The sequence below is a fragment of the Pseudorasbora parva genome, chromosome 13 (genome assembly GCF_024679245.1).
Source record: "Pseudorasbora parva isolate DD20220531a chromosome 13, ASM2467924v1, whole genome shotgun sequence".
Taxonomy (NCBI): Eukaryota; Metazoa; Chordata; class Actinopteri; order Cypriniformes; family Gobionidae; genus Pseudorasbora; species Pseudorasbora parva.
This window is the reverse complement of record NC_090184.1, coordinates 41418916-41536373: the sequence shown is the minus strand read 5'-3', so window position 1 is coordinate 41536373 and position 117458 is coordinate 41418916. Positions and strand designations below refer to the sequence as shown.

Below are 117458 nucleotides of genomic sequence, written 5' to 3'. Positions count from 1 at the left end.
CGCTCAAGGTAGGATGTCACAGTAATTACCCTGGTGATAGTCCTCCATCATAGAGGCTTTGAGCTGGAATCTGAAACATGTTTTTTCATTTCCCATCCTGACTAAAGGGTCTTTCTGAAAGGCAAAGAATAGTTCTATCATAATAGACCCACTGACATCATGTAACTCATGTCAATGGGTCGAGACATGTGAGAACACAGATCAAACCTCAATGAGTATTGTCATATTTGAATGTTTTGCCGCAAAGGAGATTTCAGGCAACGTTTTATACAGTATTTTCTTCTCTTCCGAATACTAGAAATAAGTAATGCATGAGTTTTATTGCATACTTTTATTATGTTTTTTATACGGTATAATGCCATAATATATAAAATTTTTTTTTTTGGTATATAGTATAGTATTTAGTTATATACACTTTATTGCCAAAAGATTTGGGATGCCAGCCTTTACATGCACATGAACTTTAATGACATCCCATTAACAATCCGTAGGGTTTAATATGGAGTTGGCCCACCCTTTGCAGCTGTAACAGCTTCAACTCTTCTGGGAAGGCTTTCCACAAGATTTAGGAGTGTGTTTATGGGGATTTTTGACCATTCTTCTAGAAGAGCATCTGTGAGGTCAGGCGCTGCTGTTGGACGAGAAGGCCTGGCTCTCAGTCTCCGCTCTAATTCATCCCAAAGGTGTTTTATCGGGCTGAGGTCAGGACTCTGTGCAGGCCAGTCAAGTTCCTCCACACCAAACTCGCTCATCCATGTCTTTATGGACCTTGTTTTGTGCACTGGTGTGCAGTCATGTTGGAACAGGAAGCGGCCATCCCCAAACTGTTCCCCCCACAAAGTTGGGAGCATGAAATTGTCCAAAATGTCTTGGTATGCTCCAGCATTAAGAATTATTTTCACTGCAACTAAGGGGCCAAGCCCAACGCCTGAATTTTTTTGAAAATAAAATAAAATCAAGCCAACACCATAATCCCCCCTCCACCAAACTTTACACTTGACATAATGCAGTCCGGCATTAAATTAAATAGATCAAAAGTGAAATTAAAGTTATAATTCAAATATATTATAATAGAAAATGGTTATTTTGAGTTATAAAAATAGTTATTTTATACTGTATTTTTATCAAATAAATGCAGCCTTGGTGAGCAGGAGAAAAAAAACAACATACAAAATGTGCAGACCCCAAACTTTTAAATGGAAGAAAAAATACATTTAATTTAAAATGAAAGGATATATTGTGTTGATGAAAAATACTAGAATTACTATCTGTTCTGGGTAGAAACATATTTGTCCAACCAATAGCAGATGGAGATTCAGTTCTTTATGCTACTTAAAATACACATTTGACCTTTAAAATGGAGTGAAAATTAGTTTTTTTCTTGTTGTCAGATTATATTAGATTCAATGTAAGTTAATTTTCTCATGCGCTTCATGTGAGAATCTTCATGGAGCCAGTTTTGGAAAAGAACTCGTATATTGTTATTTATATCTGCTCAAATTCTTGTTTCTTCATCGTTCTGATGTGTTGTGATGGACTATTAAAGTCTTGCTTTCTAATTATATTGAGAAAAGAAAGTTATGTTCTAGAAGTGCACAAAAAGGCTTTTCAAAACCCCTTTCATTTTGTTTATGGGGACAGGGAGCGCTCATCAAACAGTTTTTCTCAGTGAATTTGCAGCTGAGGCTGTCGAGAACAAACCCTAAATGTATGTAATTCTGACTTCAGTACTCTCGAAAGCGTTGAGGACAGCTTCGGGAGTGAAGCGCACCGCTGCGGGGTAGAGCACAGGGCCCTGTGGGGGACTGCCGTGTCCCAGAAATCACTTCCCTCTCAAACTCCCGTGGAGCGCGAGGCCGTGTGCACAGATCTCTAGGGGCTGCGGCAATCACTCTCAATCCTGCCTGCTGTGTGTGAGGTGCGAGGACTTTAGCACCCCCTTCCCCCGGTGCGGACAAACTCTATAAGCAGTGATGGGGAAGGACACATCGGCATGTGCTTGTAAAGGCCGACCCTTCTGGACACATGAGCCCTCTTGAAAATAAGCAAAACTATATACATATATATATAATATCTTAAAATCTTCATGCCTTAAAGTCACATTTAGCAGATTCCCAGCTCAGGGAACATACTCAGAACGTACCGGCAAGGTTCTCTTAAGTTTTCCCTCCTGTACTATTTATATAAAAAAAAAAAAAAAAAAAAAAAAAATATATATATATATATATATATATATATATATATATATATATATATATATATATATATATATATATATATATATATATATATATATATATATATATATATATATATATATAAGTGAAAATGAATAAAGTGGAAATAATATATATATATATATATATATATATATATATATATATATATATATATATATATATATATATATATATATATATATATATATATAATTTCCACTTTATTCATTTTCACTTTCTCAATTAGACAAAACTTTGAAATTATTTTTCACAAAAACAATTTAAAGGTCAAATAAAAAATAGTAAACTTGAGTTTCTATAACTTGAATGAATGAGTTGTACTAATTAAAAGAAGACCTAGAATGTGACACTGGGACTCTGTGAATGCCTCTGTGATTTTTTTGACATAAGGCAGCCTGTTACATGCCATTGAATATTCTAAGGTTAAATACAACAGACTATTGCATAACATTTATGCTTTAAATGGATACGAGTAAAAACAAATAAAAACTTGTATACTGAATTCAGAGAGAAATTCTCAAGAGAGCAGAACATTTGCCATTGCCGCCAGCCAACATGATCTTGCGTTGACAAGTAAATGTTTATGAATATACGTTTTTCCATGATAGATGGTTCCCTTTTGCATTTTTTCCTTTGGTAATGTGTCAACTGCGTATGACTAAAGGGTTCATCAATGTTATGTAAACTGACAGAGATAGATGATACCCCTCAGAATGCTAACGGAGGTGCTTTGGCATAATCCATCAAAATTAAGTTTTCACTTCCCTTTTTAAATGGACCAAAGGGGTCTCGTGCCTTTTTTGTCACCTAATTTGAGAACGCAGAAGACGCCTCTCTTGCTTTAGAGCATGCATTTAACAATTTACCTGAATAAACCCGTCGAACAGTCACCTGATTTGCATTTTGCGTTACGCTTGAGAAAATCCATACCTTATCCCTTAAATGGCCTTACAAATAAATTTATGTTGAAATGAAGTGGTGCTGTCTCGCTTCGGGCGGGCGACGGGAAGAGACACAAATCTGCATTTAATTTCTGGGCGACCTCCAAAAAATTGCAACTTGCTGTCAGCCTGAAGAGAGAGAGAGATAGAAGGCAGAGAAAGATGAGATAGTGATAAAAGACTTTCCCTCTCTAATAAACCCGTGAGAACTATTTTAAGTAAAATTATCAATCACTCAAAATCCTTTGAATCATCTTAGGGTGTGTTTGGTTGGATCAAATCGGTGTTTGTCCGATATCGATGACTCAAGCATCTGTTTCTTCTGATTTTCACCTTCTCTATTAAAAAACCTTCAAAATGATGTATGATTTGTTTGAATCTGACAGAAAATGACAGAGCCACTCTTTTTTTGAAGTTGATAAAGTCAGTCAATTTTGAGAAAAATCGAGTTACAGTTTTCTGAAGGTTCCAAAACAAAATCACCTAGCAACCATTTCTTATAATCCCTGGTAATAACAACAAATTTGACACACACCAAGTTAAAACCAAATATCTATAGGAAAAATATATGTTCAACTTTTTCCCCCATGATACCACAATTGTTTGATTAACATTAATGTAACGAACAGCTTATATTAAAGGTCCCATTCTTCGCGTGCTTTCGAAGCTTTGATTATGTTTACAGTGTGCAATATAACATGAGTTCATGTTTCGCGTGTAAAAACCCCCAGTATTTTTCACACAATTGACTTATCTGTATACCGGTGTTTCCTCTGTCCTAAAAACAGCCTGATGATTTCGTTGTACTATGAAGTCCCTCCTTCAGAAATACGTAACGAGTTCTGATTGGGCCAGCGCTTCCCGCGATGTGATTGGACAGCAGCTTAGCACGTTGCACGGAAAGGTCCCGCCTCTTAGGGTAGATACGCGCACTCAATGTTATTGCAAAAATGTCTATATTGCCTTATCAATTTGAGCCGGAATCAGACCTGGAGAATATCAAAGAGTTCAAGTTCAAGTTCAAGTTCAAGTTCAAGAGTTTTATTTGTCACATACACAGTTATACAGAATACAACCGGCAGTGAAATGTAAACAGGTCCGCTCCATGGACAGCAAATAACAATTAACAAAAAAAGCACAATAAATTATAAAATAGGAATAGGATAAAATAGGAATAGGATAAGGTGCTATATATATTCATATGTAGAATTATGAATAAATCAAGTAAAAGAAATAAGAGATGTGGAATAAAATAAGTGAGATAGTAAACTGGAGACTATAAAAATAAATACGTGGATAACAGAAGTGCAGCAGTGTAATGTGCAAACAGCATTATAATGAGTAGTTACATGGAACACAAGAATAAAGTGCAGTGCAATATCAGTATGTGAGTTTGTTAATACTGAGTGAGGTGAAGTCACGTGTTGTTAAGTGACAGCGTTCAGGAGTCTGATGGCCTGTGGGAAGAAACTCCTCCTGAGTCTCTCAGTTTTGGCCATCAGGCATCAGGTGAAGTGGGGGTTGGCCGGGTGATTAATGTCCTTGATGATTTTTGTAGCTCTGCCTCTGCATCGTTTGATGTAGATGTCCTGCAGAGACGGGAGAGCTGACCCTGAGATGCGCTCGGACAAGCGCACCACTCTTTGCAGGGCTTTGCAGTCGTGACTGGTGCTGTTACCATACCACATAGTCAGTAAACTTTCTATCGCCCCTGAATAGAAAGTTTTCAGGATAGCTGGTGAGACCCGGAATTTCCTCAGCTGGCGCAGGTGGTACAGTCTTTGCCTGGCCTTTTTCACCTGTGTCTGGATATGTGCAGTCCAGGTCAGTTCCTCGGAGATGTTCACACCCAGGTATTTGAAGCTGCTCACTCTCTCTACTGGTGTCCCGCTGATCATGAGAGGGGAATATGACCGTTGCTGTCTCTTCCTGAAGTCCACAATCAGTTCTTTGGTCTTGTTCACATTCAGAAGGAGACAGTTGTCTTGGCACCATGATGTCAGTTGCTCCACCTCGTCCAAGTATGCGGTCTCATTGTTGTCGGAAATGAGGCCCAGGACAACAGTATCATCCGCAAACTTGATGACAGAGGTGGAGCTGTGTGTGGACAAACAGTCATGCGTATAGAGAGAGTAGAGCAGGGGACTGAGGACACAGCCCTGTGGAGCTCCCACACTCACGGTGATGGAGGTGGAGGTGAACTGTCCTACTCTCACCACCTGAGGTCTGCCAGTGAGGAAATCTTCAATCCAGTGACAGAGAGAAGAGTTCAGTCCGAGATCCAGGAGTTTGTTAGTTAGCTTAATGGGAACTATGGTGTTAAAGGCTGAACTATAGTCAATAAATAGCAGTCTTACATAGTTCCCATTCTTGCTGTCGATGTGTGTGAGGGAGGAGTGGATGACGTGAGAGATGGCATCTTCAGTCGATCTATTGGGACGATAGGCGAACTGAAAAGGGTCCAAGGTGTCAGGGATGGAGGAGCAAATGTTGTTTTTGATGAGTCTCTCAAAGACCTTCATGACTAAAGACGTGAGAGCCACTGGGCGATAGTCATTTAGGCAAGAGGGTTTACTGTTCTTAGGGACAGGGATGGTGGTGGATTTTTTGAATGAGGTTGGGACCACAGATGTAGCAAGGGACTCATTGAAGATGGATGTGAGGAGTCCAGCGAGCTGATCAGCACAGGACCGCAGGACACGACCTGAAACGCCATCCGGACCAGCAGCTTTCCTAACATCCACACGTTTGAGTGTCCTACGAACTTCATCCTCCGAGACAGAGATCACGTGATTGTTGCAGCTCTGAGTTATTCTTCTCTGACGCGTCACTCGGCGGAGTCGCGCTGCCGCGATTGCCATCAAAGCGAGCATAGAAAGAGTTTAACTCGTTCACAAGCAACGGATCAGCTCTCACTTCTGCAGAGGATTTCGTTCCAAAAGCACAGATGGTCCTCAGTCCCTGCCACATCCGCCGGGAGTCGTTGAGTTGGCTTTGTTAAAATCACCCGCGACGACGAAAGCCGCATCGGGGTGGCTGTTTGTGGAGCCGCTGATGGCATCATGGAGGCCAGATAAAGCCAGTCCCGTGTCTGCCTGTGGTGGAATATAAACCACAGTGGCGACGACCGAAGAAAACTCCCTAGGCAGATAGAATGGGCGGCAAATGTTCAACTCGGCGTTCCGAAGAATCTCAGTTGGCCACAGAGGATTGATGAAAGCGTCTTGAACCAGGTCAGTGTAGCGATAACCTATATCCAAAAGTGTTTTGCTATCGTAACAGACCAAGGCTGATGATAGATTAGTAAAAATCAAGAACAAAAGAGTGTAGAATAACAAATAAAAGCAAAGTCTCAGAGGAGCGACCTGAACGGCGACCGAACACGGCGGCGCCATCTTGAAATCGAAGGTTGTAATCGAAGAGGATTTATTACAACCTGCTCAGGAAAGACTTTTGCTGGATGTTTCAGAATGGTAAGCTGATCATCACAAACACCAACAATCGATGGTGTCTGAATGAATTACTACACTTTTATATGCTAAGTTTTTCGGATTAGTTTCAATTACCACCTAACGTAAAAGTTAACAAAGCTAAACAGCGTTGCACTTTGTGTAATGAGTTAAACTGTTAAACGGACCGACTTAAATAATAAAATACACTTACCGGTTGTGGCTCATAAACAACGCCTTCTCCAGACAAAGAGGGAACTGCGTCATCTTTTAAGAATAATCTTTCTGCGAATCCGGCATTAAACTGATTGAGATTGAGGAAGCAGTCCTCAGCAAAATGTGCTGCACATAGTTTTAAATTGTGATTATAATTTTCCGGAACCGAGTTAACCATAAACTGTAGACATTGATCTCTACGTACAGCGTCTGTGGGAAGGCCAAACAGAGGTGATTTGACTCCGGGATGAAAATAACAGCGTTTCAATGGCTTGGCGACAAACACACTCTACAAAAACAACGCTTCCTATTCTCGCCCTGCGAGAGCAAAAGGACAACGCCCCCGAATCTGCGTGTTCTTGTGGGCGGAGGGTTCGTCAACAAACAGTTTTAGTTGCGTCATTAAAGCAGGAAGTGCAGGGCTGTAGTCCAAACCGGCCGTTCGCTGTAGGCTTTGAAAGGGAACTTCTGTTAAATAAAATATCTCGCTTGGCATTGAACTTTGAGCTTTATAATTTTACAGATATTATTTATGCTCTAACAGCAACATTACACACTAACTAAAGTTTGAAAGATGGAATCGCAAAGAATGGGACCTTTAAGATCTACTGTACCGCATGGATCTAAACAAAATTTTACACATCAGATGTTTTTCATAACAGTTAACCAAAAGTTCATCATAAGACATAACATGTTTGTGTTAATACTCGCCATGACAGTTATTTTAAAATACTGTAATTCTGTGTATATCGGGTTGTGCGCGTCAGATCCGTCAGTCGGCGAGAGAGAGACCGTTTTCATGGACAAAGGAAAGGTACTCCTCTCTGAAAATGCACAAATAAAGATTCTTTTAGATGATTTATTGCTATTTGGAGCATTGGGATGGCTAGACGAGGGCTTAATGAACATATTTTTGTGAAAACCTAAAAAGCAACCATTTTCACTTGTTTTGCCTATAGCTTGCAATTATCCCGTGCGGATTCTGACTCTTTTGCCAGTACGGGGCACATTTTTTAATGCTGAGAAATGTTTGAGTTCATATTGAGATCTCTGAATATTGATTGAAAACATCTTGGCACGTTGATAAGAGCCCCCCACCATTTAATCTCATTGCTTTTTTCAATTTAATCTCATTGGTGTCTGTGAGAAAACAGCTGAGATGAAGATGTCCTGTATGATTTTTCTTCCTATTGGTCAGGAAATGAAGAACATGTAGAGTGAAGAAGTGTGTGAGTGTGCAGGAGTGAGTAAAGCGCTGAACTCCTCCCCAGATTTTTAATCAGAAGGTTTGTCGTGGCAGATGGTCTTTGCTTTGACTGTATCCTGGCCTCCCACACACTAACACAGGCATTATTCTTACCCATCAGCCCACTCAAACTCCCAGACAGAACACTGACCGTCATGCTGAGGGAATGAGAGCTAACAAGAGATACTAAAAAATAGACCCCCCCCCCCATTTTTTTTTCTTTTTTCTTTTCTGTGTTCATGTTTGCTGAGATGTGAAAGTCTGCTATCAAAAATCTCAGTATGATCACAAATATTTCTCACCACATTCTTCCGAGACCAATTGACCTGGAGTTCCCGTACAATGATGTAGCTCACTGCTGAACTATGGTATGAGGCATCGTTGAAGAAATCAACTAGCTAGCTGTTTCCCGAAACCGTACTGTCTGCCTACATGTATGCATCCTTCCCTATAAAGCATGAAAAATGTCGTTCAACCATGTTGGTTGGTCACGCAGGTGGTGGAGTAATATCTTCTTTTAATTCATTTGTCTGAGATCGAATTCATGCTGGATTTTTTGCTATAAATTACGGACCATGGCATCTGAGGAGTAAGTCAATCTCTTGACAAACTAAAAGACGTAAATTACATTTGTATGTATTTGAAATAAAACAGGGATTGTTCTAAATGACAGCTTGCTTATTTTTCTCGAGATAAGGATTTATTGAGTCCACATGTCATCCAAACAAGAAGCTCTGCTTTTAAAGGAACACTCCACTTTTTTTGAAAATAGGCTTATTTTCCAAATCCCTTAGAGTTAAACAGTTGTGTTTTACCGTTTTTGAATCCTCAAAATCCTCCGATCTCTGTATCTGGTGGTAGCACTTTTAGCATAGCTTAGCATACATCATTGAATCTGATAAGACCATTAGCATCGCGCTCAAAAATGACCAGAGACTTTCAATAGTTTTCCTATTTAAAACTCTTGTGTAGTTATATCGTGTACTAAGACCAACAGAAAATAAAAAGTTGCGCTGTAATATCATCGCACCCATGGGACGGCAGCAAAGTTCCATGATTATTACGCAGGAACGAGAGAATAGTCCCTAACCATATCAGTCTAAAAAAATATAAATTTTTCATTTTCTGTTTTTCTTAGTACACAATGTAACTACAGAAGAGTCAAGTTTTAAATTTTAAATAAAGTCTTGGGTCATCTTTGAGCACGATGCTAATGGTCTAATCCGATTTAATGATGTATGCTAAGCTATGCTAAAAATGGAACCTGCCAGATACAGAGATTGGCTGAATGGATTGCAAAACGGTAAAACTCAACTGTTAAATCTAAGGGACATGGAAAATGAGCCTATTTTCAAAAAAAGTGAAGTGTTCCTTTAACCACAGGTCGAGAAAGTGTCGTTCGGACCACACAAGTTTGTGAAGCTGTTTGCATGTGTTCGTTGGAACTTTGGTTCTTTTCGTTGAATTATGAACTATGTTGATAGAGACAGAACTTGCGACGTTAGTTGGCTAACGGTGCTTTTGGGAAATACTATCTACAATCATACTTTTACTTTCATCTATTGATTCATTTACGTCTATTTTTATTAAATATAATAAAAAGAAAAAAGCCTGTAAGGTGAAAGCGTTTTTTTATGCTCACCAAGGATGCATTTATTTAATTGTGAAATATTATTACAGTTTACAGTTTTTTAACATAGGCATAACAAGTTTACTGTAAAACAAATGTTCTGTACTAAACATTTTATACAAAATAATTTTTCTCTAATATTGTGATAAAAGTAAAACCACATTGTTTAACCAAGTTGTGTTCCAAATTTGAAGTTGATATCACAAAAATTGAGATTTTGTTTAGGTGCTATACAAAAAATAGGCCACTTTCAATTTTTATTTATTTTTTGATGTGTTTTCCTGTTACGAATTAATAAATATCCCAATATCACTTCTATCACAAACCAGTCAACAACTATGGAAACCTTGAGTCTCAACTTTCTGATGTGTTTTGTTAAGGTTAGAAAAAAAATACATTTATGAGACATGACACCACCCACTAGGGGGAGGAGCATGCTAAAATATTTTAAAGTACAGTTGCAATGGCAATGCAATGCCTGATTTTAAAACGGTTTTAGCAGGATACATTTAGAGTTTTTAAGCTTTCGATTGATACCTAATTTATGATAATTTCTAAAAAAATATGATTGGAAAACAGGCAATAAATGAAAGTGAGAGCGTGCCTATTGGGCGTTCCTGGTAGCGTCTCATGGACCAATCGCGATGAGTTTCTCAAGGCACATGGGTATGATGTCATATGTGTGACCCCCCCCCCCAAACCAGTTCAGCGGAAATGCCCTGCAACTGATTCTAAACATTTAATTTAGCCATGTCAATCCCAATAACGATTGCCTACACCCAACACTGATCCCTAAACCTACCCATCACAAGAAACATTCCGCATTTAAAATAAAAATAATAATAATTTAATACGTTTATGAATCCATTTACATTGTGGACACACACACACACACACACACACACACACACACACACACACACACACACACACACACACACACACACACACACACACACATGTTGGTCTATGTGGTTTACAGGGACCCTCCATAGGCGTAATGGTTTTTCTACTGTACAAACCGTATTTTCTATCCCCTTACACTGCCCCTGCCCCTAAACCTACCCATCACAGGAAACATTCTGCATTTTTACTTTCTCCAAAAAACATCATTTAGTATGTTTTTAAGGCCATTTGAATTATGAGGACATTTGATATGTCCTCATAAACCACATTTATAGTGTAATACCAGTGTAATACCCATGTAGTTATACAAATTTGTGTCCTCATAAACCACATAAACAGGCTCACACACACACACACACACACACACACACACACACACACACACACACACACACACACACACACACACACACACACACACACACACACACACACACATAATGGTTCATTTTGGCGTAGACATACACACGGAATCACACACACACAATGGTTCATTTTGGTGGAGACATACACACGGAATCACACACACACATAATGGTTCATTTTGGCGTAGGCATACACACGGAATCACACACACACATAATGGTTCATTTTGGCGTAGGCATACACACGGAATCACACACACACATAATGGTTCATTTTGGCGTAGGCATTCACGCGGATAGCTCAAAATGCGTGCAGATAACACGCAACTTGGCTTTAGAAAGTGATGTGTATGTTTACACAAAGTCATGATGTCATGTTGCAAGATGCTAGATCTTATTTTGAAGCTTCTGTTTGAGAAAAACTAACTAGCGGCGAATGTTGAACATGTCAATCCGGATGTTGACAGCTAGCAGTTCAACAGAAAAGGTGAAGAAGAAGAAGAAGAAGAAGAAGAAGAAGAAGAAGAAGAAGAAGAAGAAGAAGAAGAAGAAGAAGAAGAAGAAGAAGAAGAAGGGGGCGTTCCAGTCTGCGAAAACGGAAACCCCCAGCCCTTTCTGGCCGCAGTTGGATGATATTGGAATTGTCAGCATCATTATTCCAGTTTTCAGTGTCACTGTCACATGATCCTACAGAAATAGTATAATACTGATTTGCTGCTCAAGAAACATTTCTGATTATTATCAATGTTTTTGATGGAGAAAAAGTTCAAAAGAACAGAATTTATTTGAAATAGAATATATATTTGTATTATATTTGCTTTTTATTTTTTTAAAGAAAACAAAATCTTACTGACCCTAAACTTTTGAACATGCTTAGCACACCGGCACATGCTTGCAGCTGTAGATTGATCCATAATAGCCACTTTTCAAGGGTAAGACATTTATCTGTGTGAAGAGATAATAAATGCTTGATCTTAATGAGGCTTGTAATGCCTGCGACCTGTCCTACTTGAACCACACAAGCCAGAACGCAAATTGATGCAGTTCACAAACAACACAGAAACCAGCAAATATTGTTAGTAATTTCCACTCTGAAAAAAATCTAAAGAGATCATCAAAGGCAAACGTCTTCAGAGATACAAATCAAAGTGACGCACTATACTGACAGCTGACAAACATCATAAATCTTCATAACATTTTTGAAATCCACCACGGGTCTTTGTGATGACTTCTGTAATCTGAAAGGTTTGTGAGTCTTAATGGTTGTTAATGTGGAGTAGTTTAATTTGGTATTTTTTTGCCTATTAATGTTCATTCAGGTTCAATAAATCTACATTTAGATCATCAAAATGAGACTCCAGTTGAGTGGCAGTTTAGGGGCCTTCTTAATAAAACGTGCAAATTTGATCTTAGAGTGTGTGTACGCTAAAACCCACACCAACGTTCAGATTTATTAAAATGTTCTGTGATGTGGAAAAGCACTTAGCTTCACGTCAGGGTCTAGGCAGACTTACACACTTTTCCTTTTGGCTGAGAGTTGGCCAACTGCAGGGATTTGAAAATCTAAGCAGCAATAATACTAATAAAACCCTGTTAATTACACAGCATTACAGAGTAACTATTAGGTAAAATTCCCTTTTACATGGTGTTTGAACATAAATGCGTGTTTACACTACTACCCTATGATAGTAACAATACACCCACTTTTTTAAAAAAAACCCATAAATCATAAGCAGTGTCTCAGAATAAGCCGTTTGTAGTTTCTATGCAATGTGATGTCACTATGCACAGGCCCCACCCATCACTGATGATGGACTCTGCCTTATTAGCATAGACTCCGCCTCTCAGTGAGCGTTACACAGTCCACCATGTTTCTCTCCTCATGAGAGCATTTAACAGCATCTATAATTGGTTGTTTGATTCACCATTAACAAATATATTAATACATACCGTATTTCCTCAAATAAATGCCTGTAGTCAATTAAACGCCGGACCTCTGATAGTGGCCGGGGGCGTGGTCAGCATGAACAAATAAAGGCCGGTCTCAAATAAAGGCCGGGGGAAAATGAGTGGATAATCTCCTAAATGCCATTAATTTAATGCGAAACCATCCTGAAGCCACACGCCCCGATGCGAGTCATACCAGTGCGACACACTAATCCTGGTCTCTTCTATAGTTAACTTAAAAACTTTACTGGGATTGCTTTGTAAATTAAATTGAGAATATAACGGATGCATGTGCCGTTTTAAATAGGCTACTGTAGTCTATGAGAGATGCGATGTCTGTGAAAATGCCGTGTCAGGCAGGCTACAAATATCGATCTTCACAATGCGTGCATCTCAATCTGCTCCGTCAGTAGTCAGGGCACTGATCAGGGAGTCAGCCCATTGACTTACCGGTATGTCCTGATCAGTACCCTGACTACTGAACTAGGGAGCTGATTAAGACGCACCTAATATTAGCCTCTCGACTCTTTTATGTCTTAAGGGTGTCACACCCAAGCCTCGAAGCTCAGATCCGCGCAGCCCCGTCTCAAGCCTTATTTAGGGCCCTGTCTTGCACCCAGCACAATTGACTTTGTACACTGACGCATGTGTCATTCCTATTTTGCTCCCACGCAAAGCGCGCTTTTCCCTCCACAGAAGCACGTCGCAAAACTGGTGAATGAACTTGCGCTCCCTGGGCGGTTCAGCGCAAAAAAAGGAGGCGTGTTCCGGCGCAAACAATCCCTGGTGCTATTTTGCTGTTCCATTAAACAGTTGCGCCACTGACCAGAAAAAACCTAGTCTAAAGTCAGTGCATACACTTTGCTCATGTAATCTACACAGATGCAACAGTTATTTTTGCAAATCATAAATTGTTACACTAAAAAAAATAATAACACATTAGATGATGGAAATCATTGTGGTGTGCCACGAAGATGTGAAAAAATAGGCATAAATCTAGCTTACAAATTATTCAGGCTGTGAACCGCTCCTGGCGTGCGCCTGGTAAATACGCCATAATAATAGCGATCCATAATGGAACTTGCGCACCTGCTTTTGAAGGGAATGTTGGATGACGCTCTGATTGCGGAGCTGTTTTCTCCAGTACGACTGTACAGCCAAATCTAATTTTTTCGCAATATTATCCTGTTTGACACTGTGAAGCTGCTTTAACACATTCGTGATTGTAAAAGCGCTATATAAATAAAGTTGATTGATTGATTGATTGGTTTATTCACGTTACGCCCAAACCACACCTATGAATAATGAAGCTACTTCAGACCAACCCATTTTAAATTTGTGCCGGGCGCAAGAGCCATTTATCCCGCCGGGAAAATAGCAACAGCGCCGAGACCCGCCCACAAAGTTACTTGCGCTTCTTGCTTTGACACTTGCGTTTCAGATCGTTAAAATAGGGCCCTTATACTTTCACCTGTCTCCGCGGCGCGAGCCTCCGCTGACTGTGTGCGATCCTCCCCAAACGGACGAGGCGTTTACTTGACGCGCTCGCCGTTGTGCTATTCTTTGAAACGACAGAGGGCGATTCGGAGTAATTGTTCTATAAACCAACGCGTCGAGAAGAAGTGGGCTAACGTACACAGGTGATGCTATTTATTTTAGTACATTTCACCAAAAACAGTGTTGCCACAGTTACTTTGAAAAAGTAATCTGATTACTGATTACTGATTACTCCTTTAAAAAGTAACTTAGTTACTTTACAGATTACTTGATTTTAAAAGTAACTAAGTTAGATTACAAGTTACTTTATTAGTTACATTCAGCAGTTGCCGACAACACCACTGCCGCCTCAAAATAGAAATGACAACCGTTTTTGGCAACACACTTTATTGTATTTATGCCCGAGACTGACGGTCCCGACTTTTTTGCGCCCCCTTTTTTAGGCTTCTCCTTCGTTTTATATTTATTTTAATAATTAAAATGAACAATGAGATGTGCTGGTGGAAACAACATGAGACCATGATAGCTTGCGCCACTGTCAAGATATGGCTCGCGCAGGGTTAAAGAGTCCGTTTCTTCAGAGCAGCTGCTAGAGTTATGGCCTTTTTACAACTGGTTCCTTCATTCGTTTTCTCTGACCAGGTATCTATCTGATTGCGAAATGACCAGGATAGGCCTAAATGCCTTCCGAGAGTCTTTCCAGACGTATTTAATTCCGATCACTCAAACAAACCAATTCAGAAGGTGCATGAAAGCATTTCAAACTAAACCGGACAAATGTAAATATATCTGGTTGTTTAAACCACATGTGTAAATTTTACTCCTGGCAAATAATTAAAAAATAAATGTGTGAGAACGTGTTATGTTGTAGTCAGATAGATATGACGGTGCTACTGCAACATCGCTGCAGATGAGTAAAGCAAGCCAACGCATATGGCCGTAAATGAAACTTTATAATAAGTCACACAAAACACAATCATCTTCAATATAAAATAATGAGACTAATGATCTTACCAGTGCTTAGGTCGCTCTCTCTCTCATATTGCGATCATTGAATTTAAAATGAGCTGCTGAATAAAATGCTGGAATCTTTTGCTTTGATGTGAACTCCGTTAAATGAGCATATACCGCGGGAATTGAAGATCGGATTTATATTAATTTTGCTGAAGTGTAAGGTAGGCTATAAGACAACCTGCCTGTACTTTTTTTTTTTGTTTGTTTAGATTGTGTAGCCCGTTTTGGGTTTTTTGAGCACCGTTGCGAGCATGTTGTGAGCAGTAGGCTAATCTATCAGCTGCCTCAGCTCGTCAGAAATGCCTTTGTGGTGGTATAATAACTAGCCTACTTTGTTTTTAATGTCAAAGTAGTTATATTTCGTTTCGTTTATTTTTTAAGTTCATTTAGAAAAATGTTTGGAGCAATTTTTGTTTGTTAAATTAAAGTTTTAATTTTTTTATGTGACGACCCAGTGAGTTAACCGCATGTTTAATAGCCTAGTCTCTCAAACCAACTCTTGAATTGTCTTGCCTATATAAACTTTAATTTAACAAACAAAATTAGGATAATAAAAAACGAAACGAAAAATAACTACTTTGACATTAAAAACAAAACTGAACTATTTTAATGGCTGCAACAATGTAAAAAATAAAATAAATAAATAAAAAACACGGCTCCAGCCCTCGGGCTGAGAACTTTGATAAGCTGTCGGTTTTTACAAAGGAAAATGACTAAAATAGTAACTCACAGTGACTTGGATAAGTAACTTTAATCTGATTACTGGTTTGGAAATAGTAACGCGTTAGATTACTCGTTACTGGAAAAAAGTAGTCAGATTAGAGTAACGCGTTACTATGTAACGCGTTACTATGTAACGCGTTACTATGTAACGCGTTACTATGCATAGCGTTACTAGCGTTACATAGCGTTACTATGTAACGCGTTACTGGCATCACTGACCAAAAACCACACTACTAAAGAATCGTGTAAACTCAGTAAACCTTGGCTTGATATTATTACTTGTGACATGAGAACAAAATATGCACTAAATTAACGATCTCTTAAATATTTCCTAATTTCACAAAACTTTAATGTTGTGATTTATTTATTTATCTGCTTAATCTTGGATCTTTATTTAAAATGGCTTATTTCTGCTTTTGTAGGCTCATTCAGTAAATATAAGCACCTAATGTGCAAACTGGGGGCTGGTGTGAGACGTCATGGTCGGCTAGGTTCGCTGAGAACTCGTTTATCTTCGGATGCGGAGCTTTGCGCGGGATTACAAAAAATGCATATTATTTTGTTGTATGGTGATATTTTTGCAAATGTTTCTTAAAAAAATCAATGATATTTGTCCACTGGAACGATCACTTTAAATTGAAAACAGTTTACATAAAGCAATTATATTTCAAACAGATGGAATTAGAAATACAGGCCTGCCCCTAATAAAAGCCTGCTTCAAATAAAAGCCGGTTCCCATCGGCAGTTCAGGTAAATAAAGGCCCTGGTCTTTATTTGAGGAATTACGGTATATAGCAGTAGGTACTGTGTATTTCACTGCCGTCACTTTAATACACAGATCTTATATACACATGTGATTTCTTTCCCTGCTGTTTATGTTCACAGACATAGCCAACTGTGTTTATTTAAACTTGGTGTGTTTTCGCTATAATCTTGTGTGTATTTGACAGTTTAAGAGCAATAAGACAAGAAAGAGAACTTAATTTAATACTCACAGGATGCACCGTCTGACATCCAGCTTGATTTGCTTGATAGCGATGATAACCAAACAGGGCTGCATTTCCCGAAACGTTCTTAACTCTACGTCATTCTTAAGTTATACCTTAAGGTATCCCTTAACGTTAATATGTGTTTCCCGAAACGAACTTAGTTAAGAATACCTTCTTTAAGTCATACTTTCGTAAGGTTGGTCTGGACCACTCTTAGCTATACCTTATCACTATTAACAGTTCATTCCACTAGTGGCCACCACTGTGCATAGACTGCTTTATATGTCAGTCTATACGAATATAATTCCGAAGTTGCAATATACACCCAGTGTTCAATAAGGCTAATTGAATTGTTGTTGTTTTTTTTATGCAAGGATTAAAATTGTCATAAAAAATGTCATTACAAACACTGATGGTTGTTAGCTTTTTAATGATATTATTATCCAAAGGTACATCACCTGGCTAACCATTAGACAGGAAAGGCTTAGGAGCCTATTTAAAGGGAATGATTGTGGAAGAGGGTTTAGTCAAACTTTGGCAGCGAGGCAGCGAATAGAATTGTGCTAAATCAAAAACGGCGCCGTCCGCGGAGCCATTTAGTGTATGTGCACTATTTCATACATGAAAACTTTAGTCCCCTGGCTACCATGTCAGAAGCTGCTATTGAAAGAAATATCACCTACCACGAAAGCAAATTCAGCAGCTTTTAGATCTTGTTGGAGCTACTTGTTGTTGGATTTTAGGGCTGAGGGACAGCTACTCCCTCAGCCCTAAAATCAGCTGCTGGCGGCTCTTCTCTTTCTTTCTTTTTTCTCCGCCATATAGTAGCAGCTGATTATATGTTTTGCGTGTTGCGTTTTTATTGACTAGGCCATCTAATAATATAATTTAGTTATTTACACAATAATGTGATGCAGCTGCTACATGGGCAATCATCCCGGTTGTGGAGTAAATCAAGACACTGTGGAAAATATATTGTAATAATTTAAATGACACGTGATGCTCATGATGGGGTTGAGCATGAGATTGCTTGTTCGTGCACTCATTTCAGAATTATGTAAAATTAAGGTGCATTTTTTTATGATAAATGAAAGTTCAACTATTTCTGAAGTGCTTATTTTATAAAGAACATAATTTTTTCGCATAACGCAGTGAGCAGCCCCTGAATAGAGTAAATAATCGATTATTGAGCCATCGATATAAGCCAATTCAGCACCGCCGCCACGGACAGCACCCGCTAACGTCGTACTTAAGAAGGTATACCTTAAGCGACCTCCTAAGGTATAGTTCTGGGAACACACCTAGAAATGGTATACCTTCAGTTAAGTTATACCTTTAGAGTCTTCATAGCGCTTTAAGAGACAACGTTATCGGGAAATGCAGCCCAGATGGTTAGCATTTGGTATCAGAGGAATAAGCTGTACAGGCTCCGCCCTCTTCTTGAAAGTGGGACAGGTAGCAGCAGCTCATTTGCATTTAAAGGTACATGTATGAAAACAGCACATTTTTCCTTCCACACATGACACACATGTAAATTATTATTTTGGCTAATCTATAGGCTATTAAATATATAGGCCTATAATGCAGAAAAAGATTTGTGCCTTTTTTTGTGTGTGTGTGTGTGTGTGTGTGTGTGTGTGTGTGTGTGTGTGTGTGTGTGTGTGTAGCATATGTTCATCTTCTCTGAATCACACGTATGCACATTTGAGAAATTATATTAGATCAAATGAAGAACGTTTATAAATGAGTCCCCTGGAGAGGATACTGAATCTCTTCAAAAAAGCATTGGCTTTCATGAATTCTTTGAAAAAGTGATTATAAAATAATGAATAGTGCCTATGTACAAAGTAATGACAGGCCTATCACACCTTTTATGAATATGAATAGGGATGCACATAGCAATGAAACCCATTTAACTGTAAAAAAAAAAGAAAAGAAAGAAGAAATAGATTAAAAGTAAAGATGCTTACTTAACCCAAACATCCTATGATTTTTGACTTCGTAATTAACAGTGGGATAAGAAATCACCATGTATAACTAGTACTTTTATATTTTAAATTCTAGTGTGCATAAAATCTCAAACAATGTTATATCAGCAAAAACCGTAATGATGCTACTGTCATCACAAAGCACATACAGCAAACAAAACACAGTGTATAGCATAAAAAGAAACACACATGCAATATCTCATAATTCTGAACTTCTTCTGCCAATGAAAAACCCCCAACACATTTAACATTTGGACCCAAATGTGCCCAGAGCTCACTCATCTGCAATGCATTATTAACAATACGTTATTCTATTTCTTAAAAGCAGGGCACCCTGGGTGAATTTTAACAGAGCTCCTCCCCCAGGGGGAGCCTCCGAGGTTAGAAAGAAAAACGAAAAAGGAATACATGTATCATTGCAGGATCCCCAACAGAGAGACAAGAAGCTGTTCAGTTTGAATGGAAGTCGTGGACTTTCTGCTTTGTGTAGAATCAGCTTGCCATGATCATGCTAATCAGCATGTTTGCAGTTTAACATTTATTTGGAGTGAGCTACATTATTTAAAAATGTTATAGTACAAAAAATAATAATAAAATAAATAAATAAAATGATATATGTATAATTAAATTAGCCTCCATGTATAAATCACCAATCATAATCAAATACTAATAAAGAAAATACTAGTAAAGAGTCAAAATATTGATTAAATCTAACAGAGGCGGACAAAGTACACAACTTCATTACTTGAGTAAAAGTAAAAGTACTGCTGGTCAAATATTACTCCGTTACAAGTGAAAGTTGTAAAGAAAGTAAAAGTACAGAAGTATTTATTTTCAAATGTACTTACACTCTTAAAAATGCTGGGTTAAAAACAACCCATGTTGGGTTGAAAATGGACAACCCAGAAATTGGGTTGTTTGAATGGTTCCATTCACTGGGTTCAACCCAATTTCTGGGTTTGTCCATTTCCAACCCAACTTGGGTTGTTTTTCACCCAGCATTTTTAAGAGTGTAAGTATTAAAAGTAAATTTCCTTTTATATGTCAACGCATTATTTTATTATTGTTGTATAAATGCACATTATGCCATCATGGTTTAAGCCAGTCATTGATGCTCCTTCTAACATGCTAGCATACGACTAACTTAAACTAATTTAAATACTTGTTACCAAGCTCTTTACAAAGCTGCTGTCACTTTAAGACCGAATGCACGGATCCAATACACTGATACACATCTGATTACATTCACTTAAGACATAATCAACTTTTGTTTATGTGAATACTCGCCGAAATGAGCATTTTGACATCTGTCTTCTTCCATTTTGCAATAAACTGACCAGTGTTTAAAAAATGATAAGAATTATAGAAATTTAGTGGAGTAAAAAGTATGATATTTGTCTTTCAAATGTAGTGAAGTTAAAGACACTACAGAAAAAATAATACTCAAGTAAAATACAGATACTCAGAAAGTGTACTTAAGTACAGTACTCAAGTAAAAATCTAAATTATTATAGGACCAAAGCAAGCAATATCTGATTTACCAGGTTGTAGATCAATTTAATAAAAGAATGGAGGATGGAGTTCTTGTACATTAATATCTACATGATGGAGTCAATCTTTCTGTTGTTCATAGACTAAAGACGAATTGTGTGATTTGTTACAATTATTAGGTTTGGTGATGGGAAAGATCATAACATGTTGTTAACAATCAAGACTATAATAAATATGTCAGGGAACGATCACCATCTGATAAAAGATGTGATAATAACAGCTACTGCAATCTTTTATTTGCTTGATCAATGATTGCAGTGATGTCATGCCTTTTTTTACACCAAAGCCCTCAATTTAGATTTTTAACCAAGACTTCTTCTGCACACCATTTTCCTAGTTTAGTAATATTCTGAGGTAGCATCATTTGTATGGATGGCTGTATGCATATGGAAATTATATGCAGATAAAGGTCATGCATAAGAAAAGAGCAAAAAAGTGTGACAACTGGCAAGTTCCACTTTTGGGGGAGGAGCTCCATGCACAGTCCAGTGTTGTTAAAGTAAACCAAAACTATTAAAAATAATTCATCTGTGACTGAAATAAAGCTGACATAAAATATAATATAAATATTAGATCTAGAAATGTATGTACTGAAATATTAAAATAAATACATAGAAAAATAAATTTACTCTAAATCCATTTTTTTATATATATTTTTAAGAGGCTGATTACAAAAACCAAAGTCTCACCACTAAAAGACACTAAAATATGTTAATGTCCCACGCACATTAATTACAATGTTCTTATAATTGTATGTAGCCTTTATGTGATACTTAACTGTATTTTTTTTTTTTAAGTGATTCAATTCATATTTCAAGCAATTCGAAACCATCATGGCGAACAGAGTGCATCTATAGTGTCCTCAGCTGAAGAAATTAATCCATTATTCATCCCTATACATTTTACTAAGGTTATGTTTACATGACAATAATTATTAATGCCAGGCCAGTAGTTGGCGATGTTTATTTGTAAGTAAACACTACGCGCCCATAGAAGGAACATGTAATACGTATGCGCATGATGTCATCGTTTTCACAAATTTGTGTTTTTGTAGATTACACCAAGACAATGGTACTGCTTTGAAAAACTTGCACTTGTTTTTAAAAGTTCGTTTTTTCAGGCCCTCAAAATGTCATTGTTGTGTACACCGATCAGGCATAACATTATGACTGGTAACAGTTATGACAGGTGAAGTAAATAACACTGATTCCTCAGGCCACATCACGACACCTGTTAGTGGGCTGGATATATAAGGCAGCAAGTGAACATTTTTGCCTTTAAAGTTGATGTCTTAGAAGCAGGAAAAATAGGCAAGTGTAAGGATTTGAGCGAGTTTGAGAAGGGTTAAATTGTGATGTCTAGAAAACTGGGTCAGAGCATCTCCAAAACTGCAGCTCTTGTGGGGTGTTCCTGGTCTGCAGTGGTCAGTATCTATCAAAAGTGGTGCAAGGAAGGAAAAGTGGAGAACCGGTGACAGGGTCATGGGCGGCCAAGGCTCATTGATGCGCGTGGGGAGTGAAGGCTGGCCCGTGTGGTCCGATTAAACAGACGAGCAACTGGAGCTTAAATTGCTCAAGAAGTTAATGTTAGTTCTGATAGAATGGTGTCAGAATACACAGAGCATCACAGTTTGCGCATATGGCTGCGTACATAGACTAGTCAGGGTGCCCAGGGTGCAGTAAACAGTAGGTATGTGAGCATCAGAACTGGTCCACAGAGCAATGGAAGAAGGTGGCCTGGTCTGATGGATGGCCGGTTGTGTATGCTTTGCTTATCTTGGGAACACATGGCACCAGGATGCACTATGGGAAGAAGGCAAGCACAACAACAAAGAGTTTGAGGTGTTGACCTGTCCTCCAAATGTGTTGAACAAACAAGTCAGATCCATGGAAGCCCCACCTCGCAAATTACATGACTTAAAGGATCTGCTCCTAACATATTGGTGCCAGATACCAAAGCGCATCTTCAGGGGTCTAGTGGAGTCCATGCCTCGACGGGTCAGGGCTGTTTAGGCAGCAAAAGGGGGACCAACACAATATTAGGTCATAATGTTATGCCTGATCGGTGTAAATTAACACCAAAAAGCATTAAAAGTTTTACATTTTTAGGTGAAAATTGAAACTTGTAAACTTTTCCTAAAACAACACTGACACTGTCTTTACACGGGATCTGGCAAGAGCAAATTTTGACATTTAATTATATGTAACCCTCCTGCCATTTAAGAACAATACGTTAAATTCCTTCTTCAGAACTGGTTGGATTTCTATTAGAAAGGTGGGCTGTCACTTATGAATCCAGTGTGTGTGTGTGTGTGTGTGTTCTCATGTTCACATGTAGCCCTCTCAAGAACACCTCCATGGACTCTTTGGATAAATCTTCAGCACCTGCAGTAATGGGTGGTTATTCTCTGGTGTCGTGTCTCGTGTAATTCCTCCTCCCTGCCTCTGGGGCCGATCCAGCAGTCGCTTCACCCCTGGGATCAGGATTACCAGCGTCAGGATAGCTGGAGAAACATTAGATTAATCGTGAAGCTCCAAAAAGTGGGACAGCTGCATAGTTCATGTGCTGCCACGACGGTATGAAGAATATCTCACTTTTCTCTTTCTGTCTGATTTCCTCTCTCTCTCTCTTTTCTTTATGCTCCCCAGAGCTGCAGGCGTTTCTGAGGGAGGGAAAGAGTGAAGGAAAGGTTAGTGTGAACGAGAGGAAAAGGCTGGAATGGTTTGATAAAATGATAACGCTCTCCTCGCTGTAGTAATCTCAGTGAATGGGTGCCGATCAAGTGTGGCACTGCACCTGCGGATGGTTTCTTGCTATTTCCCGTCCTACCTTTATACTCTTTATCATTTCTGACTTGAGCAATATATATATATATATATATATATATATATATATATATATATATATATATATAACTCAAGTGTGTGTGTGACACTTCTGATCGGAGTATTTGTGTGCAGTGTTGGGAAAGATGCTTTGAAATTGTTACTAGATACATACACAAAAGAATGTTGGATTCACTTAAAAAAGACAGTGTCAAGTATTTCCACCCAACTGTGTAAAGTAGGTCCTACAACCTACAATTACGTTGTTTTGGCTAAAGAAACTGTAAGATATTAGACAAAAGTTCTAATATAAATGGTAAAAATGATTGAAAATGGATGGATGCATAGAATGAACGATAGATAGATAGATAGATAGAGAGAGAGAGAGAGAGAGAGAGAGAGAGAGAGAGAGAGAGAGAGAGAGAGAGACAGACAGACAGACAGACAGACAGAATGAACGATAAATATATATATTGTTCTCTTTCCTTTCCAGCACAGTTTGTGTGCTGATATGTCAGATGGCTGTTCAGAAGCGTGTGTGCGTGTGCGCATGTGTGTGTGCGTGTGTTTTCATCGGTAAATGTGTGAATGCATGTGTCGGTGTCATCATTGATCCTCAGCAGCTGCATGTGTCTTGCGCGTCCTCCCGCAGCAGGTGTGAGATTACGGCGTGCTCTTCCTCTGTCGCTGAACAGATGTGAGGGGTATTAGATGCACACATGCACACACCTCACCGCTCTGTTCCCTCCTTCTGCATGAAGATCTTCCACTGACCCTGGATCAGAATCCCCAGCGTCTGCTGCCTATACAGAACATGCATCACATCACCTTTGACCCTCTGCTGTGAGGGTGATAGATGCGCTCGCTCCCGCCACGCTCAAGAGAGGATAACAGCTGGGTTTCATGCTCACTTGATAGGGGGCTTCATGGGTGGCTCTTCTAGTTTAGGTTGTGGTGTATTCAGAATACAGCGAACATTTATTAAAAGACCACATCAATTTCACATCATTTGAAAAATGTGAGACAGTGATACAAATAAAAAGGAAATATACTGATTCAAAGTTTAGGGCCAATTAGATTTTTGTTATGTTTTAAAAGATGTCTCTTCTGCTAATCAAGCCTGCATTTATATGATCAAAAGTACAGTAAAACAGTAATATTAAACAGTAAAATATCTGAACATTAGATTTTATTAGATTAACATAATTTCTTTTCTATAATTTAATTTCTTACATTCAGTTGTAATTTAGTTTTTCACAGCAATTTTCTACCCTCTGATCTTTACAATTAAACAGCCTGTGTTTACATGTAAATGAGCTTACCACTTTACGTACACTTTATTGCCAAAAGTTTTGGGACGCCAGCCTTTACATGCACATGAAATGTAATGACATCCCATTCTTTAGCTGTAGGGTTTAATATGGAGTTGGGCCACCCTTTGCAGCTGTAACAGCTTCAACTCTTCTGGGAATGCTTTCCACAAGATTTAGGAGTGTGTTTATGGTGATTTTTGACCATTCTTCTAGAAGAGCATCTGTGAGGTCAGGCACTGATGTTGGACGAGAAGGCCTGGCTCTCAGTCTCCGCTCTAATTCATTCCAAAGGTGATCTATCGGGTTGAGGTCAGGACTCTGTGCAGGTCAGTCAAGTTCCTCCACACCAAACTCGCTCATCCATGTCTTTATGGACATTGCTTTGTGCACTGGTGCACAGTCATGTTGGACCAGGAAGGCCATCTCCAAACTGTTCCCCCCATAAAGTTGGGAGCATGAAATTATCCAAAATGTAGAAGCAGTAGAAGCTTCCTGCTGAAGCAGTAAGAGTTCCTTTCACTAGAACTAAGGGGCCAAGCCATACCCCTGAAAAACAACCCTACACCATAATTCCCCCTCAACCAAACTTTACACTCGGCACAATGCAGTCAGGCAAGTACCGTTCTCTTGGCAACTGCCAAACCCAGACTCCTCCATCGGGTTGCCAGACAGAGAAACGTGATTGGTCACTCCAAAGAACATGTCTACGCTGCTCCAGTGGCGGCGTGCTTTACACCACTGCATCCAACGCTTTGCATTGCACTTGATGTTAGCCTTACATGAGCTGCTCGGCCAATGGAAACTCATTCCATGAAGCTCTCTACACACTGTCATTGAGCTAGTCTGAAGGCCACATGACGTTTGAAGGTCTTTAGCTATTGACTCTCCAAAAGTTGGTGACTTCTGCACACTGTGTGCCTCAGCATGCACTGACCCCGCTCTGTGATTTTACATGGCCTACCACTTCATGACTGAGTTGCTGTTGTTCCCGATTGCTTCTGGGGGTCTGATTATAATTTCACCGACAATAATTTTTGATGGCCTCCACCAAACAGTAAACATGATCGTAGTAAATCAGAACACTGAGCGCCAATGTGCGCGGGTGAACCACTAGTGTTTCTTCTGGCTGCGTATCTTTTACCGTCTATGGTATCTGCCACTGCAACACATTTCTCCCTGAGACCAGTTCGGCGCTGCGCCTTCCCGTCTTACTGGCAAATGTCTGGTAAGATCACTGGAGGTTAGGTTATTGTTATAGAGAATAACGAGACGGCCGCCTCCGTTTATCGACAAAACTCAGACAGGCAGACAACTGCTCAGATTCGGCCTGTCGTGATAATGAAATAATCAGAAATATATCATCACATGATCCTGCAGCAATCACTCTTATATTATGCTTTGCTGCTAGAAAGTCATTTAAAGCCATTCCATAGCTGAATGTGCGGGACAAGGATATTTTATTAATATTATTTTCATCGTTAACTCATCTTCCCTCTGCTGCAGCTGTCAATCATCATCTCCGTTCAGCATTCAAACTGTGCGTCGCATTCGGTTACACCAGACAGCAGGTAAAACTCTCCAAGATCATATATTCCCATTATAATGCTTGATCTGTAAATAAAGGGCTGTGGATTTGAGTTTATAGCTGTTTCTGAACGATGTTGTACTCGCTATCGGGTGACAACACAAGGACTAGTATTCATTAGCATCACACGCACAATAACTGGAATTCTTCTCTCTCTGACCATACATGTGTTTGCATCCCTGACTAACAGTTGACTGTGAAATATTTAATAGTGTGGAAATTTCATGATTGGGCTTCCTACTGTGATATGGTACCTATTACGGTACCACACTTGAATTCACTGAGCTCCTGAGAGCGACCCATTCTTTCACAAATGTTTGTAGAAGTGTCTGCATAGGTGCTTGATTTTATACACCTGTGGCCATGGACGTGATTGGAACACCTGACTTCAATGATTTGGAGGGTTGTCCCAATACTTTTGGCAATATGTAATGAATAACAACTCCCATAAATGCAGTTGTTAAATATGTAATAGCTGTTGATATTAGTCATACGGTATGGTAATGAGCTCTTATTTGTCATTATCATGCCAATTTAAATTTTTTGAAGCTTATAAATAAATGTTCTCTGTGGATTAGGAAGGAGTTTTTGAATTCTGAATATTACAGTATGTTTACAAAACTCATCATAACTCATTATTTCAAAAGTTCAAAAGCAAAATTCTGTTTTCTATCATATGGCCTTATTCATCTGGGATGTTAGATTCGTTAGATGCAAGAAGATTTACAAAGCTTTACAAAGAAAAATCTAATATAAAAGAATTTTTGGACATTAAAAGATGATGGGTTTCTGCTGTGATGTCAAGTCAACTTTATTTTTTCATGGCCCATATTTGTTGATGTGGGCCATGAGGGAAACTATCACTTACTAGTAGAAACAGAGCCCTATTTTTCAACTTCTGTCAAAAGAAGAGAGAAAGAATAAAAAGTTGATGTTATACTGCATGTCTCAACAGCACAAAATGAAACTGTGTGAGCTGTCAGGACAGCATGAAGAAAATGGTTCACCAGCAAAAGGCAGTGATGTTTTTCTTTCTTTCTCTTCTTTTATTTACAGTGGGAAGGTCCAGACTGCTGGACGATAAAATACCATGCATCTCCGTTTCAAAAGCCGCTTGTCTTATATTCTTGACCGCTGTTCATGCTATCACGTTTATGTAATTAATTGGATACTTTTTAAGATGTTCTTTAAAAAAAAAACAAGGTTCCAAAAAGTTTTTGTAGCGATGGAATATAACAATTTTGGTTCTCAAAAAAAACCTTTCAGTGTATCAGTTTTTAAAGAGCATTTTTTAAATAAACAACCTTTATTTTTAATTGTGACGAATAGTTTGTGACATATGTGTGCTTTCTTCTAGTTTATGAGTAATAATATTCAGTGCTAGCCTGACGTGGTCATACTCAATTCTAGTCAGAATATGAGTCTGAAACTGCTCCATTGGGCTGTGATTATGGGGTGTTTCAACCGAACCAGGAAAGACCTCAATTGGATAGACCTACAACCAATCAGAGCAACGAAGCGACGCATAACGTTAGTTGTCAAATTTCAACAGAGCTCAACTGCACTGTGTTGCCAAATTTGCGTTTTTTTCCCCCGTGGGATGTTTTCCATGTCCATGGGTTGAAGCGACTATTATGTGATATATAGATCCAATAATACCAATTTTAGCAGGCAACCTTGACAAAATAACACACATTTTACCCCCAAATGCCATTTTTTCCCCCCAGATAACTAAAAACAACCCTGTCTGCATGCACGCTGGAATAAACGATCTTTGCCGATGATTTAAAAAAAAATATTTAAGGATCCATAGAGTACTTACCAACATGATCATTTCAGAGAGAAATAGTGAAGGTGAATGCATATACGAACAAGCTCTCCGTTTAGGATTTGAACAAATTCAACCAAGCGCCAACCAAATAATAATAAAACTATTAGATGAAGTTCTAAAATTACTAAGACTGAAATATTATTTTCACTATTGGCTATTGGCCGAGTGTTTAAAAACAGCCTATGATCAGGGCCAATGGTATCCTGTCAATAAGGGTGTGGAAAACTGTGTCTGACTGCAACTCATACTGTGTGTGTGTGTGTGTGTGTGTGTGTGTGTGTGTGTGTGTGTGTGTGTGTGTGTGTGTGTGTGTGTGTGTGTGTGTGTGTGTGTGTGTGTGTGTGTGTGTGTGTGTGTGTGTGTGTGTGTGTGATGAAAATGTCTCATGTTAAATGTAGGACAAGTTACTGTGACAATAGTGCATTAGCAGTTAAAAAACAGCAACATAAAAGAAGACTAGTCAACCTCACTAACCAACTATGCCGTTGGATGACTAGTCGACCATTCTGGCCTATTTCTAATACATGGGTATTGTCATTGTGTGCAAATTACATGCATAAATTAGTTAATAAAAACCATACTGCAAGCATAATGGTACACTCTAAAAAATGCTGGGTTAAAAACAACCCAAGTTGGGTTGAAAATGCACCGACCCAACAATTGGGTTGTTTTAACCCAATGGTTGAGTTGTTCTTACCCAGCAATTGGGTTGTCTTAAGCAACATTTAACCCAACCACTGGGTTAAAACAACTCAACCACTGGGTTAAAACAACTCAACCATTGGGTTAAAACAACTCAATTGTTGGGTCGGTGCATTTTCAACCCAACTTGGGTTGTTTTTAACCCAGCATTTTTTAGAGTGTACCGTTCTGGAATTGAATGCATTAATGTAGTGCACATGATAAAATGTAAATGTGTACGTTGAATGCTATGCAAGTCGCTTAAAAAAAACTAAACAAAAACACCTCTGTCAAATGTACATTTTTAAATGCTAGAGTTAATAGATAACTGTTGCTTGATGCTGCCCATTTTTGATATTTGCATGAATAGTCTCCAGGGAGAAATAGTGAGTGTGCTAAGTGTTCTTCACTTATGACTTTAAATTCAACCTCTGGTTTTGGCCCTTTGCTGCAGTGCTGCTATTGTTGCCATATATTATATGTGGGCGGCCCACTGTAATTTATAGCATCACCTTAAGTTACATTCGCCATTCGCCTCAAATATATGTCCCTGTCTTCCTACAGCCAGCTCTGTAAAATGATTAAGGAGATTTAAAAAACACTTCCATAACATACGCGCCAAACATATGAGGGGCGAGAAATTGCATCGAATAATACAAATAAAAGACATTGGTCTCTGTCCAGCAGCATAGCGCTTAAGTTAATGCCTTTTTGTATGCTGTGATGGGCCCAAATCCAACAACAGCAGCAGGTAAAATGAAATTGGACACCTTTTACAGATGGAGAGCGGAAGCAAACAGCAGTTTTCTCCGCTCGCGGATACATTAAGAGACTGCAGCGCTCCGGGTTTGGCCCCGCTCTCCTGGAAAGCCGAGACAGATGCGGCGTGCTGTGACGGCATTCGCATGCAGTCTCAATATACAAAGTCACTGAACAACATAAACATGCCAACGACAGGAACTTCAGGAAGAGGACAGGCTGCACATTGCTCTGTTCTGCGTGGAACGAGGCGCTGTTTAGAAAGACCGAAAATGAATCTCGACAGTATCTGCGGCCGTTTCTAACAACAGACTGCCGGGATTGTTAGTGTGTATACTAACAGAGCTATTAAAGGAAATGACATGATTGTCATCATTTACTCCCCCTCATATTGCTTTCTTTCACTAGAACACGAAAGGAGACCTTCAGAAGAATGTAGGACCTTCTGTTTACAGCACGTACTAAAGTGGGTGGGGATCTATAGTCCATTTGCAAGAAAGACACCATAGTATTCAGTTGATATGAAATAAAGCATTTATAATGTCAGAGTCTGCATTATACTGATCTTATGGGCCATATCTAAATAAACGAGACAGACAGATAGTGCTTTGGAGAATAAATACATAAAGGACAAACCCTCCTGAGGACAAGCTGTTAGGATGGATGGATGGATGGATGGATGGATAGATAGATAGATAGATAGATAGATAGATAGATAGATAGATAGATAGATAGATAGATAGATAGATAGATAGATAGATAGATAGATAGATAGATAGACAGAAAGAAAGAAAGAAAGAAAGAAAGAAAGAAAGAAAGAAAGAAAGAAAGAAAGAAAGAAAGAAAGAAAGAAAGAAAGAAAGAAATAGCCCTTTATTTGATATTTATAAAATTGCCGTTTGTTGTGGAAAAGTGCTTAGCATCACGTCAGGGTCTGAGCAGACCAACACACTTTTCCTTGTGGCAGAGAGTCGGAGAACCGCAGGTGTTTGGAAATCTGAGCAATTCTTGCCGCTCGCGATTCTCAAGTAAAGCATTTGGATGTTGACTGGTGCTCTTAATTTATGTTCGTGACTTTAATAGGAGCCGTTTACGAGGCGGAGTTCAAGATCAAATTGAAGATCATCTCTATTTCAGGGCAGTGAGGTCTGTGAATCTGCACGTCTGTCTAGCTCAGGGAGCTCCATCCGTCGGAGAGGTTGTTGTTTCACAGCTGTTGGTCTGGAGGAGAGACGCTGGGGCGTTTTCAGCTGTGCCTCCAGACCTGTACTCCACTCATTTGTTCGGCACCACTGGCTTAATAATTACACCTGGGAAGGGCAGGTAATGGGTCGTATCCACGCAATTACGGCTCCCCGCCAAAACACTCATTTGTCTTTGTCACGTCGGGCCGCCTTAATTGGAGTCATCGGGGGCAGTGTTGGGTGGCGACTGGGGGGTCTTTGGCTGACTATCCTATTGAAGCCGTTGACAGAGGTCACGTCGGGGTCGCGCCTCTGCTACTGTACTCACGACTGGAGGCTGCCGGTGCGCGAGTTCAACCGAAGGTGGCTGCAAACAATACGGTAACATTAGGGCATAACTCCAGTAGGTCAAAGTTTTTGTGGTTACAGTCAAATGGGGTCATTTGTGCCTCCATTTCGTTATCGAAACTATCACTGCCGGGCATTTTCAGTTTACAGAGAGTGTCTTTTATTTCATGGCTTGTTTTGACGTTTGTCGCTGTCACAAATGATGAAATGTCACATATTTTGTCCGTTATTAGGGGGTCAAATATTAAAGCTAGAGTGTTGGGGAAGCTGGGTTTAAGCTTGCAAGCGACTTATAGTTTAAATGCAATCCAACATTAAAAAAGTCACTAGAAGTTATTTATAGAAGTTAGCTAGGGTATTAAATGGAGAAAAGCTTTTGCTCAAATCACAGCAGTATTTACGATTAGGATAAGTTCAATACAAAAAAGTGTGCAGTGAATAATTAGAAATATTTATTTTTCATTTTTGTGATAACGAAAAGAAAAGGATAGAAATTAAAGGATAAAAAAGCATATAGAAATTTCAGCATTTTCAGGACAGCATCCTTCAGGAGACGTTAAACCAAGGTCCTGAATCTCTGGTCATCAAATATCCCACGATGTCCTCCAGAAAAAGGGGTGTAGGGGTGTAACCTCGGCATCCTGGCCAAATTTGCCCACTGGCCCCTGTCCATCATGGCCTCGTAATCATCCCCCTCTCCTGATTGGCTTCATCACTCGTTCTCCTCTTCACCAATCAGCTGGTGTGTGGTGAGCGTTCTGGCACAAAATGGCTGCCGTCGCATCATCCAGGTGATGCTGCACATTGGTGGTGGTTGAGGAGACCCCCCCCCCCCCTCCATGTAAAGCACTTTGAGTTCCCAGAAAAGCGGTATATAAATGTTACAAATTATTATAATTTTTTAAAGATGATGTATCGTTGCCTATAGATACATAAAAATGTGAAAAAATTTGAAAAAAATCATAGTTCGAAAAATATTGATGGATTGTCTACTTTGCTTTTAATTTCTTAAAAATATTATGAAAATAAAAATACTTAAATAACTAAATAAATAACACAATAATAATAACATACACTAATAAATACATTACCGATCTAAAGTTTGGGGTTGGTAAGGCTTTTTATTTATTCTGCTCAATTTAAAAGACTGCATTAATTTAAAAAATATTTTATACTAACTTTATATTTTATACTTTGTGAATATATTTTAAACTATCATTTATTCCTGAAATTAAACCATCATTACTCCAGTCTTCAGTCACATGATCCAATTTGCTGCTCAATAAACATTTATGATTATTGTCAATGTTGAACACAGTTGTGCTATTACTTTCTACTTTCTTATTTAAAATATAAATCTTTTGTAACATTACAAATGTATTTACTGCCTGCCACTTATAAAGCACAGATAGATAAATAATATTACAGATGCTGTTAAACCAGCCAATGTTCTCCATTAAACTGCGGCTTTCATTCACAGAACTTGTTTATGAAATTGGAGATATCCGTCATATAAAGGATGGAAACATTTTGGCTGGTGTGCTAACCGTGATACATGACCATGCACGCTTTCTACAAATAAATGGAGCCGTGGTAATGTTCAGCATTGTATTTACAAGGCAATTGGCAGGACTTCATATTTCTCCTATAAAGACCGGTCTCGCCTGACTAATGCGCGGATGCAGACACAACACAAAGGCCTCATTGAGGAGGAAAACGCTTCCCGATCCGGTGACCTGAGGTGAGGTTTGCTCTTTTTCAGAAAATGAACTTTCGGGAGCAGGTGAGCTCTGTTGTCCATCACCGAAGATGAAACGAAGCAGACGAGATTGTTTTCAGACTTGATCTGGCCATGTCTGTCTGCCGTCGTGGTGTAAACATAACAGGAGTACTATTGATTTTTGCCAGAAGGAAATCACTTTGTTGAGGATGTGTGGTTTACGGAAACTATAACTCAACATGGTGTCTATCTCCGAGGCAGTTTGTGCCATGGCTTACTGAGATCACTCATATGCTCTTTGTTTTTATGCGCTTTAAAGGGTCCATATCATATATTTTTATTTGCCTTTATTTATTTATGTTTCCCCCTCAGGTCCACTTGTACTGTTATCACAAGAACAGGTCTTTAACACACTTTTATGATCCCAAAGCGGTCATATCAAAGGGAATCAAATTTTCCTTGACCTAAAAGTGTTCCTGAGAGTATGAAGTATTATAAAACATCCAGTAATACAGCCACCGCAGTCCAAAAAATTATTTATTGAAGCTGACCTGCAAAAACAATTTAATGTCAGAAACCCAAATTCATAAATACATGTCGTTCCAAACCTGTGTGCTACTATTTTTTTTAACGAGAGGATACTAAATAAGATGCAGCAAATGATAGAAAATCAATGCTGAGGTTAAATTTAATCCATTCAAATAAAATGTTAGTTATCATTTTTATGCCATTTCATTTTTTAATAAAACATATCTTGTCTAAAACACTGAGATCAAATACTTAAGCTAAACTGATAAAAAATTAAATGCACAGACATCATCCATTTTAACTTTTAGTCCAAAATGGTGTATTTAATAAAATAAAAATAAAGAAATATCATATCATTGCCTATAGAGACATACAACAATCATGCTTAAAGCGCTCCGTTCATCTTCGGAACACAGTTTAAGATATTTTCTATTTAGTCCGAGAGCTTTTCTGTTCCATTCAGGATTCGGGTATCGTGTCAAACTGCTGAAATCTCGTGACATTGACGATCCGAATTCTGAATCAATAAGCTGATTCATAACCGTTCTAACCTTTGCTTGCAGATTGAAAACAAACACGGAAGAGAAGACAATGCTGAATAAAGTCGTGTTTTTTATTTTTATTTTTGGAACAAATTATATTTTCGATGCTTCAAGAGATTCTAATTCACTAACTGATGTCTCATATGGACTACTTTGATGATGTTTTTATTCCCTTTCTGGACATGGACTGTATAATGTGCATACACTTACATACGCTCTCGGACTAAATCTAAAATATCTTAAACTGTGTTCTGAAGATGAACGGAGGTCTTACGGGTGTGGAACGGCATTAGGGTGAGGAGTTAATGACATCAATTACATTTTTGGGTGAACTAACCCTTTAACAAACCAACTTCCTATTATTGTGTTGGTCCCCCTTTTGCTGCCAAAACAGTCCTGACCCATTGAGGCATGGACTCCACTCGAACCCTAAAGGTGTGCTGTTGTATTTTTCCACCAAGTTGTTAGCTGCAGATCCTTTAAGTCCTGTGAGTTGTGAGGTGGGGCCTCCATGGATCAGACTTGTTTGTTTAGCACATCCCACAGATGCTCGATTGGATTGAGATCTGGGGAATTTGGAGGCCAAGTCAACACCTCAAACTTCTGCTCCTCAAACCATTCCTGAACCATTTTTGCTTTGTGGCAGGAGCATTATTCTGCTGAAAGAGCCACAGCCACCAGGGAACCCAGTTTCCAAAGGGTGTACATGGTCTGCAACAATGCTTGAGTAATGTACATGTCATGTGGCCAGCCTTCACTCCCCAAGTGCATCAATGAGCCTTGGCCGTCCATGACCCTGTCGCCGGTTCACCACTGTTCCTTCCTTGGAGCACTTTTGATACTGACCACTGCAGACTGGGAACATCACACAAGAGCTGCAGTTACCGTTGCTGCTTAATATATCCCACCACTAACAGGTGCCATGATGAAGCGATATAATCAGCGTTATTCACTTCACCTGTCATATCATGAAGTATATTTATTGTGAAATATTACAGTTTAAAATGAGATTTTTTCTATTTGAATACTTCAGAAATCATTCTAATATGCTGATTTGCTGCTTGAAAACATTTCTGATTATTATCAATGCTGAAAAGAATATTAAGAGTGATTTTTTTTTTTCTCCAGGATAATTTGGTGAGTAGAACATTTAAAACATATACGATAACTTCCTCAATATGCCATCCCGGTTCAAAATAACCATTTATTGAAACCAACCTGTAAAAATACTTATTTCTGACACCGACAACCCAAATTCATGAATTATAGGTATTCCAAAATTATATGGTGATATTATAAGCAGGATATAAAATAAGATGTATCTTTGTGCAGCTGTTTTTACAGTGACATCTGTCAAGCTCCAAAAAGACGAAAAGAAATTCTTGTTGCAACATGGTTACACAGCTATAAATATCTTCACATTTTTGCATTGCATCAGAAGGATAAATAAAATCAGTTCAACTTAGTGTTAACATAGCATCTTTCTTATGTCACTTCAGGGCAAACACTTCCTTCCAGGTGATGGACGGGCGGCCCTTCTAGACAGCTCAACTCTTTTCTCAGCTGAAGTCACCTTTCCTGTCGCGGCTGCACGGAGTCATCCAGTCACATCATGCCAGGTATTAAGCAGTTTTAATCTCTCTTAATCTCCCCCGCGTTCAGACCAGCCCTTCAACTTCCAAGTTTAAACTTTAATGATTTGCGATTTGCATTTATGACACCACTTTTATCCTAACGGTTCGCCACCATCATAAAAACACTTACTTTATTCATTAAGACGAGGATGAAGTGCTGCCCACCTCTTAAGGGCTGTAAAGAGAGTGCCGTCTGACCCCACGATGCAATGGCCTGGTTTCATGACGGTCTGTCAGCGCTGGTGTCCACATCTGTTTGGCACATGAAGTAAAGACTGCGTTCAAAAAAATATCCTCCAATTACAGCTCGCTCTCTTGTGGACCGTTAGTCACGTCATGTGCTTTCATTGATCCAGCTGCTATCAGATTGCTTGCTATTATCTGATCAGTAAAAATGCACGAAGTGGAAATACCCCTTAAATGTTAAAAAAGGTCTTGGAAAATGTTGCTAGGAAACTGGGGATGTTGCTGTGTATTACACATCCGGTTTGTGTTTCTCCTTATATTTAAAGATCGCAACCTGCATCAGAACTTCAACCTTTGCTTTGACCGTTTATTTCTGTGCAGACCTATAAACCTATTTAGGACTCAAACATATAAGTGAACAACATCACGCATAATGAGACTTGATTGAGAAGTCAAGTATTTGTTTAAAAAAAAAGGTGGTTTAAATTTTTAAAGGGGTCCTATTATGCCCTTCTACGAAGTCTTGATTTAGTTTTTGGGGCGTACAAAAATGTTTTCATGTTTCGCAATATATTTTACATTCTTACAGCTCCTCTTTCCCCAGTCTGGCTAGAACACATCTTAAAGTTCCTCCTTTTCATGAAGCCATTTTCTTAATATGGCCTCCTTAAAGGTCCCATTCTTTGCGATTCCATCTTTCAAACTTTAGTTAGTGTGTAATGTTGCTGTTAGAGCATAAATAATACCTGTAAAATTATAAAGCTCAAAGTTCAATGCCAAGCGAGATATTTTATTTAACAGAATTCCCTTTCAAAGCCTACAGCGAACGGCCGGTTTGGACTACAGCCCTGCACTTTCTGCTTTAATGACGCAACTAAAACCGTTTGTTGAAGAACCCTCCGCCCACAAGAACACGCAGATTCGGGGGCGTTGTCCTTTTGCTCTCGCAGGGCGAGAATAGGAAGCGTTGTTTTTGTAGAGTGTGTTTGTCGCCATGCCATTGAAACGCTGTTATTTTCATCCCGGAGTCAAATCACCTTTGTTTGGCCTTCCCACGGATGCTGTACGAGATCAATGGCTACAGTTTATGGTTAACTCGGTTCCGGAAAATTATAATCACAATTTAAAACTATGTGCAGCACATTTTGCTGAGGACTGCTTCCTCAATCTCAATCAGTTTAATGCCGGATTCGCAGAAAGATTATTCTTAAAAGATGACGCAGTTCCCTCTTTGTCTGGAGAAGGCGTTGTTTATGGGCCACAACCGGTAAGTGTATTTTATTATTTAAGTCGGTCCGTTTAACAGTTTATGCAACTCATGACACAAAGTGCAACGCTGTTTAGCTTTGTTAACTAACGTTAGATGGTAATTGAAACTAATCCGAAAAACTTAGCATATAAAAGTGTAGTAATTCATTCAGACACCATCGATTGTTGGTGTTTGTGATGATCAGCTTACCATTCTGAAACATCCAGCAAAAGTCTTTCCTGAGCAGGTTGTAATCGATCCTCTTCAGTGTTCTCCGGGTCTGATTCCGGCTCAAATTGATAAGGCAATATAGACATTTTTGCAATAACATTGAGCGCGCGTATCTACCCTAAGAGGCGAGACCTTTCCGTGCAACGTGCACTAAGCTGCTGTCCAATCACAGCGCGGGAAGCGCTGGCCTAATCAGAACTCGTTACGTGTTTCTGAAGGAGGGACTTCATAGAACAAGGAAATCATCAGGCCGTTTTTAGGACAGAGGAAACAGCGCTGTACAGATAAGTCAATTGTGTGAAAAATACTGTGTTTTACACGCGAAACATGAACTCATGTTATATTGCACACTGTAAACATAATCAAAGCTTCGAAAGCACGCGAAGAATGGGACCTTTAAGTTATTATATGAAAATGGTAATATTAGTGTGAAATACACTAATCAGTCAAAACACTATAAAAGGTTAAGTGAATAACACTAATATGCGTGGGATATATTAGGCAGGCAGCAAGTGAACATTTTGTCTTCAAACAAAGTAGATTTGTGAAGAATCAAGAATCAAGTGAAGTGTGCAAGTGTAAAGATCTAAGTGAGTGACACCTGGGTCAGAGCAGAAGGAACAGTGGAGAACCGGCCACAGGGTCATGGGCGGCCAAGGCTCATTGATGCACGTGGGGAGTGAAGGCTGGCCTGTGTGGTCCGATCAATATATATATATATATATACACGATGATGTAATCAAATTACTATAATAATCTTTTTGTTAAGTTCAACACACTAAATCAGCCTTTCATAAAAATAAATAAATAAATGACTGAAATAAGGCATTAAGAAAATGTAGGTTAAATGTCCACGGTTCAATGATTATCGAGGATCATCATGTGTAATGAAGGCTTAAGGCTGCCAGCTGCTGTTTCTTAATCAGTGATCTGATTAAACGCTGCTTTTATATAATCATATGATTTTAGACTAACACTCATCAAGCTTGTGCTACTATGTCACCCTGCCATTAAAACAGAAAAACTTTCTTGATACTGTGCAGAGTTTTGTCAGCGAATGACAGGATTACATCTTCACTTCTGAACTGCTAAGTATTCCAGATAGTTTCAGAGTCAAGACGGAGAGATGAAAAGTTAAACAACACTCAAACAAAACATCCACAGTGAGTTTGGTTTGATCAATGATTGATAGCCTGTCTGATGGTCTGAAGTCAGAAGTCATATTTGCTGAAGATCAACTATTTTCTTTTCATTTTGTGAGAGGAAGAGGGAACCAAAAGGTCTCAATCTTTCACCCTGTCAATATTTTCCAAGTAAACAGTGACAAACAAGAAGTGACTTCCATTCAGTCCTTGGCCGCCTCCCCAGAAAACATTGCTTCTTTAGAAACGCTGATTCAGTCTTTTTACAGCTTCTTTATTTTCCTCCGGTGATGCAGCATCAAGACAAAGCCAATACGTGTGTGGTTAAACACTTCCTTGCTTTATTTGTTTCTTTCTCCGATCAATGGCAGACAAGGAGAGTTCGGGAAATCTTTTTGGAAACGTCACACAGAAATTAATTACACACTTGATTCTGTTGCACTGTGATATTAATTGCATGATAATTAAGCATATTTGTCCCCCAAACCCAATTGCAAAAACATTTAATTTTCAAGAATGTAAATATCATGGCTGTATTTGTTTTATTCCACACAGAATAAAAGAAATGTAAAGCATAATTGTGGACTAATCACATTTCACAGAGGGCGGGGCTTAATAAGAATTGCATTCAGTTGGTTTTCAGCAGGAATATTTAATTTAAAATTGTATTAAATAATACATACACCGATTAGGCATAACATTATGACAGGTGAAGTGAATAACACTGATTATCTCTTCATCCCGGCACCTGTTAGTGGGCAGGCGCGCTGGAAGCCGTTTAATTCCGGGGGGGCTGAAACAAAGTTGGGTCGGAAAATGTGTGACGTCATTATGTTGTCGGTGGCGACCAGACAGGTGCTGTAGTAGAACCCCCCTTTACCGTCAAAGAGCACAGACGGACCCACCGCCCCAGATTATTGTTGTTTAAAATTAATAACTTGTTAAAACGCGATCATACCATGGGTGTCGGAAGCAAAACGGTGGTCTCAGAATTTGTTTTTGCTGGAGTAAGTTAATTGCGCTATTGATTGCGCCAGACAAAATTACGGAAATCACTGAGTTATTTGCCCTGCCTTTTGCCGAACTCGCTCTACTCCCTTTTCACATCACAGATCAGAAAGGCATTTATTTTCAATAACATTTGAGAAAATATTAGAAAAGTGGAAAAAAAGAGTCAAACACCTAATATGTTTTTCTCGGTTAGGGGTAGGTAAACAGACGTGTTGAATTAGTGACGATAAAAGTGAGTGGGTCCAATATCATTGGTCTTTAAAAGTGGGTGAGTCTTGTCCTCACGACACACAATGGTTCCGACGCCCATGGATCATACACGCGCACACGTTAATCATCACTCATAAAGCATTATTTTTATTTGTTTTCATAGGCTACATACAATATCCAGCATCTGCCAGGGCTTTTAGTCCATCATGTGCACATATTTGGAGAAATAATGATTCATAATCACGTTTGTAAAATATCACGTGTCCCGACCTCAGCAGACTGGTGAGAGTAGGCTAACTTACATGTTAACGTCCAGCTCACAAACCTCGCGGATGTCTGAACAGAGTTTGTTTCGGTGTTGTCAGCGTCGTTGTTGTTTACATACTTTATTTGAGAAGATTTCCAAATTTTACTTTTCTTAACCGTGTTAGTAGTAACGTTAATCAAAAAAGTCTACAAATACGTTTCTGCTGCTTATTGCTAACCATGACCAAACGAGAGTGAGCGAGGTGACATGATGGTGACGAAAGCACTTCCTGATGAATTATTAAAATAATTATTAATTAGTTTATATCTTTGCCACGGCCCATTATTTTAATCCCATTAAAACACAGTATGTTATGTCAGTCTATTTTAATTTATTTTATTTCATTTCATGTTTTAAATACAATATAATTTTAGTCCACAGCCCCCCACCAGGGGGCTGATGCTATAACGAGGGGGGCTGCAGCCCCCGCAGCACCTGTTAGTGGGTGGGATATATTAGTCAGCAAGTGAACATTTTGTCCTCAAAGTTGATGTGTTAGAAGCAGGAAAAATGGGAAAGTGTAAGGATTTGATCAAGTTTGACAAGGGCCAAATTGTGATGGTGTGATGCCTGGGTCAGAGCATCTTCAAAACTGCAGCTCTTGTGGGGTGTTCCTGGTCTGCAGTGGTCAGTATCTATCGAAAGTGCTCCAAAGAAGGAACAGTGGAGAATCGGCCACAGGGTCATGGGCGGCCAAGGCTCATTGATGCACGTGCGAAGGCTGGCCCGTGTGGTCAGATCAAACAGACGAGCTACTGTAGCTCAAATTGCTCAAGAAGGTAATGCTGGTTCTGATAGAAAACGGTGTCAGAATACACAGTGCATCTCAGTTTGATGCATATGGGGCTGCATAGACACAGACCAGTCAGGGTGCTCAAGCTGATCCCTGTCCACCATCGAAAGTAGCAAAAGTGGGCATGTGAGCATCCAAAATGGGACGGAGGAGAAATGGAAGATGGTGGCCTGGTCTGATGAGATTTCGTTTACATCACATGGATGATTGGGTAGGTGTGCATTGCTTGCCTGGAAAACACATGGCACCAGGATGCACTATGGGAAGAAAGCAAGCCAGTGGAGGCAGTGTGATCCTGCCCTCCACGTGGATGCTATTCTGACTTATACCTCCTACCTAAGCACTGTTGCAGACCAGGGCCGTGCACAGAGGGGTGGCCAGGTACTGTCCCTCTGCCCTCATCGTCTAAAGCCCGTTTCACACTGCGATTCCGGCAAATACACGGATATTGCGACCCGGCATTTGTTCCCGCTAGATTTGGTCCATTCTCACTGCCAGCGAAAAACCGTAATATGTGCGCTTTCACACACAACCCGTAACGGTCCCAGGTCGAGCTGACACGTGACATCCGGATGTGACGTATAATGGCGAGCGATCTCAGCTTCAGCGCGGATAGTAAGGAGCTCCGTGGTCTCGACTTGTGTCCAGTTTGCACACATTTCTGCTTGTTTAATTTTAGTTTCTTTTGTACACGAACACTCTCTGCGTTTAAAACACCGACTAGCTCTTCTGGCACTGCAGGGTTGTATTATTGAAAAAACAAGCTCTAGGAGTCGCACGATAACTACGTACACATTGCGGCATTCGTTTCGGCTTTTGTTCACACAGCGCTCGTCCCGGGTCGAATCCCACAATATTACTAGGTCCCCGACCCGGGTCGAATTCGGTAATCAATCCCGGGACGTGGTTGCTTTCACACAGAAGGCGACCCGGCAATGTTCCGGGAATATTGCGGGCCCGTCGTGCAGTGTGAAAGGGGCTTAAGGTGCCCCTCTCGCCTCCTTCCCTTCCTCACCCCCAGGGGATTCCCATAAAAGTGCTCTGTTCTGCTAGAAAATCCACTAATTCCATTAATGCGTTCCGTGTTTTCCCGCTCGCTCCGCAGCATCGCTCAAAGTCTGTGGCTGTGTCCGCTCTCTGTGGAGAAGGCAGTGAAAGAATGTCGTCTCATTAACAGGTATATTACAAACTACAATCCACGTTACAGACAGTGGTTGATCCGCGGAATTAGTAGTTTGGTAGTTTGTTTTTTCAACATTGCAAACATGAATTCAAAGCTTCAGCATTGCCAGCATGTATCGTCATATACTGTATACTGAATATTTAGCTGACAGTTTGTCATTCTTTAACTCCTGTAAAATTATATATCTGATTATAATCAATTTTATGATTTAATACTAGTATGGCATCTATTAAATACGTCATATTTACGATATTTAATTAAGGCCATATTAATCGTATACACAATTTAAAAAAGGTAGCTAATAAAGGCTATTATAAACATAAATTAATTGTATGGGTACAATGGGGTTAAAGGCACACCACTTAAGGTGAAATGTTGCATAGACAAGTTTCTGTGAGATCCACCTTCATATAGCAGAAACATTTATTTTTTACGACTGCCCACGAGATCTGAATAGCAGGCCCAATAACTCATTCATACAGTGCCCATTAATCAGCTCATTTGTTTGGTTTGCCATGGCCTTGATATTTCAAGCTTCCCTGAGTCTGTCACTGGACGGTAATTAGGGTAAATGAAATCAAGAGAGCCATGGAAATACTTTATGCCAAACTAATCGAGCAAACAAATAGACTTCTAAATCTACACACACTAACTACTAAAACCCATCAGGCGCCGCACACGTACACACACAAAGACGAGGCTGTGCTGTGCAAACGGTTCCCTCCTGTGCAGTTTTCCTGCTGAGATTTATGTATGCTGCTCACAGGTCAGATTTGAATACTGTCTGAAGAGAAGAAGGTGGCTTTGGCACATAAGAGACCTTTGAAGATTTTGATGGGCAAAAAGTCATTTTCATAGTTGTTAGAACCGGCCAATGAGCTTGAATAACGATATACATTAGACGCTTGGTCAGCGGAATAGAGCGGGGCTCCGCAGCACAGAAAAGGCCTTAGTCCACGGATATGCGTGTATGTATAATTTACCCAGCTGCATTATCTCAGAATAAGAAAGTGGAGCCAATGCATATGACAGAATTCTAGGGAATGAGCAATTTGCAAATATATCTGCTTCCATTCTGCTCCGACACTCCATGAATAAGACTGTTTTAAGCCCGACTAATGAGTCATTCCACTCATATCCAGATATAGTGCTTAATTGGCATGCCAATTCCACAGGAAAAGTATTCATGTTTTTTTATATGCATTCATAAGCAAACTATTAGTTTAGATTTACAAATATGATCAGCCTGAAGGAGAGAAATACAACAGACGAAATCACATAGATTTGCTCCTGTACAAAAATCGGATTAAAATGGAAGACAAAATTAAACTTTTTGTTAGCTTTTGCATATATATGTATGTATATATATATATATATATATATATATATATATATATATATATATATATATATATATATATATATATATATATATATATAAATAATAATAATAAATAAATAATATAAATAAATAAATAATAATAATAATAATAATAAAAATATACATATATAAAAAATAAAAATAAAATATATATATATATATTTTTTAAATATATATATTTTTTATTATTATTATTATTATTAATTTTTTCCACCTGAGAAATCTCAAAATGCTCAGAAGAGATATCCATAAGAAACCAATCCAATGAAACCAGTAAACATAATAGCTGATTAAGTCTGCTGAGCCATAAACAAGAATTTTTTTAAGGATAAAATCTCTCCGCTATCCACAGGATATCAAACAACAAACCATGATGCTCTGTTGAGTCTTCTTAAACACCTGACAAAAAAGAAAGAAAAAAAAGATGATGTTAGCAGGTAAGCTTTATTAAATAAGCCCACTTAATATTCCCACATATATTCCTAGAGCTGAGAACTAGCAAATGAGTGGATTTTAAAGAAACTGCGGATTTGACTGATGAAGTTATTTTAATAGCCATATAACGAAGAAATGTTACCCATAAAACAGTGAGAAAAGCTTCAATAAACAGCAGTACGTGTCTTCATAAACATTGTTTAGAAAGATTTATAGCTTGATATATTCTACACCGGATGTTATAGATGATATAATGACGCAATTGCTCCATGACATATAACATTCTTCTTCTTCTTCTTCTTCTTCTTCTTCTTCTTCTTCTTCTTCTTCTTCTTCTTCTTCTTCTTCTTCTTCTTCTTCTTCTTCTTCTTCTTCTTCTTCTTCTTCTTCTTCTTCCCCCTCCTCCTCCATGGCAGTCTATGGCAGCCCATATAACCGTAAGGTAAAAAGTTATGACATTTGACACTGCAAATTTGGAAACTCAATCCCTCTAGCACCACCTACTGTCCAATTTTTTACTTACATTTATGCTAATAACTTTAACTACTAGAATTTTTTTGTTTTCCCTCTGATTCCTTTGCTCAAGATGATATGAGTCGCTCTATGACGTCATTTTTCATCATTAATAGTTTCCCACCAAAAATGTAAGCTCCTCCTTGACGGTTCATCTGAAGCTTTTTGATTAATCCAACTGTTATTGAATAACATGCAAACACATAAAGAGCATGTCAAGTTGGCTCTATCTCTGCAATTCTTAGCATATTCAGACCAAACCTGGTACATGTTATCCCGTGACTTGAGGCTACATGTAGCATTTTGGCACAGTGCCACCTACTGGCGGTCATGTGTTATGAATAATGGCCTTATTTGCTTATAACTTGAATGGTTTTCACAAAAAATGTGTCTCTTCTGATTCTTTGCATTGTGCCGAGTCGAATGATACCTAATTTTCAAATATTGGCTATTGTTGGTGTCGCCTATTTTGCCCTTAAAGGAACACTCCACTTTTTTGAAAATAGGCTAACTTTTCCATGTCCCTTAGAGTTAAACAGTTGAGGTTTACCCTTTTTGAATCCATTCAGCCGATCTCTGTATCTGGCGGTAGCACTTTTAGCATAGCTTAGCATACATCATTGAATCATATAGGTCCATTAGCATCAGTGATCAAAAAATGACCAAAGACTTTCAATATATTTCCTATTTAAAACTTGACTCTTCTATAGTTACATCGTGTACTAAGACCAACGAAAAATGAAAAGTTAATTTTTTTTAGACCGTTATAGCTAGGAACTACTTTCTCATTCCGGCGTAGGAACTTTGCGGCTGTCATGAGGGCAGCGGCGCAATCATATTACACAGCGCCTAATAGGCAAACGTTTGTCAACATAAACAGCATGACGATCTGCTTGCTTAGTGAGCGTGCGTTGTAACCATGGAGATGTTTGTGTGATACGATAGACCTTTTTCACACTTCCGCATTTTTAACCGGAAGTTAGTTACGGACGTGCAAAGACACTTCCTGTTACCGTAGTAGTAGCTAGCGGGAAATGCAAAAATGGGTGAATCAATAAACAGGAGTTTTTATTGTGTCCCGGGTTGTTCGTGTTGTACCCAAAAACAACCATAGCTGTCTTTTCACTCATTTCCATCTGATCAAGCAACAAGAAATTTGTGGATTCATGCTGTTAGAAGAGAAGAAGGGCCGAATTTCTCTCTGAGTAAAGGCAGCACTTATGTCTGTAGCAGACACTTTGCCAAGGAGGATTACTCCGGTGGAACAACCATCAGTCGCCTTAAAAGTAGTGTTGTCCCACGCCTTTTTCCTTGGAACAATTTTACAGTACCACTCAAAAGGGAGTCTGTATTTTAAAAGGGTGAACAAACATCAGCTTGTCCCTCCCAGGCGGATGACAATGGTGCAGCTGCTAAAATGGATCACGATTATGTGACACACCCACCCGCAGGTAAGGTTTAAATAACGTCTAAACATTACAGTTGTGTTATAAATATAAAATGTACACATCAATTGCAAGTTGACGCTTTTTATTGTTAGTCTTTGCAAAACAACATGTTTTAAGTGGTTTAAAATGGGATCCATCAGCATCCTCTAATGGTATTTATGGTGTCTGCGAAATTTGTAGCCTTTGTCCAGTTTATTGGTCTTGGCGGAGGAATTTGCGTCAAAAAAGGCTCAGAGAAAACACTCTGCGGTATACATTTTGCCGAGTATAAGCGCGAAGTGGAAGAACGCCTACGCGTCAGTGACGTATTTCCGTTTTTTGTGAAAAAGGTCTATTCAGACGATATTTACTTGGTGCAGATCCCGAACCGTATCTATTTGAACCGGAATAACAGTTACACTGAAGACAAGCTTTTGAAATGTGAAAAGTGTCTGAACAGACTGGGGCAGAAGGGACGAGGAGAGCAGATTCAAACTGGTGAGTCAGAGAAGAGTCAAAATTCAAGGAAAAATGGTTTCGGTCTGCCGACCTATTGATTTTGACTAACGTAATATGTGAATGAAATATTCTAAGACTGCTAATTATGAAGACAGAGAGAGTGCGCGCTCTCCGTTGTTTCTCTCTGTCACTCAGTTAACATGCGCTCAGTCATCTCACTCATAAATCACAAAAAACTGATCAAATAAGGCTTTGACGGGACAAAAATTTTTTTGGTGGCCGCCAAATAATTTTCAATACATTACACGCTCCGAAGCCTTGGAACAGAACGTAACATCACTAACGTAGTATTTTGTACCATAGAAACTGTAGATAAACAATACCGGCAATTAAACATTCTATTAATCAAAACTATACACTACCTCACCAGAATAATAAAAATAAAACTACTAACGTTATATACTGTAAATGGCCGCGCAAAACCCCCATGCTTAGTGATTTAATTCACAGGTTGGCTAAAGACAACAGCAGTGCTTTTCAATCTGGTCGTTCAAACTAACAAAAAAAATATATTGTTATACTTACAGCCAAGAGGGTGATACACTTCGCCCTGTCTGGCCATATCCTTTAGATGCCACCGTGGTAACACTATCCATGTTTTTCCAAATAGTCATCTGGTCCCAAATGCTTTGAGCAAACACGCAGTTTCTTGTTTGAATCTACCGGTGTTTTAATATCTATGGTTCAGAGCAGTCAACCACTGATTCTTTCATTACTTGATTTTCGTTGGTATTATGCTAGTAGTATACACCTTTGACTCACTATCACAGCTCTTTACGACACACAGAACCAAATGGTTAATCGCACACAGTAAATCCACTACATAATATGCCGGCTGCAACGACACGACACAAACTTAGTGCCGGTCGTATTGGAAGTTACCTATCTGAGGACTGCTTTCAGGCGCTGCGTAATATCATTGCACCGCTGAACTCATGGTATGACCGCAAAGTTCCATAATTCTTATGCAGGAATGAGAAAATAGGTCCAATCTATATCGGTATAAAAATCGAAACTTTTAATTTTCCATTGGTCTTAGTACACAATGTAACTACAGATTAGTCAAGTTTTAATTAGGAAAAATATTATCTTTGAAAAAAAGTCTTTGGTCATTTTTGAGAGCGATGCTAATGGATCCATATGATTCAATGATGTATGCTAAGCTATGCTAAAAGTGCTAACGCCAGATACAGAGATCGGCTGAATGGATTCAAAAACGTTAAAACTCAACTGTTTAACTCTAAGGGACTTGGAAAATGAGCCTATTTTCAAAAAAAGTACAGTGTTCCTTTAAATGCTGTATTTTAAGAACGCTTAAGCGCATTGTTAATTAACTCAGTAAATGTCATCAGGACAATGCCCTGAAGGTACTCAAAATGTTTTGGGGCAGCACCACTTTGTGGTCAAAAATGTTATAATGAAATTTTCAAAAATAAAACCGAGGGTAACGCAGATATAATGCAATTGTCAGGCGACTCCCTCACACGTCCCGGCTCCTTGGTTAAAATAATTTTTTTCTTATGATTTACAAATAGTTGGAAACATTGGGGATATTGTAAGTACTCTAAACATTTACATATTGCAGGTTTAATTACTTATTGTTGCAGTTTTCTGAAGCTCACATTGGTCATTTTTGTGCTTGACATCCATTCTAAATTAAGAATGCAGAAGTGCCCCCAAGTAGATAATGACATTTAATCTATATTTCATTAAATATTAGCTTCAGATTATTTCACAATAAGAACACTATTCTCGAATGGTTTTCATAAACACAATCTAACAGCAGTAAATCCCGTCTCGGGCGACTATTAGAGGAGCGGAGCATGTCTTTTCTGTCCTAACGCCCCGCTTTCCTTTTTTTTCCATTAAGAGGCCTTCCTGATTCTAATTGTGACACCGTCGTATTTGAACGCCCGTGTTTGCATGGCGAGCCTGATAAGGGCCAAGGGTAAATAAATGAAAAAGAAGTGACAACAGCAATCTATCTGCCCTTTCTCCTTCAGCATTCATTTGACGATAACTCTTCCCGCTCTGTGCATATTTCCTCGCCTGTCTTCAGCTGCAGTGAGCTGGAAAAGCAAAGTGCCAGGGCCCTTGATAAGCATCCCACCACAAACATGAACGGGCTGATCAGCACAAAAACGTAAACACTTCACGCCGCTTTGCCTCCATCTGATGGGGTTCTGTGTGGCTCCTGAGGGCCCAGTGGGGGCTGTGGGGACCCTCAGGTGCTGTGACAGGTGGCACCCGCTCCTCTTCTCTCTTGCTGAATTAACTTCATGTCTGAAGGAAAGCCTGAAAGTGAGATGAATTTCCGATCACTGGTGTACCAAACTATGCACTAGTAGAACGCTTGAGAAAGAATGTAACCTGATATTTGGATTTGAACTCTTGTAGACCTTATGCGCCAGAGAAACAAGTGCCAACCCCCTTTAGAACTTGAGTTTCTGTGGTACCTCTATATATTTCTAGAAGACTAATTTGCAGGTCAAGTGGATTCATTTATTTTTAGAGTTAGCAAAAGTTATTATGAAAGTTCTCAATGCAATGTTTGAGATGTCGCAACAAATGTCAGTAAACTGGTTTAAAACGAGCAGTTCATATATATATATATACACACACGCTTACACACACACACACACATGTTGGTCTATGTGGTTTACAGGGACTCTCCATAGGCGTAATGGTTTTTATACCGTACAAACCGTATTTTCTATCCCCTTACACTGCCCTAGCCCTAAACCTACCCATCACAGGACACATTCTGCATTTTTACTTTCTCAAAAAAACCTCATTTAGTATGTTTTTAAGGCCATTTGAATTATGAAGACATTTGATATGTCCTCATAAACCACATGTATAGTGTAATACCAGTTTAATACCCATGTAGTTATACAAATTTGTGTCCTCATAAACCACATAAACAGGCTCACACACACACACACACACACACACACACACACACACACACACACACACACACACACACACACACACACACACACACACACACACACACACACACACACACACACACACACACACACACATGTATATATTGTATAAGTTTAATTATATAATCATATATAATTTAAATGATTATTTACTGTATTTATAAAATTCTAATTATTTTATTTTAGGAAACTATTATTTTATTTTTAGGAACTTTTTAATTTGTATTTAGTTTAAATCGATTTACTAAAACTAAAATTGAAATAAATACAAATATATAAATACTGTATTTAAAAAAAAGTGTAACTAATAAAAATCAAAAAACAGCAAATGTAAATATGCAAATAAATATATATACACTAAATACGACTGCTAGGGAGATGTAATTCACAAAACAGCAAATGTATATATGCAAATTAAAAAATAAAAAAATAAATAAAAATATATATATATACTAAATACGACTGCTAGGGAGATGTACACAGTAAATGATGGACATTCAGCACATTCAACACAAACAGAATGTACCAAGTTTCTCACATTACTTGAGAATAAACCCCGTTCAGCAAACGTGTGCAGTGACAGGTGTGTAAAACACAGTAAATGATCCTCTCTGTGTTTAATCACACACGTGGGAATGAACCCATTCTGTTACCGGAGATTTACGAGAGAATGGAAACAGGAGCTCAGAGCTGCAGTAAATAGCGAACACAACAGGAGCGAATCTTACGACCCTGATCTCCGGTCGGACCCTGATCCCTGCAGGACATGTCCGAGTCAGCAAACTCCTCGTGCTGCTGGCCACTTTAATGTGCTTTAATATGCCCATTAATGTTTGAAAACAGAGCCTGTTTGGTGTTCTTTATATCAGTTGTTCTCATGGTGGCTCGCAAACCAAAAACAGGTTGCAGGTCTTTTCTGCTATAGTCCCACAGAACATAACAATGCATCCAAATGAAAAAACGTATGTGAGCCGAGTAGTATGTCCGAATTCTTGGAACTTTCTGAAAGCTGACTTGATGTTTGTAGGCAGCATGTGCACACAATGTACCTTACAAAACATTTTTGACAGGCTTCTGAGGAGCGTAACGGTTTAATTATCAACGACATAGAGCGAGCTTTGGTGATAAGTGAAGATTTAATGACTCATTTCGGCCCCACTTTATATTAAGTGGCCTTAAGTACTATGTATTGTACTTACATCAAAAATAAGTACAATGTACTTACTGTGTTCAAACATTTGTTTCCAAATAAAAAAAGAAACATTTCAATTGTGTGCATTATACATATGCACATTACTTATATCTGTTTGTACTGTGTCCATCTTTTTATCTTTATATAGTTTTATCTATAGTGCAGTTAGCAGTAGAAGTGAATGCTGTAAAAGTGAGCTCAGATTCTGTACCTCTGTGTTTGTCCTCACTGCTACATCCTGTTGTAATTTTTCGCTCGATGGCTATGCCGTGCCAGGCGACAGTATCCTGTTTTTTGTTGTTGTTGTAATGTCAGGGAAATTTGTAGCCATGGCAAGGCGAGTTGTTTAATAAATCAAAAGTTTGTGGCAAGCCCTGCTGCCTCTGCCGTGCTGCTCAGCACATAAACAACATGTCGCAGCATCTGAATTTTGTCACTTACAGATGAGACAACAGCTCAGTGTTGGACAAAGGCCTATCCTAGACTCTTACAGAGACATTTTGCTTGCAACCTATTCCCAACTTTTCTCTGCATCTGTAAGGATAAGAAATCCAATCCAGTCCAATTTCATTGAATTATTAATTTCCGAAACGGTTATTATATTATATAATGATAATATTATATAATGTATATATATATCAGGGATGGAAATTAACTTTTTTGTCCACCGGCCACTGTGGCTGGTGGATTTCAAAATCTACCAGCCACTCAATGTTTTTACCAGCCACTTTCTTGTTTTTAACCGATAATGTCTAACTGCACGTGAAAAATTAATACTACAAGCTCTACAATACTTAAGCAGTTTATTTAATCTCAAGTCTCAATGAAATGCTGACATTTTCTCTTATACACACACAAACCATTAACTGATATACATTTTATTAAATGAGTAGGTCTCTGTGCGCTCTTTTTTTTTTTAAACCTGGATGTGGCATTTGGATGATTTGTGGTCTTTTATGGCTTCCAGTTTTAGGTTTTTAGTACCAACAATGAAACTACTAGTTTTGGCATCTTCTGAAGCGTGTTGACGACATACCGAGCAGAACATTGTCAGTAGGGATGCACCGAAATAAAAATTATTGGCTGAAACCGAAACACTAGAAATTATGAAATTATGCCAATTATCCATTGCATTTATGGCTAATGCTATGACTGTAACCTTACTAAAAAATCAAGGCATTACAATTCCATTAATTAATATTAAAGTTTCAAGTAATAAATCAATTACAAATTATGCAAATTTTTATTTAATACATTGCAACAACCAACAGTATAAAATAAAATTCAAACTAAAATGTGTTTTGTTCTTGACCTCACTTATGTGTACATTAAATAATGTATTGGCCTACTGGCCTGCAGAAAGGGTACAGAAATTGAATAAAGTAATCAAATGTAAAATAACTGCATATTTTACTGTTTAAATGAAAGATTAATCCTTATTAAACTTACGAAAGCTATTCAATCAAGAGCAGTGCGTGATGTTCTTTTGTTTGACATTAAACAGAGCAGTAAAGGCTACTGCCCCTTTAAGACCTAATAGAAGGATATGCTCGTCTTTCTCGACTCTATACAGTTCACTTAAGGTATATACAGACTATGTCTGCTTGGATGCACATCAAGATGGACATGTTGACATACTTTTTGTGTGAGTTTGTCCGTTTAAGCGCAAGATTTGAAAAAGAACTCAATATTTGCGCGCTGTGAGACGAGTGCGCGCTTTCGGTTGATGCGCAGTGACGGATCTTCTCTCAGCGTGCGCGAGTTCTTATTCGCGCCTTCTGGCACTATATCTGGGAAATGACGGTGAAAACGACTGGTCATTTTCGGACATACGGCCGCACTCGCATGAATTGAACAAAGTTTACAAAGAGGGGAAACAGTATGCTATTTTTATTTACCCGCCACAGTGGCCGGTAGGTGAAGCGAGTTGACCCGCCACAGCTCAAAATCACCCGCATTTGGCTGGTGGCGGGTGCTAATTTCCATCCCTGACATATATATATATATAAGTTCTCCCACTTAAAAAGATGAGAGAGGCCTGTAATTTTCATCATAAGTACGAGATGATTCCTGTATAACCACTTTATAACCGAGGGTCAGTATAAAGCAGGTTTTGCTAAGAAGCTGCTCCTGAACAAAGGATTCAGATCTGTCGTGTTCCTGCTGCACCTCCAGAAGAAGTGAGTGTAGTTTGAAACGCTTGCACCCTTCACATTACGGCATGCTTTCTATGCATGACGTTCTCAATATAACTCATAATCCCACGTTTATAATGAACAATGCGTTATGGTTATGTTTTATTACAAACTGTACGCTGGTTTTAAAGTAAACCTGGACGTGGTAACACTATATTAAGCTTAATTATGTAGATGGTTTACAACGGTGTCTGTTACTGTCAAAATCGTGTTGTAACAGTTATTACAATGCACAGATAACGTTACGCATCACTGACTAACCGACATTTTTATTGGCATCAGCTGTTACAATCTATCAATGAACTAACGTATACATCAGTAAACACATAGCATTGGTATCTTACTACACTAAAATTACCCTGCCAGTACATAAAGACAGATCAAAGTGACATTACGTTAACCAACCATTCAGAAACGTCCTGTTTAGCCTTAAATGTCGAATTTCGTTGGCGCTGTCATCTTGTCCCGGGTCCGACTCCGGTTCAAATTGATAGAGTTGCACAGATGCGTCGTCAGAGACTTCTTTTCATTGCCATTCTTTCTCTAACACTGTTGTCAAGGGCAGCACTCCTCATGCCGGGCCCACAGAACAGAGGGGCGGGGTAAGCAAAGCTCATTATCATTTAAAGCCGTATTCCCTGAAATGGCTTGGTGAAAACAGAGCTGTTTTTGACCAAATGAGTGTTTTCTTACAATAATAATGAGAATTTTTAATTAAAGTATATTACGAAGTTTTCATTTAGACACTAATCATATTAACTTGTATAAAAATGGCTATATCTGACCCCTTTAACCACCACCATTAACAATGGAAGACTTAAAGTGTTAATTCATCCAAAAATGAAAATGAGCCCATGATTTACTCACCCTCAATTCATTCTAGGTGCATCTGACATTCTGTATTCAATTTCTGGAATTTTTTTTGAAAGTGCCTCTGCAGTTCAAAATGCTTACACTACCAGTTACGCTCATCAGATGTAGCGTAGGCATCTTGAACTGCGAGAGGCATTTTTGAACACTTTTTCCATGGAAGGCGATTGGCTGGAACTTAACTTTATCTGATATTGGCCACATTTAAAACAACTATGTGAACAGCTATTAAAAAAGGCAAGTTTAAATGTAGCCTTAAAGCAGTAGTTCACTTTGGAATTAAAATTTCCTGATCATTTACTTACCCCCATGTCACCCAAGATGTTCATGTCTGTCTCTCTTCAGTCAAAAAGAAATCCTGGGATGTTTACCTCAAAAACCTTAAATTATTTTGAAGAAAGAAAGACATGAACATCAAGGATGACGTGGGAGTGAGTAAATTATCAGGAAATTTTAATTATAAAGTGAACTCAGTCAAAAAGCTTCCATTACCCTTCAAATTTAGAAAATTGAAATTGAAAATACAGCCAATGTAAACATGTAAAATTTGCAATAACCTATAAGGTTTTTAAGCTCGTATAAGGTGGTTTTTCAGGCAATTTGAAAAAGGTATATTTCGCAAAACTGCTATGGAAAATGTTTTCTTACTACAAATTTATATGTATTTTACTAGGTGGCTAATTCGTATGAATTTGTACTATTTGTTTAAACCCGAGTGATGGGTAGGTTTAGGGGCGGGGTTTAAGGTTGATAATTTGTACGTATTCATATGAATTTGGCAACTCGTCAAATGCGTACAATTTAGCAAAAAACGTTCATATGAGTGAGATCTAAAATATGTACGAATTGCCATAAGCTGTCACTTACAATTGAGAAAATATGGCAAAAGTTTTGCACAAATCTGTGATGAATTCATCCTGTTCACCTGAATGTCATTCCAGGCCAAATCTCGATGTGCAATCCCTACTTTTAGAAATGGAAACAATCCCAGTGCTCACTGTGGATCCAAACACGCTTGCTGTGTTCCCCCGCCTCTGAATGCCTGATTAATTAATGTTCCTTGTTTCATCAACGCAATAAAACAAAATTAATTCCCTTGTCATTAATGTAATAAAAGCAGGCGAGAACAAGCGTATGGCTAATCAGCAACTGAATCTAGCGGTGGTCTGCAGGGGAAAATTAATTCCTGTTTGTATTTGTCATACAGTAATATTGGCCTCGAAACTAACCACTGCATATTGAGAGTGGCTGACTCGGGGTGGGCTTCATTTCAGCAATGCGCACAAACACGCAGATGTGGAGATAGCACAAGAGTTCACGTGAAAAGAGGAAACAATGAGGAATCAATATGGTGCTGGTGGGGGTATCGAATGTTTGCAGATGTCCTGCAAGCACAAGTGTAAGCATGTGCAATATATGAAAGACGTCATGTATGTGAGGCTCATAGCAGTGCTTTTATTTATATATATATAAATAGAAGAAAAGGATATCAAAACTCTGCTTTTGTCGTGACCGTCATGGCAACGGCACAGTACACACAAAATCAATTTCGATTCGTGGAAATGTAGTCGGCTGAACAAGTGCCTTTGACATTGAGCAGAAAAAGCTGATGACAGAGTGTATTGTACTTGCACTTGCTTTCACAAAGACTGATTCAGACAGCAGTAGCTCCCGCCATACTTACAAACCACTATAGCTCTCAAGGTCTCTGCATTTTCCATGGGATGTCAAGTGGAAGAAACAAAACAAGAACCAAAAGAAAACACTTTGTATTGTTTAGGCTTGCTAAATAATGCAGTCCTGCATACAGTCCTCATGAGCAAGACTCAGAACAGAGCAAGAGCAGACTGGGGGAGGATGGAAGATTTGCTATATCTTTTGGAAGTCCAGTCAAATATTGCATTGGTTATCTCTTTAATATTTGCATGTACAAACACGTTTAAATACAATATACACAGATTTGTAAAGAGTACCTGACATTTAGCATACTTAAGCAAAAATACAGACACCTATGTGCTGGTCATATAATTAAAATATCATCAAAACGTTTATGTATTTCACTAATTCCATTCTAGAAGTGAAACTTGCATAATTATATTCATTCATTACACACAGACTGATATATTTCAAATGTTTATTTCTTTTATTATATCTGACAAATAAGGAAAATCCCAAATTTAGCATCTCAGACAATTAGAATATTGTCTGAAATATTGAATATAGGTTAAAAATTGGTTAAATATTGAAGACACCTGGTGCCATACTCTAATTAGCTAATTAACTCAAAACACCATCAAAGGCCTTTAATGGTCTCTCAGTCTAGTTAGGCTACACAATCATGGGGAAGACTGCTGACTTGACAGTTGTCCAAAAGACTACTATTGACACCTTGCACAACGGAGGCCAAGACACAAAATGTTCATTGCAAAGAGGCTGGCTGTTCACAGAGCTCTGTGTCCAAGCACATTACTAGAGAGGTGAAGGGAAGGAAAAGATGTGGAAGAAAAACGTGTACTAGCAATAAGGATAACCGCACCCTGGAAAGAATTGTGAAACAAAAACCATTCAAATGTGGGGGAAATTTTGAGAATTTTCAAGAACCACTACGCACAGACGTATGCAAGACATGGGCTTCAGCTGTCGCATTCATTGTGTCAAGCCACTCTTGAACAACAGACAGCGTCAGAAGCGTCTCATCTGACTTAAAGACAAAAAGGACTGGACTGCTGCTGAGTGGTCCAAGGTTATGTTCTCTGATGAAAGTAAATTTTGCATTTCCTTTGAAAATCAGGGTCCCAGAGTCTGGAGGAAGAGAGGAGAAGCACACGATCCGTGTTGCTTGAGGTCCAGTGTAAAGTTTCCACAGTCAGTGATGGTTTGGGGTGCACGTCATCTGCTGTTGTTGGTCCACTGTGTTTTCTGAGGTCCAAGGTCAACGTAGTCGTATACCATGAAGTTTTAGATCACTTCATGCTTCCTGCTGCTGACCAACTTTAGAGCAGATTTAAACAGAACTTGGCACCTGCACACAGTGCCAAAGCAACCAGTACCTGGTTTAAGGACCATGGTATCCCTATTCTTAATTGGCCAACAAACTCACCTGACCTTAACCCCATAGAAAATCTATGGAGTATTGTGAAGAGGAAGATGCGATATGCCAGACCCCAACAATGCAGAAGAGCTGAAGGCCACTATCAGAGCAACCTGGGCTCTCATAACACCTGAGCAGAGCCACAGACGGATCGACTCCATGCCAAACCGCATTACTGCAGTAATTCAGGCAAAAGGAGCCCCAACTAAGTATTGAGTGCTGCACATGCTCATACTTTTCATGTTCATATTTTTCAGTTGGCCAAGTTTTCTAAAAATCCTTTATTTTATTGGTCTCTATTCTAATTTTCTAAGATACTGAATTTGTGATTTTCCTTAGTTTTCAGATATAATCATCAAAATTAAAATAAATAAACATTTGAAATATATCAGTCTGTGTGTAATTAATTAATACAATATACACGTTTTACTTTTTGAATGGAATTAGTGAAATAAATAAACTTTTTAATGATATTCTAATTACAGTATACTAAACACTATTGGCTTTTTAAAAAAAAGATCTCTTTGTGATATTTTTGTGACATTAACTAGAAATTATAAATCCTAAAGCATTTTTTCATATATATATATATATATATATATATATATATATATATATATATATATATATATATATATATATATATATATATATATATATATATATATATATATATAGTGTTCCAACCATTTGATTATCTTTTTGTAGCTTCCTAAAACTGAAACACAAAATGCACTGAAAAAAATTGATGTAGGAATTATAATTTCTAGTTAAAGGGGCACTATGCAACTTTCCGTCCACTGGAGGGCACCTTTTCAAAAACAGGGCGTAGTTTGATGACGCCAAGTTTGAGCGCAGTATCTTGGGACATGTGGTCTTCACCTCACAGCCAGTGGAAAATAGGACTCGGACAGAAATCAGGTTCATGGATGCGGTTATTAACATTACTGTAGTGTAAAGCAGAGCAGGACCGAGTGTTGTGGAGCTGAGCACGGCTGCTGGAGCGATTGTTATACAAATACCCGCTTCGCGAGCACCGGGACTTTTATTATGACGGAACGGGACACTGTCGCCGGGCGCCCGCACTTCCGCTTTTCCGGTCATGAGTATAAGGTAAAGCAGCTCTGTTTATCATATTAGATACATTTAAGTGTGTTTAAAATGATGTTATGACGTTACTCTGTGCGTTCGCTCGGCGCTGCTGTGACATGTTCACACTGCTAAGAGAAAAGCGCTTCTGCAGAATAAAACCGAGGGTAGCGCAGATATGACGCAATTGACAGGCGACTTCCTCAGCCGCTATGCTGAAACGTCCCGGTCCTTGGTTAAAACAGCAATTTTCTCACAATTTACAAATAGTTGGAAACATTTGGGATATTGTAAGTACTCAACTGAACAAAATATATGACACCGGCCTAGTGGTTTTTGGATATTTTACTACAAAAAATACTACATAATGCACATTTAATGTTACAAATAATAACAAAGAAATTACAAGCAATGCACTGAAATAAACATGAAGGGCCCTATCTTGCACCCAGTGCAATTGACTTTGTACACCGCCGCATGTGTCATTCCTATTTTGCACCTGCGCAAAGCGCGCTTTTCCCTCCACAGACAACACAGTCTCACCCCTACTCGTCAAATGTTGCCGAACGGTCAAGGGACCCTGACGTGAGCTGTTGACGCACAGGGTACCCCTAAATCGCCATTTTTCGACGTACTGGGTAATCCACTGATTTCAATGAGAAACCTAGGACGTCATAAACAGACGTGTTGGGCATGTGAATGTTATCGTCATGATGGAATATATTGGGTTATAATTTTTCCATTATGACATGTTGGAGTGTGATTCTCAATTTAATCAGCCTGCACAATTGTATTTACATTTATTTACGCTATGATACACGTTTGAAACAGCAGTCAAACCCCACCCCGCCCTAAACCTACCCATTTGCGTATTATATGATATAAAACACAGACTGTAACAGACAACAGGCACACTTTATTGAAAAAGTCCAACTATTCCGAGGCCAAACGATGGAATTGTGTGAAGAAAAGACCCAAAAGCAATCACCGTCTCTATCCGCGCCGCGCGCCGCGCCCCGCGCCCGGCGTCACACTGAAGACGCCACAGGTAGACCCCTCGGCGTCACGCGATGGACGAACTGGGAACCCAATTGCTTTCAGTGGGAAACCTTTGGCGTCAACATTAGACGGCAATTCTATCGGTATGAAATCGCGCTGAAGAAGTCTCACTCAGAACACATCGCGATGTTTGGCATCAGATCACGTGTGCCACATGTTGGTGAGTAGTCATACATATTATGTCCTAATATTTGATATAAAGTATTTTCTGCTTGTCGTTATCGATCATGTTCAGTCACTGCATTGTATCTGTCATCATCTCCACTGAGGCTTTGCATTTCTTTGCTTTCTAAATAAACACACCTTGCTAATAGGGTGATTAAACACTGTCACGTGACGTGCTATAGACCTTTAAACAGTTGTTAATATTTAATAATAATTACTACTGTAGTTCCAACGTGGCATTTGTAGTAGAAGCACAATTAAAAAAAAAAAAAACACTTGCCATGCGTTTACCACAGTATTGGTAGTTTTAATGTGATATTTGTTGTAAATAAACAGTAGCCACAACAATTACCATGCTTTAAAAGCATTTTAATGTAAAATCCAAATATTGTTATTTAAATAGTATAGTATATCCAGAGCTGTATTTGTATATGAACACTTATTTTTTTCTTATTATTAACGTCCCGTTTGCATGTAAATAATTCATGTGATCACAAAATCAAGTGAGTTATCTACATTTTCAAACAAATTCATATGATATAGCTTGCTATTATATACTTTTAATAATGGGAATGCACACATATCTGTGAACTTTGTACATAAATGTATTTAACATTTAATTATGCATCGTTTTTTACAGAAATAAATCCTATAGTTATGTATAAACTGACAACATCATCATCATGTCCTGTCCTGGGCACATTGGGCAACATGTGTCCTCCAACATATTCGATCTGTGGCCACGTTTTCACATCTTCTCATGGAACACCGGCATTGAGGTCTTCGTGAAACATCTGTCTCATATCTTCCTTGGTTTTCCCTGTCTCGTGCGTCCTCCTGGTGGTGTCCACTTCATAAGTGTTTTTGGGTGTTGTTGTTTGGGCATGCATAGGACATGTCCAGTGAAATGCACCCTTTGCTCAGTTACAGTGTCTCAAAGTCTTCACGTGGAGTCTGTGGAGTCTTATAATCTCTTTGATATATGCAGAACCAATATTCATAAACTGTTCTTGATGTCTGCCTATGCCTTTATCATCAGGAGTTTTAGTGAAGGACATCTATTGCCATCCACTAGTTCTAGTCATGCATTGACTTCATGATGCTATAGTCCAATGTATATTTCTGCATTTGTTGTTTGTTTGAACAAATGAAGATAGTGAGAGTTAATACCTTTTGAAATCAATAATTATTCATTAAAACTTTTATTACAATGGTCACTATAGTACATGTCTACCATAACTACCTCTATCATTATTTCACTACCTATCATTATATCACTACCTTGTTAATGTAACTGTAACATGAATGTACTTTATAGAAGTATTTTCTTACTAAAAATGGTTAACATTTACAATAATCATCAACTATTTTAATTGGCATTTAATTTAGTTACAATAAAAGTGAACAATAATCGCAAATATATAGTATTAAAGTTTAGAATGTAAAATGTTATTTTTTTGCCTATATATATATATATATATATATGGGCACTACATTTGTATTTAAACTGTTTGACATTAAATATTGGAATATGCTTACAAAATTGTGTGCATTCATTGTGCTTTTGTTATATTTGTTTTAATTCCAAGAGTTCAGATTATAAAGGATGGCTTAAAGAAGTTTATGCTTGTAGATCATTGCATAGAAAAAGGATTCTCTTTCAAATATATTTATTATGCATCAGTTTAACCACACAAAGAAGACTTTCGTTTTAAAATGTGAGTTTTATTATTTAATTAGAATAAATAAATATTTAGCAGCCTAAATATTAAATCTTTAAGGAATCTACCCCTTCAGTTGAACCGGATGAGATGTGATATAATTTACCATAAATGGACAAGGAAGTGTGACGCCTCTGTTCAGCTGGGTTGTCATTGGCTGTGACTTTATCGCAGAACGCGCTGTGATTGGACTATCTGTTTTAACCCATATAAAACGGCGTTTTTATGTTACAAAGTATGTTTTGGTGTTATTACGTCAGTAATACGTTAAGCTAACTATAAAGTGTCGCTATGTTGTGAGAAATGACTCCTTTACTGAGAACCCAACCCTAACCCTAAGCATTTCTGCACACTTCTAAGAACTACAGCGCCATGTTTCCCATTGCATTGATACAATGACAGATATATGGGTAATGTAGTTTAAAAGGTTTCATAATGAAACAATAAATGTTAAGTAAATTACATATTTAATGGACAGCTGGATATTAAAATATGTTCATTGTGCAAACCTTTAAGACATATATGAGGGCCAAGCTGAAATTGTATATTTTACTGTGAGCACTTTTAAAAAAACCTTTATGGCAGCTTTCCATATATGTCTGAAAACTGTGGCCAACATTATTTAGTAAACATTGCATATACAGTTGTCCTGCCAATTTTCTCTGTGATACGCTAACCAGACTTTGAGTTAAAGCCATTTGAAATATGCTTTTTTTGCTCTTCCAGGGGCAACTACTGGGTCCCTGGAGATGTAAGGGCAGTACAACATACACAGATCTATTCTCCTCATCACGGACAACAAACTTTGAGTCACATTTAAATATCAGAGTATTGTGTCTTTTCTATTCTAACGTCATGCTTGCATTAGGTTTTGATATTGTAAGACCATCTGATGAAATACAGAAATATTTGAAAGAAATGTTGTAAAATAATAATTATTAAGTTTTATTTTCTTTTATGGATAAACACTAATATATATAATGGATTAACCTGCAACAACTTGCCATTATCCACTTTCCAGAGTAAACAAAAACTATTTATATTATTTACACTTCATTATTACCATTAAATATAGGACCATAAAGTAAAATAACAAGAGACATTGTCACAATTTCATCTACACCCTCTTCACGTACCTGGCATCGAAAATGTGCATGCTTTAATTTTATATTGCAGTAGTAGATGTACCAGAATGATCAACATGGATCATCTTCAGTTAAGCTTGAAGTGTAATCCTTCCCTTTATTTCACTGAAAACTGACATACTTGTCACAGCATGCAAGTATATACAACTTTTTGGAGCATTGTACCAAATATAATATAACCAGATAAAAAATGTTTACTTCTCAAGTAAAATATTCTTGGTAATTAATAAGATAACCTAAATAAACTTGTTGAATGTGTATTTACTGTACCACACACCATACACAATACTCACCATACTTTATCACTCAACACTTTATTGGAGGATACAGTATACAGTTGATAAAGTAGAATAAAGTCAAATAAGATTCAAGATAAATAAAAATGGGTTTTAAAAAACACATTAACATCATATTAATCCATTCACAGCTGCTGAAGCCACACAAATGAGTGCTACATAATCCCATCCAGTCAACTATGATACAGAAAACAGATTTGATATAGTGTTGGAAAATAATGATTCATTATTACAACTAGACTGGTTTCTGTCTCTTCCCTCTATCATGTTCCTGTTCTTCTTCTTCTAAACAGTTCGCCCACTTGTACCCTACAGTATAATCAATGTACAGATGATGTGATCACTGATGTTGTGTAGCCTTTTCTCAACCAGAGTAAGAAGTCGTATAATCCGGCGTTCTCCAGTCCTGGTCTAAAAGTAAAACAACAAACAAAATTCAGATTAAGTTTAATGTACAGTCAGGTTAACCTATGTTCTTCAGTAAACTCTCCACCTCAAAATGGGCATATACACATTGAAGCATTATGTATAATATTGCAGCCCATAATATTAGCCAAGTACTGAACAAATACTAATTTACCCATATCAACAGCAACCTTTTAAACAGTAGATCTTTTAGAAAGAACTAACCAGATCTTTCACATAATTCAAAGAACATTTACTATTTGATTCCTAATATGTCCCAACTCATTATCTTCTAAAGCTACCCAGAACCATCCATGGTCTACAAAACAATGGAGAAATACATGGAGTTTATAACAACTAAATGCTTTTTCCCACACTTGTCTGCTTTTATCTAAGACAAAAAGACGGTGCAGTTTTTAAGAACTGAAGGCCAAAAGTGTAATAATAATTGTATCAAAAAGGGAAAACAAATATTTACCATTTTAAATCAATCCAAGATACAGAACCTCATTTGCTTTTTTTAGGAGTTATTAAAAGATTTAGACATGAATAATGGTACGTATTTTATCAGAGTAGAAAGAATGATCACTGTTGAAATGAATAGTCCTTTGAGAGATCAACATCAAATGTTGTATATTACAGCATTGCTTCAATACAAGACATACCAATGGACTTGCAAATTTTTCTGTCTTCTTCGGGCACAAGATGTCCATCTTCCTTCCTCACCCTAAACAAAGGACTTATTTTCTTAGCTTGCTTCGATATAAGGTCTGGTCTTTCTTCTCTTCTGTAAAACAAGAAAGTCTCACTTACTCTGTGCAAATACTATTGTTTTTAAAACATATAAATTAAGACAGTTACAATAAAGTTAAATTACCAAAAGGTGAGCATTTGATGAGTATATATACTAAAAACTGTATATACTTTAGTATATATACTGATAATATTCAACTTTACCTGTGAAGGGCTGATTACGGCAAGATTCGCTGCAGAGAATCACTAGAAGCTCTTGTGAGGGTTGACTCTTAAAAGAGCTGTTGAGTTTGATATTGTAGAGATCTTTTAAACAAAAATAAATAAATAAAAGTAATCTGCAAGTAATCCTGCAAGACAGAAAGAAAGAGGAAATTGTATTACATTGCATGCAAGTTGTGAGTTCATACATAACTGTTTCTAGCTGTAAAAAACGATGCATAATTAAATGTTAAATACATTTATGTAGTAAGTTCACAGATATGTGTGATTCCCATTATTAAAAGTATATAATAGCAAGCTATATCATAAGAATTTTTCTGAAAATGTAGATAACTCACTTGATTTTGTGATCACATAAATTATTTACATGCAAACGGGACGTTATAAACAGTGCAACTGATCTGATTAAGAAAAAATAATCGAATATCTGATGTCATGTGACCGAAGTGGCTTTTTGAGGCTTTTGCATCTGAACTCTTCATATACAAATACAGCTCTGGAAAAAAATTAAGAGACCACTTAACATTTAGAAATCCATGTTAAGTGGTCTCTTAATTTTTTTCAGAGCTATATGTACGAGAATCATACGAATTTGACAACTTGTTAAATCTTGTGAATTATTAAGACTTTGGGAATATGTTCTTACTGATTGAGCTATGGGATTTGTAAGAATAAGTAACAACAAATGCTAAATAAAATGTTTGATAAAGGGTTCAAACCAACTCATACATACCATTACAAATATTTGCTGTTGCAGCTTTCGGTTTTCTCCGTTACTTCTCCACAAACAAGAATGGGTTGACTGAGTCCGAGAGGCCCTTTTGGTCTTTTCAGGTAAAAAAAAAAAAAAGAAAGAGAGAAAAAAGTCATAATATATAATATATAGCATTATAAAGTATCCTATTTAAATAACAATATTTGGATTTTACATTAAAATGCATTTAAAGCATGGTAATTGTTGTGGTTACTGTTTATTTACAACAAATATCACATTAAAACTACCAATACTGTGGTAAACGCATGGCAAGTGTTTTTTTTTTTTTATTATTGTGCTTCTACTACAAATGCCACGTTGGAACTACAGTAGTAATTATTATTAAATATTAACAACTGTTTAAAGGTCTATAGCACGTCACGTGACAGTGTTTAATCACCCTATTAGCAAGGTGTGTTTATTTAGAAAGCAAAGAAATGCAAAGCCTCAGTGGAGATGATGACAGATACAATGCAGTGACTGAACATGATCGATAACGACAAGCAGAAAATACTTTATATCAAATATTAGGACATAATATGTATGACTACTCACCAACATGTGGCACACGTGATCTGATGCCAAACATCGCGATGTGTTCTGAGTGAGACTTCTTCAGCGCGATTTCATACCGATAGAATTGCCGTCTAATGTTGACGCCAAAGGTTTCCCACTGAAAGCAATTGGGTTCCCAGTTCGTCCATCGCGTGACGCCGAGGGGTCTACCTGTGGCGTCTTCAGTGTGACGCCGGGCGCGGGGCGCGGCGCGCGGCGCGGATAGAGACGGTGATTGCTTTTGGGTCTTTTCTTCACACAATTCCATCGTTTGGCCTCGGAATAGTTGGACTTTTTCAATAAAGTGTGCCTGTTGTCTGTTACAGTCTGTGTTTTATATCATATAATACGCAAATGGGTAGGTTTAGGGCGGGGTGGGGTTTGACTGCTGTTTCAAACGTGTATCATAGCGTAAATAAATGTAAATACAATTGTGCAGGCTGATTAAATTGAGAATCACACTCCAACATGTCATAATGGAAAAATTATAACCCAATATATTCCATCATGACGATAACATTCACATGCCCAACACGTCTGTTTATGACGTCCTAGGTTTCTCATTGAAATCAGTGGATTACCCAGTACGTCGAAAAATGGCGATTTAGGGGTACCCTGTGCGTCAACAGCTCACGTCAGGGTCCCTTGACCGTTCGGCAACATTTGACGAGTAGGGGTGAGACTGTTTTGCCACAGAAGCACGTCGCTAAACTAGTGGATGAACTTGCGCTCCCTGGGCGGTTCAGCGCAAAAAAGGAGGCGTGTTCCGGCGCAAACAATCCCTGGTGCTATTTTGCTGTTCCATTAAACAAGTGCGCCACTGACCAGAAAAAACCTAGTCTAAAGTCAGTGGCGCGCTGCACGTTGTTCATTATGCTATTTTAAGGGCGCAAGTTTGACCATAATGTATAGCGTGCACAACGCGCATACACTTTTCTCATGAAATCTACACAGATGCCCCATAACGAAACAAAAATATATTGCAGTATATTGGAACATATCATGTAATATATTAGGCAATATATTCACATATATGGGATTTAATATTTATATTCACCAATAGCAGGGTTTTTGGGTGGGTTTCTCCCATCCCCATACAACACAACTTATCCGTCTTTCACTCCCTTACGAAAGGAAAATATATTCACCAATATATTACTTGAAATATATTTTAATATATTGTACATATATGGAATAATATATTGATGGTATTATAAAATATATTATATATTCATGTAATATATTGCAAAATATACAAATGATTGCTGCTTTCAATATTTTGCAATACATTGAAAAATATAAAAAATAATTCCCATATATGTGAATATATTGCCTAATGTATTGCATGAAAGTTTCTAATATCCTGCAATATATTTTTGTGTCGTAAGGGCTGCTCTTACAAGAACGTGCGCCTGGTAAATACGCCATAATAATAGCAATCCATAATGGAACTTGCGCACCTGCTTTTAAAGGGAATGTTGGATGACGCTCTGATTGGTTTATTCACGTTACGCCCAAACCACACCTATGAATAATGAAGCTACTTTAGACCAACCCATTTTAGATTTGCGCCGGGCGCAAGAGCCATTTATCCCGCCGGGAAAATAGCAACAGCGCCGAGACCCACCCACAAGGCAAGGCAAGGCAAGGCAAGTTTATTTGTATAGCACATTTCATACCCAATGGCAATTCAAAGTGCTTTACATAGAAATTAATTAAAACAGTGGTAACAAATGCATGAGAAAAAAAAGAATACCATATGGACGAATAAAGAATTAAAAACAAGCATAGTTAAAACAGTCGCAAAGATATAGTAATTAAAAAAATAATAATAATAATAAAAAAAATAAAAAATTAAAAAATTAAAAAAAATAAAAATAAAAAAATAAGATAAAAGAAAATGGTCAGATCCACAATAATGGTCTGATATAAAAATAAACATTCTTCAGTTTACTGCCTACATACATGTACCATCTTAATTAGAACACCTCTCATTCATTTCTTTCTCAAACACGTTCATAACATCCATTTTAATCACTATTCCCTGATTTTTACTCAGAAACCTTCTTGTTAAAACCCTTACTCACTCATCATACCCTCCACAGATTTACACATACTCAAACCTTATTGTCAAACTTACTATTTCCATCAAACCCAGTTTTCACTCGTCATATTCAACTCAAAAGAACATATAAAATAAACAATAACCAGAGATAAGAACAAAGGTAAACTAAAACACAAGGTTACTTGCGCTTCACGCTTTGACACTTGCGTTTCAGATCGTTAAAATAGGGCCCGGAATGTCTAAGTATAAATTCGATACAGTATTGTCTTTTAAACACACTCCTATAATCCTTATTTACATTGAGAAAAAAATAGTGTACAGTTCACAATGGAAAGATGTATTACAGCGTCGGGATAGATCATGTGACACATTGAAAACCATGATAAGACAAAAAAAGTGTCATATGCATTAACTTTAAAATATTTGATTTTTATCTTCTTCTTTTTTTTGTGTTTCAGACACTTGTCACACTGCATACTAAAGTCCATACTAAGAGGGAACTGATAGTTGAATAGTAATGATGTACAGTAGAAACATCTAATCCTAGTTGTAAGCTCTCAGATCTGATGGGTTGACTGGAGCGTTGTTCCAGGGTCTGCAAAGATGCTGATCCAGGTCAGAAACATGTTGTACTCAGTGAAATCCCGTTCACCGTTCACTGTCCTTTTAAACATGCAACATGATGAGGTGATGACATGATGACAACAACAATGTAGCATACTAATGTTTAAAACGTTTGTCATTATAAATAGTATATCGTAGTATATTATAAGACTAGACCATAGTAGTGCAGTATGTAGTGGTCCAATCTCAATGTGGGGGTCACATAAGCAGGACAGAAGTATTCTGAACACATTACATTTAACCTGGAAGGACAGTCTGTGTGGACTGTCAAAGGTGCTTTGAATTCTCTCTCACCCACCTTGATGCCAGATGCATAGTGAAGCTCTGTCAGTCTGCATCACCGGCCCGACACAATGACACTGTGTGTGTGTGTATGTGTGTGTGTGTTGTGCGAGGCCAACAGCAGGCAACACAAATATCAGCGTGACCAGTGAAGCCAGCGTGTCCTCTACATCCTCTGAGTCTGCATGCCACGACGGCACCATGTGGGACAGACCCCAAGGAACGTAGAGGATGCATATGGCAACAGGCTGGGACAAATCGCCTGAAGGACTTTGAGTCTTATCGGAGTTGGTGCCATGACCCGATGCACCTGGGACCAGTTCAGTCGACACACACACTTAACACACGCGCACTGCTGGTGCGACTCCTTCCTGCTTGAGTTTGGTGCTGACTGTGCTTCATGGCTCCGTGGTGGCGAAAGGCCACTGCGATAGTGATTCCCGGCTGTTCTCGTAGCGGTGAAGGAGTTCTTAAAGGGCATATTGCAGGTAAAAATGTTTCAAAATGAATATATAACCTTGTATGAAAATACCATTTGAAAAGTGCAGGATTTAAAATGTTTAAAATAAGGGCACACATTTAGTAGATAAAGTGACTGTTTGTAAAAAGGATTTTCTTTTACTGTGTCATTTTACGTCACAAGAGGGAGTTGTTTGCTGAGCTCTGCATTGGCTCAGTGCAGACTAGGTTGGTATTCAGGAGGAGTCTGTGTGTTTTTGGTAGTTTTGTATGTCAGTTTATCATCATCATCATCAGTTATTGTGTCTAGCCTGTCAGCACATCGTGTCCAAAGGTTTCCCAATAAGAAAACGGACAGTGATATCTTCCCTGTCTGGGTGGTTTTGCGCAGATGAAGAGACAGGACTTCACTTCTGCATCTGCTTCAGAAAACGCGGTGGTGTTGCGTTCACTTTAGACAGGATGATTATCATCGCGGCGATATAATGGAGTTCAACACCGTGATACTCGTCTAAAGGATTAAATGAATAAACATCCACTCACGATGCTTCTTCATCGCTGTTTTTACATGAATACAAATACAAACTACGTACATTAAAACAAATACATAAGTCTCACACTTTTCAAAACAGTTTTGAGTTATGTGCTGGTAATGTAAATATTTCATGCCATTTATGTACATTCAATTCACTCATCTACATGACTTCATATACATCCTCACACTATCGGTGAATCAGCACAAAATAAACTCATGAATGAATGAATGAATAAAGGATACAATAACAGTATACTGTCTTTTTCGGCCGCGTGCGGGAGACGTGATGGTCTTGGATCCGTCAGAGATGCAGCTGGAAGATAATGTGGACGTGCACGGCACGCGGCCGCTCATTCAGAGCACTCCAAATTCACTAACGTCAGAACGAGGTCAAGAACAAATTCATGCGCATAGGAACGTTTTGTGAATCAGGTGGAGATTGAATTCGTGAGAAGTTCTCCTGTGCATACAAATACGAAATAATATTTATAAGAAGCCATTTATGGAGCAATATAAAAACAAAAGCACTTTGTTTTTCACAGAACAGAAGAATTTGAAAGTCATACAGGTTTGGAACGACATGAGAGTGAGTAAATGATGATGGGTAAACTCTCTCTTTAAGACTTTGAAGAAAATGTATATTTTGTCTTGCAATTGGAAGACGCTGTTCACTTGATATTCCTTTTGACTTTTTTTAACTTAAATTTAGATGTAATAAAAATAGATAAAAGACAATGCTCTTCAAGATAACTTGTTTTTAATGGCAAACCAGACAAAGAACTTGCATATTATAGAACTTATTCTGAAAATGCAGTTGTCAAAATTCCCAGTAGGTGATCCAGATCTATTTGTTTTTTCGTGGAACAGTGAAAGCTATTGTCCTCTCATGAATTCCTTCCTCCGTGGGTGACTGAGCTGCTTGGTTATTTTCTGAGTAGCTTTGAGCAGTTGTCGACCCAACACCCAAAAACCTATTTCTTAAATGTCACTGTGATTCGTGGAAAGCTCGGCCATTCTATTACGACGCCCCATGAGGACTACAGCATGTAAATCAAATGATTCATTGGAAACAAGAACATGTCTAGTGGAAGCTTGTGCTGCGTCAACGCATTATTCGTAAGATCGGACAGAGCGGCCGATAGCATGGTGTTGTGTTCTGACCTCAGGGACAATTGAATGGTCTTGAGATTTTAATTTGAAGTCAAGCCCCTATACAGTTCAAAAGTTATTAATGTGAGTGCAACTTTGGACAGTTGCTGGCGCTAGATGGAGTTTGATACTCTAAATTTGCTATGGTGACAGTTCAGACTGTCTTCTAACTCAACGCATTCTCACTCCCAAGGCGTCAAAATCCGAAGCAGGGTCAAGTGCCTTCTGCGTCACAATGAAGACGCTAAAGGCGTCATTTTTCGACGCACTGGGTGCTCCATTCATTTCGATAAGAAACCTTTGGCGTCATACAGACGCACTGGGTATGGGAATATTATCGTCATGGTGAAATTAATTTAGTGATTTATTTATTAAAAATTATTTATTGGTTTATAATTTTGCCATTATGACATGTTGGAGTGTGATTCTCAATTTATTTTATTTACGCTATTTAGACACGTTTTAACATGTAACCCAACCCCACCCCATCCCTAAACCTACCCATTTTTGTGAACATGATATGGATATACGACTGCATCCACGAGTTATTCAAAAAAGTTAAATAATCCATGTTTTCTGAGGCCAAACGATTGATTTGCATGAAAAAAATCCCCAAAAGCGATAGGCATCTCAATCCGCCGAAGATCATGAACACATCAAATTTCAAATATTGCCGCCCGTTACGTCAGATTTCATTGTGAAATTGCATTGGCTCTCCTATGTCTTGTGACCAATTGCGTCAATGTCAAGAGACCAATGTCATTGGCTCTCGTGTGTCTTGTGACCGATTGCGTCATGCTCAGGAGTCTTTTGAATTATTTGAATGAGTTATGAATGAGTTCGTTCACGGGGCAGTGGGATCATCATTTCAGCGATTAAAACATCAAGATCAACTCTGTTCTTCACATGAAGACATCGTATGACTTCAGAAGACTTGGAATGCAACATGAGCTAATACTTTTATACTGTTTTGGTCAGATTTTGCAATAAAAACTTGTGACTGTACATTTATTTGCCTGTTATTTGTTTTATATTGTTAAGATGTGGGTAGGTTTAGGGTAGGAGTTGGGTTAGTTGCTCCAAAATATAAAAGTAGATATAGTAGTATATATTAATAAAATCATGTCTGCTTTTACAAACGCAAAGAATTAAATGCGTCTGTGAATGACGCCAAAGGTTTCTCATTGAAATGAAAGCAGGACCCAGCGCATCGAAAAATGACGCCTAGGGGCACCTTTAGTGTCTTCATTGTGACGCGGAAGGCACTTGACCATGCTTCGGATTTTGACGCCTTGGGAGTGAGAACGGGTTGTCTATCTCTGTGTCAAATTTCATAACTTTCTTGCAAGCAGTTTTATGGAGTCGAGCAGAAGGAGGAACGGAAGACACATAAAAAAGGAGCTTGACCTCTAAAAAAAGCAAAAGCATGAAACAATGTTCTGCAAAAAACTTCAGACGTACTGTATGAAATCAAAGATTAAAAATAGCGTTCAAACCTATTGTAATTACATAAGAGTGGCTGACAGCAGGTGGCTTTGACTATGATGATTTTAACTGAGCGGCTGTTAACCATGTTTCACCTGCGGACAGCAGGAGGTCCGTTTCCATTACATGGGGTTTAGGAGGACAAATCCCGTTTTGCTCAGGATTGCACGGGCTCTTTAAGCACGAGTTTCATCCTGTTCAAAGAAATGCACTTTCTTTAAAGCGTGTGATGCTGATTCTCTGAAACTGGAGAGCTGACAACAGAAAAGCAGATGTACAAACCTGAAAGTGAAGATGTGCTCATAAATGTTGAAATATTCCTTTTGGGCTCAGAGGTTTCAGTTGGGCTGTGAATTCAGGTGGTGTTCTCATGTTTTAATGTCAGAGAACTCATTTAAATATGGATAGTTTCTCAGAGGCCTGTTTAATTCATATCCACCATGCTGACAACATGTTATGTTTTGGACTCTGGTCATCATTATGGGATGCTCGTGTCCCCATTGGGCTTCTTAGCTAGCTTAACCAGCAAAACTTCCCGGTTAGCCAGCAAGAGCGTCAGGAAACCAGCTCAAAAACCATTTCTGCTGAGAAAAGCTGGTTTGTTCGGCATGTTTTATGGACTTTGACCGACATTTCATTAATAAAACAAATGTACATTTTGGTGAAAGTAATTTCTCTTTTCTGTTCGCTTTTGTAGCCTGACTAGAGGGAAAAAATATATAATAATACAAATAAATAGATCATTAAAGCTGCAAGCAGCATTTATCTGGGTTCAAACAGTTTAAGACCTTTAAGCAAGACAACCAACAAAAAGTGGTGCTATGCTTCGTCTCATGGTGCCCTCTGATATTAAATTCTTTACAAACAGCTACAACTTCGTTGCAGATTAGACACACCAGCTTTGCATTCACAAAACCGGGTATATGGACGTGCAATTGCCCTATTTTCGCTGTTGACCTTCCTCTTTAGACGCTTTGACAGTGCTAGCTGAAGCGATGTAATGATCGCGCATCACCAGCATGCAAACAATTAAACAGTGCAGTTTAGTATGTGAGGAGGCCAAGGAATAAGTCTCAGGTTATGCTCCATTGTGTAACAAGCTAACTAATGTACACATTTAAAGGGGGGGTCATGCTGTTTCATGCATACTGAGCTTTTTACACTGTTAAAGACTTGGATTCCCATCCTAAACATAGAGAACGTTTCAAAAACTAAATTTGATGGAGTATTTCTGTGTCAAAAATACTCCTTCCGGTTTCTCACAAGTTTCGGAGAGTTTTTTTCGAGTACGAGTCCGCTTGACGTCGATAGAGCGGAAGGTCCTTGTATGGGCCGTACGGGCTCTTCTCCCGGTAGGGTGCGTGTGACCAGAGCGAGAGAGCAAATAAACACTGCTCTCAAGCTGCAGATCCACTCGTCCATGCAACACTTTGCACTACTTTATCAACTTTATTCCTATGGGTGACGTCAAGCGACTTTAACGCGCCTGCATAGCATTCCGGGAAGGCAGCGCTGCTTTTGAACGCAGAAATGACGGGAAGCATCACAACATCACGCTTCAGTCGTGTTGCAAAAGTGGATCTCTACGGTCACTGATGTCACAGGACTTCATCAAAATAACAATGTTACCAAAGAAGTGTGTGTTTGACGGAGCGGTCCCAACGATAAAGGTTCACGGTCGTGCTTTAGAAGCAGCCGGTGAGTAAAACTGCTTGTTGTTGTTGGCTATCGTCGTGTGAGTAGTAAACATTAGTAAACAACACGATCATGTATAGTTATTTATCAATATATGGTGTGTGTTTAAATACATTTGTTTAGCTGACCCATATACAGTAGGTGTCAGTTTGTTTATTATAAAACCACCCCAAACATAAACCTAGGGGACGTTCACACAAAACGTGCTTCTTCATTCAAATGCGCTAACGTTACTCCATTGGTTGTTTTTTTTATACACTAGTCTGACATGCAAAACCGTTTTGCTTGCTACTGCTAAGGTTTAGTCACATACAATAGTCCATAAACTGAATCATGTCCTCATAAACCACGAGTAAACACACACAAATGTTGACAGGCCACTAAATACAGTACGTACCACAGAGACGGACGTCCTGCTTTTGTTGCTTCTCCTGTTCAATTAATTTCATCCTCCGGATCCTATTCTGGATCATATCTGTATTAGTTAAATCTGATTGATAGCCATGGTTAATTAAGGTAACGTTTTCTTTTCCATGCATGACGATGTCAGCTTTCAAAAGCTCTCGTGCAGTAGCTGCGCGCTCCTCATCCTTTAGCCCCGCCCACACGATACGCCTCCAGGCGCTCGTTTTTTTCAGAAAGACTCGGTACAGCCTAGCTTTATTTTATAAATATAATAAAACTAAAGACTTTTCGGAGATATGAAGGATGCAATCCTACTCTATAGGTACTCAAGATTGACATGAGATTGACTGAAAGTGAGTGTCCCCCCCACCCTCCTTAAGAAAATGACTCAAACATGCCATTAATTGGCTTATTTAAGCCCTCTTTTATTTATTTTTTGTTATTTTTATCCATTTTATCCATCCATCGCCAACATATGTGTGTTTTAGCAAGACGGTCTATGTTACAACTTGGTGAATGAAGACACTTGCCAGGTTACGTGTCACTACTGCTTTATTCATTTGTCCAATTTTTAACAGAGTAACAGTTCACTACCAGTTACAAAAGACACTGCACTGTTAAAAAAAATAGTTGAAAAATAAGTTACCTGGTTGTCTTAAAATCTTAAGTTCATTGAAATAAAATAAAAAATGTAGTATATATATATATATATATATATATATATATATATATATATATATATATATATATATATATATATATATATATAATATTATTATTATAAATATTTTGTAAGCATATTGGGTAATTGTGTGTGTTTTATTTGTGATAACGTAATTTGTGAAACATGCCACAATTTGCTATTGTCATGATTTATCACATTTTTGTCTGGTTCAGACACAATAATATTTTGAGTTTCTATTTATTAATTAGAGTATTCTATTTATTATTTCCTTCATTGTATCAACTCAAATTTTTAATTTCAATAAACTCAAAAAAAAATTTGGCCCGCGGCCAAATATACTTGCCGACCCCTGTTCTACATCCATTAATCCTACCGAATATACAAACTCATCAACTACCTTACTAAGTATTAATAAGCTAATAGTTAATTAATAATAAGAATTGGACCCTAATCTACTGTTACCTTCACTTTTATTATATTGTCTTGATTTCTATTGAGGAAAGCAAGACAAAAATACAGTCTAAAATTGAATTTTTGCAGTGCAGTTCATGGATTGCAATCAGATAGGAAGTCCCATCTTTAATCCTAAATAAATAAGATTAAATGGAGTGACTCACATGTGTCTGCTCAAGAGAATCAGGATAGATCTCAGCGTCTCAAACCGGCCTAGATTTGCCAAGACATCAAAATCTGTAATCAAAAGTCCAATATCTCAACGTGAACTCTCTTTCTCATTCAAATTCATTTTGTAGCTCTTACCGCATGACTAGTGACACCCAAGCACTAAATTACCTCTCCTAACATAATGTAAAAAGGAAACAGAATATTCCTAAAGCTGAATAAAGGAACTGCCGGTGGAATGGTGGATGTTTGGATTGATCATCTTTCACTGTTGTTCTGGTTCCAGGTCATCTGCTATCATTGAGTCATGGGACAGCTTGCATTTTCGCTCTGTCTCTCTCTTACAGGTGTGCGCACAGAGGCTGGTGAAGCCGAGAGGATTTATCGATAGTGAGAGTGAAGCTGTCATGTCGCGCTGGTGTTTACCACCAGCCCCATTCTCTGAGCGCAGACCGGGTTTGTTTTGGAAGGGATCTCTATGGCATCCTAATGAGCTGCATCCAGCAGATGGGAGAGACCACACCACGCTTTCACACACATGGGATCGGAAAAATCAACAGACCACCGTCCCCGTGTTACTGCAGGCTTGAAGAACAGCCTCTCGGGGTCACAGTAATGTCAGGAGCGGAGCAGACATTCAATGAATAAACTGAAACAACATTTATTTACCTGGATTTTGTGTTGTTTTTCAGTCAATTTTAAATTAAAATCTTTCTCAAAACAAGGCAAACTGAAGCAAAATAATTTTATAGATATACAGTCAAACCAACAATTATTCAGACACTATGGTTCATTTATAAAAGTGAGGATAGCAAAATAAACCAAAATTATTCAGACCCTTTAATTGCTAATGCAACCTTTGACACCACAGACTGAACAAAATGAAGCATTGCTCATTGGTTGACCTAAATTAATATGATCTAATCGTGTGCTTAAATTGACCAACTGACAGCTGATTGGTTGACTGTAATACATTACACACCTTTCTATCAAAGTTATCTGACATTATCAAGATGAATTTGTTCTGACACAGTTTAACTCTAAGTTCTTGTCATATTTTATTACCATTTTCTAAACTATAGGGAATAAACTGATAATGTGAGAATGTGGTCGTTGTTTGCGTATGATAGCGCTATGTTTTTGGGCACATTGTTATGCCTGTCTGCCTTTTTGTTTGCATAAACCATGGTTATCTTTTAATCCTGTATTCAGTCCATCTTCATCTTCATCTGGTTACAGAACGATCAACCTAACAATGGATTATGTTGCTAAGTTTGCAGTGATTGCCCAGGAGGGCGTTGATTTTTGTATTTTTTTTCTCTGAAAACTTCTGTCAGCTAACGCTTGAGGATAAGTGTACAGTGAGCCCACGACATCTGTTACTGAGGGTACACTGGTGGAAATAGAGCTGAATGACTTCAGCATGGAGGTATTGTCTCCCACCCTATTTCGCCATGTATCTTAAACTGCATCACTGTTTGTAAGCAGCACTATGAACCATGTGGATTGTAATTTTATCAGTTTGCTCTGAACCCTTATCACTGTTTCTAGGCAGCATATCCATCTGCCTTCATCACTGTGGCTCCGCCTCCAGCCTCTGATCACCTCGCTCCGCCTATTGGCTTTGCCTTGGCTCCTCCTACCTTCAGCTCCACCAAACACCCTCAGCCTTACGACTTCACCGGTTTCCCTCATCCCTCCAGCTCCAAGTTGGTCAGTCATCATCCCACTTGCAGATCTTCCGCTATGCTCTGTTCCTCCACACCTACAACTGCAGCGGGCTCCTCCTTGACTTCAGGTATGCCTCAGTCCTTCATCACACCAGCATCGCCTCAGTCCTCAGGCACTTTGGCTCCAACGAATATGCTCCTCGCCATGGCATAACCTAGTCCTCCTGTGCCAGTGATGTTGCTCTGCTAGGAAGGCTCTCCATAGTCTGCGCCCTTCGGCTCCGCCTCAATCAGTCGCACCCCAGTTGACGTCGTTGTTGTTGTCCAGATGTCCATATTTCTCTGTCGCCGCCCAGTCTTACCATCCCTTCACCATCTTCTGTTGCCATCTCCTATACCCCTTTTCCACCAAGGCAGTGCTGGTGCTAGTTCGGAGCCAGAGCCTAGTTTCAAATCGGTTCTTTATGTTTCCACACCCAAAGCACCAGCTCCGAGCCAGGAAAAGTGGTTCTTAAGTAGAACCAAAATATTGCTGGGCTAGAATTAACAACCGATTATGTCAGGCGCTGGGGGCGGAGTCAACGAGATGAACACAAACTTGAGGTTTGCCATTTTTTAAAGAGCAGCTAATGGAGCTAAAAGCTGCTGCTCGTTTGTAATCAACCTCTATACAAATTACTGCAAACTGCATGAATGCATTGGATTCACTGTTTTCAATGTGTCTTGATGCCGATGATTTACAATGACATAAAGCCATGTGAATCAATAGTAGCACAATGTTTGCCATTGTTGATGGAAGGGGGGTGGGGGGGGGAAATGCTGTTTCATGCAAAGCACTGAGCTTTTTACACTGTTAAAGACTTGGATTCCCATCCTAAACATAGACAAACTAATGTTGGACGTTTGATGGAGTATTTCTGTGTTAGAAATACTCCTTCCGGTTTCTCACAAGTTTCGGAGGGTTTTTTTCGAGCATGGGTCGGCTTGACGTTGACAGAGCGGAAGGTCCTTGTATGGGCCGTACGGGCTCTTCTCCCGGTAGGGTGCGCGCGTGACTAGAGTGAGAGAGGAAATGCACGCCCATAAACACTCAAGTGCAGATCCAGTCGATCCAGGCGGCGCGCTCCACTTTATTCCTATGGGTGACATCAAGCGACTTCAACGCTTCAGCACAGCATTCTGGGAAGGCAGCGCTGCATTTGACCCGATTTGAACGCAGAAATGAAGGGAAGCTTCACAACATCACGCTTCAGTCGCGAGGCAAAAGTGGATCTCCACCGTTCACTGCTGTCAGGACTTCACCAAATCATACCAAAGAAGTGTGTTTTTGACAGAGCGGTCCCAGCAATAAAGGTTCGGTCCTGCTTTGGAAGCAGCCGGTGAGTAAAACTGCTTCAAATGTCTGTGCTGTTGGCTACCGTCGCGTGAGTAAACATCAGTAAACGACACGATCGCGTGCTTCGTCATTCAAATGCGTTAACGGTTACTCCATTGCTGTTCTCTGTATAACGTTACACTAGTCTGACGTGCAAAACCGTTTTGCTTGCTACTGCTAAGTTTTAATCACATACAATAGTCCATAAACCGAATCATGTCCTCATAAACTGCGAGTAAAGACACACAAATTGTTGACAGGCCACTAAATACAGTACATACCACAGAGACGGACGTCCTGCTGTTGCCATTTCTCCTGTTCAATTTATTTCAGCCTCCAAATGATTCTGGATCATTATCTGTGATAGCCATGAGTTTCTCCACGCTTGAGGACGTCACCGCTTTGCGCGCTTGTTCTTAATAATATGCGCCGTTTTTAATAATAACAAATAAACATTGAGTAGACACCCTTTGGCGATAGAAATGCTTGTAAATGAGCATAAGCACCGCAAGGTCCGGCATGCTTTGTTTACATCTAGCGACCACAATTCCTCACGCTCAGGCAGTTTGGACTGACTTTGCATGGAATGCTACAAAGTCGTGAGTCGTGGTTTGAAGTTGTTACTTATGGGCTCAAAAAACCCAGCATAAATAAATGAACACAGCATAAGTTCCTCCCCGTTCACTTTGTGTTTGTTGGTCATTGTTTGTGTATGCTAGTACTATGCTTACATTGTTACGCCTGTCTGCCTTTTTGTTTAAATAAACCTAGTTTATATTTTGATCCTCTTCATGGTCTTCATCTGGTGACAATGCAAAGACAAGAGACAACTAACAAACTATTAATAACTGGCTATTTTTTAGTCTATCTATAATTTTTCCTGTACATTTTTTGCATGTAGGTTAGCCCCCCCCCCCCCCCCCCCCCTTTTATTGCGCCAAATAATTTTGTCTGATATTTTTGTTCTTCCCTCTCCTACCACTGACTCTCCTATTTCCTATCTCTTATTTTCCTTGTATGGCTTAATTTGAATATGTAGAGGTATTAAATTAAAACAAATATCCCCTATGGACATAGACACTACTGTATCTAATAAATGTATATTATACATTATTTGACGTATTTCAAGTCTCAAGTAAGTATACAAACAATTAGTTTGGTTAGTTTAGCTTTTTGTACACGGTATGGCTGTGAATGCAGTGAATAAAAGCCCTCTCCATCTATATCAAAATGCAGCATTTTGCCCAAGCCTCAAATAAAAGCATCCAGCCAGGGCGCCTCCATCAATCTGCTCATGCCATGTTGATTTACATTTCCCTGACAGAAAGCAATTTATGGCATGCAGAAATTCAGAATATTTAACCTCCCATTCTTCTCTTTCCCTCTTGATTCTGAATACATCACAAGTGATGGGATCAAAATAGCATGGAATAGCAGGCACAGGAAAACTACCTGAAAGAGAACCATTGATCACGGCACGTCTCCTGCCACATCGCCTTTTAATCTTAAACAGAACAATAACTTGCACTCAAGTTCATATGGAAATCTTTGACTTTGGTTTCATGGCAAATCTGTCCACAGTTGATGAGACGCACGAGATTACTGAAGCCTTTTTAAAAAATAAAAAATAGGTTACACAAGTAATTTGCTCACCATGTAATCTAATTGCTTTCATCCTGTATCTATATTGATGCATACAATAATATCCACTCTTATTATCTTATACATAATATTATTATATTGTAAAGCTGGTGTTTGTTAAATGCATGTTACCCAAGTTGTGTTCCAAATTTAAAGTCCCCATTAAAAATCTTGTGTTCAGTATGACTATGCTAGACTAACTGTTATCTATAAGCTGTGTGTGCCCTGCCCCCTACATTATAAACAGATGCTTGAGATGCAGTTAAAATTGGTCATGGCACATTGTGCACTATATAGGGGACAGGGAACGGTCAGTGTAAATATCCGAATGTTAAGTCTTGACGTAAGGAACGCCATTTCTGGGTCCAAGCCTCAACTCGTTTCACTTGAGAATGCCATTAACGCCCGTTTATGAGCGCTATTTTTTCATATTTAACATCAAACATTTAAAAAAGTTAAACATTTTAAATACTTACAGTCTACACAACATTCTCTATGGTCACAGCGTTACAGACATTCATATTTTAACGATTTATAAAAGATTAATCACTGTCTGTCCATCTGGAATTTTGGAATGGAGAAAAAGGTTATGATTATAGCTTTTTTTGTAGTATTACACCACATTGGGCCCTATCTTGCACCCAGCGCAATTGACTTTGTACACCGCCGCATGTGTCATTCCTATTTTGCACCCGTGCAAAGCGCGCTTTTCCCTCTACAGAAGCACGTCGCTAAACTAGTGAATGAACTTCAAAAAAAAGGAGGCGTGTTCCGGCGCAAACAATCCCTGGTGCTATTTTGCTGTTCCATTAAACAGTTGCGCCACTGACCAGAAATAGTCTAAAGTCAGTGGCGCGTTGCGGATGTTCATTATGCTATTTTAAGGGCGCATGCTTGAGCATAATGTATAGCGTGCACAACGCGCATACACTTTGCTCATGTAATCTACACAGATGCAACAGTTATTTTTGCAAATCATAAATTGTTACACTAAAAAAATATTAACACATGACATGACTGAAATCATTGTGGTGTGCCACGAAGATGTGAAAAAATAGGCATAAATCTAGCTTACAAATTATTCAGGCTAATTGTAGTAATTAAGGATCAGACCTATTTACCCAATAGTGGCAAGACATATATGTATATAAGGACATCTGTCTTTCACTGCTCTTACAAGAACATCCGTCTCTTCGGCTGTGAACCGCTCCTGGCGTGCGCCTGGTAAATACGCCATAATAATAGCAATCCATAATGGAACTTGCGCACCTGCTTTTAAAGGGAATGTTGGATGCCGCTCTGATTGGTTTATTCACGTTACGCCCAAACCACACCTATGAATAATGAAGCTACTTCAGACCAACCCATTTTAGATTTGTGCCGGGTGCAAGAGCCATTTATCCCGCTGGGAAAACAGCAACAGCGGCGAGACCCGCCCACAAAGTTACTTACGCTTCGCGCTTTGACACTTGCGTTTCAGATCGTTAAAAGGGCCCATTATGTGTGTATATTAGCACCGTTTGTAGTTTTTCTTGTGGTATAAGATAGAGCTGCTGCGTGACCTCAGCCTTAACAACCGGATACGATCTCTGCAGCTCCGGTCCAGAGACACGATAGCACAGAGCGGATCATATGATCGAGTCGCCACAGAACACAAAATGTATCGGACCCGTTTGAATTCTGCACAGAATGATGAATTTAAAGAAATATGGAGGAGATTAGGAGGAGAAACGGTTAGAGATTAGGAGGAAACCGTGGCTTTATTAAGATCAACTAAACGCTATTGCCTATTTAAAAAAAATGGAAGGAGATGTTCGATATGCCCCGCCCTGTCTTACCATTTCAGTGCAAATTATATAAACACATTAAATAATGCTGCATGTTTCAAGGCACTTCAGTGGTGTTTTAAAGTAGATATCAAGAAAATGTAGTCCCCTAAAAGGTTTTGAAGTAGCATTTCCATGGTAAGGCAATGTCCAATTAAAAAAAGCCTTCAGATGTCTCAAAGACCAATTTTAAATATATTGTTTAACTGCAAAATGGCTTCCAGGCTATGGCCCAACAGCCAAAGATATGAGAAATGACAGATGCATTTTCAAAATGCTTTTAGGCTTTTTATCCCGTGCACCGGGCATTTAGTCTCACTTTTTTATGAGTTTCAAAGGATCTTGGAACCAGGAGAAATTGACGCACACAGCCAGGTTTCCTATAATTGAACACTAGCCTTGATTGAACTGTGTGATATTTGCGTGCGGCATATTTCACAGCGAAGATATGAGGAACGATCTCTGAATTATTTAGGCAATGCTTCACGGAGCCTGTTGATTTTAAGACGTCGTGTATTAGGCAAACATGAGAAAACTGTTACCATTTTTTGCTGCCGTTCTCCAGAGAACAAACAGTGTATGCCAAGATACTGAAGGCATTAATATTGATATCAAAATCAGAGTCATGTGCGATTCTCTCTGATTCACTCTTGCTGCGATCCTGTCATATATAATCCCACCACCTGCGCTAATTGAGACTCAAGACAGACATAGATTGCATTTCCACATAATTAACACATTACAATGAATTTACTCCTAACTGGGTTATTTTAGTATGTGAAATCAGAACACAGCTTTACTTCCAGTAATAGAATAGAATAGTTTGTTTGGAGAAGGAAACTAGTGCAGCGGAGGAGAGGTCTCTCGCTTGTAATTGTACCACAGAATAAAACACTACACGTTTACTGCTAAAGTCAAGGCTGGAGCAGAGCTCGAGTCCTATTTTAATGGCTTTCCTTATACTGAAAAGTTGTTTGGAGAAAGCAGTAAATTGCCATCTCCTCACAGCTCACTATTCAAAGCCTCACAGAATGAAACAGACGACTTTTAAAGCCGCCATGATTCCGGGTTGTGGCTTGACTGGAAAATCATAAATGCTGTGTTCAAGGTTTGATACCAGGGTCTGTGCTTACATTCTCTGATACATATATTTCTCTTCACATCTCTTATAGCATATGAAAGAGCACTGCCAGCATCGCATTTCTCCTTGTATAAGTGTGAGGAAAATTATTGTTTGCTTTACAGTTTTTCTCAATTGCTAAAACACTAAAACCCATCGGCTGAACAAATTTCTCAGTTGTCTGAACTCATTTACCTAATTGTGCAGTCTGTGTTCAATACCTTAAACCATTTCACATCATAAAACACAATTTGCAGATCTCACTTAGACTTTTCAGCAAATCTCTAAACACATTCTCATTGTCAAGACACGTTCTGCTCTCTAATGCACATGCCTTCATACGGGTTAGCTCGAGTGGCAACAATCAAATACAAATGGAGAACACAATGTCATTGATTAACCACAACCACTCAAAACTGATTTAACCTGTTTCAAATGATGAGACACAACCAATATAAGTACAGTGCATTGTAGGCTGTATACTGTACAATGAACAAATCATATTGCCCTGAACATGATACTTTCCATCTGACTGCTCAATAGATTTTGACTGGTTGCAGGTTCATATCAACAAAGAACAAAGGACAAGTTTGTGAGATGCAGAGTACAGTACTGTAAAAATCAGCCTAATCTAATGAAAATGCATATCTATAGCACAAATTGTATTTATTGTGCGATTTATATGCCAAAATTAGTTTTTATGTGCATATGTTACGCATGCAGTTTTCGTGTGCATATGATATGTCCTTTATATTGTGTTATGTGCACGTACTCCAAACAACTCAACCTACCCAATGGGGTGGCAATGCAAATCATATGCACGTAGAAAATAATTGTGCCGTATAAATCGCACAATAAATACAATTTGTGATGTATATGCATTTCATGAGAATGAGTTGGTAAAAATAGGGCTACAAGCAAGAGGAAGAACAAAAAATTGCAAAGCAAAGCAGAGTAGGAATAATTTCTGACCAATTTTGAGCTACTATGATCACAAGACAATGACAGAAAAATATGAAATTTGTTTTCAGATTAAAAATGTTCTTCTGCCTGAGAACTGTTTTGAACAATGTGTTTTCTATTTTTTGCTGTATTGTTTACTGATTGCTTGATAGTGTTTATCATTTTGATCACTTTGTTTATGATTTGAGAGCAGTGTTTGATTTTGAACACAGGTAAAACTGTTTTGAGGCGAAAGTTTCATTTTGCAAGAGGAGCCAGAGGTTTTGTGAATAGTGCTTGAGGAGGAGGTTTTGTGTTTAATGGTTTCAGAAAATGGAGCAAGGTTTCAGAAATAGTGTTTTAGCAATTGAGAAAAACTGTAATCACTTTAGCAGTTTTTTTTTACCTGCAATTATTTCCTATAGCACAGTAAATGTGAAAAACATCAAATGAAGCCATGTTGGGCCTGATTATGAGAAAGAAAGAAAAAATCTTCTAAATCTATTTTTCAGATAATAAACTACTTGTTTGAGAAGGCACAGTACTATTTAAAGGTTCGAGAACAAAATATTTTGGAAAGAAATTAATACTTTTATTCAGCAGCATTAAACCGAACAAAAGTGTCAGTAAAGGTTTTTACTGTACATTTTTACAAAAGATTTCGGTAACATTTTATTTTGATGTTTCCTTTAATACATTTTGTTGACTAAAAGTGACTTTGCAACATGTCAGCAAGCTCTTATTAGAGTATTAGCAGACTGTCTGCTTAATAACTCTTTATTGTGATACTCCTCCAAACGACATTACTGACTATAAGTATGTCAACTTATTCTAACCCTCCCAGTCTACTTATAATATAACACTACACTACTAATGAGAGCTAGTAGACATGTAGATGCAACATTACTTATGGTCAACAGAATGTGGTAAAAGACAATCAAAATAAAGTGAAACCAAGATTTCCATTTTAAAGAGGACCTATTATGCAAAATTCACATTTATATTAATTTGAGCGTCTGCAGTCTGTACACAACCACCCTACTGTGGTAAAAATCCATTCACCCCATTTGTTGTTTTCCCCAAAAATCTGAAGGGCTAGTGTAATAAGCCCTTCAGGAATTTGAAGGCTCAATCGCATATGCTTATGCCCCGCCCACGGCTGATGACAGACTCTGCACTATTAGCATAGACCCGCCCCTTAGTGAGCTGTACACAGTTGTATTTATCTCCTCGCCGGAGCATTTAACACCAGCATTCAAGTAAGAAATAGATTCTTATTAAAGCTATTAAAGTTATTCAGTTGAGCAGTGAGTGATTTTCTGTTTTTCTTATATATAGCATATCAGTAGGTCCTGTATATTTTGCTGCTGTCACTTTAATTCACAGATCTAATATACATATCCAATTTCTTTACTTACTGTTTACATTCACAGGCATAACCAACTGTGTTTATGTAAACTTTGTGTGTTTTTGACATAACCTTGTGTTTATTTGCCAGTTTAAGCGCAATAAGATGTGAAAGAGAACTTAATTTAATACTCACAGAATGTGCATGCAAATAAAAAACTTTGATGATGATGATGATGAACACATGAGTGTGGTCGCAATAGAGATAATAAAAACCAACCAGATGTTTTAGTTTTCGGCAGAGTATCTGAGGCACAAACTGTTCAGGCTCAGCAGCAGCTCATTTGCATTTAAAAAAAGATAGATGCACAAAAACAGTAGCCTGACAAGCCAGACCCACATCAAGATGTTTGGTCTGGAAACTCACCATTGACAGCTCAATCTGAGGAGCGGGATAAACGGTTGTCTTTCAAACTCCCTCTGCACGCGATAGGATAGCGCTACACCAACCAGAGCAACGAAGATGAAACGGAGCTAGTTTAAAGATTAAACCTTCACCGTATCCGGTCGGCAAAACTCCGAACACATCTTCTCTTCTTAAAGCTACACTGTGTGATATTTTCCTCCATCTAGCCGTGTAAAGGTATATGACCATCCAGTGAATATTAGTTTCTGTTCCTCTTAATTCCGATTTCATTTTAACTCCTGTGGTGGCCGATTTAGTCCAAGATTAACATGGCAATCCCCCTCTTCACATTCGACACGGTGCCATCGAGTGTTAAAACGCGAAAGGCGAAGCTTGAATTTACGGGTATGTCCCTCTTTGGCTAATGTACTTTCAAGATGGAGGGGCAACATGGCGACCGGCATTCGAACCCCTCACCCGTATGTATATTCAATGGCATATTATAAACTTACGTAAATACTTTATTACTTGAAAGAAGTAAATATACATTAATGAGCACATATATTTTTGAAAGAACTAAGTGTTTTTAGCTAAGAATAAACTAAAAAAGTTACACAGTGTAGCTTTAAGAATGACTTCAGTGCCGTTCTTTGTTCTTTTCTCAGAGAAAAGCTTAACTCCAAGTCTTCCAGAGTCGCGGTCAAAGCTGATTCGAAAGACCGCCGTTCACCAGTTTCTGTGTTTACTAGAAGCACGCAAGAGCAACTCGGCTGTCATTATGTTAAGCCCCGCCCACCGACTCATTATACACAATGTGATTGGCCCGACCAGAGTTTGGCATTTACAGCTCATAAGGGTATTGAGAGTTGCTAGACGACACTCGCGGCAGATTAGATTTGCTGCCGCTAGGGTGCGTCTAGATTTCTAGGCTACAAAAACAGCCAACTCTAAAATGGGCTTTTACAACATGTTACAATAAATGATCTGTGAGGTACTTTGAGCTGAAACTTCACAGACATATTCTGAGGACATCCGAGGCTTATATTACATATTGTAAAAAGGGGCATAATAGGTTTCTTTTAAAGAAATGCTGTTCTTTTGAATTTTCTATTCATCCACCAACATAATAAGCAGCACAAATATTTTCAAAACTGATACAAATTAGAAATCTTTCTTGAGAAGAAAATCCTCATGATTTCTGAAGGATCATGTGACACTGAAGACTGGAGTTATGATGCTGAAAAATCAGCTTTGATCTTTGATATTTTTTTATTTATTTTTTACATAGGAATGATATTTCACAATATTGCTAATTTTACTCTCGAAAAAAAGTCAGTCTTCTCCAAAGACACTTACTGTAGATTTAATTTAAGATGCATTTATCATTTCATGTACAGTATTTCCTAGGACTCAAACCCATGACCTTAATGTTGCTAGCACCATTAACTACCGCTTGACTCCATTAGGCTTTTCTAGTTATTTCCAAGCACTCAGCTCTTCACACAGCCTAATGCATGCTACTTACAATGCATTACCTATCTCTGTTAGTCCTGCCGAAACATCCCATGCTGCTACTGACACGAGTCTGAAAGAACAAAATGTGTGTAATGATCAATGAGATCTCGTCCCAGCGAAACAGCACAAATCCACATAGTTTAAGCTGCATTATTCCCATCCATTCCAAAGAGGAAACATCAAGGAGAAAATGTGATTTATCACAAATCCACTAGCGTGCCAAGCACAGCTGGGTTACTCACGGTGGTCGCGGTCACGACAGCTGTTGACACGCAGGCTCTATCCTTTAATCTGTGACTTCACTCTGTGTTTATGCCATTAGATCAGATTTACACAGCTCGCCCAGCATCGCCTGCTGGAAAAAATACATCTTTTTTAAGGACTGTATGAGGACATCAACACTGCAGCAGAATATTTATATGTTTGCGTTAAATGATGTGATGGCATAAACATGATCCAGATGCAAATACTTAGTACTTTCAAAAAAACTGTTAGGGTCAGTTATTCTTATATTGAATTAAATATTTTGTGCTCGTCAAAGCTGCATTTATTCATATGGTAAAAACAGGAATATTGTGAAATATAATTACACTGTTTTCTATTTGAATAGATTATGAAATGTATTAATTCCTGAGATCAAAGCTGAATTTTCCGCATCATTACTGCAGTCATGATCCTTCAGAAATCATTCTAATGTGATGATTCGCTGATCAAGAAACCTTTCTGATCATTTCAATCATCAGATTTTTGTGGAAACTGTGGTACAGATTTTTTTTTTCAGGATTCTTTTGATGAATAGAATGTTAAAAATGTCATTTTGATCAATAGCATGGTCATTTTTATTCAGCATGAATAAAAAAATGAATAAATAAATAAATATACACATTTATGTTGACAAAATTGAAATCTGTTTATTACATTGTAAAAAGAAAGTCAGTAAAAATAGGGCACAATGTACTGTATAAATATGAATGAATTTTCCGTTTCGTTTTTTTTTTTTTACAGGTCTTTTACCTGTATTTTGAATAACACATTGCATTAGTTCGTGCTTTAAGGGTTAACGGAAATTTCCATAAAATTACTGGCTAATTTACTGGCAATAATGTATTTTTTTACAGTGTACATAAAATAAAACTCTACGTTTAATCTCTTTTCTATCCTGCTAAATAATTACAGTAATAAATGATTCTTTTCTATGGGTCGTCTAATCTACTTTGTACAGGTTAAAACATGCATTATTATCATTTTCTTTTATATTTGCTGGACAGAAAAACCTAAACGGAGATTTTTTTGGAGAGTCAAAAGCATGACGACACTAATTTTCCAGGTTTAATTCTGTCACAGATGCATGTTGGCCTGTTTTTTTATTTTTTTACTTGTGTTGGAGTGACCTTGAAAAATCCAGCAATTGTTTAGTCACACTTTAATTCACACCGCTGTGTTCTTTGGTGTTTGTGTTGTGCTGCGTTTGCCCTCCGGAGGCCCGAAAATGATGAGAGTCGAAGCCGAGCTTTCTCCTCATCAGAATAACAATGTCGCCTTTGTCTCGACGCTTTACCTGCAGTTTGTCAGAGATTGCGTCTGAAAACTCGGCAAGGCGGCGGCGGCGGCACACAGAACCGGTTTAAGTGATTTAAAATGGCCTTCCTTCTGGAACCAAAGAACACTTGCTATCAATAATGCAACAAACTCTGGAATGTGATAAAACAGAGTTACGATACTGTCACATTGCCATAGAGCTAAAAAGCAAGATGAAATGGCCAGTTATTCTGCCTTGATTTGCAACTGGAAAAATATGATGACTTACCTTATGACAGATCACAGCATTTCATATAATTTGAACTTATTTTGTAGAGTTCTGGCGGCACAAAGTGCTTCTCTCCCCACTTTATTTGCAGTTGCAGAAACCCTCTTTCTCTTAAAATAGGCCACAGTAAAACACTCAATAGGCTACAATGGGAATTTAGTGCTTACCTTGGCACAAATCTGGTGTTCCTCCTGATTGTCTTTCTAAAGAGGAACATGCTAATACTCTGAAATATGTTTGCTTTCATAATTCATCTAAGCTAGATCTATTTGTTCGCATCCCACTGGCACATGTAAACAATAATTCATGCTATATTTAAAGTCTTATAAATGTGGGCTTGGCAGTTGCAGAAACACAAAAGATTTCCAAGCCTTCCCGCATGCCGGAGATCAAATGGCAAGCTGTTAGTGCGATCAATCGGGCGCTTTGTTCTGGCCGTCTGCGTTCAGAGCTGAATCCACTAGTATGTTCTTACGTGGATGCCCTCAGCATCAGGGTCGTGTCAGAGGTCAACACTGAGAACGCCTTTTACATTACATTTCAGTTCCTGAATTTGAATAGAATTTGAGTTGATGTGAACAACACGCAGAAATGTAATTCAACATCTAAGGAAGACTTTACACTGAAAGAAAGTCGCTGTGCATTAATTAAACAACAAATGCGTTATTACATGCATATTTCCAGAAATATTACATCACATACACACATATTACCGTTGGGGTCTGAAAGATTTTTACATGTTTTTGGAAGAAGTGTCCTATATGGTCACCAAGGTTGCATTTATTTGATCAAAAATACAGCGGAAACTTATTTTAACATGCTGATTTGGTTTTTAATAAACATTTATTTATTACTGTCATTTGAAAATATTGAAAATAGTTGTGCTGCTTAAATCTTTGATAAAACTGTGAATACATTTTTTTTGAACTATTGAATGGTAGTGTATATTTAAATAAATAAGTGCTGTCAAATCTATTAATCACAATTAATCATCTAACATAAAAGTTTTTGTGTGTGTGTGTGTGTGTGTGTGTGTGTGTGTGTGTGTGTGTGTGTGTGTGTGTGTGTGTGTGTGTGTGTGTGTGTGTGTGTGTGTGTGTGTGTGTGTGTGTGTGTGTGTGTGTGTGTGTGTTTATGTACTTTATTATATTTATATGTTATATATGTGACCCTGGAGCACAAAACCAGTCATAAGTCAACAATATATTGTATGGGACAAAATTATCAATTTTTATATTAAAAAAATAATTAGTATATTAAAGATATTTTGCATATATATATGCATATATAATTAAATATCTTTAATTCAAACATGTATCATTATTTGTAATATGCATTGCTAAGTATGCCCATGAGGTAAGCTAAAACATATCAACATTTAATTTTAAAGAGAACTATCCCTTTAATTTGGACAATTTTAAAGGCGATTTTCAATGATAAAGATATTCAGCTTTCAGATGATGCATAAATCTGAATAAAAAGTTGGTGACTGGTCTTGTGGTCCAGGGTACACGCACACGCACACGCGCACACACACACGCACACGCGCACACACACGCACGCACACACATAAACAATAACTTTTGTTAGATGCAATTAATTAATTTGACAGCACTAAATTCATACATTCATACATTATATGAGCTTAATTTAGATAAATGTTATATAAATATAAATATGTTTAGGTAAATAAGAAAAAATGTATTTAAAATATCTGGGTGGAAATATCTACATATTTTGTCAAACAAAAAACACCTTTTAAAAGTGCTAGTCTAATGACTTTATTGCATACACTTAAACATACACTTGTATGTTTAATTCACATGCACATACACTTCATGTGATGTATTTGAAGAAAGAACTGACCTGATGAAGTGTGTATATGAACACATTCCTGGATTACATCTGCCATGTTGGCATTGTCCTTTGACCCGGATGTTCATAGACCTGTGGGATCATCTTATAAAAAAAGAACAAAAAAATACCATGAGGAACAACTTTCTTGGTATCACTAGCATTTTTAAAAAGTGCTAAAAAAGTGCATTTTTATTTTTTAAATGTTCAAATCTGCATGTTCTTTAGCTTCCATTGCCATGTAGTATACACTTTAAAATATAACCTATATATAACACTGCATTTTCCATGCTTTATAGGGAAGGATGCATATAAGTATGCAGACTTCCTGCATTAAAAGAGAAACAAATGCTTGAATTGTGCATTATTTTGCCTGAGCCTGTTCGCCAAACTATTTTTATTAATAATAGGTCAAGAGGTTTGTATGCTAATAAGTGTTCTGATAACAAGCTTTGATGTTGCAAATCAACTGTCAGATCAAAGCCTGGACTCACAGACCCGTGAGGGTTTGGCAGCCACAGTCTCCAACCTCCCTGTTTTCAGAGACCAATTAACACCTGCCTCCATCTAATTGCCTAATGCCCTCCACACAGCAAAAATGCTTAGCAGGTGATTAGCGATGCAAAATAGGTGCTGGCGAGACCAGCCATCCAAAGCCTGCATGTTTCAAAACTCCTGTAAAGTTGAGCCAACCATTTGGACGGCTGCTCCCTGGGCAGAGCTCTCGGCATGCTAAAAAGAGGTCAAGATGAAACTTGCTGAGCGGATCCTGAGACTCCGCAAGTAAGCGTTTGGCGAATTAAGATGCAAAGGAACACGCACAGCGCACAACGGTGCAGGTTTGGACTGTAGAGCTCTGAACATGTTTGAAACATTTACTTAAACATCACTCATTCAAAGCTTTGATTTTAGTTAAAAGAATTAATTCACCCAAGAATGTAAACCTGACATCATTTACTTACCTTCAGTAACCTCTTTTAAACAGAGCCCCTAGATGGGCATGGTGATTGGAAAAAAATGAGAGATGGGAGGATAAAACATATTTCAGTGCTTTTGTGCTCTCTCGCAAACGTTTTCCATTCCCCAGGACGCTTTACATTTGCTTGCAAAATCTTTGAGTTCCTCGAAAACATTTAGCAAATGAATGTAAAGTTTATAGGGGGAACACAAACGTTTTGCGAGCGAGAGACGTGGGAGGAGCGAGCGAGACCGGTGCGTGATTGACAACGAGCGTCACCTGCGAGTCACAGCGCTCTCGAGTCCTCACATTAGGGAGCTCAGAGACGTTGTGTTTTATTATGTTTGTTTTATTATGTGTGTGTTATGAATGCACTTTATACGTGTTATATATGTGCGTTACTTTTGTTTAGTTTATTTATTTATTAGTCCTTTTGAACGTTCGCATGTTCCCACCTCCTCCTTCCCATAGAACTTTATTGCAGCAACATTTCTTGGGGGAACAGAAATCTTTTACGAGCAAGTGTAACGTTTCTCTGGGAAGGAAACATTTTCCAAGTAAGCGTAAAGTTTCTCTGGGAACACAAATTTTTTTTTTTTAACAAGCAAACGTAAAGTTTCTTAGGGAAAAAACATTTTATAAGCAAATGTAAGTTTCTTTGGGCGATGCAAAATTTTTCAAGCAAGTGTAAAGTTTCATGGGGATATATATATTTTTTTTTTACAAGTAAATGTAAAGTTTCTTGCGGATTTTTTTTTACAAGTAAATGTAAAGTTTCTTGGGGATTTTTTTTTTTTTTTTTTTACAAGTAAATGTAAAGTTTCTTAGGGAAAACTACATTTTACAAGCAAGCTTAATTTTCTTGGGCGAAAAAAACATTTTCCACGCAAACGTCAAGTTTCTAGGGGAAACAAACCACTTATAAGCAAATGTAAAGTTCCTTAGGGAAAAAACATTTTATAAGCAAATGTAAAGTTCTTTGGGGGATGCAAAATTTTTCAAGCAAGCGTAAAGTTTCTTGGGGATTATTTTTTTATTTTTATTTTTAAAAGCAAATGTAAAGTTTCTTAGGGAAAACTACATATTCCAAGCAAGCGTAAATTTTCTTAGAGAAACATACAACTTTTTGTGAGCGATTGTAAAGTGTATTGATGGAACGCAAACATTTTATGAGCGACCGCAAAGTTTATCAGGGGAATGCAAGCATTTTGCAAGTGAACGCAAATTTTCCACAAACATTTTATGAGTGAATGCTAGGTTTGTTCACCATCATGTTGTTCCAAACTTCTGTGGACACAAAAGGATAGTTGAATAAATTTTTTGGTGAATTTACTACAAAAGCAGTACATCATAACTCCTGTTAAAGCCCAAGAGTGCAGTCACACAACTCTCACCGATCATTTATCAAGTATTTCATTTCACTGAAAAAAGCCCCCCACTATATCTGAGTAATTATATACTAAAATCGTGGTGATCATCACTTTCTTCTGTGCACCTCTTCTAGTGCATTTTTTGACAAACATGCACCAATAACCCAATTACAAATGGGGGTGCTCAACATTTTAATGTCAGATTGCGCAATATATATATTTTGTGAGGCAAGTCAGATTTCATAGACAGATCAAAGAAGAATAATTTAGGATCACACTGGCAAGCAAGCAAGCAAGCAAGCATCCACAGCCTGAGTCTATGTTCTCTTCAATGATTTGAGCTGTTGTAAACACTTGAGTCTGCTCTTTGAAACCGGTTCAATGGCTGAGCGTATAGTGCACGTGCAACTGTATAAAAATAGGGGCGAAAGGCAGTTTCTTCCTGATTTGATCATATTTCAAGTGGCCAAATCCACTGATGCCAATCCAGGGGCTGAATATGATTATTTTCAAAACAAGCTCTATCTTTCAATCAGAAATCTCCAGCTCTGCCATTTGTACCATTTGCATATGAACGTGATTGTTCAGTGCATGTAGAATGAGTTCTATTTATGATCCTCTTTTCATAAAACGGTTTTATACCCACAAAAAATATGTCAGAAGATAACAGCTCAGAAATCATGGTCTGTTTGTGAATTGGAGAATTAATATCTAAATGAAGATATGACAGGCATTTGTTTGCCGCTAAATGAAACGTGATGATAATGTTTGGCCTTCAATGAAGTTTTTTTCCATCGTAAAAATCATACATGTGAGATTAAGTTATTTTTAATTCTGGACTCAGTGAATTTTAAGAATACTACATTGCTTGTTTAGAGTCCATCTCTTCTGACTGCACAATACATGTGACAGCAAGTTTATATTTCCTCCACCAACACACTCATAGAAACATAATATGAGATTGCATGATATCATAAGAAAAGAAATAAGCAGGGAATTAAATAGAAACAAACAAAAAAGCTTCTAAAGATATCTAACATTTAACATTGTATTGTTTCCCATTCTATGCGAGATAAAATGTTCTCTTACTGAAGAATCACCCATCACATATGTTCCTACTGTATTTCTCTTAATATCACAAGGTTGTGCTATTAAAGGGAACAAAACCCCTAAACAAAAATAAAACAATAAGTTCCCATTGGACAGATATATCGCTCTTTGTCTCCTTGTGAAACAGATTGAGTTTCACTTAAAATACTGAATATTGCCTCATTTTCCTTCATTTTTCCCAGAGATTCGATTGAGATGGTTCAGTTGTCATGAGCTACGTTCACACCAAAAATGAATGTGACAGATCAGAAAAAATTACAATCTGATATTGTCAAATCTGAAACATTTTCATATGCAGAAATAAATCATATCTGTATCTGATTTTTGGCAATGTCACTGGTTTCATTGTGAAGTGTCATGTGTTTAATGTTACATCTATCTAACACAATGTTTCTCAGTTTATTTACCTTGGTATGATAGGTGTCATGAACTGGCTTTTTTTATATACTGTTGTCTGAGGTCAACTAATGATGTTTGTGTGGTTTTTACATTCAAAAACATCATAACTAATAAGTAATAGGCTATTTTCTACACTGGTGTTGAGGCTCTCTCCTGAACACTGGGTTCGCCGTGCCGCACTGGAGACTTGGAAGTAAACGCCCACGGATAGGATTGGATAAGATTTGCATATTTAATGAGCTTCAGCTCCGCTGTCAGTTCAGTTCACATGAGAGAAGAGAGATGAGGGAGAAGCAGCAACCGGAATTATTTTCGGTTTTGGATTTTCGGAATGGCACGTAAACGTCTTTATCAAACAAACACAATAATTTATTTATTAATTATTTTTGAATTATTTTTCATCCACCCGCGATTGATTGGACTATTATTTTTATATTACTCATAGCCTGCAAGATTGGACGATATAAGCGCAAACCGCGCGCACACACTTACATGTTCGGTGCGTGTGCCGCCCTTCAGATGTCAACTCGAGAGAGAAAGAAAGAGAGAGAGAGAATAGCAGAACAAGAACAGAATATAATGAGAATGATCTGCCTGCCGGCCTTTGTGAGCCCTGGCCCATATGTGTCTGAGTACAGCGTGCTAAAGTTATGCTATGGCACGTCCACATAAGCAAAACGATTTATAACAATGCAACACTATTACATATAAAAACACGTTTTACTCACATAAGTGTGTTGCACCATTCCTGTCGGATCCAAATCTAGCATCGACCGGAGATTTGTTTACAAACGATCCCAAAGTGAACTGAAGTGAACATGTCTTCCCCACGTGAGCTGGAACTTCATTAAAAATAAAGTTCAACCACACAGATTCGAAGGAAGCTGATGTCGCGACTGTGTTCTTCCACAACCAGGAATAGCACAATATCTTAATCTTCCTCTGCATATGTATTGTTGTTGACCAGCTAGCACGAGCCCTCCATGAGTCGGTGGGCGGGGCTACTGGATTAGACGTGCTGTAGAGGCGGTGTTTCGGCACTCACTGACGTCAGTAGAAACAAACACTCGTTTTCTGGGCCTGGTGTCTATAAAAGCTTTTCTTTGACTAACAAGGAAGTTTTCAGCTCTGAAACTTGCAGGATAATCTTATATTACCTTGAACTTTTATATATCAAAAGCTCAAGGAAAAGTTGATTTCTCAATTCATCACCCCTTTAGAATAGTATGAGTTGCACTATTTAAAATACATTAAATGTGCAAAAATGTATTTAAATTAAATATATATGGATGCATAACAGTGAAAACAGAAATTAAATGTTAATGGGACTGGAAATATAAAGTGCTTCTAATTTCATAAAATAACAATAGGCTGCGATATTACAGATATATGAAATAAGATTTAAGATTCAAGTGTAAAACAGCAATTGGGTTTGTGGTGTGAACATAGCCATTGACCTCATCTTTTTAACTGGGAAAGCTTTCATATGCACAATTCAGACTTTATAGTTGCTATTTTTATATCTCACATATCTGAGAAATAAATTCTGAATTGTGAGGTATAAGCTTGCAATTACAAGGAAAACAAGTCAGAATTGGATGATAAAAAGGTGCAATCACCTCCTTTTTTTTGAGGGGGAAATAAGCTTCATAAACCAATGCAATGCTAATATTTCTATTAAAACACTGTCTTGATCTAGTTTAAAATGTCCTGTTGCATGAATCCACTGCGATGATGTGAAAAGCTCTCTAACCTGACGTTGATTGAAGTCTTTTGTCATTGTATTTTAAATGAGTGATAGTAACTTAAGCTTTAATTAAATCTCCAGTAGAGAGGCTGAGAATGGAGAAGTTGTACTGTGTTTTCAGGTGGTGTGAGTGAGCAATCATTTAACTGCATGATTACAGTTCATAATTAAACACTGATATTACAATTATAGGAGGAGTGTAAATCTCACACATCATGGATTCACTTCTGGATTTACGGCCTTCCCTCTCGGAGATTTGCTTCAGCATTAGTATTGATTGGGAAGAAAGAGCCCTGTTATGAAAATTAGTCTTTTCATTTGTTTTTGAGGATGTTGTAAATCCATTCAGCAGTGGCTCACTCACACTGTGTGTAAGTAAGCCTTTTAGGTGCGTGCGATTATGTAAATCGCGTCTCCAATTGTAGATTACATACTGATATGCTATTGCTCTCCCCATAGGGACTAAAGCATCTAATGAGAAAGAAGCCCTATCTGGAATTTCTCTGAATCTCATTATTGCTTAAGCAAACTTTTATCGGACCCTTCATCAAGGCTCAGATACTGGCTAATGCGTTACATTAATTAGAGATACATTTCATTAGTATCTATGGATTGCTTGCAGAGAGCAGATAATGCAGAAGGACACGGAGAGCGTGCTGGATCAACATGGGAAGCTTGCTCAAACCAAGGAGGTTTGTAAAACTTGGAGAAAGCAATCTGTTGGCCTTTCTGTCAGTCTCAGTGGTGGTGTACACACACACACACACACACACACACACACACACACACACACACACACACACACACACACACACACACACACACACACACACACACCGATCAGGCATGATGACCTTCCGAATATTGTGTCCTTCCCTATAAATACGGCCTGACCTGTTGAGGCATACTCCACTAGACCCCTGAAGGTGTGCTGTGGTATCTGGCACCAAGATGTTAGCAGCAGATCCTCTAAGTCCTTGTGAGGTGGGGCCTCCATGGATCAGACTTGTTTGTTCAGCACATCCCACAGATGCTCGATTGGATTGAGATCTGGGAAATTTGGAGGCCAAGTCAACACCTCAATCTCATTGTTGTGCTCCTCAAACCATTCCTGAACCATTTTTGCAATATGGCAGGAGCATTATCCTACAGAAAGAGACTACAGCCACCAGGGAATACCATTTCCATCAAAGTGTGTACATGGTCTGCAACAGTGCTTAGGTAGGCGGTACGTGTCAAAGGAAAATCCACATGGATGGCAGGACCCAAGGTTTTCCATCAGAACATTGCCCAAAGCATCAGACTGCCTCCGCCGGCTTTTCTTCCTCCCATAGTGCATCCTGGTGCCATGTGTTCCCCAGGTAAGCCACGCACACACACCCAGCCATCCATGTGATTTAAAAGAAAACGTGATTTATCAGACCAGGCCACCTTCTTCCATTGCTCCGTGGTCCAGTTCTGATGCTGACATGCCACTGTTGGTGCTTTCGGTTGTGGACAGTCCAACCAAATGCCTGTAACTAGCAAATAATATTTTATGAATGCAAGACATTTGATATAATCATTATAAAATGCATCAGCACTGGAAATACATACAACTGCACTTATCAATCCATTTCATCATAAGTGCCTGTGTGGATCTCTGGACACCATCAGACTACATTTACGCAAGATTGATAAGATTGTCTTTGGTCAACCATCTTCGCCAGAAAAACTGCTGGTTTGTCAGCCTGAACTAGTTTTAACCAACCTGCATCAGTGTGGAAATTTGAGGTGCCCTTTTCACCAGACTAACAGATTTATATATAGGGTAACTCCAAAAAAATACCCAAAAGCCGCAGGAGCCTTATCCCATCACTCTCAACTTGCTCCTCCCTTTCATTTCAAACCTATTTCTCTTTCACAGCTGACTTTCACTTGCTTTGAGAATAACCTTGCCACTACAAACCTGTTGTCAAAGCAAATTTCAAACTACCATCACACGGCATCCAGAACACAGATGGCCGTACGGTTTCCCATGTGCTCACATTAGCAGAGGAAAAGGCTTTGGCATTTACGCTCTTCAAAGACCTTCAAAGAGTCTCATGTCACATTTTGTCCAACAGACATTAGTAGGGCTCTGTGAACAGAGAACACAAGGGTGTCTCGCGCCCTCCTTGAAGAGCAAAGAGTGAGCGGAACAGGAAACGGGGCAAGTGTTCTCATGCTGAGCTGTCACAGATATAACAGTAAACCCTCAGCGCACTGTACCTGTGCAGGATCTGACTCGATGTCCTCTTCCTGCTCTCATTTTCTCTTTCCTCATATTAAGTCATCTGCGTTTCAAAGAGCCTCAAGAGGGACCCATAATCCCCCTGGGACCTGAAATTCACTTTTGTCCTCTGTAAAGGACTTTGTTTTTGTGGGCTTTTCAGAAATATCAAATGGTTTTTTTATTATATGTTTATTAAAATGTAAGTTCATAGAAACAGGAATAGTAGGTATTAGGGATGAGGTACACCATATTCAATATTCTAAAGTATTTTAGCACCCAAAGTCTATATTTTGGCTTATCTCTAATTTAGGGGAGCATTTCAAGTGGCTACTTGCTGAAGCAATAAATCTGTCTATTAAGAACCTTTCCATTCCACAAAAGGTTCTTTAGAATGTTCTTTACGATAGATAGATAGATAGATAGATAGATAGATAGATAGATAGATAGATAGATAGATAGATAGATAGATAGATAGATAGATAGATAGATAGATAGATAGATAGATAGATAGATAGATAGATAGATAGATAGATAGATAGATAGATTGATTGATTTACCTGCAGCATCCTGTCTTCATTTTCTGAATAAATGAATGTAGATGTATTTTCCAGGGAGAGCTGTGGTCACAATTCCGTCTCACTGTTTGGGTTTGGAACTGCATGAGAGTGAATAAATGATGACAGAATTTTTTTTTTTTCAGGGGTGAAAAATTCCTTTAAACAAGCTTAAAACGGGTGAAATTGCTGATCTTTGATATGGAGGCTCTGAGGGCCTCCTCAAACCTTTCGGAGCCCAGAAAATATTAAAATTTCACAGTTTTATTTCATTTTCGTGACTCTTGGCATGCTTTAACACAACACAGCTCTCTCCAGATGATGGGGTTAGTGAGTGTTTTTTTGGATGCTATACTCTGCAATCTGATTTAGGACTCAGGGAAGGTCATTGAGCATCAGTGGATATCTCCAGATAAGAGCCACAATGGAGCAAAGTTAGCATAATAAAGTGAGTGACTGCTGCCCGCGCTGCCAAGGACACCTCGTATCTGCACCAGTGAGACGCGGTCCACGTAGACCTTCATTAAGATTAATGCAATGCAAAGTTCTCAAATGAATGCGACAGACGAGAGAGATAAAGACAGAGATTCTCTGTCACGTATCCAGAATACACTTCTTCAAAATAGATTTGACCCCTTTCTGCACGAGTACTGCTTTGACCATGGAGTTTAAATGTAATAAGATATAATCCTCAATATTATGAAGGTGTGTAGCTATTAAACTGGAGCATTATTTCCTTGTACATGACACATCCTTGACCTGAAGGGCTGCTTGTCTTTATGGAGGAATAATAATAACTTTTTTTTTTTAGGCTAATCTTACTTGAGCTTAAGTTTCATGCACATCAAAGCAGTAAAATCACAAGGTTTCCACAAAAAACTGACAAACTATTGCAGAAATATTATCCATTTTATAACAATAATGGTTATGAAATCTATTAAAGGAATCCCATAATGCCCCTTTTTACAAGATGTATAATAAGTCTCTGATGTCCCCAGAGAAGTTTAAGTTCAGAAATAACCCACAAATATATATTTTTAAAGCATGTTTAAATTCCTTTTTGAGGATGAGCAAAAACACATTGTGTGTGTCCTTTAAATGCACATTTCTAGAGGAGGGTGGAGCTTCAAGAGCTTGTGTTATGCTGGGTACACACACACAAAAAAATAATCGGGGTGATTTGGGGCTGATTTCTCACCTTCCGACAATCCTACGTAAAGTCTTCATTATCTAATCAGATGTTCTTGTGGTGTGAGGTGTGTTAAGACAAGAGTGACTGAACCTGATTGGAAGAATGTCGGAGACGTCCCAATCTCGAATTGTAAATGTTCACCATGCAGAACTAACTATCTTCAAGACATAGGATAGCATGTTCTGTCGTGCTAATCTATAAATTGCTTGTGTGGGAACTGTTGTAAGAATATGCTGCATGAAGATAGAACAGGTATAATTTAGTTTAAATAGTTGTTTACGGCGACGGATTACTTCCGGTTTTTTTTTCTTTCTGTTTATGGTTAATTATGGCTTATGTTGTCATCTTGCTTGTATGACATGCGACTACATTTCTATTGCAATAAATGTGACAACACGGATGACAGCTTGAGCAGACTCCTAAATGTGCTCGCCTAACAACTCTTCCTCTTCTCAACATGGCCTTGTTGCGTGTTCCCAGGGGCAGGGTTTATGTAAATTTTAGAGTTAGTGTCACTAACCCGTGAAGAAGCTCACTGTAGTCCCTACCATGCATTTGGTGTAGTCCTTAAAAAGCAATTTCTGTAAAGCAGAGGTCTTCAACCCTGCTCTTGGGGAGCCACACCCACACAGAAAAGGTTCTAATTGAAAATTTCACTTGAAAATTTTCAGTTGAAGACCTGAATTATTATTGACTGAAAAAACTAGTATATGCCGAAATGTCTGAATGAGGAACAAGGACTTTCTGAGAAAATAAAGGAAATTAACATCTGAACTGTCCCTCACACACCACTGGAGACGCAAGTCTCACCTTAGTATCAGCTAATCTACATCTTTCCCTTTTGACTCCCTCTCCCCCAATTCCTTCCCTCTCTCATGCTGAGATCACTGAAAATACACACAGAATCTCTATATTACAATATCAATCCACACGATACAGTATTATATGTGTTTGATATCGTTTGAAATGTCTCAGTGCGACTGGTACAAAGATCTCATCCCCACAGTAGTTAACCAAAAGATAATCAATGTTTTAAGAGTTTAGAGATATATTGAATTACTATGGTGGGTGTGGCTCTCAGCCATTTGGCCGTTGCATCAATACAAGTCTTGATCAATGCAAATTCCCAGTGTGAACTCGTGTTTACATTTGAAAGAGTTTCTACATTTGTTTCTGGGTATTTAAGGAAATGTTGCAAAGAGCTCAGGGCTTGACACTTTAAACCGGTCAGCCCGTAATGTTGGATGTCTCAAGATAGCCAGCATTATGTAATTTTCAGAAGTCAGGTATATATTTCATTCTTTACTTCAGAGTATTTGATGTTATATGGATTACCTTTGAATTGATTATGTAATTGGCATTATACATTTACCTGACTGTTAATAAATTGTTACACTTTGATTGATTCTGACTTGCTCTGGAATTATTCAGGTTGGGTATAATTTCAACAAAGGGTTAAACGGAATAATTAAATGTGTATTTAAACTATTAAATATAATGACCAAATAACCAAATGGCATTCTAACCTAAATTCTAAATTATAATTAAATGGAGTCAGATTAACGAGGAATTGGAATAAAATCCCTTTTGCCCCGCTGAAAAGACCGAACGCGCAGCGACCTTCAACCGCCGATCGTTAGCCTCCATTGGGACGATTTGGGCGGCCTTACAAGTGTATAGAACCTTTTCTTCTAAGAGTGCACTGTCCTGCAAAGTTTATTGCTAAACTTGCTTCAGCACACCTGCCTATGAATTTTCAACAAGTGGTTGCACTAGAAAATTTGGTGTAAAAACTATTTTTGCTCAGAAATTGCTAGGATTTAAAAAAAAACAAATAATCACCAAGAAATGGCAAATAACAACGGAGAAATGGACATAATGATGGAAGAAAAAAAAATCTATTTCAAAATCCTCTTATATTCCTGCCATTTACTGGAATGCTTTCCTGTTCCTCAGACCTGGTATAAAGACTCGTCTTTTCCTTCGTCTGTCACTACGTTCCCTTTATAGCACTTATGCAATTACATTTCAAAAATGCTTTGTGTGGGAAAGAGAAGATGACTTGAGCGGGCAACTAAATAGATGCCTGTGCATTTCTAAAAACGAATGCTATAGACTCTGCCAATTGTTCTGTGAAAAGCTGTTTTTGAAACCTTTCTCCATTAGGCCCATCTTCTTTTTAATACTTGCCTTTACTCCTCACTTTTGAAAGTTTCAAAGTGTGCATTTGATTTATTTATTTATTTTTGAGGGGGAAAGAAAATCAATCCATCCTGAAGAACGTGAAGTAGTTTGTTTACGAGAGCATATCTTTTGATGCATAAAGACATTCTTCTTGCTTTAAAGGATGAGTAATTTTGTGTGTCATAAAATGTTACACCGGGTACAAGGTCTTGATGCAACAAAACTCAACTTCAGAAAGAAACGTCAGCAGGAAGAAATCAAAATCTCTTAATTATATCTTATTTTCCATTCCTATCCATTTCGACACACATTGTGCTCTCAGACACACTGGTATCTGCATCAACAGTAGGGCTTCTACTTCAGGTTGACAGATCCATTTTAACAACCAAAACACCATTGTCATGCACATGAACGGCCAGAAAGCATAAAAAGTTTTCTGTTTTCAGTGACAGTGTAAACAGCCCTTAAATGAAAAACAAATGATTTCTACATCAGAAATGAATCAATGCTGAAACTGGACAATGGCTTTTTTTTTCTTCTAGAGCTGCTGTACGGCCAAAACAACTTTGTTGCATTCATTTATCCCTGTAGAGCTGCTTTGAAACAGTCTGTATTGTAAAAAGCGCTATATAAATAAAGGTACTTTGAATTGACCCATTTTAATCCATTACGGAAAATTATAATGTGTTATTGTCTTTTTATGTACAATGATCAGGCATAACATTATGACCTTTGACAGGTGAAGTGAATTGAACTGATTATCTCTTCATCACGGCACCTGTTAGTGGGCGGGATATATTAGGCAGCAAGTGAACATTTGGTCCTCAAAGTTGATGTGCTGAAGCAGGAAAAATGGGCAGGTGTATACTGTATATAAAAATGCTAGATTGTTTTCACCCAAATATTGGGTCAAATATGGGAATATGCAGGTTTGGCTAAGAAGCTGCTCCTGAAAATGGATCGGTACCAGCTATTCGTGTTCCTGCTGCACCTCCAGAAGAAGTGAGTGTAGTTTGAAATGCTTGCACGCTTCACGATGAATGCGATACACAATAACAAGAGGGGAGGGATCAAGACAATGACAGAAGCACATAGCCACTATAACAAAAACCACATGTGCACATGAGACAGGACAGGACAGGCATGAGAGAGAGAGAGAGAGAGAGAGAGAGAGAGAGAGAGAGAGAGAGAGAGAGAGAGAGAGAGAGAGAGAGAGAGAGAGAGAGAGAGGTATTGTGTCTATTTTAAGAAAAATGAGATTCAGATATTCCAAAGTGTTTCAGATATATCAGTATTGATATGTATTGAAAAGACGATATATTTGACAACATTTAGTTTATTTTTTTAAATGCCCTTTTATAAGACAATTAAAACATTATAAATTCAACTTGCCAAAATGGCTTGAGTGACTGCATTACACTGCTGAAATCCAACCATTTGCTTTTTTTATTCGATTTGAGTTTAAAGGTCCCATTCTTCGCGTGTTTTCGAAGCTTTGATTATGTTTACAGTGTGCAATATAACATGAGTTCATGTTTCGCGTGTAAAAAAACACAGTATTTTTCACACAATTGACTTATCTGTATACCGGTGTTTCCTCTGTCCTAAAAACGGCCTGATGATTTCCTTGTTCTATGAAGTCCCTCCTTCAGAAACATGTAATGAGTTCTGATTGGGCCAGCGCTTCCCATGTTGTGATTGGACAGCAGCTTAGCGCACTTTGCCCGGAAAGGTCCCGCCTCTTACCATAACGGGGAGATGGAAGCGCTGAATGCACGCTCTTCTCCACGTGGGAGAGCAACAAGACCACGCCCCCTATTTTGCGTGTTCTTGTGGGCGGAGGGTTAGTCAACAAACGGTTCTAGTGACGTCATTACATCCCTGCACTTCCTGCTAACCCACTTCCTTCCTAGTCCAAACCGGCCGTTCACTGTAGACTTTGAAAGGGAACTTCTGTTAAATAAAATATCTCGCTTGGCATTGAACTTTGAGCTTTATAATTTTACAGGTATTATTTATGCTCTAACAGCAACATTACACACTAACTAAAGTTTGAAAGATGGAATCGTGAAGAAAGGGACCTTTAATCTTTTTTTTTATTTTGAAGCAAAATGTTCTTGACCAGTTACATTAGACTCATCCAACTAAGCCTGCCTCTGAAAAGTATCCTGACAATGACTCGGACAGAACAAGGAGCCTTTGAAAGAGGACAAGGGCCTGTTCAGGCAAGTTTAAAAATAAACCTGATGGCAGTAGGACCGGTGCCATTCTTTAGGCCCACATCCTGTCTGTCTATTGCCCTGCAGAGTAATCGGAGAGGTGGCACAGCATTCTCGCTCTGTCTTTTCCCCTTCAACATCCCTGGGGAAATCAACGGCTTTCAGAGCTGCCCTGCCTGGAGTCCCGTCCCCACAGCTGGCTGTGACAGGACCTCGAAAAGGAACCATGAGGCAGCAGAGAGACTGGGGAAGAGACAGCTGACTTCCACTGCATTACACCACCTAAAAAACAGTGCACCACCCGACCGATGCTGATCCGAGCCATCAGTCAATCTGTTGATCGCACTGGCCTCCAAACCCATCAGACTCTGGCTGCTGCATCCTAAATAACTCTCTGAGCTGCGGTTTGAGATAAAGGCATTTCAACCAAGAAAAAAAAAAGCCAGTCATTGTTTACTCATATCATTTGAAACACATTTGTCACACTTTAGATTGGGGTCCAATTCTCACTATTACTATTAATTATATGACATTTGCCTTAATAAACTCCTAATTACTGCTTATTAATAGTTAAAGGACAACTCCGGCAAATTTTTAAGTTTATCTTGATCGTTATACCTTTGTGAGTACACTCTATAGAAAAAAAAGAACCGGATTGGTCCTTGCAACACAGAGTTATTACAGTTAATGCCCAGAACCCCCACTCAGCTAAAACGGCAGTTATGGGGGCATAAACATAAAGGGTGTCTTTGTGCCTCTTAACAGACACAAAATGCAATTAAAATGTCCAACATGAACAGGGCCCTTACATGACAACAAGATGAGTTTAGCCACTTAGCCATTCTTTAAATTCACCTGTTTTAGGCGGCTAGCTGTATCTCGCGCTGAAGTCCCGTGGGAACTCTGTTGTAGCCGGAAAAAAGGCAAATAGTCCAGTGTGGAAGAGCGTTGTGTGTATGAAGAGGCTCTGCTCATCGGCTCGATGGTTCTCAGTATCGAATGTGTCCAAGAGAAACGGTTTTCGATTCTGTACTGGTGATCCGAGGACCACTGCTCGTTCAGTTACTCGCGCATGCTCAGTAATCAGCGGCTCGTGAGTTCATCAGATCTCTCAGCAAAACATGTCTCAGTTCAGTGAACGGTTGGAGTTACAACATATAATTCAAGATATTAGTTTATTTCTATTCGGAGGAACTGTCACTCATGTCAGAAAGTGAGTAACTAAAGTAACTTGTGGGATCAGCGCCGATTTGAGACGCGAACCGTTTAGAACGACCGTAGACCATATTATTATTCACTAAAAATAACCGATAAGTTCATGAACCAGACATCATAGAGTGATGATCCGATCGGGCTCACAAGTGAAGAAGAAATGGTTCATGTTTGCGCCTTTCCGAATTGTGGCAACAGAATGCGAAAATTTGCAGCGAACACTTGACTAACTTACACAACGGCCGGTTGAAGAAAATGCCGTTCTGTGGTTAAAGACGAGTGCAGCCACTGTGGAGGTAATGTAAACTTTAGTTATCCTTCAATTTGGGCACATATGGCTTGAGGAAAGATGTGCAGTAATAAAATAATTGTGCTTTACACACACAATACTCCTCCAAACTGGACTATTTGCCTTTTTTTTCCGGCTACATTGAGTTCCCACGGGACTTCAGCGCGCCGTCTAACACACTGTTTAGGTGAATTTAAACAATGGCTAAGTGGCTAAACGCATCTTGTTGTCATGTAAGGGCCCTGTTCATGTTGGACATTTTAATTGCATTTTGTGTCTGTTAAGAGGCACAAAGACACCCTTTACGTTTATGCCCCCAAAGCTGAGTGGGGGTTCTGGGCATTAACTGTAATAACTCTGTGTTGCAAGGACCAATCCTGTTTTTTTTTTCTATAGAGTGTACTTACAAAGGTATAACGATCAAGATAAACTTAAAAATTCCCCGGAGTTGTCCTTTAATAAGATAGTTGTTAAATTTAGGTATTGAGTAAGATAAGGAATGAGCCATTAATTTGTGCTTTATAAGTACTAATAAACAACCAATATCCTAGTAATATGCACGCTTCCCTAAAGTGTTGTTTTTTCTTCTTCGTGGAACCATTCAAAACATTTTGCAAATAAATTAATACTTTTATTCAGCAAGGATGCATTTAATTGATCAAAATTTAAGGTAAATAATATTAAAAAATATTTCAATTTCTTACTTTTTATTCATCTAATAATCATGAAAAAAAAACTCCATAAAAAACGTATTCAACGAAATATAACAAAATCGTAATATGTATTGAATCATGTACAGTACTTGATCATGGGACTGGAGACTGGAGTAGATGCTAAAAATTCAGCTTTCATAGGAATAAATTACAATTTAAATTAGGCTGTTTAAACAGGCTACAGGCATTTCCTGTATTCATTTTATTAAATAAATGCAGGCTTTATGAGAAGAAGAGATTTAAAAAAAATGTTTTCCAATCCCACATTTTTTTTGTTACTGTAGTCTTTTCCATACAAATCACCACACCTGTCAAGTCCCAAAAAAAGTCTTAAAAAGCATCATAAATGTAATTCATATGATATGAATCATGCACTAGCCTATATTCCACATATTCTGAAGTCATTTATTTTGGGTGATAAACAGAACAAAATAAGTAATGGATCTTCTCTTGGTTTGCATTTTGTAACGGTACAGATCCGTTTCGGGACAGGACTTCCGGTACGGCGCACTGCACGTGTGTATACCAAACGGTAAGAATGCGAGCAGTACATCAAGTTCAATCCGAGTTCCCACGCGAACAATTTAGGTAGCCTATTCTGTCAATTTTATCCCGAAATTCAAATGATAAAAGACGTTTTGACGGTCTTTAATTTCAAGTGACATGTTGGCTATATGCTTGTCGCCGCGCGAGTGCACGTTATCATCTTTTCAATCAAAGACTAAAAATGAATCAACACCTGAAGGTATGTTAAGGATTCGTTTCAACTTACTGAAACTTCTCATATGTCGAGTAATCGCTCAATCAGTGTTTCAACTTCGGGAAGTCATTAAAAAACAACTCTGCTATGTCACAGTATTACCTCAGGCAGCCATTTAATGTCCACAGCTTTTGGTTCACTAGAGAAATCAACTCTTTCGCTAAATAGATATAAAATATTAACAATAGGGCCTATATTCATTATATTTTACTATTATTAATGTCTTGGTTATTTAAAATGTGTTTATATAATTCTGTAATGAAAATGACAGCCACTGTGTACATTTTTAGATTTCAACAACAAATCAAAAAACCGTACTTTATATTTTTAGATTAAGTTAATGCAAATAGTCTTAAGTAACTTACATTTTATATGTTTGTGTTATTTGAGTGTTGATTATTATATCTAAAAATAAATTAATGTAAGGTAATTTGGGCTCTTGTTAAAGTGCTCCCTATAGGCTACACTTTACATCATTATCAAATCATAATAATAAAGAAACGTTTAGTTATTATTTTAATTTAAGGACAGACATAATTTATTCAGTAAACCACTGTTTATTAATAAAAAATAAGCAATTTTAGATTTAGTTTTCTCTCCCCTGCTGTAGGCTACTTTTGTGTACCATTACACCCTATCATGACTGGAAGATTGGGAATATCATGGACAAGCCATGTACTTATATGAAAAGTATTTTTGTCATATTGAGTTTTTCGCTTTCATTATCTGGAAGAGATATCAAAAATCAGTAATTTAGTGTTCCACTAAAAGTCATACAGGGTGCAAACAACATGAAGGCGACTAAATTACTCAATTCCCAGGTTACATTTTTCTTATAAACCATGAATATTTTTTGGAATATGTACATACATTAGCAACTTATGTCACACACACCTGTTATCCAAAACATCTCTGTTTTCGCACTCGCCCCATCTGTCTAGCGCATACAGTATGTAGTACTGACGCAAACCCACTGCCAGGAGGAAACTGTTTAAGAAATATCCAGGGGCCATTCAGCCGTCTTACCTCCAGTGTCCTTGAATTATTCTTAGAAACTGTCCTCGTGACTTTGATATGTTCATAATAACACTACACATTCGCCACGCATCCCCTGAGTAAACGTGTCACGAGTGCAATCCGATTAGATGAATAGCATCAATATGGCCTAATTGTTCCACGTACAAGCACTTTAATACAAATATCAGTGCAATTAGAGAAACAGACAATATTTGACACCATATAGACAGCCGTTTGTGAGGGAACTACAGCCCACGTCTAATTCATCTCACTGCAACAGAGCCTGGAAACAAGTTAGCCTGAAAATTAGATCTGCTGCATTCATATCTCGTAATATCTCGTAATATGCATAATATAGACTCAAATAGCTTTCGCCTCACAATTACATGATAGGACGTGTCTGCCATAAGTGTGCAGTGGAAAGTCTCTCATCTTCATTTATATCATTTGAGCTTTCCAATTTAAGTTTTTCATATAATTACCTTGACTGATTGTAAAACAGGAAGAATGTTTTAAAGCGCTGAATGGAACTATTTCTTATTGCATTTATGGCAAATGTAGTCAATGAAGCTGAAAAGCCAGTAAAGCATCTTGTGAAAAAGCTGGTCCCCATTAAATTTCAGAACTGCAAGGAAAACAGCTGAGGCTTAATTTGGATGTGATGAGAACAGCAGAACTCATGCGGGATAAAGGACATTTTGATCCTATACTTTAACAAGTTAAGGGAATATAAAAGGATCATTTGGTCATTATTTACTTACCCTTCATGCTGTTCATGTCCACGCAGTGCATGGTCACACTTTAAATTAGGGTCTGATTCTCACTATTAACCTATTAATTATGACTTTTTAAACTCCTAATTACTGCTTATTAATTGTTAGTAAGGTAGTGCTAAAGTTTATGTATTGGGATTAATGGATGTAGAATATGTTCATGCAGAATAAAGCATTACTATGTGCTTTAAAGGTGCCGTAGAATGATTTGAAACAATATGTTAAATTGTTCTCTGATATCTACTTAGAGGGTATGTGGCTTATTTAAGGGAAAAAAATGTCCAGATACAGTTTTACAGGTCCATTTACAACCCTATAAATTGTCCCTAAGATGTAACGCTCTGTTTTTGCCTAATTTGGAAAAGTCATGAATATTAATGTTGAGCTCTGCTCTGATTGGCTTATTTCAACAGCTCACAGCAGTTCAGTAAAGCGGCTCGTGATTTCTGACCGTTCCTGACAGAACACAGACAGACTGAATGACACTTTAAGCAGAACATCTCAAATGGAGATTGATAAAATGCAGCTTACTTGTTTATTTGGTGGTTTCAGGTCATCCGCGCGCGAGAAAGAGCTCGCATTCGTGAGGTTGCCAGATTTCATTAATTGAATCCCCCAAACAGAGCTTTTCTGTGAAAAGAACACATCCTGTGTTTTACCTAAACATGTCCAATCTGGCAACCATATGCACGCAAGCTCTCTCTCGCACGCAGATGATCTGAAAACACCAATAAACAAGTAAGCTGCATTCCAGCAATCTCCATTTGAGATGTTCTTCTAAAAGTGTCATTCAGTCTACATTTTAGACTTGTCTTTTTCCTCAACGATAATGCATGTTTATATAATGTTAGTCACAATGTAGGCTAAGGTTACGCAGTGACTGTGATGTAGCCTAATCTGAAATACAAACAGGCAAAAACATCATAGGAAACACCATACTTCAGTTCTCAAAAATATATATAAATATAAATATATAACTAATATTTTTACAATATGAATAGCCTTGTCAAATGACTATCGTTTTAACTTATATGGTGGAAAAGGTGACGTTTGCTAGAAGGATTGAGTGAACGATCTAAGCAAAGTATCTACAGTTGTATTTTGTAATACAAAATAATATTACCCTTTGTCATTAGACACACTATTTAGTTTTGTATGGTACTTGGAGTTTCCTATTGTTACTGTACTAGCATCTTGCGTCATCTAGACAATGCGGTCTCTCTAAGAAACTTTCAATTTAATCAGAAATTGTTTAAACAGCTGTCAATAAGTGGATAAATCACTACTTACTGCTGCAGGAATACAGTTGTAATTGGCACTTTCTTCAGTTTCAGACGCTGAGCGAAGCTTGCTTGAAATGGGCCGAACAAACGAACGATCTTGAATTATATTGTTGTGGTTTTCGGATTATAAACATCAACCATGACTTTTGTCTTGGTTTATAACCAAATCGGATTATAAACATCAACCATGACATTTTTATCTGTGGGAAGGGTAGAAAAGTTTGCTGCACAGCCTGGAACATGAAGTGTGTCTATGAGCAGCTTGTACCTGATGATTCGCTCCGTCAGTTCCGCCTGACAATGCACATGTTTTGACAGATGCAAATGTTGGGGGCGTGCATATAAATGATCCCCAACGCTTGCGTCACGGTTGGGTTTATTTTGAGAAGCACTTTTTTTTTCTGTGGAGTTTTGGTTTCACGAGATTTACATAAGAAGTAGGAGGCAATGGTGTTTGAGACTCACAGTATGGGATGTCCATGTACTGAACTCTTATTATTTCACTATGGCAAGGTTAATTCAATTTCTCATTCTAGGGCACCTGTAATAAACACACAATATCCTAAGCAACTAGTCAATTCTAAGAGTTGGACTCTAAAATAAAGTGTTACTGCTTGCAATTTTTTCCTGTGTAGCCCCAAAAAAATAAATTCTGAATCTTCATGTAGATAATCCGATGAGTCCCAAAAAGAGCATTAAAACACATTAAAGCATCATAACACAAACAGTATACAAATAACCTTTATTAAGCATAAGCTTTATGCAATGAACATCCCAAATCTTAAGCTTAACAACACAAAATCTACTCTGTAACGGTTTTACAGTGAGGTATCATTTGTTAAATGCATATCACCATATTTTTTATGAATTGATTTGTTGTTAATGTTTAGGTAACACTTCAGAATACTGTTCTCTAATTTATGAATAACTACACAGGAACAAATGAGGACTTCACTTAACACTATAAACAAATTGGTAAGTAATAGTGCTTAGTGGAATGTGGTAGTTCACTATTAGCTAATAACTACTGTATTTCTCATACCCCTATGGGACTACTAAGAACTACTACAGGGTCATAATTAATATGAATAATGCATAATGTATAATTAGCTCTAAAGTGAAGATCTTGGTAAGCCTTTGGTAATGAATCAAGTGTTACTACATCTTCTAAAGCAATTACTAATTATTTGGAGCAGTGTTCCAAAGTGAAGATCATGGTAACCCTCTCGTTATGACTGAAGTTTTATCAAATCCATCTAGAAGAATTATTGTCCAAAACATACAAAAACCTCTAAAGCTTACAATGAGTTCAGTCATTACAAGAAAGTTATCATGCTTTTCACTTTGGAATGCTGATCCAAATAATTAGTAGTTCCTTTTGAAGAATTTGGTAATGTTACCGTTACCATGATTTGTTTTTAAAATTAATTATACATTGTGCATTATTGCATTAATTATGAACCTGTTGTGCCACGGAATGTAGTTTTAAGATTTATTTTTTATGTGAGAATGTACTTATTTAGACCTCAAATATGTGACTCATATGTAAACGTAGAGTCTATTTTAAAATTTGTTTAGATTCTTTCACAGAAGTGAGCTGTAGACCATCAGCAGCCGTCCAGCGCTAATGTACCCGCTGAGAACAGCTTCATCTCAGCCAGTCTTTTGGAATTTGTTGCTGGCTCTTAAGTATATAAATGTTAATCATGAGATATAATTCATTTGAGGTATATCAAACAAGCAATCTCTGGTCTTATTAATCTATTACTTGTTCCAGAGTAAATCGATTTTGGTTTATGGAAAATTAAAGTGATAGTTCACCCAAAAATGAAAATGTGATGTTTATGTCCTCACCCCCAGGGCATCCCAAGATGTAGGTGTGTTTGTTTCTTCAGTAGAACACAAATGAAGATTTTTAACTCCAAGCATTGCAGTCTGTCAGTCGTATAATGCATGTCAATAGGAACAGTTTAGAGTATGAGAGCTATGAGAGAAAAAAAAAAAAACAGACCTACGAGTCCATAATGTCCCTGTATGTATAACCCTGCGGCTCGTGACGACACATTATGTCTTAAGACACGAAGAGATCGTTTTTTTCGCTTTTTAATTTTTTTACTTCAAATACAAAATTATGTACAAAAGCCACAAGCAAATATATGCAAAGGCTATCTTTATGAGGGCTGGTTGTAAACAAGGAAGTTGTTTTAGCGCTGTCATGGGAAATCACCATAACTTTTAAAAGGACAAAGATATCTCTTTCCTCTGCAGATATTCAAACTGATATATATATATATATATATATATATATATATATATATATATATATATATATATATATATATATATTACACACACACTGTAAACCTTAATGTTGTCTTTACTTAAACAAATCAAGTAATCTTGACTAAATATTACTAGTTTAGTCCAAAAACTCAAAAAATATTTTAGTATAACTTATAAACCTACAAAATACATAATCTTAAGATTTCAAGTTGAATGAACTCAAAATCATAATTAGCTAAAATAGCTCACTCTGGTCTTGCTTTGATGTGATTGGCCATGCAAGGAGTTCTGTCTGGCAACAAGAACTAATTCACTGATTGGAGGATATTTACAAAAGGCGGTCCTTTTCTGTTGCTGATTCAAATTAAGATGGAGTTACTAAACATAATAATAATATGTGAACTAACTTATAACTAACCAGACTGACTTTATTTCTTTTTTAATGGAAATAATAGTTTCGTTGGAAGTCACCATGATGGAGATCAGTGTTTGCTTTAGTTGGGCCCTTGACCCTTGACTGTATAATATTATAATATAATGTTTCTCTGGCTGTTTTGTGTTTGTGGGACATATTTGGGAAGGAACACAAAGTCAAGAGAAAATATCATCAAGTGATGTTGTTTAATCATTGACGATGATATCATCATCATGTATTGGCAGAATCCCTGATGTCATGCAGAGCCTAATGAAATATTAATACAAATTTCCATGAGATTCTTTATTCTTGTGGTAATTGAACAATTAATTATTTTATTTTTTGTGCACAAAATGTTTAAATCTACAGCATTAATTAGACTTGCAAAGACATCAAGAATCCGTGTATGATTCTCTACAATGGTGACAATTAAATTTTATTTTATTTTAAATGCGATAAACAGATCAACTCTGAACATAAAACAAGCTACAAAACATCAAAACAAAAGAGCAAAAGTAAAAGCAAATAGTAAGAATCAAAGAAAATGTGTCACAATTCAGATGTATAATTTATTCGTGCTGCAATGCATGCTGAAGTTCTTTTTCTAACTTCGCTCGGTGTTTCACTATGGGAATCGCTTTGGGCGTGACCAACTACGGAAGCTCCAATGACACCACGTCTGTCCTGACAGACAGGTTGACCTGAGATCAGGCTCCGCCTCCACCTATATTACTCAGGTCGACCCCTCACAAAGTCATTCGCGCTTTCTTCCCGTGAGGGACTACAACAAGCTCTCTCAGCACGTCCGACTTCGTTGCTGATCTCGCTGAACTGTTCAACAGGCGGACCGTTATTGGATTACGCCACCAAACGCGACATCAGTGGATTGGACTGTGTTGAGCGACATCGGAAACACCGAATAGTGTCCGCGTCAAGGCGAGCTATTCTCTTCGGACTATCGCGTACTAAACTACGGCGGTAGGTTTTTCAGTGACGTCGAGTCATCTTTTTGGGCTTTTCGCGTTGAGGCGAGCCGTTTGAAAGGGCTAAATTACCCTACTTTATCATCAGACTAACGTGTTGTGACGAGTCGTTGAATCACTCCTCCAGACATTATGTCGACGGTCATTACCCCCGCCAAAGGGAATGAGTCGAAAAGCAGGGATGTGGCATCCCGCCCGTGTCCATCGTCATGTGGAGCAACAATCTCGGGCAGGGACCCCCATCCTATGTGCATCGTGTGCATGGGCTCGAAGCACGCTCAAACGTCGCTTGCGGACCCTCAAACATGCGTCCACTGTGCGTCAATGCCGGTGAAAATTCTGGAGAGAAGGCTGAGAGTGGCGGTGGCTAGTAGCCAACAAGACCCATGTCTGTCCGGCGCCACCGCGAAGCCTAAGACAACCGACCATCAAACGCGAGCTACCTCTAGCTGGGCTGAAATGATGGAAGCCGAATCCCCGGATATGCCTCCTCTGTTCGATGGCCTTCTCGCACACGAAGAGGAAGAGCAGGGGGACGAGGACGCAGAGGGCGATGCTAACTCTGACCTCCTCGACTTGGATATGGAAGACGAGGAGGAAGATGACAACTCTCCCTTCCCCGCTCAACAGTCTAGACCCCCGAGCGCGACTGACTCGGGTCCTCAGGCTGACAGTAACCTACACGAGGTGTGCAAACGAGCCGCGGCTAAACTGGGCCTAGCTTGGCCCACGGCACAGGACGCCGAAGGAGCAGAGAGGGACCTTTACGACGGGAAAAGGCTGCCGCCTGCTCAACCCACAGCGAGACAATTACTGCCCGCCGTGCCGGCATGCATGAAAGAAATGTCTCGCCATTGGAGTACCCCCTTTAAGAATAAGCTCCCGGCCAAGGGATGCTCTAAGCTGGAGATTCAAGGGATGGTGGAGCTGGGGTTGGCCGGACCCCCAGCGGTAGAGTCTTCAGTGGCCTATCACCTCCACCCGAATCGACGCTCCATTTCTGCCTCCTCTCAGATTTCGCTGCCGAGCAAGATGGAACGTTTGACCGCGTCCGTCTATCAGAGGATATATAAGTATGCGGCCCAGTCAGTGTGCTCGCTGAACGCTGTGACTTTACTGTCAGCGTATCAGGCAGAAATTTTGGAGGAAATGGGGCGACAGCTGGATACAGGGGTGCCGAACCCAGCACTATGGGATGAAATATGTGTGGTAAACGATCTAATTCTCCGCTCTTCCCGCGGTGCGGTTCAAGGCTGTGGCCGTGTGATGGGCCTGGCCGTGTCAGGTGAGAGAGCGTTATGGCTGAACCTGTCAGGATTGAGCGACGCTCAGAAAGCGGAGGTGATGGACGCAGCGTTCGACCCAACTAAGGGCCTGTTCGGACCAGCTCTCGAGAAAATGAGAGAAACCAGCTCCCTGAGGAAACAAGAGGATGAAGCTTTTAACCTCTGTTTACCACGGAAGCAAACACCGCGACCACCCTCTCAACCAGCGCGGCAGGGCTTTGTTGCAGCCGCTGCAGTGAGAGGGAGACAGATAGGGGCCAGGAATGTGAGACCCGCTCCCAGCGGACAACAATCTGGCCATCGTCCAAGGTCGGAGAGCTCCGGACCATGGGGTAAGCATTCATTTGCGGCCGCGGCGGCCAGAAACCGACCGCCCCACCCCGAGGACCGGAAGAAGAAGCGTGCGACCTGACACGCGAATGTTCCCCTGCACTTCTCTCTCCGCCCGCAAAGAGAAGAAAGGGGTCCAACCCTGTTGTTCTGAGTTCAGTAAGGGCTCTCGCTGTAAGTTACCCAGTTCAAAAACAGGGAGAAAATGTTCAACAGTGTCACCAAGCACTCACACAGTGTTCTCAAACGCCCATCGTTTCAGGGGAATACTTAATAAAGAATGCACTATCGCATCCAAGCCACGAGCTAAGGGCGATATGCTCCCCGAATATAACAAACACACAAATAAATGTTTTTCTATCGCAGCCAGGCAGTCAGCCGAGGGCGATAGATTGCAAAGAAATCCAAAAATTAAAACGCGTCTCTCTAGCTTCGCCGCTGGAGGGAGCGCACGCTTCTCAAAAGGGGGTCAGCGCAGTGACAATAATGACGTCATCAACGCGCGCCCGCGAGGGAGAAGTGTACAAGGGACCCCTCTCGGCTCGCATACTCAGTTGGCGCGCATGCGCAGCTCATCCGTGGGTTTTAAACACAATTTCACGGGGATACAGACTTCAATTTGCCATGAAACCACCCAGATTCAATGGCATTATAGTCTCAGCGGCCGAGGGAGAAGCAGCTCGCGTCCTGACGGCCGAGATAGACACTCTTTTAGACAAACGAGCAATCAGAGTGCTGCCAAAGGAAGTGAGCTGTCAGGGTTTTTACTCCCGTTACTTCGTGATCCCAAAGAAAGGGAGCACATCTCTGCGCCCAATTTTAGATCTCCGTGTGCTAAACAAGCACCTACGGAAGTATTCATTCAAGATGTTAACACACAAAACACTTTGTCGATCTATCCGCCAGAACGACTGGTTTGTGACGATCGATCTGTCAGACGCGTATTTTCACATAGATGTTTATCCGTCTCACAGAAAATATCTCAGGTTTGCATACCGAAACACAGCGTACGAGTTTCAAACCATTCCATTTGGTCTGTCCTTAGCGCCAAGAGTTTTCAGCAAATGTGTGGAAGCAGCGCTATTTCCGTTGAGAAACAAAGGAATAAGAATATTGTCGTATATAGACGATTATCTGATTTGCGCCTCGTCAAAAGAACAAGCGATCAGAGACACAAACATGGTATTAGTGCATCTCGACAGCTTGGGATTCAGAATAAACATGAAAAAGAGCCGTTTAGAGCCAGCTCAGAACACAGAATATCTGGGGCTCAGTATAAACTCCCTCTCTTATCAGGTCACTCTGACAGAGGGGAGGATCACGTCCTTCATGCAGTGTCTCTCCCGTTTTCAGACGGGGAAAACTGTTCCGTTCAGACTGTGCCTACGAATGCTGGGTCTAATGGCCTCAGTGATTTCAGTAGTACATCTAGGACTACTAATGATGAGAGACTTTCAGCGCTGGGTCGCGCATCTGCGTCTGTGTTCTCGGCGACATCTCGGTCGACCGGTGAAAGTAACGCATGTGTGCGTCAGAGCGCTCAGACATTGGAGAAGCCCCGAGACTCTCAGAAAGGGGATCCCCTTGGGGGCGGTGTCGGCGAGGGTCACTATAACAACGGATGCGTCATTAAAAGGCTGGGGAGCAACTCTGATGGGCAGAGCGGTGAATGGTGTGTGGCCTCCACATCTGATTCACAAGCACATAAATTACTTAGAACTGCTGGCAGTGTTTTTAGCGCTAAAACATTTTCTGAGCTACATCAAGAGCCAGCATGTTTTAGTGAAAACAGACAATTCTACAGTGGTCGCTTATATCAACCGACAGGGAGGCACACGCTCGCTTCAACTGCACCAGTTAGCGAAAAAGCTGATCGTGTGGTGCAACACGAGGCTTTTATCCATCAGGGCAACC

The 117458-nt window shown here is 38.6% G+C and overlaps 1 protein-coding gene and 1 long non-coding RNA gene across 2 annotated transcripts; one reads left to right on the top strand and one right to left on the bottom strand.

Moving 5' to 3' along the window:
* Nucleotides 1-11438: 11438 nt before the first annotated feature.
* On the top strand, nucleotides 11439-75332 carry LOC137039330 (uncharacterized). The gene is made up of 4 exons (XM_067414688.1): nucleotides 11439-11636; nucleotides 23162-23278; nucleotides 35518-35637; nucleotides 75058-75332. The coding sequence occupies exons 1-4, from the start codon at nucleotides 11439-11441 to the stop codon at nucleotides 75298-75300; spliced, it is 678 nt and encodes a 225-aa protein (XP_067270789.1). The 3' UTR covers nucleotides 75301-75332.
* On the bottom strand, nucleotides 62030-64786 carry LOC137038299 (uncharacterized). Its single transcript, XR_010897450.1, has 5 exons — nucleotides 64706-64786; nucleotides 64130-64222; nucleotides 63379-63524; nucleotides 63087-63208; nucleotides 62030-62427 (listed from the first exon to the last, which is right to left on the bottom strand). It is a non-coding gene; the product is annotated as an uncharacterized lncRNA (long non-coding RNA).
* Nucleotides 75333-117458: the final 42126 nt, after the last annotated feature.

What these genes read in the sequence shown, in the direction of transcription:
- LOC137039330 (XM_067414688.1), top strand. Translation starts at nt 11,439, where the DNA reads ATGTCAATCCGGATGTTGACAGCTAGCAGTTCAACAGAAAAGGTGAAG. An exon ending in GTTCATGTGCTGCCACGACG is followed by an intron (nt 23,279 to 35,517) that starts GTATGAAGAATA and finishes ATGTCACTTCAG; the next exon opens with GGCAAACACTTCCTTCCAGG. An exon ending in ATCCAGTCACATCATGCCAG is followed by an intron (nt 35,638 to 75,057) that starts GTATTAAGCAGT and finishes TCTCTCTTACAG; the next exon opens with GTGTGCGCACAGAGGCTGGT.